Source organism: Spea bombifrons, chromosome 6 (assembly GCF_027358695.1).
Source record: "Spea bombifrons isolate aSpeBom1 chromosome 6, aSpeBom1.2.pri, whole genome shotgun sequence".
Classification (NCBI taxonomy): domain Eukaryota; kingdom Metazoa; phylum Chordata; class Amphibia; order Anura; family Pelobatidae; genus Spea; species Spea bombifrons.
In genome coordinates this window covers 5094427-5236848 of record NC_071092.1, presented here as the reverse complement: position 1 = coordinate 5236848, position 142422 = coordinate 5094427, and the positions used below count along the sequence as shown (strand labels likewise).

At 43.0% G+C, this 142422-nt stretch overlaps 7 protein-coding genes and 1 long non-coding RNA gene across 11 annotated transcripts; 1 reads left to right on the top strand and 7 right to left on the bottom strand.

Annotated features, from left to right (window-relative positions):
• Positions 1-5208: 5208 nt before the first annotated feature.
• LOC128500362 (uncharacterized) lies at positions 5209-6126 on the bottom strand. 2 transcript variants are annotated; one of them, XR_008354916.1, is made up of 2 exons: positions 6058-6126; positions 5209-5372 (listed from the first exon to the last, which is right to left on the bottom strand). It is a non-coding gene; the product is annotated as an uncharacterized LOC128500362 (long non-coding RNA). The 2 variants fall into 2 exon arrangements; XR_008354915.1 differs by lacking the exon at positions 6058-6126 and adding an exon at positions 5512-5669.
• A 5070-nt stretch (positions 6127-11196) lies between these two features.
• Positions 11197-14980, bottom strand: LOC128500294 (probable peptidyl-tRNA hydrolase 2). Its single transcript, XM_053469395.1, has 7 exons — positions 14858-14980; positions 14036-14153; positions 13864-13941; positions 13153-13227; positions 12557-12654; positions 12112-12226; positions 11197-11743 (listed from the first exon to the last, which is right to left on the bottom strand). Exons 2-7 carry the CDS (start codon positions 14147-14149, stop codon positions 11654-11656), a joined length of 570 nt encoding a protein of 189 aa, XP_053325370.1. The 5' UTR covers positions 14150-14153; positions 14858-14980; the 3' UTR covers positions 11197-11653.
• A 729-nt stretch (positions 14981-15709) lies between these two features.
• LOC128500105 (SRSF protein kinase 3-like) lies at positions 15710-21366 on the bottom strand. Its single transcript, XM_053469135.1, has 12 exons — positions 21254-21366; positions 20831-20921; positions 20647-20755; positions 19845-19932; positions 19615-19701; positions 18879-18986; positions 18092-18254; positions 17736-17830; positions 17278-17385; positions 16992-17061; positions 16458-16550; positions 15710-15982 (listed from the first exon to the last, which is right to left on the bottom strand). Exons 2-12 carry the CDS (start codon positions 20886-20888, stop codon positions 15798-15800), a joined length of 1164 nt encoding a protein of 387 aa, XP_053325110.1. The 5' UTR covers positions 20889-20921; positions 21254-21366; the 3' UTR covers positions 15710-15797.
• Positions 21367-31695: 10329 nt separating this feature from the next.
• On the bottom strand, positions 31696-35321 carry LOC128500489 (ankyrin repeat and SOCS box protein 2-like). Of its 2 annotated transcripts, none has more exons than XM_053469652.1 (5): positions 34965-35321; positions 33377-33571; positions 32682-32875; positions 32339-32467; positions 31696-32089 (listed from the first exon to the last, which is right to left on the bottom strand). In XM_053469652.1, exons 2-5 carry the CDS (start codon positions 33543-33545, stop codon positions 31868-31870), a joined length of 714 nt encoding a protein of 237 aa, XP_053325627.1. In that variant the 5' UTR covers positions 33546-33571; positions 34965-35321; the 3' UTR covers positions 31696-31867. The 2 variants fall into 2 exon arrangements, with proteins under 2 accessions (XP_053325627.1, XP_053325626.1); XM_053469651.1 differs by having other exon boundaries at positions 33377-33575; positions 34965-35320.
• Positions 35322-37977: 2656 nt separating this feature from the next.
• Positions 37978-97243, bottom strand: PLXNB1 (plexin B1). Its single transcript, XM_053468918.1, has 38 exons — positions 96780-97243; positions 77992-78050; positions 59484-60618; positions 59214-59396; positions 56085-56213; positions 55885-55985; positions 55117-55249; positions 53274-53430; positions 52349-52457; positions 51935-52043; positions 50811-51722; positions 48891-49019; positions 48304-48426; positions 47877-47970; positions 47627-47793; positions 46927-47078; positions 46441-46546; positions 45364-45500; positions 44970-45146; positions 44690-44861; positions 44282-44524; positions 43959-44135; positions 43607-43755; positions 43295-43395; positions 42866-43083; positions 42596-42774; positions 42316-42382; positions 41815-41961; positions 41482-41659; positions 41082-41185; positions 40744-40828; positions 40070-40236; positions 39605-39765; positions 39228-39375; positions 38899-38963; positions 38733-38808; positions 38334-38408; positions 37978-38244 (listed from the first exon to the last, which is right to left on the bottom strand). The coding sequence occupies exons 3-38, from the start codon at positions 60615-60617 to the stop codon at positions 38140-38142; spliced, it is 6669 nt and encodes a 2222-aa protein (XP_053324893.1). The 5' UTR covers position 60618; positions 77992-78050; positions 96780-97243; the 3' UTR covers positions 37978-38139.
• Positions 97244-113766: 16523 nt separating this feature from the next.
• LOC128500136 (mitogen-activated protein kinase 14A-like) lies at positions 113767-126412 on the top strand. The gene is made up of 12 exons (XM_053469170.1): positions 113767-114160; positions 117047-117176; positions 119482-119540; positions 120061-120172; positions 121592-121621; positions 121920-121967; positions 122213-122327; positions 122969-123040; positions 123787-123866; positions 124728-124806; positions 125141-125314; positions 126010-126412. Exons 1-12 carry the CDS (start codon positions 114042-114044, stop codon positions 126069-126071), a joined length of 1080 nt encoding a protein of 359 aa, XP_053325145.1. The 5' UTR covers positions 113767-114041; the 3' UTR covers positions 126072-126412.
• Positions 126413-126848: 436 nt separating this feature from the next.
• CCDC51 (coiled-coil domain containing 51) lies at positions 126849-130770 on the bottom strand. The gene is made up of 4 exons (XM_053469169.1): positions 130549-130770; positions 129460-129812; positions 128953-129117; positions 126849-127684 (listed from the first exon to the last, which is right to left on the bottom strand). The coding sequence occupies exons 2-4, from the start codon at positions 129769-129771 to the stop codon at positions 126902-126904; spliced, it is 1260 nt and encodes a 419-aa protein (XP_053325144.1). The 5' UTR covers positions 129772-129812; positions 130549-130770; the 3' UTR covers positions 126849-126901.
• A 3085-nt stretch (positions 130771-133855) lies between these two features.
• On the bottom strand, positions 133856-141512 carry LOC128499970 (deoxyribonuclease gamma-like). 2 transcript variants are annotated; one of them, XM_053468970.1, is made up of 9 exons: positions 141397-141512; positions 138079-138172; positions 137614-137702; positions 137178-137264; positions 135611-135723; positions 135237-135349; positions 135006-135163; positions 134301-134394; positions 133856-134133 (listed from the first exon to the last, which is right to left on the bottom strand). In XM_053468970.1, exons 2-9 carry the CDS (start codon positions 138157-138159, stop codon positions 134059-134061), a joined length of 810 nt encoding a protein of 269 aa, XP_053324945.1. In that variant the 5' UTR covers positions 138160-138172; positions 141397-141512; the 3' UTR covers positions 133856-134058. The 2 variants fall into 2 exon arrangements, with proteins under 2 accessions (XP_053324945.1, XP_053324944.1); XM_053468969.1 differs by lacking the exon at positions 141397-141512 and adding an exon at positions 140977-141158.
• Positions 141513-142422: the final 910 nt, after the last annotated feature.

Sequence of the window (142422 nt, the reverse complement as noted above, 5' to 3'; positions counted from 1 at the left end):
GACACCCCGCGCTCCGAGCTGTTTTTCCCACAGTTAGAGGACGGTTGCTGAGAAGAGCTGGTCTCGCGGAGAATTAGGAAGCTGAATGGTTGTTTTTCTTCCCTCACCCTTTTCTTTTACCGGCGACAGATACGATTTTGCTCGCTATAGCAGCGTTTGTTATCGAAGCGCTGTATGGAGTTTACCTCACGGGTTCAAAAAGTGACCCCGTTCAACTAGCGCAATGGGGTCCGCCCGCGTCGGTGCAGGGGCCGCTATGGCAGCTCAAGGGTTAAGAGCAATGGCGGAAATGGAGCAAATGTCTGCTTTGTTCTTCCTTCAGGATAAAACCCGTGTGCTGTTCGATACGTTATTAGGGCTGATAAATGTAACGAAGTATTATTTATCCAAAATATATTGTTATTATTAACGAGCCATGGAACATATATGTATATTTGCAGGCGGGCTGGATTTACACCCAGGGACCCCAAGGCTTGACCTTTACCGGGCTATGGACACCATGGGTGGGATTATGATTCACGAAGGGCAGGTTTGACATCAAAGTGGTTTTATCTCCCTAGTAACCGGTGGATTGTCCCTTTTTGATCGGATTTATCTGTTGGTTTCTGTGATTAGATGGCTTAAATTAGAGTTGCTCTTCATTTATAGCCCCATGTGACTACCCATCTGAGCCATTTAATGCAACGCCCAGGGGTTTGGGGGTAAATAATGAGCAAATATCCGGGTTCTAAACTGTTCTCAGAGGCCCAAAATTCTACATTGATTTAACTTTTTGTGTGCCTAATAGGTTACTTCGTCTGGTCAATAAAATCATTCTAGAATCTAGTTAAAATGTTACAGATTCAGAATGTTGACACAAGTGGAAAGCCCAGTAAATAAAGTATATATACTTTTTACAGATCTATTTTTGATATGTCAGATCCTCCATTTTTGTAGTCGTATACAGAACCTTATACCCGATTATCAAATGTCATTATATTGGATTATTTCTTCTGTAAATCTCGACACCCGATGCAAAGAGGAGTCGTGTGTCCGAGTTACAGCAGAGGTGGATCAGAGGGCTTATATTTTCTTGGGCCAGTTAAAAGAAATGATTGGCCAAGAGACAGAAATGTGATGGGTAGTTACAGCGGAGGGGGAGGGGGGCTGAACGAGCAGCTCGTTTATTGTGCTGCTGTGTCCAGAGCCGGGTCACATGGGGGGTCCCCCAAACAGGGGCTTTGAGGTGCAGTCTGCAGCAAATTCCTGTTTTCAGCAGGAAGGGGGGGAGGGGTAGATTTCGAGAGGCAGGACGCTAGAGACCTCCTCCTCCTCTTCGGATCTTTCTCACGTGTCCTCACCCCCTCCCACCCGTCATGGGCGCAGCAGAGGAAATAGCTGCTGAAGCAGTAGGCGGACAAAAATGGGGTCTGTGAGGGTCACCAGCATCCTCCGCCCTGGGCTGCAGAGGGGAAGGCTGGAAGTGGGCATTTATCATGCTCCAGAAAACGAGGACGCTTCTGGACGTCTAGGGGCTGTGAACTTGGTCAGCAATCTTCGGGGCAGTTGTGGGGCGGGGGCTGTGGGGTGTAGGTGGTTAGCTCGACTGTGACATCTGATGACCGCAGCTCTGCAGCCACCACCGATCCCTGCGTGCCTGCTAGGTGGCAGATCCAGCAGAGCATGCAGATCCACCCATCGCGATCATGTCGGGTGCTCTTTTCTGCCCCCTCCTAAGCGGATATTACCCTGGCTTTTACTCGGTTTATACACGTATGTTGCATTTAACGCTATTTTTAGCACACATTTTCGGTGTATATCCGGTGTGATGCTGCAGCAAGGTCTACGTGGCAGGAAGAGGTTTGGCTTTTAAAGACCTGACACATTTCACACCAGGCACCCTTCCTTACTGTGACCTGCAGTGTCCAGAAGGGGCATCCGGCCTTCAGTGTATCCTGCTGTTGGACTGCAGCTCCCATTATCCCCAGCCTACCCCTTACTAATGGGAGCTGTAGTTCTCTAGGTGGGTCCATATCATTCCTTGTTTTCCTGTCGCTGGACAGCAGACCATTCCATGTGCAAAATGTAATTCTCCAAATAAGAGAAATCATTAAACCGGGTGTTCTGAATAGATACTGTTACTGGTATCAATACTATGTGTCCAGAAAGCATCTCTTTTACCAGAAGACATATTCTTGTAAAACCAAATATTTTTTTTTTACTAAATCACTGGCAGTTTTAACATCATTAAGCTACCAATCAGAATGTTGGGTGTGGGAACTTTAATATTATAAGACTATATTAATATTATATATCATATTTAGTATATTAATAATCTTTCCATGGGAAGTGTTGGTTATAGTGGGAATTATTTCTTAAAAAAAATATTGTGAGACTGATTACATTATTTCTTATTCCCAACTTTAGTCTTAAGTAAAATATAATTTTTAATTGCATCATCGCTGCGAAATAAATCTTTTGCACATAAAAAGATGGTATATAACCCTTGAGCTTCTAGAAGCTCCTGCTGGCTGGTAATGTCTTGGAGCATTTGTGTTGTGTGGGGTTTCCTGTACATTATTGCAGGGGTTTTGGAAGAGAGCTTCCAGCCATTATCCCATGTCCTCTGTAGTGCATTTAGTTACTTGGAGCATATGTAAAAAAATATACCTGTCTCAGCAATGTATATAATGATTCGCAGATATTTAAAGGGACTATCTCAACAGGAACATTTATTTATATATAATTTAGGACCATGTTTGTTAAATATTCTGTCCTTGGTTCTAATGTGCGATACCTGATAAGTAATTATATAATGCTAATGTAACAGATAAAGGTGTTTAGTAACGCCAACGTATGCTGTAGTGCTGTACAAATGAGTGACCAATCACATTTTAGCTGGCCAAAGAGGAGACACTTGCCCAAAAGAATTTGTGATGTAAGCTAGAAACAGGTAGTTAACAAACTGGATCTAAGCAGTGGGTTGGAGGGCACTGGCTTAGCCCAAAAGCAATCGCCATACTGCTTTTGTTAAGATCCATGTGATCATTTTAAGAAGGCCTGCCTGAGGACGTTTTTCTTAAAAGGGGTAGCGATGCTCCTTTTTCAGGAATGAATGAAACAAACCGTGTCTATTAGTTGGCAAAATGCATCGACTGCCCTGTGACCCAACTGTATCCGTCACCTGCGGAAAAGTAACAAAGCTCAATTCGTCGCTTGCCTTTCCTGTCCTTGAACCCAGTTCTCTGTGAGTTGTTCGCATAATGTTTGCTCTCCAGAGGCTCATTTCTCACGATGACCCCCCTCCTGATGTCACAGGTTCACAAAATGATTGGTCAAGGTCAGCGCTTGGGCGAAGTCCTCCTGGGGCATCTCCCCATCTCAGTGCAGCCAGCGACAACAAAGGGGGGCTCTTGACGTGGTATTGAGTGCTGTGGGAAGTAAAACGCAAAAGGGGTTCAAACCTTCAATAAATCTGACAAAGCATTGCTTAGGCTATGAAATGTGTTAGGCGCATCTTCTTGGGCATGCCCGAAAAGTGCTTTCTTGTAAGCTCCTGGTCCCAATTACTCTGCTTCCTGTATAATTAGAATTTTTGCAGTTATTGTGAAATTCCGAGCTTTCGCTCGTGGTTTTCAAGGAAGTCTAGGCAAAATCTGAAGTCTGGATGTTCAGAGGTGGAGTCGCAACATAAGTTTGTCTGGCGATCCCCGGATATTTGCAGCCTCGCTCTATGTTAATGACAAGTTTACATCGCAGATGTATCCTGTGCACGTTAATAATAGTTCCAGTGCTACAGTGATGCCTCTGTGATCAAAGCCAGATGTCCCAGAAGGGCCGCACGTGCCAACGGTGCTTTATTTAAAGCTCACCTGGTTACCGGCTGCTATTCCTAAAAGTCTTATCCCACTTACTGTCGGTCCCGCTTACCGTATGGCAACGTCTCCGTCCACTGATACACATCTCGATGCACCGAGATGGGTTACGTTCTGTGTTCACACGGCAGTAAAATAGTACAGGGGTCAGGCTGCAGCTCCCAATATCTTCCACTGGAAGGAGGAGGCCTCTGTGGCCGCTTTCCTTGGTAGTCTAACAGGGGTAGCCCCGTGGCCAGTAATTTTTTCTTCCTCATTGTAAATATCCCGTCCCAGGGAGGGCCGGCAACACTCGGCTGATTACAAACTCAGCCAAAAAACCTCTTGCTGCCAATCACTTGCTGTTGCCCCATACAGACTTTGTAAGAACTGCAATGCACCCCAGGCCTATCCAGCGCATAAGCAGCTAGAGGGACTGCGTCGGTGGAAAGCACACAGATGGTACACAAAGAGGACCTAATCAGAACAAAAATACTTTTTTTTCTAGATAAAGCACATTGAACGGCTCCTTAGAAAAAGGTCCTGCTGGGAGCCATCATTTTTTTTTTTTTGATAAATGCAGTATATAGGTCAGTTAGCCCCTTTTATATTAGCAATAAACAGTGACAGTGCTGGGGGGTTATTACTGTATACAGGATTGGGGGTATATTATTGTATACAGCACAGGGGGGGTTGATCTATAAATTAGATTTGCAAACGCCGAGTGGAAGGAGTGGGAAGAAGTGTTTTTATTAATTCATGGAACAAACAACGTGTGGATTTTAAGATAATGACAAGATCCTAATCCACTGAATAGTTCGGGCTCTTCGGGCCTCCAGGAATTTCATTTTAGTTGAAATTCCTCTGCAGTCTCTAGAAAACAAAGCCTCGCCAAACAAACTCCTCCTCTGTCTTTCGCTTTCCTCCGGGTTCGCAGAGACAATCGTCATCTTTGTGCTCTCGGCCTCCTGCTGTGATTTGGCACAACAATGCGATCCATACATTACCTGCTGAATACCCCCCCCCCCGCTAACACGCTCCTTTGTCAGACTCTCCTCTAAAGTCAGACCTGTTTAACAGGGAGCAGCGTATGAATCCCAACAAAAAGAAACATTCTAAGTCACACAGATCCCAGAACGTTACCCCAATCTGTTCCGCAACGTGCGTTTCAGCATCCCTTTAATAGAAACCTAGAACCTGCCGGCAGATCAGCCCCATCTGGCCCCCCCATCGCCCATTTCTCCTGCTGTAAAGACTCAAACCTTAATCAGTCGTTGGTCTCATCTTAGATTCAGGAGCCGTATGCCTATCCCATGCATGTTTAATACCCTCGCTGTATTACCCACTACCACTACAGTTGTAGATCATGGACTCCTTTGAAATAAACTTCCTTATATTTTATTTGTAAATTTAGATAAATTGTGATAGTAAATAAAGGGCAAAATTAAACTGTCAGCATCAGGCGTGTTGCCATCTTCCTGATTTCTTGCCTCATCTCTGTTATTGCTGTTGACTTGAGGAAGATACATTGAGCAACACCTGGAAAATACGAAACAATAATCATAACAAAAACCTATGTTATTCCAGCCTTTTATTAACAGCTGCTGAATATATGGCTTGTTTAATATACCTGTACCGCATATATATATCTATGCCACGCATGTTTAAACTACCTTACCCTGTTCACCTCTATTACTTCTGCTAGGAGGCTCTTCCACTTAACTACCACCCTCTCAGTACATAGACAACTATACTAGGAATCAGGAATCAATGTCTTTGCTGATTGCTCCACACGTTGAACTCTGCCCTAGAATTGTTTTAAGGATATGGTTTTATAACGCCAAGGTTCACTGCGCATGAGCGTTAGTAATACACCCTTGAGGACGTAAAGCGCTTCGCCACCATGGATTCCACTTGAGCTTGCGGCATACGGCCATTCTAAACTGCGCATGCGGAGGAAGTAGTACGTGCAAGACACGCGGCGAATGCGACTAGAGCTTTGCGTGTCACACAGCGCATGCGCATTGGCTTTGTTGTGCCCCCCCTTTAAGAGGCCAAGGGGGAGGGTCGGCCTAGAGGGCAGGATTCTGGAAGGATCTTTCTCGAGCATCTTTTAAGACCGGGTGAGCCGCGCCCCTGACCCGACACCTTTCCTCTCCCTCCTCCTTCTGGCATAGCAACAAAGGCGAGGCCTACAAGGTGCAGGTACTAAGTGGTAACTTACCAGGCCGCAAAGCCTTTCTGTGTATCCCGCCCTGACCGTCCAGGGCCTTTAATACAGAATACGAAGTGCACATGCCTCACAAGCAGTCACGTGTGTGTCTTCAGATGCATATTTTGTGAGGTAATAATCCTGGTATGGAACATGTATATTTCTGTGGCCAAAGTTCGCATATTTACTTTTTTATGTTGACATGCTGTCCAGGTTTTACTCAGTAAATGTAGATCTCACTGCCAGTCTGTGAAAAATGAAACTGCACAAGTATAATGTCTTAATTCATAAGGATTTTGTTTTATTGGTCTTATATTTTAGAAAAAGACTGTCAGAGGGTTACATATAATGTAAGGAAGTTTACTAAGAGAGTGATAGAGAAATGGAACTGCCTCCCAGCAGAAGCGAGTAGGGGAGACAACAGTAAACACATGGGATAGGCATATGGCTCCTGAATCTAAGACAAGACCAACAACAGGTTAAGGTTTAGGTGATGATATCAGATCTTTAATGCTTATTACAGGCTAGCGGGATTGTTCTAGAAGTCACTGTGCTTTTCCCCAGCAGATCTGTTAAAAGCAGGGGAAACATTCCCACAAAAACTCCGAGCATCCCGCGATCCTGTCGCTGAAATGCTGGCAGCGGGGTATAATCGGAAGCCGCGCTCACGCAGGAGCATCTATAAATTCAGCGGAGTAAGTGGAACAGCACCTTTAGTGTCGCTCGACAGCTCATAATAATGAAAAACAAATACTAATGGTAACGAGCTGTTGTTGGGCCCAGGTGGATCCCTGGTTGACACTGTCCTTAGTCTGAATGCATCTGGAAAGAAGCCAGAGAGGTACGAAGTGGCCTGGAAATTTCCACTAGCCCAGCACAGAGTAAAATCCCGTTAATGTATATTTAAAGCGGGCGATGAGGTGGAAAGGTGACCTCATTTGGGGCGAGCGACAGACTTCAGTGATTCTTCTGCACCCTTGAGTCGAAAGAGAGAATTTTTTTATAATAGTTTTTGGCCGCAAGCGAGGTGACCAGCGACGCTCATCCGATGGTCACTCGGAAGCTGGTTCTCGGGGAGAGAGGAAGTAACTATTAAGGACTTTGACCCCAGGGCAGTTGAGGTTGTTTCCAGTGTGGGCAAATATGGGTACAAGTTGTAGTTCTGAAGCAATGCTGTTTTCAAGGTTGCAAAAAAGAACCATTCAGCCCAGGACTCGTTTTGGATCCGAACGCCCGTCCCGTGCATGTTTTGAGTTCCCTTTCTGTATTACCCTCTACCGCTTCTGCTGGGGGGCTGTTCTATTTATCCAGCACCCTCGCGGTGAAGTAAAACTTCCTTTGCTATGGAAAAATTCTTTGCTGTCCGCAGTTTCCTTGTTATCGAGTACGTTGTTCCAGTATGAAACGGGTAAACAGGACATAAGCGGTGCATCAGTTAACGGTTTAGACCTAAAGAGACAAAAGCCGGGGAGGGCCCGCTCGCTGGCTTCCTTTTCTTTATCTGTATCCTAAATGAAACTGGAAAGAATTTCTGGATTTTGTGTTTAGCGCAGTCCAAAGCCGCTTTAATGTTCCAGGTTAATAAAGGCGCGGCGTGCATCTTATCTACACAGCGTGAACTTTACACACGATGATCAAAGCTTCGTTACCCGTTTGCCGAGGTTTATTTTGTGTTTTTAGTAACTTAAGATCCATAAAACTGAATCCTTTATTCCATATCTTACACAATGGATTATATCTGCCGGCATCAGAACCAGGGGCTTAACTAGTAACCACAGAGCTCTGCTCCAAAAAATGCCCCACCGACCCACAGTGCCATCCTTTGCCCCCCCCCTTACCTGTGCCTCTGCCTGCAGCTTATCCTGCATGCAGGCACTGGATGTGATGTCACTTCCTGCATGCTTGATCAGTCAGACAGCGCGCAGGGAGAGAGATGATCCAATTGGATGGTCTCGGTGCCACTGACTACAGGTATTACCTGCATTCTTGTGACCATAATGCCCCCCCGGTTATAACCAAATGAATGAACGGAACGTAAACGAAAACTGTTCGGGTTTAACCCGCACAAAGTTCACACATGTAACCATTCGACCCTTTTCTTCTTTTTGTGAACTTAGTATCTGCTTGGCAGCCGACCTTTCATCGCATAAAACTGTTGACTAAAGGCGTCTGGTGACATCAGAATATTTATGGCTGGGCCTTTAGACGGAACACAAGGCCCTTGTGTTGCCTCGTTTCACTTGGTTACATGAATAAGCAGATTTTTTTTTTCTGATGTTGGTGAAAGTGTCGAAAGGGTCCTGGTGGGCGTTTTTTATCTGCACTAGTGGTTCAAAATACAGAAAAAAAACGATTGCTCCGGGTGGGCGGTTAGTCTAAAGAGTTACTGCAGGGTTCTATCTTGGCATGTTTAGTGCTGGCACGCCACGGAACATATTAACCGAAAGTAGAAACACTGATAAGACGAATGGTTAGGTCTGTCCGTCTGGGTGCTTTTTAGAGTTTAAATGCATTTGTTCTGAAATCTCTGCCCACCTACAGCAAATATCCAATGCTTGGTTGAATTTCAATATTGGTGAAAGACGAGGCATGAATGAATGAGTTCTAATGGATCGGATCAAGTTCAGGGGCTGGACGGCGCCCATAGGCAATGCCCTGATTGGAATGGGGATCCGGACACTGTTGTTCTGGTTGTCCCGGGTCTAATCTGGTACGGTTTAAGAAGGCATTTGCGGTTTCCAACCCCAATTCATACGGTAGGACTGCGTACGTTTCTTTAAACGGGATGCTTTAATGTTGATAACGCCGTCTGCAGCCCGTTTCCTGTTAATAAAGAAAATACTTTATATGAGTATAAACATTACTCTGGTTTTGGATTTAGTTAAGTAGATCATGACTTACACAAGATGCCTTTTTTTTTTTCACAGCCGTGAGAGCCAAGACTTCTGCAGAGTCATCCTTAAATAGCAAGGAATGCAGGCGAAGTGATTTTTTTTTTTTTTTATTCCGCCCCTCTCTCTCTTCTGTTGACGTGGCCTGACTTCCACTGTACATTCATTCAGGCATTCTGTAAACAGGTGACCGTCTGAATAATATCATTACGGGCTAATTATACCTTAAAAAGTTGATATCACAGAGAATATGTAAAGTGTCTGTTTCTGGAAATATACAGGTGTTACGGCTCCCGTTTTTTTTTTTTTAACGGAGAAATGTTTTATAAACGTAGATTTATACCTTTTTGATTTCTAAGAAATGTATAAGGGAACGTCTCTTCCTGGGTGGCGGCGGTGGCGTTACTAGGGCTATTATTCCTCTTGTGTTTCAACGATGAGATCATAGTCTTGTGACCAGAACAAAAAATGTGAGAGCAAACAGAGCAGGAAGCCGGAGCGCAGGACGCCTGATAGGACGAGGTCGCCCCCTGCGGGTTGTGTCGGGAAACACAGTTGAGTCTTTAGGTAAAAAGATAATTAGGCCAAAAAAAGATAAGGCTTTAGAACCCTGAGCTCGTGTCACTCTCCATTAACTTATTTGGGGCTATCACCTTTTACCAAAGGCGGCTTCTTCTCTTAGCCCAAAAGGTTTATATCTATGCTTGCTGTACGGTATATATTTTAACCCACGGTTCATCTTAGTTACGCATCAGCAAAGCAAGTATCCCTAGATTCCGGCAGCGTTTCTGTGAAGGATGTTGCTTGGTTATTTATAGGGAGCCGGGAAACGCTGAGTGCTTTTGTAGCAGAAGCCAGCATTAGCCATCAGGTTCCGCCGTTAATAAAGCAATCATCGAGAATGGCTCTCTTTGCATGGCACAGGAATGTTGTGATGACGCACTAAACATTTTTGTGTTAGGGGTTTCCTTACCGTGTTATCTCTGAGGATCCTTGGTGGTATCTCTGTACTTGACGCATCAGTCGCCTTCTCTAACACCCTTGTGCCGTCTCTGGAGGTAGGGTGTGTGACTGCGGGGTGTTCTGCACGAACTGTAGAGGTCCCTTGAAAGTTTGCAGCGATTTCTTTGTGCATTTACATTCTAACTGCAGACGTTCTTATTGACAGACGGCCCCTTCTTATTGAATCAAAGTTCTTGTTTGTAAGAATTATAGGTGTAATATGCAGAAGTCATTTATAGTAACTGTTTATTTTTTAAAGTTAGACTTGCAATACCGTGTCTCCTACTTGAGACAATGGTTACGAACTAGGAGAAGGACCCACATACTGCCTGCAATAGAAATACTAAATATCTGTGTGCCATCTTTGACTAGAATGTAACCACCTCTTCCCAAAACCGTGTATTATAGCTTGGGAGGGAAAATAAAACCGACACAAAAGAAGCAGTAAATCCTCCTTTTATTACGTGAGCGCTGCTGTACAAAACTGTAATCACAAAAGATAAAACCTTTTATCTGTTATTCACAGAAGCAAACAAGATGTAAGCCACGAAACTGCCCCGGTGGTAATTTATCCTCTGTCCTGCCCTCTTCTCTACACGAGAGGGTCTAATCTGTCCCAGTCATTCTTACACATCCATCAGCGTTGGATAAGGGGATGCGTTTGAGGACTCTGGCCCTGGTTATAATGTTTGGAACCAGAGGGACTGAAATGCGACATTCAAAGCTATGTTTAGAGAATCATGAAAATATGAGCAGGCAGCAGGCCAGTGAATAAAGAAATCATGTAATATCTTCTATGTTGTTATAGTTGCCTATGCACTAAAACATACGTTATTTTGGAGCCTTTGAGAGGGCCGTGGGGTACAATTTACAGATGACAGAGCTTTTAACACGTAAGTCCTCATTAAAACTAATACTTATTAAATAAGGTACAGGCTGGAAGTTTACATTAGAAAGCAATTGTCTGCTCACCCGTTCATGATGGAAACAGAAGGGAATCCCTAAAGAGCCATTTACAAGACTAAACTCCCACGCCGGCATTAGACATAAATGGGATCTGAAATGGGATCCGCTGCTTCCCGCCCTGAACAAATCACACTTAAAAAGTTCTTGATGCAGATACAGTCCATGCAGCTGCTGTCCATCTATAAATCTATTTACTACTCCGTATCCAGACAGGTTTCTGTTGTAGGACAAACGGAATATGTTCTTACACTTAATTTTGATTGTGGCTGTAAACATCCGTTCATTCCTATGATTTATTTTTTCCGCAGAGTTAACGTACCCTTTGTAACCACAAAGAAAACAAATACACTGGCGCTACTGATGACCCGCTTTAGAATGAAAGTGGATATACGATCCCATGGTTACAGTGAAACTGTTTGGCAAATAGCAAACGGTTATGCTAAAAGAGTAATATCCACTTTGATTGGCTGAGATGCTAAGCCATGTTCCACTAGTGTCTTTTGGCAGCACTAACGGCTGCGGTTTTCTGCCGGCGCTATTTTTTTTGGAGACGTGCACTAAGATGTAAATCTGTGAGTTGAAGGCCTTGGAACTTCTCTGATCGCACACGAGCCGTCTGTGCGGTAAAAGGAGTAGATTTCGCACATCTGATTTCACAAAGCATTGGGCTTCTGCGCCAGCCTTCATTCCACCAAGACCACCGGCCGCCGCCACCACCACCGAACCGCGCTGACCTCCCCGCTGCTCCTTCAGTTCAGCAGCTTCAGCTTGCCGGTCACCTTGTTCACGCGCTCCTCTTCACCCATAATAGACAGCACGGTGTATGATCCGGCTGCAATCTGAAACAGGACCTCATTACCAAACACATCTCAGTAATAGTCAGGCCAAGGAGACACTTTAAAGAAAACATTTCCCTGTTACCTTAAGTGATACCCCCACCCAAAAATCAAAAAGGGGAGAGCACAACCTAAAAAGCATAGAAGGCATAAACATTCAAATTTCTCGGTTACTGTTAGAATAATTGCCAATAAATACATAAAGCAGGAATTCAGCGCGTACCCTCTCGCCAAACTTGGGGTACTTTAACCTAGTGGGGGGGCTAAACAATGTAAACAGATCCTGGCTCGTCATAAAAAACATTTTTCAGCATTGGCTGCGGCGCGTTTACCTCCAGTACATGTTTGTTAAGTAAAACTTATTTAATTACCTGGGTCCTGCCTGCATCCTGAACCAGGTAGGTTGGTAAATTCATACTCATGGCCAGTGCCTGCAGCTCCAATAGGTGGATGGTGTTAGAACCTTGAAGGACAACCTTCTTCGCCCTGCAGAGTGACAGAAGCCCACATACGCATGGTATAAAACTCATAGTATTACTACAACGTCACGGGAAATAAAAGTGAACGGTATAAAGACGGCACAGAGTGCTGCCTTCTTTTAGGACCCACAAAAAAACGGATGGACGTACTTTGTATGCTAGCAAGAGACATAGATGTGCCAACGTTAGTGATCACTTGCAAGGCAGGCAAGTAACGCAATTCAAAATTGTATCTCAATGCCCCCATCCGCCTGCTAAACAAGCCCAAAAATAGCCCCCCACAAAACTTTTTGCCCAGTGGCTACACTCATTCTCTTGAACAATGTTATAAACATACCCATATTCATCCCATTTACAGGCGATGTCCCGGGTCGTTGAGTCCTTCAGCAGGAGCTGATACAAGCCGAGTGCTGCGTGCCCAACCTGCGCAGCCACCTTAATACAGAGAAATACAGCGTTTCTCCACCACGTAACAAATTATCATCGATTCTACCGCTGGAAGGAGATCCCTTAATGGCATAAAAAGCAAGTACAAAGTGAAGCAATAAACCCCTTAGATATTTAAAGCCGCAGGTAATAAACATGACAGATGTGCGACAAGACACCCAAAATATCCCACGCCGCGTCATGCTTTTCTGTGACAGGCTATAGAACAAGAAGTTAGCGTGGATGTTCCACTGACTAAAGTGTATTTAGTTCCACTGACTAAAGTTCCAAGAACCGGAGCAGCGTCGGTTATGTTCGTTTTACACAAAGTGGTGCCCCATAATGCTCTAGGGTCACGGAAACATAGACCACAGCAGAATAAGCCCCTACGCTACCCTGTTTCTTAGTATGGGGCAGACCTACGTCTGGATCTCTGCATCTCTGGCTTTTACGACAATATCAAAGAATTATTTTAGATGAAATGGTTATTCCACTGGAAACAAATACCTTTCCCACGCCCATTGGCAGCTCCGTATTTACTACAAACACCATTTTGTAATAATTTTGCTCCTCTTCCCCTTCCTTGAGGAAAAAAAAATGAGAAAACAGAAAACAATTATGAAGATAAACATTTTTTTCCAATCTTTGCATAAAGGTGATTTTGCACAATGTTTGTTTTAAAAGCATTCACTTCCTTTTAAACAGAAACGTGAACAAACACCGATTCCCTCGCTTAGTTACAGTAACACTTCGTCAGGGAAGGATTTTTCTCCCTATCAACAGATCCTATAGAGAGAAAAATATTAACGTAGGGGGCTGGGGGGAAATGTGCGTTACTGGGGAGAAATTAAGCAAAAATATCAGGACGGTGCGATTTATTAATGTTCTGCACCCCACTACTCATACACCGTGGTATGAAGAAATCCGGGCTATAAGGGCCGGCATAACCACTTAATTCAATGGAAACTGCTTGGCAACAGGATAGGGTGGTATCAACCAAAACTAGTTGGAATAAATTATCCAATATTAACAAAATACTATTCAGAGCAGAGCATTCATCCATCTCTCCTCCGTCCCGGCTAGGGATTTCTGTGTTTAGCTCCATATTCCGTATCTTAGAGCCCCGGAGCAAGCGAGGAAACTACGCTTTCATCGCAATAACACAACTCAATTACGAAGAGGCGTGTGTGACATTTGCACACGTGTCAAGTTACTTACTGGGTTCTGATCTTCTAAGCTGTCAAAATAAAATATTGCAGCCTCTTCTGCCGAGATGTTTCCAGTTAGGATTAGAGCCTAAGGGAAGAAGGAAAAAAGGAACGCACTTTAAGATAAACGCAGGTGCGCAAAAACCACAATCCCAATTTAAACCGTCATTAAGAATATTCACCTTTTTGGCTTCTTCTTCTGGGATATCCAGATCTTTTAACTGCTGGAGGTAACCGGCATTAACCTCCATGGCGCCCGGCTCTGTATCAGAGCTCTCCTGTTCATGCGTCTCCATTAGACTGGCAACAAAAGAAAACATAATAAATCCACAGGTGCGCTTTATGCAGACAGGTAACATTTCCACACTGATAATAGCGGGTAACACGCGTGTGTTAAATCCAAGCTTATCGACTATTCCCCTCACCCCAGGTGGCCCCATACATACCCTCTTCATACATGCACTGATGGTTTCCATGAATCCTGAACCACACATGCCACTTTATCCCCGTCTCCAGCACCGTTTATACACCTCTACCTTTGACACATCACACAGTCCCTCTGTCTGGCATCCTAACATGCCACTCTACCCTGACACATACCCCCCCCACACTGCAGCACCCAATATGCCACTTTGCCCATCTCTCCTACAACAAATGTGCCACCATGCATTACCCACCTCATCACTTCTGCACTAAGCCACCCTACCATGCCCACACTCCTGCACCCAGTGCCATCCCACCATGCCAGCACTCCTGCACCCAGTGCCACCCCTCCATGCCCGCACTCCTGCAGTGAATGTGCCCTCATGCCCATCACCAAGCCCGCACCCTCTGCCCCCATGCCTCTCACCCCTGCAGCACGCATGTCACTCAAGCCCCATGTGCCAAGTTGCCGCAGTTCCCTCCTGTACCGCCCCCTCTTTATCACCTGCGGGTATCTTATGGCCCAATTTACTACGCCCTGCTCTGTTTAACGCGAGCCCCAAGCCAGACCTACATCTTACCCCTTTTTTGACACCAAGTAACAGGCTCTCCGTGCACACGCAGCTCACGCGCACCGCGGAGCCGCGCTCTCCTTTCTCTGCTAACGCCGGGAACGAGCAGAAACGATGGACGTCAGATGACCGGAAAAGAGAGCAGAGTGGCATCGGAAGCAGCTAATCTCACAGCCGCAGGCTCTACAGAGCTGCGCCGTCTGGTGGCCGGCGGTGGTACCGCTCCCTGCTAGATGCTAAAAAGGCAAGTCAATCTAAATAAAGACAACCTTTTCACCGGTAACATTTAATGCTGTGTAAATTATTATTTATTTATTATTGCTAATTATTATTGTTATTTATTGATTTATATAGCACCATCATATTCATACCTGGGAACTTGTGGGCTTCCACTACCTGGAACCCACACTTGCGGGACGTGGCCAGGACTGTCAGCTGACATCGGTGGGCAGTCGCTCTGATGTCAGTGGGTGTTCAAGATGGCATTGCAGGAAACACATTTAAAGGGGAAATGGGCAGGAAGTGGGGCATGTCAGGACCCCGCTCCCGAGACCTGGTGTTGACCCGGAGAACAGGTGCCGGAGAGTTCCCAGGTGTTATCATATTCCACCAGAATGTGCCGCCCAACCAGATACACAAATATCCCTGCCTCTCTACGCACTCAATCCACAGAATAAAGTACCCCCGAGGAGGGGGTAATAGTTTAATTGCAAATATCTTAGAGCATGGGACCTGTGTTTTAGTTACACTGCTGTGTAAAGCATGCCATGTTCAACCCGTGACCTTCTATGTCCATTACTCTTTCTCACCCGCCATCATCGTCTATTAACCAGAGAATAACACGTTCCAATCGCAGTCATATTATAGTGACAAAGGTTTATTTAAAGACTCGGAGATAATCTACATGTAAAAAAAATCTGAATGTTCAGGGAATAGTGTGAGGTCTTCTTCAGGGTTGCAGCCACGGATGCTGTAGACATTTTTCAGCGGTGGCTCGTTTCTGAGGCGCGTATTCCAGCATCGGAAGGAGGAAACCGGCAAAAATAAGAGCCTCGTTCTTCTGCCACTTGTGCCTGTGCACCAACGTGTCATAAAGACCACACGGGAGCAGATAAGGGATCCTCAGGAGGTCACCTGTGAGACACAAATCAACAGACCGGCCAACGGCGCCAGATTTAGCTCTAGGACAGAGATTGACCATCCAACAGTTACTGTAGCTCAGCATTTCCAAGATCTTCCTCTTGGTATGTCAAAGAGATGGCCAAACGGCACTCCTATTACCCGCTAGGCACATGATGGTGGCTTCACCAAGCATAAAAAATGGTCAACGCCATTGAGCATCTCCTGCAAGCAAAGCTGAGCTGGCCCTGCATAATGTATAGTTAAATCCATGTGATTTCTATTGTGGCGTGGAATGAGCCCCAATTATGTACATTTAATTCTATGACCTTCACTGGCGATTTGGTTAATGTGATGTGAAGGGGAAATGTCCCACTCCACAGCGATATGTCGGGGCTCTAATGACTGCAGTTGAATATTGCAAGTAAATTCTAGCCTCGCATCTGGCTCTACCCCTGTAACCCCGAGTTTGCCTTCACTCAATTCTTACCTTGCTTGTTGAAAAAGGCTGACGAATTCTTCCCAGAGGAAGCAATTTTTGGTGGTATGCGACCAAGACGTTCGATAATACAAGCGATGTGATCTGTTATAGGGGGAAATTATTCAGTGAATTGGATGTTTTCAAAGAGAATCTGTGCTTAACCCACAATATATTCCTATATATACATTTTTGCACTTCCTGTTAGGAACAGTTGCAAGCCACAACAGGAAGTGAAGTGCGTGCACTAAAAACGATCCCCCATTCTGTTACATAACAACCAAAATATATAGAATTTGGTTCATTTATGTCCAAGTATATAGACAAAATAAGTTTGATCTTCTGTGTTGACCTTTACAATATATTTTATTGATCTCAGCGCCAGTAGTAAATATTTCTTCAGACTGAAACATTATTATTAATATGGAGTGGGATAACGATACTGGAGAGGGCCAAACACATTTCTAGACATCTCTTTCTCCTAAACTGGCCATTAGTATCATCGTTTTGCTCAAAAACACGAGCAGAGAGTAAATCGGTTCATACCGTCATTTCTTGAGAATGTTTCTCCGGCATGAGGCTCAAACAGGTAGAACGAGGTAGCCATTTCAAAGGCCTGCGGCAACAAAGAGTTTATTAGTGTTCCTTTGGAAAATGTAACATAGTATCCAGAGACTTGTTACTCAGTTTAGAGTATTGGGATTTGATCTCGTGTTTCCCTGGCTATAGATTGTATGATGCTGATTGGAAATGTATTGTCTGAATCCATGCATAACAAGTAAAATCGCCTTGAAATACTTAGACATTGAGACATAAATCGGCGGATAAGTACCATGCATGCCGTGCTCCATATATCTGCGGGGGTGCTGTATCCTGAACCCAGCAGGACTTCTAGGGCTCGGTACTGCTGGGTCTGGATCTCCTCCGAAAAGGGTTTATACTGCAAAACACAGACGTTATACTCAGTCAGGGGTTCTAAATATCTTCAGGATATCGGTCTGAGAAAGTCAACAATAACTTGGGTTCCTTAAGGGCCAAAGGGCCCCCGAGAAGCTCCTCAGAACTCAATGGGTTATCCAGTGATAACTGGAGAGTCTTCTAGAGGCAGACAGCGTTAGTCCTCTCTGTATGAACTCAGGGACATGTTTACTGGTCAATGGAGGAGAGAATGGGACATAATTGTCCTCTCATTAGCATTAGTGAAGAATCGCTGGATAAGAGTCTTACTGGTTACTTTTATTTATGAGTTTAGAACGATGACTGAATGCTACAGAGGGTCAGGGTGCTTACGGTCCAACATGCGCTGCCTAGATCTGCGATTTTGACTCCCAACATGTCGACGTTCCCAGTTTCGAACAGATGAGTTAAGAAGTTTACATCTACTCCTAAAAATTAAAACAAAACAGTGCCAACGATTACATTATTAGATGTGATGTTAAAAAAAAATAAAATAATTTTTGGGATAGGGATCACTCCACATTTTGGCAGATGTATGTTTTTGTTTAAGGGGTTAAATGCTAAAGAGTCAATGGAGGTAAGTTCCCCAAAGAGTCCTCAACTTTGCTTATTCCGCTGGTGATGACATCATTGTAGCCATTTTTTTTTTTAAACAAGGGGAAGATTTTGCCGAGTAACGTAGCGATTACCTTGCATTTTGGCGTCCTGCGTTCTGTTTTGGGTCCAGGCCGCCGCCGCAGACATGTATTGCTGCAGGTTGTCGGTGTTCACACACACGAGGATGTTTTCTGGTTTAATGTCTGTGTGGATTATACGGCATTTCTTGTGCAAGAAGTTCAGACCTTGGAGCACCTTTTACAATCAAACATTTAGAATCGTTTCAAATAAGGGAGTAATACAGAAAAAAAGTATTTGTTTTTAAACGAACACTAAGAACACAATTAAAATCACTTAATGATGGTTCTACGTTCAATGAAAAGAGTTCTGGAATTCTATGAGTATTCTGATGATTGCTACATTTTAGCAGTTTTCTCTGATAAATATATATATATATATATAATATATAATATTTTGGTATAATTATGATTTGCTATTTATGTTGTACATAAGTAAAAATAATTATCAAACATTTACAGCTGGACAGAGACCCCTGGGTCCAATCAGCTTCTTAAATATCATAGCGGCCATCACCGAATGTAAAAACTGTACATTTTCCTTTTTTTTTGTTAATATCATCACAAACGGGGGCATATCGCAAGGAACTGGTTCTATCTTGTTTCACAGGACTTCACGTTAGCTGGGCAAAAACTAAAGCCAATGCAAGACCGTTGACCATGCGCTTGTCTAGGTCTTGTGTTTGTAAATGGACTTGACCCAAAAGGCATGGAATCCCATCAAACCTCCGGGGGACTGGCCTTGGACTCCAGTCTAGTACAAAATGATTGCATTCAGCCAACCTGTAGCCTCTCCTCTCACCTGCTGCAGGATCCGCTTCACACACGTCATGGGAAGCCCATCCGATCCGTGATTCCTCATCAGATGCAGCAGAGACGGTCCCAGCAGCTCAAACACCAGACATGCATGTAGAACCGAGTTAAGGATTCATTCCTACTACATCCCCGCCTGGCCCTGACACCTACGTTCCACTTAGAAAAGACTGTAAACATCTCAAATATATCACCAGGGCCTGGGAAGATTTGGTTTTAAGGGCCGCATATTACCCAGTGTTAATATGGAAGAGTGCAAGATGGATCTAGAACCCAAGATTAAATGTTCTAGATCAATAGTACTTTGTTAATAACAGCTATTATTGTTGCCGAATGGGCAGGTGTTCAGCACCTGAAATCAATGATAAATAATTTACCGAGTCAAGTTCATTCACGATTTACATGTTAAGGAGAAACAACCCATCCACGACAGAATCTTTGTACACCCAAGAATTCCGTCATGACTTCTTAGGCACCAGACCCCTAAAGGTTTAGGATAAATCTATAGAACGATTTCTAAAGCAGATAGCAAAAATATTCTACGGTCATGGTGTTTCGTGTACTAGGTAAGACGTTCTAGAAACACCACCCAGAAGATTAAAGAACCCGGTATTTTAACCTGGTCCAGCTCTGGAACAATCAGAAGAAACGTTCCATGGAATGCTCCAGATTTAGACCCCGGAATTGTTCCGGTCCTTAGTCGTTCCAGCCATGGAGTGGATATGAAGCCCATTCTCTCCAATCAGTTTAAAGTCGTCCAGAAAGCGGATGATATTTTCTCCTTGGGACTCCTTCTTACGAGCGCCATTAACCTAGACAGAGAAAGGGTTACATTTAGATACGGAGGTCCCCGTAGTCCCCTTGAACAGCCAGGTTTTATTATGAATAGCAATGATGCCGGAGGGTCAATGCATTGTTAGATGTACAGGGTAACATACGTGTCAAATATTCTTACACAATTCAGCAGTGAAATTTCATCCTGAGCCGTCTCGCTAAACTTTCTTCCGCTTTTCGTTATTTTCACTGCGACGCGCTTCTTCTTTCTGGAAATAACATTTATAGAAATAGGTCAATTTACAAGAAACCCCCCAAAACATTTCTGGTAAGATTGACCATTTACGCATTGATCATAATTTTCAGGAAATACTGATCTGTCCATAAACTACGACTTGTTGGTTTATTCACTGACGACTGAGTTGGCCGGGGAACACCTGAGCTGACTACTCATTCATGTTGGAAGCGCAAGAAGGCAGGTAAGCAATGCACCTTTACGGCCAAGCAGGGCACCTCAGTGTGTAGGCAGAGTAACTTTACGGCCAAGCAGGGCACCTTGGTGCATAGGCAGAGTAACTTTACGGCCAAGCAGGGCACCTTGGTGTGTAGGCAGGGCACTTTTACACCTAATCAAGTTCCTTGGCAGCTAGGCACGGCTGAAGCCAAACGGACAGATTAGGCTGGGCTAAGCACTCCATATACACCACCGAAGAGCCTAGATGCTTAGATGACCAAAAGGTAAGGTCATTTGAGGCTTTTCTGGGATAATTGATAATGTGACGCCACTAATGTCAAAGTAAAAACATAACGGGAACTCCTGTCTTGAAATTCATTTTCCAAGTCAATGAAATCAATAGTAATTCAGCTACAATAAAATCCGACGCTCTCTAATCAGATTGTAAATACCGGGGGTTTGCCAGTTTTATAGATACAAAATAGGGATTCCTAAAATATGTTCCCCCCCCCGCACCAGGGGTACTTACTGGAGGTCACGGCACAGCCACACGGTGGAGAAATATCCCCACCCAACCTTGTGTATGACTTGATATCGTCTGTTGAGCATCTCACCGATCTGAACCGGATGATATCCACCTACAGGACACAACATAGTTGGAAGCTTAACCCTACAACATGAACGATGTCCACACACCTTGACCTGGCTCTTACCTGGACAATACTCCGCAGGGTCCTCCTCCCATCCATCTTTATCAGCCATGTTCAACATCAAAGTTTTTTTGCCTGAACAGGAATCAAAGCTCTGAAATAAACCAGAGACATTTCTAATTATACAGGCGATACGGATGCACCGATATTAATATTCCTTTCTAATTTCAGTCTAATGGCCCTCCAGGTCCTTCATGCCAATACCGCAGAAGTCTGACCTTTCCCCCTGGCACGGATTTTAAACGAAGTGCTAATGGAGCTCGTAGTGATGACAATTGGGTGGTCATCTTGCGCCTGGAGCAGATCCCAAATCTAATGCCCTCATTGTTGATCATGAGCTGCGGGAACGAGGGAGCGGGAGGTCTGTTCCATGCCGGGTATCGCGGTCTTCTAGAGGAATTAGAAGGGATTTACTGAAACACTTACCCAGCATAACTGAAATGGTGGCTCTGACTCAAACCTCAGATACACTTGACACCCTCAAGTTCTGAAAAGGAGAATCTGGCGCTTTAACTCCTCCAACGACTGAGGGATATGGAATTTGGACCCTTTGGGGGAGAAGAAGGCTACATTATGACATCATCTCCTGAAAAACGCTTCATAAATAAATCTAGATCACGGACCATTTAAAGCATCTTCCTACAAATGCGCATGAATGCGTAATATACACCTCTCTCTGGAGATGGAAAGGTTAAATGGGATTAATCCTTTATACTCCAAGATTAGTTTTAGATCCCATCAGGATTTATTTCTATCTTTTTCCATATGTTATCAGATAGGACAGGGCGGATTGCGGTATTATCTTTAAATGACTTAAAGCTGCCCGTGTTGTGCTGGGTTAATCGCAAATATGACATGTAATCCCGAGAGATCAACAGAGCAATCTAGTATCTTGTAAATCCACCTATGATATAAAAAGGTCTCATCGCAAGTCCGGAGCGGAATCTAATGTTACAATGTAGCTGTCTCATTGCAACTAAACCCTTTCCATACGGAATAATTGATCGAATCGCTTCCAAGCCTTTCTACTTTACGGACTTTACTTTAGGGGTACTAATAATGGTCTCAGCATAGCCCCTCAGCCCAAATTCTGGATCGGCCACTTTTTTTTAAAATATTTTTTTTAGTTGAGAACCCTGTTTAATGACATTAAAGGGTTAAGAACTACGTCTCCCTCTTTGTAGCTATTTGCACATTTAAAAAAAAAAATCAGATGAGTAATTTATTATAATTGCTTATTGGCTAATTCATCGGCATTATTTTATACGGTCTATGGAACTATCCCCCCCAAAAAAAATGTTTTACGCATATGGATTACGCTCCAGAAAGCAATTATGTTCGGAGAATTCGCATTCACCTTGATGCTAAAATCACGCACGGTGCTGCCGTTCACAAAAGACCAGTTGTCTGACCTTGTCTCGTAAGGACAGTCATTAGTATGTATTGGAGAGCTCCAAGCTGGCAGGGGGGACTCTTCTGCGGGCCAGTATTTCACAAAACTTTTTAATATCCAAGCCAAGGACTCACAGCTCTTCTACGTTTTATAGAAACACAGAATTTGACTGTAGAATAGATAAATGGGGATTGCTGCGTTAGCCCATGACAATATGGAGTCTTTAGTCAAAGAATTGTATTGGGCCAACATAGAAAAGTAAGTTATATTACATTCAGGAGCTAGGGGGCCCCTCTCGAAAAGACCTCTGACATTCCGAAAGCTTATGTATGTATGTTTGAATATATATGTATGTGAGCATGAATGTGCGTGCATAAGTGTATGTGAGCATGAATGTGTAATTGTGTGTGTGCATTGATGTGTAAGTGGGTTGAGATGCAGTGTGTGTTAGCATGAGCGGTGTGGAAGGGAATATGTGTGTAAGAATGAGTATGTACACGTGTTAGTCAGTATGAGTAAGTGTGTGTAATTTGTGTAAGTGTGTTTACATATGTGTGCCAGATTGTGTGTTGGAAAAGGGGGGGGGCAATGGGCAAAGAATGCACAAGCAAGCTGTTTGAGGGCAATGATAGCACAGAAAGGCTGTTTGGGGTTAGGGTGGCACAGATAAGCTGCTTGGGGCAAAGGCACTCACAAGCTGTTTGGGGCAAAGGTGGCACTGTGGGAAGTGTTGATTGGTGAAGTTGGGGGCCTTGGGGCAATTTTCACACCGGGGCCCTGTGGTTTCTAGTTATGCCCCTGATTCCAAGATGCCTCAAGGTTTGCCCCAAAGATTCCTAATAGAACAGTTGATCCGTTCTTTGGCTACATTGTAAGAACAGCTTCCTTGTACCTGCGACAAGATAAAAACGTCTTGTGCTTCTGAGGTGTTTGGTTCTATACTGGAAGCCAACAACTCTTCTATTCAGTGATAATCGTAGTTCTGTCGTTCTCAACTTTAACTCATCAAGTCCTGGAGGTCACTGACTCTCTGTAGACTTTTTGTGGCTCAATTTATGGTGAGACTAAAGTTGAGGAGCACTTGCCAGGATTCATTGATTTACTTTTCCGCGCCATCTTCTAATCTAAGGCATGAATGGATCAACGAGTCAATGGCCAACTCAAAACTCTGTAACAATGTAATCATTTCTTGAAACATCATTTTGTCTCTATGTACCGGGACGCCGAAGCCTCGGACCCTCAAAAGTGTTTTATTCCCATTAACAAGTTAATCTGCGATAACCGGCTCTCAACGCCAAAGTCATGCGAGACGCTTATCTGAAACAAGGTAACCTTTTCCATAACCGAGTTATACCGGACCTGTCATCAGGTTGGGGTGTGAAGGAAACAGCTATGGGTTTATGAGACAATGTAACCGTAAACCCATCCGCACGGCTCGGAATATCGGAGCTACTCGGGTTTTCAGACGGTCTCTGTTGGCCGAGAATCACGGGGATGGAAATTCAACGATGAGAAAGCTATCCTTGCAGTATAACTAAGTTTATTATTAATATATTTTGTTCATATAGCGCCAACGATTCACGCAGCGCTTCTTACAGTCCCTACATTCAAAGGCTAACCCCATATTCTTCCAAGGATAATATGAAACCCCAGCAGAGGCGTTATTCCCCATGAAGTAACGTATCACTCATGTTCCGTAATTCCGCGTGGGGTTCGGGTTCATCTCAAAAAGATGGGATTAGGGAAATGTTTACGTCTCTCAGGGTGGAAAAGGCGAGTCTAAGTATTTTTACCCCAATCTCAGAGGGAAGGGGCAGATTCTCCGGGTCACACAGCGTGGAGACGACCCCTTCCTATTCTCCCACGCTGTGATCCTATATAAGACTCACAGTTGGTGCTTTTGCTCCCAGTATGTTATGGTTGATATCCCTGCTTGAATGCAGGTGACCCAATTAAGTATATCTTTAAATAATGACAAGTCAGAGTTTCCATGAGGGCCGGTATTAAAGCCATTTGGCGAGTCGCTACCGAGAATCTTCCCAATAGGCGATTAAAGGGTTAATATTTCACGGGTCTCGGGGGCTGCACATTTAGAAAGGTCCCAGGTATGCGGACACAGCAGCGATCTCTGTATTTATTTTCCCCGTGTATGATGGGGGCCGGTGCGTCCTCGTGCTACAGATGAATGGGGGGGGGGTGAGTTTGGGACACGGCGCACAGCGAGGCGTACGGAAAATTTTCCTAATCTGTTAAATCCTCAATTGTTATCCTCTTGAGGAATTAAAATTTATTGTAGACCAATTGTGAAGGTTAGCGAAGCGGAAATCTTCACCGGCAACAAATGTTCTTGAAATGTAGAAAATTCAGAACGTATACAAAAAAAATGCATCTTTACGAAAATCATTGATCAAAAATCCATCCATCTGACCCGAAAGACAAACCGAGAAATCTCAAGGCATCCTCACAGTTTTCAGATTGGCAAAAAAATATAATTTTAGAATGCAATAAAAACACAAACATCTGTAATTTCTTGATAAGCTGACACAGAAGAAGCTCATTGGCTGGCGCACCTCGGATACGGAACAAGACCCAAAAGTGCAAAACTAGGCTTCAAATCTTAAGAAAAATCACAAAACCTGCAAAAGGTGGAATTTTCTGTACTTGCCGTGAAATCGCAGGGTGAAAGTCGCAAAGCTCACTCCATCCCCTTGTGAACGGCGGCCGCGACCTCTTGGGTCGCCCTTTAATTTTCTTTTTTTTCCCCAAAGTCCCGGAGCTGGAGGGCAGATCAGGCTGGGATTCGCAGAAGTGCGGAGAATCCGTCTGAACCCGGCAGGAGGAACGCGTCGAGGAAAAAGGAGGAGGCTTCGGTTTCAAATCATGTTTGGTCCTTTGGAAATTGGAGGGGGGGGGGGCTGCTCATAAACTCCCAACAGCTGAGCGGCGATCCGATTACCCCGTCTTCTCATTGCACCTGTTTTAACACTTTCCTGATTTTTGCCCCGATTGTAACAAAAAATATATATTCCGATTCATTGTTATTCATTTCAAAATGTGTCAAAAATATTGATAAAAGGTAGCGATATTCACTGATTTTTTTTTTTTCATGATAAAATCATTAAAACGGGGAGAATATATATATTTTTTTCTAGCAGTTGATGAAGATATAAACGCACAGTGCGCTGTCTTCTCCGCTCCTTCCTTGGTGGCAAAATTATATTTTACAACCAGAAGCGGTAAACATAGAAACATTGAATCTGGCCCCATTCGGCCCCCATCTAGTCGCCCGTTTCTCCTGCTGTAAAGACTCAAACCTTAATCAGTCGTTGGTCTCGTCTTAGATTCAGGAGCTGTATGCCTATCCTATGTATGTTTAATACCCTCGCTGTATTACCCTCTACCAACTATGCTGGAAGGCTGTTCCACTTATCGACCACCCTCCTTGTAACGTAAAACATCCTTACATTGTATCTCTGACCCTCTAATTTTAGATCATGACCTCATGTTCTAACTCTCTTCAGAATGTCAACATCCTTCCGTAGATAAGGTCTCCAGAACTGTATGCGATACACGATGACAGAGCTCCGGCCGCGCTCGCAGATGGAGGTTCGAAAGAAAACGGGGTAAAGGAGGAGTGAAGAGAGCTCAGGCCACCTGAGCATCTCCAGGTTAAATACATTTTACAAACGCACTATTTAAAAAAAATAAATAAAATCCAATTAAATATAGAGAATTATTAAAAAAACAAAACACAATTTTTAAAAATGTATAAAAATAAATTAAAAAATAATAAAATTTTATATAAATCTCATTTTATGTACTTTTGCAAGAAAATAGTTATTAGGAGTTACAAGCTATTTTTTTTTAAAATAAAATCCAACACGAGTTTTATTGCAACAAAATTTCGCTTCCTATAAAAATAACAAAGTTTTTTATTATTGATTAAGCTTCAGATCGTTGAGAATCTGTAATCTCTCTCCGTCGGGTTAAATGTCTCCCCCTGGATGGCCCGTTGAGTTGTCTCCCGCGCATATTGCGCGATGAAGCTGTTACGGTGGGATTAGATGACCAGGGTGGCCGAGATGTTTTGAAGGAGCTCCACTTTCCTTATCATGTGAGAATGACAGTTATACGAGCTGGAGAGCCGCCAGCAGCTTTCCATACGCTGCCGAGGAGAACGTATGGCCCCTGTCCATCAAGGAAGGGCCGACAGAAACAAAACTGTATATATATAGCCTCGGGATAGCCAAAAATGGAAGACAATCGCACACAAATACTTATCCTCCCTTGGAAGGTTTTTTATTATTCCAGCGTTGTTCGCTTATTCCGGAGAAAACGTTACTTTTATTTTTGCACAGAACATCGTAAGCAGTCGCAGGACCCCCTTTTCCTCCTGTACCGGTTCGTCTCAACGCGCGGCACCCTTATTGTCGGTTTTCTATATTGTCCGTTTTAATGTTTTTGTTAATTTTCCTTCTCGCTTTTTGTAATAGCGGCCGGTGCTCTATTACTACGATGTCATGGAGCCTTAAAGATGGTTCCAGAGTCAGTTGCCATAGTTACAGCGATGTATCAAGAGATGGAACCCATCTTCCCACCCAGTATTCCCACTCCCCTCCCAGTATACCCACTCCCCTCCCAGTACACCCACTCCCCTCCCAGTACACCCACTCCCCTCCCAGTATACCCACTCCCCATCCCAGTATACCCACTCCCCTCCCAGTATACCCACTCCCATCCCAGTATACCCACTCTCCTCCCAGTATACCCACTCTCCTCCCAGTACACCCACTCCCCTCCCAGTATACCCACTCCCCATCCCAGTATACCCACTCCCATCCCAGTATACCCACTCCCCTCCCAGTATACCCACTCCCATCCCAGTATACCCACTCTCCTCCCAGTATACCCACTCCCCTCCCAGTACACCCACTCCCCTCCCAGTATACCCACTCCCCATCCCAGTACACCCACTCCCATCCCAGTACACCCACTCCCATCCCAGTATACCCACTCCCCTCCCAGTATACCCACTCCCCTCCCAGTACACCCACTCCCCTCCCAGTATACCCACTCCCCTCCCAGTATACCCACTCCCATCCCAGTATACCCACTCCCATCCCAGTATAAAGTTCCCCCAATTTATTTTTTATAGGCCATCCTGATGTTTTTAGCTGGTTTCTAGCAGTAATCTCGGCGTCTCCTGACCTTTCACCTGGTATATGTCCTGCGTGTGTGCGCTGTCATGGACATTACATACATCCCGTGTTGCAATAAGACCCTGGATGTACAACGAAGGTGCTGGACGGGGAGAAGGAAAGCTGAGGTGCCAAGAATTATCTGTAGAACTTGAGTAAAGATGACTTTATTTTTAATGGCAGAGATTAAACCTTTGGGGGTCAGGGAGGAGAGGCGTAGAGTAGCACAAAACATTGGGGATCTTCTTTAAGCCGCATCAAGGGGTCTCCTCTCCATATACCCTCCTCTCCATATACCCTCCTCTCCGTGTACCTTCCTTTGGAGCCTATAATCCTATATAACTGTTTTTTTTACTTTTAACATGACCGTTATAGGCGATCATCTCTTCCATAACCTTCCCCAGAAGGATTTAAGAGAGCGGATTCCCTGGGTAGTTTTTTTTACATTAAAATTTAAGAGAGTGACCAAGAATGGTCAGTGAAGTGGTGACACTGACAACCGTGCAATCAGCACCCCCCCACCCTTACAGTCAGAAAAATAAGGGTTAAGGGTTAATCTGCCGTTGAAGAGGTAATTGTTAATGTGATCCCGCTTGTGGCCATTGATAAGAAGGGTTAGTAACGTCTTCTTAAATACTAAAGTAACCAAATCCATCGGAGGATAAGCCAGCGATGGCCAAGCTTCGTTAGATAAACCGTCCGCTACCTGCTTGGAAACCCCACTAATCCTCATTTCTCCGCTTTCAGCCCCCCGGGGGCTCAGGTGTTCCCATTAGCGCCTGAAATTAGAGCTGATCCTTGAAGCAGATTTTAGGGATGGAATTAGCTGCGATGCGTAGAAGGTTCCTCCGCCAGGCCAGATGGTCTTCTGCTCACCTCCTGCCCGGCTAAGAATAGTTCCAGATCCTAAAATAAAGAGACTGCTAACGAGAAGCAGGCAAGTCGGGAAATCTTTTGGATTCTTTTTCTGGTTTTTACCTGCATTGTGAAAGATTTAAATCCCTCCTTCATTCTTTGTTTCTGTCTCAGCTGTGTCGGGGGAAGATGCCCTTTTGATTACCTATTTACCTAATAGGGGGTCTTTACTTACAGGGCTGTATATAGTAATACTCCACAGCGCTGTATATATTAATATATCCCCCGGCGCTGTATACAGTAATATAACCCCCCCCTGGGCTGTATACAATAATAACCCCCCTGCGCTGTATACAATAATAACCCTCCCCCAGTGCTGCATACAGTAATATAACCCCCAGCGATGTATATGTTAATATACCCCCAGCGCTGTATACAGTAATATACCCCCCCAGCGCTGTATACAGTAATATAACCCCCAGCACTGTATACAGTAATATAACCCCCAGCGCTGTATACAGTAATATACCCCCCAGCGCTGTATACAGTAATATAACCCCCAGCGCTGTATACAGTAATATAACCCCCAGCGCTGTATACAGTAATATAACCCCCAGCGATGTATATGTTAATATACCCCCAGCGCTGTATACAGTAATATAACCCCCAGCGCTGTATACAGTAATATAACCCCCCAGCGCTGTATACAGTAATATAACCCCCAGCGCTGTATACAGTAATATACCCCCCAGCGCTGTATACAGTAATATAACCCCCAGCGCTGTATACAGTAATATAACCCCCAGCGCTGTATACAGTAATATACCCCCCAGCGCTGTATACAGTAATATAACCCCCAGCACTGTATACAGTAATATAACCCCCAGCGCTGTATACAGTAATATAACCCCCAGCGCTGTATACAGTAATATAACCCCCAGCGCTGTATACAGTAATATAACCCCCAGCGCTGTATACAGTAATATAACCCCCAGCGCTGTATACAGTAATATACCCCCAGCGCTGTATACAGTAATATAACCCCCAGCGCTGTATACAGTAATATAACCCCCAGCCCTGTATATAGTAATATAACCCCCCAGCGCTGTATACAGTAATATACCCCCCAGCGCTGTATACAGTAATATAACCCCCAGCGCTGTATACAGTAATATAACCCCCCAGCGCTGTATACAGTAATATAACCCCCAGCGCTGTATACAGTAATATAACCCCCAGCGCTGTATGTAGTAATGTCGGTTGGTGTTGACAAAAACCTTATTTAATCTATATATCTAATCTCAATAAACTCCCTTTATCTGCAGACCAGGAGCCGCCGTTGCTGTCAGTCATGTGATATTTTGGGTGAATTTCCCGACTCAAACACCACACTGAGCTGATACTTTATGGCAATGTTAATAAAGTCAGTTCCTCCATAGACTTTCATTAGTCAGAGAGTCCGACTGTGTGATTAAGACCGAGCCATTCAATTGTTTCCCACAGGCAGTATGAGAAGCTGTCGGGGTGTTTGTCTAGTAGATTTAGGGATCAGATAACAGAGGGGGAACTTATGCAAATTGCTGATACGCTGCTGCCTGAAACATTATATTATGGGGCAAAAACTAAAACTGTTCTGAAAATGTATTTTTAATCTGTAATAGAATAATTGTCAACGTCCCCCTTTGAGCCCAACTGAAAACTTCTGCTTTCCTTAAGCACACGACGTCCACGTTGTAAATAGTCTTCAGCTTTCTGCTCGGGTTTTACTGACGTGGGCACCAGCTGCCTCCACGAAGCTAAAATTTACAACCGAGGGAAGGATGCTTTAATCCCGAGAGCTTCATCCAGAGATCGGTTACCTGGGATATAACTCACGGGTGCGCACAACACGCGTCCAAACTCTCCCGTGAGCGTAATAACATGGTAATATGTGCTAAAACGCTGCTACAGTTACAGGGAGGGCGGTGCGGACGTGAAAGGCCCCTGCCTGATAAAATGCGTCTCGGTAGGACATTCGGTGAAGACATCCATCTCGTTCTACGTTGTAGGCTTGGAGCCTAAAAAGCTCTTAAAAAGTTTGGCTGGTAACATTTTGGGATCTTCTAAATTCTTTACAGTCAGAATCACTACTTGTATCTACCCAGGTCTGTAAAACCAGTTATGGGGACCTTTCCACCTCTTTAAGCCTGTTAGCAACAATCGGTGGAGATCGCGAGTCTAGAGGGAACAGGATCAGAAGTCATTGTGTTTCTCACTACAACAAAGTATCAACGCAGACAGTAAGAGTTTGCATGAGTTTATCAGGGGGCAACCAACCCTTCCAGGGTCACAAAAACAACTCACCGCGATGACAGATCATGTATATCTGCAACTGTATTCAAACACCCTGATCTTTGCAGACGTGTTGACGGCTGAGGGCTTTAAGTATGGGATGCGACTGATTAATAGATGAGGTTGGGCAAAAATGGCCACACGTTCTTCATAACCTCTCGTGATGGTTCCAACTCAGATGGTTAGGTTTGTGGGGAGGGTACTAGGTGTGATAAAGCACTGTTGGCACTAAATATAAATAAAAGTGAATAAAAGTGCTGACGAGTCACTAGCGGAAACATTTATACCAGAAGGAGCCATCAGGAAGCTCTCCAGTTCAACCCTCCGAGTTCCCAATTGGACTTTTGCTTATTGAGCCATCTGGTGGATCGAGCAGCGACCCGCCGGTTACTTGTGCTCCGTTATTATATGGCGCTGCAGACTAAGGATTCATATAATAACAGGAGGCAGGGAGGGGGTGTGGCTGTGATAAAGGGGCGGGGCTAGCCATGCACAGGGGGAGGGATAGACTTTAAAAGGCTGGGAGGTTGGCGGGGAGCGGGCAGAACATGAGAGAGATGGGGGGACGCTGCTCCCCTGTCCAGGGAGTGAAGACATTAACCCAGAGACCCGGGGAAGCAGCATTTCACCCGGAGACTCCAAGTGAAACCCAGCCAAACTTCCAGCTCTGGATAGATTTATCCCTAAAAGTGGTAAAATTGATTAACTTGAGTTACCTGATCGATCTTCAGGGCCATATTTGCATACTAGATGTACCCACCCCTGCCTGTACGTAACGCTACATAAATAGCTAATAATGAAAAGCTATGTGGAAAGAGAATGGAAAACGAGGCACGAGCCACGAGAGGCAGAGTCTGGGCACAGGAACTGTAAGAAAGTGCAAGGAATAGCCCTGCCATTCGAGGTGTTCTGTACCAGCTGGGGGTATTTACAGATATGTGGATTGCAAGGTGACCTAAGTTACCCAAAGTCCCTTAAACGTGGGTGCATTTAACCCCCGCGCCCTTGGCACTGACTGCTCTTAACTGCCGATAATGGAAGCTCAGCGGAAGTAACGTTTGCTCGGAGTTTCGTTCTGTTTGTTCTTGAGGTTTTTGTTTTGTTCTTGTGTAGCTGTGTACGTTTCAGTTTTTTTTCTGGTTAAAATGATCCAGCATCCACCGTACGGAGATGTGCAAAGTTCCTGCATAGCTGCTAGGGGGGGTCATTTCTGGGACACAGAGTGTAGAGCAGTCATATGCACACAGTCAGTCGCGTTAAACGCTAGAGGTTTTCCTGCAGAACTAGATCCTCAAACATGAGATAGCACTTCAGTGATTGCGGCAAGTTAAAGGTCCTAATGGCTTTGAGCCTCTGGGGTCCCAAACTCGAACGTATCCTCAGGCGGCTGAGATGCTTCAGCGAGCGAGGCTGATGGATGTTGGACTCGATCCAGCCAATAAACGCAACTTGGGAAGCAAGGCGCTTGGGTGGTAATCCTGTTTTCTGCAATGTAGATGCATAATTGGTTACAATTCTACATACAAGAACCTAGAATCTCTTCATGCTAATGCCGGAGAACCAAATAATAATAAAAAAGATAATTGGAGAACGACTTTATGGACTGGGAGGAACCACTGAGGACCACAACTTTGTCCAAGACTTGATCATTCAAGAAAAAAACGGTAAATTCCTCATTATACTGGAATATGCCTCATTACGTGGTGTGCTCGCTAGAACAGAACCGTACCGTACCTTGTTCTTGTACGTGATGGCAGCTCCTGCTTGCACCAAGAGCCGAATACACTCCAGTTGGCCGCTGCATGCCGCCAGGTACATTGGCGTGACTCCCCAGTTGTCCTGGAGGTTAACGTCGGCTCCGTACTTTGGGAAAACAAAATCAAGAATCTTATTATGTTCTAGCAGCCACCAACGAAAGAAAAGTCGCAGTAACTCCTCTTCTGGCTGCGTGTGTTCCACTCCAGACCCGCATCCTGCTAACTTGGGGCGAGACACGAGTAGGAGCAGATTCCATCTTCCACCACCTGCTCAAATGCCTTTGGAATCGTAAGAAATTAGAACTTCATGTTACCCTCACCTGTATCAATAAGAGAGCACAATCTGGGAATAGCCCGATGGCGGCGTGTAACGGGGTTCCGCCATGTTTACAGCAGCTATTCACGCTTGCACCGTGTTGCAGCAGCAGCTCCATGGAAGTCCTTTGTCCTTTATAGGCTGCCCAGTACAATGGGGTCTTACCATAGTAATCCTTCCGATCCACCAGCTCTTTGTCTAGAACACATTGGGAAGACCAGTATTAGAACTCCAGCTAAGCTAAACCACTACTGAACTACAATTCCCATGATCCCCCAGCGGTATTTGTACAACCAAAGCCCTAGCATCATAGGGATTGTAGCTCTACAGCTTCTGTTTACTCTCAATACATTTTTTAGCGGTTCTATGGTTCTTTTTCTAGAATGTTTATGTTTTAGAAACTATTTTAACTAACGTTAGCCTCTTACAGTATAGTATTTCCCAACATGCACCTCCTTTGTTCTGATTGGCTCATTAAAGGTTTTTATTGTGATAAACGAAACAAGAGACATTGGGCCGCTATTTATAAATCGACATTCTACGGCAAAGTTCTAAATGTGCAACAATCGCCATGGAAACCCACGGAATGTTCCTGCTCGCTGTTCCGGTTCTTATTTAGCTCATGGAACAGGAAGGGCTTTTATGAAGAACTTGGTCTCGGTGTTACGTTTCCCAAAACGCGTCGGGATGTGAACGCACCTGAGGTGGTCAGCAGCTGGCGAAGCTTCTCCACGTTGCCCCTGCTGGCCTCGTAGTGGATGTCTGTCCATTTGTAGTTGTAGCTGGGGGCCACCTGGTAATGCCTCACCTGGCTCTTGGTGCAGGGGGCCCGGGACAAGGAGCTGATATAGAAACCCATCTGTTTCATGGGGAGAGATCTTCAAGTTCCAGCATCTGGCTTGTGGAAGATAATAATATTAAAGAGACAGCACCCAACGGGCACAACGACTAAAAATAACCACATCTTGTTTGGAACGTCGGCTCCCAAGTGACCAAAAGCTATCATTTTGGTGCCGCCACCTGCCAGTAACGAGGATTTTCCAGCTCTTTGGATACTCGAGCTTCGCTGGATAGAGCCCCGGCCTGGAGCCAGTGGCATTTATTCACTAAACCATGAGTTAAAACATGCCGATGACTGCCCATAATGGTGGCCATTCATAGTCCTCCTTCTCAACTCATTTACAACCCTCTGGAGTCTGTAGGACAGCAGAAGATTAGAACGTCTGTGTTTTAAGGTCAAAAGACGCGAGAAGGCCTGACCCAGCGTCACGTAACGCACCGTTTAATCCGCGACAGAACTTTCCAGAAGGCGCCCGACCCGCTAACTCTGCATCATGTAGGATGATCCGTGTGACCCTATATAATTCCCGTGAACTCCTGTAATCACCGCTGATCCTTCACAGCTTCTTCAACAATGGGTTTTATATCTATATTTCTTACTGACTGATACAATGTAACATTATTATTATCATTATTATTATTATTATCATTATTATTAGTGTTATTGTTATTATTATTATTGTTGTTGTTATTGGTATCATTATTTATATAGTGCCAGCAATCTCCGCAGCGCTTGCTACAGTCCCTACATTCAAAGGGTCCGACAAAACTACAACCGATTAGACTTCGTGTATGACCTCATATGGCGGTTTGTTCGCATCATAAGAATGAGATCAGAGGAGAGGCGAGTTTCTGGGCTTTGTGGGATGATGCGGGTGATCCAATGTTTGGATGGTAATAATAATGTGCCGAGTGGCCAAATAATCTGCATGCCGATGGCTGCAATAACCGTTACCAAACAAGTACCGGCACCTTCAAATGGTTAATAATCAGCAATCGTTGGCTACGTCACTGCAAGTCGAATGGCCTGGACTCGGATACATTCTAGATTGTAAGCTCCTTGGATTGTTATGTGATGCTTGTTGTGTCCCGTTTACCCCTTGTACAGCGCTGCGGAATATGATGGCGCTATATAATTATTTATTATAAATAATAATAATAAAAATACAAATTCTGTGCCACAAATGTATGCCAAACAAGATAATGATAATATTAATAATTTTCTTAATCAGAATCGGGTATAATTATTCTTTATACATGTTTCTTGGCTGGAATACAGTATACAGAGCGGCTACTTTTCATTCTGTAGCCCTTAACCCTGTGAGTGCCAGAGAGTAATGCTGAGCAAGCCTTTGCAATGTGCTGCAGCCCCCTCTGGCACTGAAAGGGTCTCTGATCGCACCCACCATCTACCCCCCTCCTTAACGTAAAGAGAGCAGACTCTCACCATCCTGGGGGTCTCCGGCTGCTGTGAGGGGTCTGCAGGGGGCAGACTGTGGCAGATCCCAGCTGCCCGTGGGGGCCTGGTGGGGTAAGTGACCTCCTCCGGGATCAATGGACTCTGTGCAGACCCCCTAAGGCGCAATAACTGCCCCCATCCCTCCTCTTCACAGTCCTTGCGTGGCTCCTGCGTCGGTCCGGATGCAGCGTTATTCCTCCCCAGCCCCCGTGTCCGAGCGAGTCTCTCCTGCCCCAGCGGCTCCTGCGCTATTGCCCGGGCTGTGGGTGCAGTCGGCGGCCGCTCTCCAGGGTGCTGAAAACAGCTCTGGCTGCGCATGCGCGGCACTGCCTGCCTGTGCCAGGGAAAGCAAGTGCATGGGTGAAACGCAGCGTTGGCAAGGAGCTGCTACTGCGCATGCGTGCAAGAAGGTGCGTGCACTGGCATTTAAATCAACTCTCACTATTCTCTTTATTCATATGAACCATTGTTATTATTGTTTATTAGTTTTAATAGAGCCAACATAGTCCATGGTGTTGTACAATGGGGAAATAGGACAGAGTATCACAGAATGTGGATTTAGGGCAGTGACGAGTGATGAGGTCACTATGACGTTTCTGAAAGTCAAAATTGTTATATGATGCATTTCTTATTGTATAGAGATGCCTTTTAAATTATATTTTTACTTACTTTTCTTTTCCCTTGTCCTTTTTTTGACAGTGTAAGTAAGTTTTACTTGTAGGGAGAGGGTAGTAGATAAGCAGAACAGTCTTCCATCAGAAGTGGTAAAGGCTAATCTAGTAAGGGAATTTAAACATGCATGGAATGCCCTGGCTTAATGGAGTCTCTGCAACCACTGCATTGAGGACCCTGAAAGCCAGAGGCACCAAGCACCCCCCTCCCCCGCCCAGTCCAGGCATACCTTTTTTGGAGTCTGTGTGTGAATAGGGCGTGTTTGTGTAAGTATGTGTATGGAGTGTGTGTGTGAATATGAGTATGGAGTGTGTGTGTGAATATGAGTATGGAGTGTGTTTGTGTAAGTATGAGTATGAGTATGGAGTGTGTGTGTGTGAGTATGAGTATGGAGTGTGTGTGTGAGTATGAGCATGGAGTGTGTGTGTGTGTGTGGATATGAGTATGGAGTGTGTGTGTGAGTATGAGTATGGAGAGTGTGTGTAAGTATGCTCCCGGACTCCCCCTTCCTCAGCCAGAGGTGTCTGTGTGTGTTACTATGTGTGTAAGTATGTTGTTGGTATGTTACAATGTGTGTGTAACTACTGTATGGTAGCGAGTTTGCGGGATAGGCGTTTGTCTCCCGAATCTGAGAGAAGACCGAGGACGGATCAAGGTCTGAATCAGGAAAAACAGGCAGACTAGATGGGGCCGAATGGGGCCGACATATTCTGTTTCTAAGCCACGAGAAGTAAAATATAACAAACGTTACGGTCTCTAGTGTTCTCAGGCCTTGTTTATTACCGTTTTTTATGGTATTAAGGTGGTCATTCTGCTCATATAGAATGACTTATATAGAGTCCCTCACCCCCTGTAGTAACCTGAAGATTGACCAAGAGAAGAGAAGAATGAAGACAGAGAAGTGGAGACAGGGAATTGCTTGTCAGAGAGGGTAGGGAGAGACTGAGGAAAAGAAACAATGAATCTCAAATGAAAATTTGGGCCCCTCTCCTCATTTTCAGACATTTATACAAATTAACGAGTTTAACAAAATGTGTTACCATTACAATTCGTACTGATCCGAGTGCATGAATGAGACAGGAATGAGGACATAACACGTAATCTCGCACAGAGTCCACCAGGCTTTGGACATTTGTAAAATTTATTGAGTAATCTGTGTAAAGACTATTTGTTTTATTAAATGTCATTTTTTTTTCTTCAATGTGATGCATTTTACATTCGTTTTACACGCTGACAAAAAAACAACATCTCATTTCACAGATCTGTAGCTTCCTGGTTCTAGAAACGGTTATCACGCTATGTCATTAGATTCACCTTCAAGTTTTATTTGTCTTTATTATTTACGTTAGCCGTGAATTCTAATTCCATTCGTAAAGACGGCACAGACGACGTTCCGGAATTGCCGAAAAATAAAACAAAGAGAACTCGGGAGCCGGAGAGAATCCCCCCCCCCCCAAAAAAAATGAATGAATGTGCTGTCTTCGAAAATAAATTACAATTCTCCTTTAGCATTTAAATATCATCTTTTCAAGACTACTATATATATATATATATATATATACACATGTCCGGTTCGGAGGAGCAAGATGGCCGCACGAGACGTGGACTTGTACGGCGGGGGGGGGGGCTGCGTCTTACTGTAAAATAAATCCATATTTCAGGTCAGTGCTAGGTTAGGTCCATCAGGCTAATAAATTAACATCTAGATTTCTTTAACGGCGTTGATGGAGCATCTTCTTCTCTCGCTATTTGTTCCAACGCGTTTCACGCGGCCGGTGGGAAAAAGACCCCCCCCCACAGAAGATATGGATGTAAATTAAAAATAGGGCAGCTAAAATTTATACAAAATAATAATTCAGTTTTTTTTTTAATATATTTTATATTTTTTTAGTCCAGAATAAAACCCCCACGAGGGAAAAGGCAAGAATGAATCCTACGGAACTTGGTTGATTGTTGAGTTGATGTTTCCGGGGAATAGGTGCCGTTCGGGGTCGATGCTCCTTCTCTTTAGCCAATGAAGCTACAGCAACCACCGGCGAGACGACTCCCAGGGCATTAAAGAAGTAATGTTCGTGAGATCAGTCGCTCCATAAACTGTTGGTTGTTCCGAGGTGGGGGGGAGGGGAACAGCGAGATCACCAATCCCTTCTCAGAAGGCTGGTGCCAGGGATCCTCTCCGCTATGCCGCGGCATCAACGGGGCTCGCTGTCTTTAAGCTTAAAACATAGACTTGGCACATGAGAACGTCTAGGATGACCGTGTACCCCATTCTGGGGATAAAAATCCATTATTAAAGTCCTTTTTTTTTGTAAAAAAACAAAAAAACAGATACCTATAAAAATATCTTTATTTGACTTCCACGTAAGCACCTGCCCCTCTCTACGTTCCGCTCGACCGGTTCATTGTGCGAGGGTTTCTGCTTCTCAGAGGCAGCCGTACCTTCTGCGATTTTATAAAAATCTTCCGAAGAGAGCCGTAACGAGTTCCCGCGTCACAAATCCGTGACTTTGTTTTCCACGGCGGCCGCTATCTGCTGCAGCCGGTATCCGAGCTGCATCTTCTGGGCCGTGGTGTCCTCCTCCAGTGCCGTGATAATCTGGAAAACACAAAAGGAGGCCATGTATCTGACAGTGATCTTTTAGCGATATTAGTGAATGGACTGGGGGGGGGGGAGAGGCTACCCACCTGATCGTAGTATTTGTTAATATATTTGTAGAGTTCATGGAGAGCCACCAAACAGTTAAGTTCACCCGAGCAGTTCTGGAAGGAAGAAACAAAGTGTTGGGTACGGTAGGAAGCAGAGCGTCGAAGGGACAGTTATGGTGCTGACCATGGCTCTCTCTCATACAGAGATAATAGAAATGTTACCCCCAGAACCCACAGACTGTAATATAAATTGTATCAACCAAATCTCAACTAGTTTCCTCCTTACGAGCATCTTCGAAATCAACAATGTAGCATGTCTGAGTACAACCTGCTCGGAACGAAGACCGCAACAATGTACCGCTGCGGCACGACATGGCCAGGAAGGTCATTCATCCAAAATCTGATTAGATGTGAGAAAGTATTACGAGGCCGACTTACCCTGGACAGCTCGGCGAGGGCAGAATTCATCTCCTGGTCACTTGCCGAGATGGTCTGCCGGATGTCAGCGTAATACCTGGAGCACCGAACGGAGATGAAACGTTAATTATATATTCAATGTGTTTGAAAGAGAATGGTCTCAACGGAACATCGTGCGCCGTCTTACCTCTCCACCATCTGCTTGTAACGCGGGATGTCTCTGGCATAAAGCAGTTTGTTTATGGGAGAATCCTAAAAAAAAGACAAGAAAACCCAGCTCAGCGTAGGAGCAAACCCCGCAAGATGTGAGTATCTGAAAGTAACATCTGATGAAACAAGCTGCTTCCATGGAGTGTTAGGGAAGGTAATCAGTACCAGGTCCTTGCCTTAGTTGGCTACAATGTCCCAAGAGACTAAACTCTGCCCCCCCAATAGTCTCTGCTCAAATTCGACAGCAGAACGGAAGGTCCTCACCTACGTTTAAATGCTTTTGTTATGTATCCAGAGATCTCTTACCCTTCCCAGCTTGTGATCAGCGATGGTGCAGGAGTCCATGAAGGTCTGTGCGATAACCGAGAGGACGGCGTCGACGCTGTCCGAAGTCTGCACGTCAAACACAAACTGCGGGTTTTTGATGATGTTGATCCAGAACCTTAAGGGCAAACTGCACACAACGGAAATCGGTCAACAGGAATGAAGGAGACAAGACCTTCTGAAATCAGACATTACCGAGAGCGGCTCGATGCCAACTGATTGGGGCTTAGGGGTATTTTACAACGACAAAAACACACATATATAAAAACACAGGGGAAATAGATCCAGGCTTGGCATTAGAAGAATGTGAGCATTCATTCGCCTCATCCTTGTAGGATGGGGTGGGTTAGTCTGAGTACCTGTTGGTTTTCCAGATGTGGATGGTCTCCGGGTCTGAGATGCCGTAGTGAGCTGCTTGCTCATCTAACAAGTCAAAGAAGTATTTCACAGCGAGCGGCACGGGGCGGCTGGTGCTGAGTATCACCTGGAACAGGTCATCCACAAACTTCTGCAGAGTCCCCTGTGAGCGCAAGGAGATCGAAGTTAGTCCGGTGTGGAGAAGTATGCACTCATCGCCCAGCACTCACTCTTGGAGTGTGTTCTCCATGGATCCCTGAACATGCCATGAGAGCCCCTACCGTGCACGCTCATCACACATGCACAGTAACAAACAAACCTTATTATTACATTTATTTCCCCAGTTTTCGGCTCGAAGTATCCAAAAGGTAATAATTGGGGCGTAATCGTAATCGTTTAGTTCCAAAATAATAATTATCCAGAAGCGGAATGTGAATTTGAATCCATTGTGCCCACTTGTGTCTCACCTTCATGGACAGAAGGCGCGTCAGGTAGATTTCGGGGATGGCTTTAGCTCTCTCTCTGTCCCGTAAACTTCCTCTCCTGTGTTTGGGGAGCTCCGGCTCCTCTGTAGCTTTCACAAGATGCCAAAGCTTTATCCCTCCCTCGTCAGCATCCTCCAGCATCGGCGTTTCTGTAAACCAACGCACGCAAGAATATCAATAGTATTTTTTTTATTTATTTATTTTAGAATTTATGAACAAAAACCCAATCCATGCTCCATAAGCAGCTACGGAGAGAAAGAGGGGTCAGTCTCCTGCCAAGACACTTTCATGCCATTTCGCCCATATTCTAAAAGTGATGGAAAATTCTACTTTCCGCACCAATGGAACAGTTTAGTTTAAACTGAGAAAAAAATGTAGTATGGATTTTGTCAGCAAAGGACCCTCGTTAATGGCTAAGTACCGTCTTTACCAAATATTAGCAGTTCTTATTAAGCAAGGATTTCAAGCGTCCCCTGTGCTGTATCTAAGGGGTACAAATACCAAAGAATGAGGAATACTTCCTTAGACCACCAGGAACAGATGTAATAAGGGGTTCGGTGCCTTTAGGGTCCGTGGTGGATAAAGTAGAGCCGTTTGCTGAGTGTTGGTACGAAATATCTTTTCCCCCAAAGTTCTAGAAGGTAAACTTCACTCACTCTCTCCGGGGATGTAATCGTGGTTTTCGGGGTGGATATGTTTGCTCAGCCGTGGAACCAGAGCTACCGTTGCTGTATCCGGAACCTGCAAAAAACCAGTATTTTCTATAAGATTGTAAGCTCCTTTGAGCAGGGCCCTCCTCACCTGTTGTCTCTGGACGTCATATTGTTACATACTACTTGTTATGTCTTGTCTACCCATTGTACAGCGCTATGGAATTTGATGGCGCTATATAAAACTATAAATAATAATAAGAAGAAGACAGACTAAGGGTCCCGTGCAGAGAATCCCGGGGAAGATGAGCCCTCGGGCCGTAGGAGAAGAAACAAAGCCTCACCTTGTAGTGCTGTAGCGTGTTAATGCGTTTCCAGGATCCTTGGAGCACGGAAGTCAGGTCTTCATCGGAGAGGATGAGGTGTCCTGCCAGCCCCGATCTCCATTCTGCAAACAATAAAAATGAGATAACAATTCAAAAATTCTATCGGTGGGAGAAGCCTCTCCTCGTTTTACAGACTGGAAAAAGAATAGTGAATTTCTCTATTTCATCAGATTGCCAATTTGTTTCTTATTAGACTATCCTAAAATCGTGCTTTTCCTATAGAAACATCATTATTTATTTACATTTTTTTTTTTCAGTAAAAATGACTTGGTAACATTATAATTTAAACTAGATTTAGAAGAAAACATCAACAAATGATTTTTTTATTTTTTTTATTTTATTTTCTGGTAGGTCTCACCAAGATCGAGGGTTTCAGGATTAGGCCGGAGACAGTACGGCGTTCCCTTGTAAATTTGGTCCAAGATTTTCTCCTTCACCTGAGTGATGGTATCGCAATCTAGGACTTTCACAGGTACCCCCTGAGCTTCCTCTTCTCCGGGACCCCCACAGTTGGTCTGAGTTACAGCATTCAGTGTCTGCGGAGGTAATATAGAAATTATTAGAATGTCCAAAAAAAAGCTTAAAATGGGCAAAAATAAAAAAAAAACCTGGGATATTGTGCAATATACATGGAAGTCAAAGAAAACAAAACAATGGATGATTAATAAGAATAATAAGAGTTGGTTCTCACCAGAGTTTTGTATTCCACGTCATCCCGAAGTAACCGGTTATCGTTTAACGTGTACTTGGCTTTGCCGGTCACACAATCAACCGGTCCTTTGTCCACCTGATGCTTTATGCCTCGGAAAAGCATGTAAAGAGGCTCCCCAACTGAGTCCTGAAACGCAGAAATCAAAGTATCACCGACGAAATATTTTATACAAAGATCTTAAGCCAAAAGGACTCCGAACGGGTGACTGAAAAATGAGCAAAACGTATGGTTTCGATATAGGATGGAGAAAAAGGTGAAGATGTAGGGAAAAGGGGTTATAAGAGAATACAGGAAAGTGAGTAGGACTAAAGAGAGATAGAGAAGGAACTGAGAACGGTCACCACACGGGAGGTAAGCGCATGGAAGGAGGAGAGAAGATAAGTAAATCAAGACGATGGACGTGCCAAGGTCCAAGATGGAGAAGTAGGTAGAATGGACGGGGCAGAGAGGGTACCGTCCCCTGGCAATGCACAGACGTACCCTGACAAAGGAATACAGACAGATGGACATCCAATTTGTCAGCAGCTTCTCCACCACTGTCTCTGTCCTACAGAAATGGAGCCAGAAGAAGAGAAATGACCTCTGCAGCCGAATTACAACGATCACTAACTTTAAAAAGCACCCATATTATCAAGCCCATGGAATAGAGATCCTTTATGCCAACAAGAACATTACCAGGGGGTTTGCATTTGTCCATGGTAGTAAAGTGAAATGTTTTTCATAGTCATAGAAGGCAATCAAAGCCAGGGATAACCTTTACCTTCTGAGCATCAGCTTTGGGTTCTTGGCCACATACTGTTCCACTAGATCATTGAGGAGGGTCTTCAAGATGTCCGTGAAGTATTCAAGCTTCCCGTGCAAGGATACAGTCAGGAGAGAGGCCACATACGCGCGGTCCCTTGCCGAGAACGTCCGTTGGCTTTCCAGAGTGTGGATAAACTGGAAAGGGCCAAGAGAGGATGCGAGACAATTATAAGAAAGGTGCCACCGCAACAGCCGCCATTTCATAAAAGAATTCCTGGGTTTGTACCTTGGTGAGGAACAGTTTGCTGTTGAGAAGGTTTGACAGCTGAACCAAACCCTGTTCTACCGTCTGGCGACGACCTTCTGGTACATCCAGATCTCGTTTCAAGGGAGACTCTCTGTGACCGGGGAAGAAAATCCTCTCAGCGTAAGACTTGTAGTCCAGAAAAGGGATGCCCGTTCCGACTAAGTCACTGGTGAGGTCCATCATTTCGGTCATCAGATCTATGGCATGAAAAAACCCAACAGTGAGGAAATTCCATAGTGACATCATTCTGTACTTCGGAGAGAGAGATTCCACAGCAGAAACCAAGAAGGTTTCAAAAAGCGCATTATTTTAAAAGCCCCAGGATATATCAGATTATTTGGCCGGCGGTAGGTTAGCATCTCAGGGGTGATGACTGCAGGGCATATCCGCGAGTTTCAATAAATCTACCTGTGAATTCCTTCTTGCACCGATCCCGGACACTGGTTTCCAAGTTCTCCAGCTGAATCTGGACCTTTTTGTAATCTCGCAAAGCCTGTTTGCTTTTTCTCCTAGAACAAAATTGAACAAATGTTTGATCAGAACCAATTGGAGCAATCAGGATATTCTCTCCCTTTGGTTTCTACACGGAATGCTCCTAGTTTTGACATTTGGTCAACAACTTCTCATTTCTATAACCCCCCCATCCAGGAAGATTCCGAGCGCATTCATTCATTCATTACTCTGCGGCTCGCTTTCTACAGAGATTGGAATATCACATACCTATAAATCAAGACAATGATGAGGACAATCAGAACCACAAATGAAGCTCCCACTCCAAGTCCGATCTGAGCCTCGAGGGGGAAGGTAAGCTGGCTATCTGTGTCATATTGCACTTTCCCAAGGACTAAGTGAATTCTTCCTATCTGCACCTGGATGAATGAATAAAACACAAAGATTCCATTTTAACGAATGAATGCCCAGGCCTTTGTGAAAATACGGAACATTAACAGAGCATATTCAGGCTTTCTTCTTGTATAGTGATGGTGATCACCCACTGGTACCGTGGAAATGTTGCCGTTGGGTATATGGACCACGGAGGAAACAAACAATTAGACTAATTTCAGGTTCTTACTGTAAATTCGGGAAGAGAATCCACTCCCTCTCTCTTGGACGGATAACGAGGAGATGGCTGTTTCTCTGGAGGTTCACAGTACAGATGGTTTCTCGTTAGCGTCTTCACCATGCAGACCCCGTCCCCAACCATTGCTACCATCTCTTCTTTGGTAATGGCCAAGTCCAGGTTCTCTCCCTGAGGACAGAGTAACAGCTTTTGAGTGATTCGACCTTGGATCTAAATGTATGCTGTACACAGATCGAGGGGATCTGTTTGAAGAGCTGGTCATTTGGACACATAATCATTGGATTTATTTAGACGTAGAGAATTCTTCCGCTCACCTCTACGGAGATAACACTGCCGGGCTTGTGTCGATACGGCTTAGCAGGATCCTCTGTATTCAACTGTTTCAGCACTGGGTCTGGCTCGTATGTGAATGAAGCAGTATTTATTACACTGAAGTTAAAGTGCAGATTATCCAGAATAAACTCCATATCTATACGGCTATTACAGTGCAGGGGGTTAATGGCTGGAGTCTTGCAAAGGAGCAGGGAAGACGAATTTATCAGGCAGACCTCTTCAAACTGCACGAAAGAATGAAAGAAACGAAAGAATGAAAGGTTACTTGAGTAACAAAGACAAAAGAAAACAACAGACAATGCAAATATTATTATTACCAATAACCAGCTGAGCCGATGTTATATAGACCTTGTGTAGACCGTTTGGTATGGAAGACACGGATCAATTACCTGTTCTACACGGCAAAGAACGTTCTCTGGACATTCTGTCTCGGGGACGATACGGCGGTTCCTAACAAGACTACGCCTCTTTCGTCTTTCAACTGGAGAAACCGTCACTCGGATTTTTGGAGCTTGTACCACATCCAGATTCTGGCCAAACACCAATATCACACGACCTCCGCTAGAAAGGAATCACAGGGGGTAAGAGCCGCTTCTTTTTTTTGTTGTTGGGTTAACATCACTGTTCTAGACAATAAGTTCTTGTCCATTGTTTGGTAGCATTGGGTACCTGATGAAGCTCTTGGCTGGACTGGCCGACGTAATGTTGGGATCCGGGGTGTAGGTGAAAAGCGAGTCGTACGCTCTCAGTTCCCGGTCGCCGTAGCGGATGGTTACTGGAAGCTCTGCTGTGCTGTTACTGGAACCAGTTAAACACTCCAGCTGGTTCTCCTGAATTTCTGAAAAACTGTAGATAAAGGAGGAAAAAAAAGAAACTGTTACTGGTTCTGAAGATTGTTTCCAGATCTAATTCTACACATCATTTCTTCTTCATGACCGTCTTAACATCAGCATGTTAGGTCAGCTAAGGTAAGTAAGCATTTTGGGGCAGGACCCCCCTTTAAATCCTGCCCTTCGGGGAGCAAACATTTGATTAACGGACAGAAAATGTTGCGGCAACGTACATCAGGCAGGGAATGTCGCCAATCAATACTCGGATTTCACTCAGGCGGCCGGTGAGAAGTTTGGTTCCCAGCAAAGTGACTCTCGTGCCTCCAGATTTAGGTCCCCGAGACGGAGAAAAAGTAGTTAATATTGGATTCTGAAAATAGAAACGCAAGACGTTAGACATCTGGATAAATTATTATTTATTCATTTATACAGCGCCATCATGTTCCGTGGCGATGTACAAAGGGAAAACATGACATCACATAACAACTGTCACTTGCAGAAACAAATGGTGAGGATGGCCCGGAGTCTACAAATAATATATACAAGTTGTGTCTGTACAACTGAGAATGATATAAACTTAGTCGTGTGATAACGTTTCCATAGCGATACGTTGTGACATCAGCAGGAGGCTATACTGCAGATCATTTCATATAATTCTCAGTTGTACAGACACTAATCATAATTTACTATCTCGCAGGCGATGCGGTAAATGAGAATAACGTCCTCTCTATGACTTCACCAAAACCTTTCGCTTCTGCCTAAAAAGTACATAAAACTCCGTGCATCAAAACCCAGAGAAATTGGCTTCTTTTCAAACATATTAATCAGACATTTTTATGCCTTCTTCTGGATCAACAATTACCGGAAAATCGGAAAGGTTGAATTTAACATATTTGGATCCCTTCTCAAATGTAATAATGTTGTAATGATAACTATGTTCCAGCCGAGCAGTAATATTGGCTGGTATGGATGATGGGAATTGTAGTGTCACTTCTGTAGTTACCGTACTAAATCTTTCCTGCATATCCAGAGCTAAGTGTCTCTAAGAGCCAGACCATAAACTGAACACACATAGTAGAAGCTTTTCAACCCAAATCAGTTTTTTAACCCTTCCCCTTCACATCTTTATTTTTATTTACGGGCCTTCAGCCCAGCCAGTGTTAGTTAGAAATCGAAATCTAATGGCCAACACTCTTGGTAGAACTATCTGGTGCTTCATTCACAAAAGACGGGTTTCGCCCAACAATTGTCTGAGCCATCGCTCGTCCTGCCCGCCGCTAGGCATTAGCGTCCAGGATATAGTCCATTACCTGGTAGGTAAACACTTGGCTGGAAACACCATGTAATCCTCCGGGGACTCTGACAGACACATGGCCAGATGTCTCAGACCAGCTCTTGCCGGTCACACAAACAATGCTGTCGGGAACAAAACAGACCACAATGAGACTTGTTATAAAAAAAAAATGGAATAAATGTATAGATCAAAAAAATTGGAATGCATGGTGGAGACAATGTATCTCATCGAGGGAATGGAGAGTTTAATGGCGGTGTGTAACTACAGTGCTTTCCACAGTAGGAGGGAGATAAACTTTTCTCCAGATTTGGGGCAAAGTGGGTTAGAAACATGTCTGCAAACCAACCCCCAACCCAGCCATGTGCTTGTTGTCCATAAGCTGCTTTATATTCATAAAAGCCCAATGCTATTACAATTATTGTTAAGAAGGGAATTTCCATTTATAAATATTATAATGTGACGCCTTCTATGAAACTGAACAATGCGGAAAAGTGTGGATTACCTGCTGGAAATCTCATATTTTATAGAGTCCACCTGGCACGGGATATCAGCCACAGTCACCGTGTCTGCAATGTCCTCAAGTTTCTGACCCAGGTTGGAACCAGTTATGGTGATTTTCGTTCCACCCTCTATGGGGCCGGAAAGAGGCTCAATCTGGGGGGGAAAAAACAATACTTTTTAGGAATCTGAAACTCACTACAGATTGAATGAATGGATCTGAAAGGAATGATTGGAACCTTAATGAAGGCACTGATTGTAACATCGTATCAGAACCCGTTTGCCCTTCTGTTCTGACCTTTCTGCGACCTGCCTTGAACCCAACACATTACTGCTCATCATAGTAATTTATTCACAAGGTCTGAAAGACTCTGGACCAATCTACAAGGTTCTAGCTGATCCAACAGCCATTGCATAGACTCAAATAGTAAGAATGTTATGTGCTGAGGTTTCCTATAAAGCCCTGGGATCCTCAACTTCAACCTCGGAAACATTGAATCCGAACAAATTGCATCATAAACACCTTTTCCTCCGGAGTTCTGGAGTAAGGGGTATTTCGGGTATCTTTGATACTTCTTTGGGCATGTCTTGAATTTTATATCAAACTTTGTTTCTGATCAAAAGGTCCCTTTACGAGTATATATGCAAACTTTGATTGACGCATCATCGACACGATCGGAGGTGCTTGTATGATGTTGACTTACAGAGTGAATGAGAGGCGCAGGGCAGGTTCCTTCCACTTGTTCCTTACAGGATTCATGAAACAAGCAGCTTGGATATTCTCCTCCACACCACACGCAGTGATACTTGGGATCAGCGGTTTGGCAGCGGCTGCAATCCGAGTGTCCGACGGAGCAGTTATACAGAGTTACTGCGGAGTGAAGGCAGACAGTCATGTTACTTGATCAGGAGAACGAGGAACCTCTAGATCGATGCATTCTGCGGCTCACGTACCATGGAGATCCTCCGAGCTGTCGACTCGCAGATCATCCTGTCTCTGCACAAACACCAAGGCGTTGAACTCTGGCTGGGGAGCCGAGTAACTGTACTGAAACAAGACCAACGTGTTATGAGGCGTGCTTAAATAAAATAAGTAAAAATACGTGATAATCAGCAATACTCTATAAAGAGACCCCAATGCCCAGATTTTTAGTCTGCGTTTGGAGATATCTAGTCCCCATCGACCTCAAAATATGCTTGGAAATGGCCGCATTCAGTTGGTCTTCAACATTCAGTTGCCCTTTTCTCAGGTGAGTTGCACCTGTACTCAAGCATATCCACCGTTGCCCCATATTTTGCGTTTTACGGAATACAACCATGGGTAAGAAGGACGGAAATAATCCTCACGGAAGTCTTTCCCGCCAGTGCCTGCAATTATTACCTGGTGCAGTTGACACGTAATGTAATACTTGGAGTCGTCCGTTGGATCTTGTTCCACCAACGCGTCGGTCACCAGCATATTGCCCTCTAGGACGAGGACGCACTCGTAGTCCCAGTCTTGCTCCTGGATGAGATAAACAGATGGTTGGGTTGTCGGCGCGGATCTGACCTCTGACAGATCTCCGAAAGGATGAGGTCTCACAACAAACAACAAACAACAGACATGACATGTTTACATAGACAACACCAACACTAAAACAATTAACTCTTCTACCAGCTGTTATTTATTTAGAGGTTCATAATGCATCAAACACTGATATCGCAACAAATTATATGTTCTAGTTACAAATTATCGGGGCTTTTAGGGCTGTAGAACCCTGCGATACCCTCATCCCCAGCTAACAATCCGAGCTCCTAGAAAAGAGAGGAGCAAAGATGGGCACAGGGACCACCAGAAATCCAAGTTAAAATGACCCCATAGGAGTCATACCAAGGCTTTACTACACTCTGTTCCGACACACACGCTGGTAAAAAATCTGTGGGGCTTAAAATAGGTAACCTTGTTGCAAATTCAAAAATGTCAGATACCTGATAATGATGAAAATTCTTTCCCAGTAAAGTGATTTTTCTTTCCACGTTAACCGGCAACAACGAGGAGCTCTGGATGCTTTCCACACACGGGCAAGCGTCGGGACCCCAGAATAATTTTTCATCGTTCTGTGAAAAAAAAGGGGGAATAAAGCATTTCCAGAGGCCGCGTAGCGTTTGATGAAGAACCCCATTAATTATTATTATTAGAAGACAAGGCTAGGCTTTAGTACACAGAAATATTCAGCCGAACCGTCATGGAAAGTGTTAAAATTAATGATGTTTTCCACCACCGGGTTTAAATATGCTGTTTCATCTTTAAAGGCTTCCTATTTAATAGGGTCTCTTGCTGAAGGAGAAGAAGAAAAGTAGCATGAATGGTATTGTCCTTGAACACAAAGGGACATCTCTTGTCACAGCCAGATCTGCTCAATGCCAGCTGGCAGCTGACGAGCCAGGAGGTTTCACAGCAGTCACTTGTGAACGCCAGCGAGATCTCAAATAATGCGTCCCTGCTCATAATTGCACCCTGCGTGAGCCAGCTGGCTCGGATGCAAAGCCTTCAACCATTAACGATTCTTACTAGAGATTCTGCCAAGCTGGAGAAGGAGGATTTTACGTAATTTTATTACCAATTGAACTACGAGTCTATCTGAAAAAAAGACCTTTTACCAAACTCCCCCAATAAATCTAAAGTTCTCGACCTTCGAGCCAAAGTGAGAATGTTCTTGAGAGTTATTTAACTATTGAGGAGGACTCTCCGCCTTTAGAACATCTCTAGGGGTCTCTAAACCCCATGCCTTAGGGAAGGAAGATGTCTACAAGGGGAAATTGACAGCAAAGAAGCCATGGTGGGTTCAGTAGGTGGAAGGGGGCAACAGGCTCTGCAAGGGATCGGAGGCAGCTGAAGGTGCTGTGGCAGGTGCAGGGGCAACTATGAAGGGAAAGGCAGCCTATGGTCTACGGTGGGGGGGCACTGCTGTAAAAAGGCTGATGACATCATTATCTCTATTTATGACCCAAAAACAAAACGTGATGTTTGTCAAAATGTATTGGTGCCAGTTTTTACACTTTCTGGCTTTATTTCTGGCTTTATCCCCCCCCTTATTGGGAAGATAATAGCTTCTGGATTGGCTGTGGGTCGCAGTGACATGCGGCCCTGGACTTGAACCCTCCTGTCGATTTTGTTCATTTATCTTGAAATCCCTGCGGAATTTGAGGCTCAAAATCTCAATATTTTAATCAATGGAGACCCAATGGGATGTCTTGTGGTTAGAGGTTTATTACCCTTTTTTAATGGAAATAGGAAAAAATATATTTAAACAAGAAAATAAAACAGGATGCTCCTTTCTAAGCATCTAAGATGAGATATTTCTAATAAGGGCGTTTTACTAGGAAAAAATCTCCTGCAATGCTTACAATTAATTGCTTCCAAATCCCCAGAAGTCCCTTATTAAGATCAGAGGCAGGCCACCTGCTGCTCCTCAGCCGTTATTGGACTACAAATCCTATCATCCGCTACCAGCATGTGGTTTTAGACTGTGTATGAAAATAATGTGGCCATAAGCAGGACTGAAGACTCTCAATATGTTGAATATTTGGTAAAACTGTTCAAAAAAAAAGGTATTGTTTCCAGGGGATTTACGAAATCCACCAAAAATTATATTTATTATTCACTGGCTTTACTTTTTTACATCTTTATATGACATTGTTAAACTGTTTGGGTCTACATGGCACCTGGTGTTGGTCATGGTGCTGAAGACGGGGCAGTAAAGAATTCCTGGGGGTAGTTTTGATAATGGGTTCCCAGTGGCAACGACACTATATGTCTATGATGTTGCGTGATTTGGCTTTAATATAGCTTAAAACTAACAAAAGAAAAATAAATTGGGCCAGACTAAACACGGCCACGATTCTTACCAACTCAAAAAATCCCGGAGAATCAAATTGATAATCCATCCCTTGTTCTATAATACCAGGGAAACTGGGTGAAACGCCATCGATGTCTCCGTCTCCCGAAAGGATGGTAGAAGCTGAGAAGGATGATGTCTCATTTTCCACGACGGTAGAATCCACCCAACCGTCTGCCTCGGTGTGATCCAAGCTTTCTTCCTCGGCCCCCTCCATTGTGATAGTTGGAGGCTCTTCGGAATATGGAATTTCACTGCCTAGATCACCAGGGAAATCGGGCAAAGTAGGAGCACCTTGAGTTGGCTTGCTGGTTGTTGGAATGGGATGGACAGCGGATGTGAACTCCTCGTGCTGCGGAAGGAAGGTGCTGGGAGTCCACGTCACTTTCTGATCATTATCAGACACTGTTGGTACAGGGACAAGTGGTGGCACTGATACAACATTAGACGTGGTTGTGCTTTGAGTGGTCCATTCCTCGAAGAGTACATCTATGTCAGTAGAGACGGGAAGAGTCTCATCTTCTGTGATGGGAGGGCTTGTAAAAACAGTTATAGAGAGGGTGGTGGGGTTCACTGTAGGGAGGCTGGTTGGTTCTTCTGTAGGAAGTTGCGTTGTTAAAATCGGTGTAGTGTCCTCAGTGGTAGGTTCAAGTGTGGTTGGCTGGGACTGAGGAGCGGTAGATGTTTCCTGAGTCGATACCGTGGTAGTTAGAAGAGATGTGGTTGGCACAGTTGTAGGCACATGTGTGGTAGAAGCGTCAGTGACAACCAGTGGCGTGCTCTCCGTTGTGGTTGTAGTTGTAGTGATCTCGGGAACGGTGCTGGGGCTCGTTCGTTGAGATTCTGTGGTTGGAGGGATTGTAGACAATGGTTCCGAGGGAAATACAGGAGGCTGGGAAGGTTCTGGAACTGGAATCTGTGTCTGACGAAGAGAAGGCAGAAAACATCAATGAATATTTTTATAACACAGCTGCTTGGTTATGGAAGACCTATTTTTTTTTTGAGAAGACATACCGTGTAGATACAGGTCACTGTATGGAATGAAAGACGCAGGGTTAGGGAAAGCCGGAGGGAATAAGGAAGTATGGAAGGAAGAGGAAATAGAAAGTGGAGGACGGGTAAGAGAAGGCGTACCAGCTTATTGTAGATGATCGTTCCCTCCTCGCAGGTAGCCTTGTGTGTGCAGAGGTGTTGCTGAATGCACCAGTTACATCCCCAGTCGCTGCTCGCGCATCCACGGCACCTGGAGTTCCCACAGAAACACGCCAACAACATTCAGAATGGAACAGACAGCATCCCTAACAATACCCGCAACTCAATCACAGAACGAAGCGGAGAGGTCAACTCAAGAGCACGCAGGACAGACACAACAACAAAGGGGAACACAAGACACGGTGCTACGGAGAACGCTTCACACGCGGAGATCGGACTTTACTGATATCAATGAAGAAACGCGTTTCACAGAGTATTCCCAGCACGTACTGTTTGGTCTAGTTCTTTATTTTTAGGAGGCTACGCATGCGTAACCTGCTCAGCCACAATACTCACGGTGCCGTCTTGAAGAGCTGGGCCACGGCCGTGCAGTCGTAGAAGGTGAACGCTGCGGTGGAGATGACCACGCCGCCAAAGCGAAGAAGCAGCTTTACCTGCACGTGATCTGTGATAAAACAAGTGTCGGGTTAATGTTTTTTAGCCTACATTTTGTGTAAAGGCTGAAAAGTAGTCTTGTCCCCTAGCAACCAACAGAATGGACTGATAAGCAGGAGAATCGGTTGTCATGGTGATAAGATTACTCTTCGAACTTTGAATCAAAGTCACTTTTTATACATAGTAACTAAAGGCTATCAGAACCGGGCGAGAAATCAGTAATTTTCATAGCAGAACAGCTATTAAGGAAAAATACTTCTTTAAAGTCTATTTTTTGACCAAATAAATGTATTTTTGAGGCATATATAGAAGATACAGAACTTTATTATGTTTGTATGATCTGGTCTTCATGCCCGTAGACCGAAGACCGGCCACCGGTGACCTAAGAGACCCATTTGTGGCAATGAGGACTATTGGACTCCCAATTTGGCCAATAGGAATTTACAAATTAGAAGTGGCCAGCACCCTTTCACTGCCAACATCGGGAATCAGTATAATGCATTGACTAGCATTGTGTTGACCGTCTAACCTTCGCTGAAATGGTTAAGAGTAACAGATAATGGAAGGCATTCAAATTCTAGTAAACGAGTTAATGTGCCCTTTTTTATATTCGTATAGATTGTTTTGCGTTACATTTTATTTCCGCGCCCCCCGCGGCCCCCTTTTCTGGTCAATATTAAGTAATGTAGGTCATTCCTCTTATCCGTCGTGCCCTTTATGTTCCAGCATTGACTTTTTTTTTCAGATCAGCCTGAAATTGATTTCTTGTGTCTGGCAGCACTGAGCGCGTTCACAGCTCGGTACAAAGTGTTCATGCCGCTCTAACCTATTCCCGGTCTGATGGCGGGAGCTTTGCTTGGATCCGGAGAAGGACAAACGACTCCAGCTTCTGTCCTCACAGCACGGCTTTCGAAATCCTCAAAGAAACAGGAGTACGACTCGTCGGGTTCCAGAGAAGGCAGGTCGGGAATAGCCAGGAAGATCTGTGAACCAAACGCAGGAGCGGACACTGAGAAAGCAAAGCCTTTCCTATTGTACGGTTATACGGAACACGTTTTTAAAAACAGTCGTATTTTTGCCCCATAACATAATGTTTTCTGATCTACTAGACAAACACTCATTATCATAATGCCTGTGGGAAACAATAGAGTGGCTCAGTCTTAATCACCCAGCCGGACACTCTGACTAATGACGTCTATGGAGGAACGGACTTCATTAGCATTACCATAAAAGTATCAGATCAGTGTGGTGACTGATTCGGGAAAGTCATACAAAATATCACGACTGACAACAATGGCCGCCTCCAGATCTGCAGATAAAGGGAGTTTATTGGGACAAAATTAGATAAATCCAGGATTTTGTGACCGACCTACATTATTGTATACAGCATTGGGGGTTATATAACTGTATACAGTGCTGGGGGTTATATTACTGTATACAGTGCTGGGGGTTATATTACTGTATACAGTGCTGGGGGTTATATTACTGTATACAGCATTGGGGGTTATATTACTGTATACAGTGCTGGGGTTATATTACTGTATACAGTGCTGGGGGTTATATTACTGTATACAGCATTGGGGGTTATATTACTGTATACAGTGCTGGGGGTTATATTACTGTATACAGTGCTGGGGGTTATATTACTGTATACAGCATTGGGGGTTATATTACTGTATACAGCGCTGGGGGGTTATATTACTGTATACAGCATTGGGGGGTTATATTACTGTATACAGCGCTGGGGGGTTATATTACTGTATACAGTGCTGGGGGGTTATATTACTGTATACAGCGCAGGGGGTTTATTACTATATACAGCGCTGGGGGTTATATTACTTTATAAAGCGCTGGGGGTTATTACTGTATACAGCGCTGGGGGTATATTAGGGTATAGGGTATCCTTTTAAGCCAAAATCATATTTTACAATATAAACAGATTAAATGGCTGTAAATTATACTGAAGCCAAAATTGGTTTATTTGTTCAAACTACAAATAATTCTTGAATTGAAAGTATGAAAGCTTCCACTACAAGTTGGGCAGTAATAATAACCTAACACTAGATGGCGCCAGAACACTCATTTACATTATACACCAAAAACACATTTATAACAATAAGAATTTATCAAAACGACACTCAGTTCACTAAAGTTTGCTGTTTTTCCCCGTATCAAACAAATTTATTTCCCATGCCCTGCACGTGTACTGAACGAAGGTCCACATTCGGGGCATAGAACGCAAGCTACTCCTCAACATTCTGTCCCTACTTCACCATTAACCCCAGATTCTATTATTCCTGTCCATAAAGCCATAATGCCCCAACGCCCCTCTTCTCTTCCCAAATGTCCCGCTGTTACACATTCATCGTAGCCCTAAGAAAACGCTACAAAAAAATCATTACACTCATAATGAGAGCTTAATGATGAAACCAATAAACGCGACGGTGGGAAAAAGAGTTAAAAAGCCATTGACCCTACATTTCTGGCCCTGTAACTACATGTTCTAAAGATCTGTATCAGGTTCTGGCTTGCGTGCTAACTGGCTGCCCGCATCTCCTGAGCTCCATCAGAGGACCCGCTAGATGTTTCCATTGCGTGGAATTTCCAGCAGACGCTTGGAAGTCGGGGAGATAACGAAGCCCGCAGGTTTCCCATCTACATCAACTCACGTTTCTCTTTTCTTCTTTGCTGATGTTGGCTGGGCTCAGAGACTGCACGGTTAGGCACTGCTGGTTTGGGTCATGAGCCCAAAGCCATTGGTTCTTCTTTCCCGACCGCAAGCACTCGTGGCGCCTGCTACATCTGGGGGTGAAAGAGGCATTAGTGGGCCGGGATGGTCATTGGAACATTTACGTTAAAAAAAGACATCAATAGATGAGTAGAAAACGGAGAGACGCAGGGGACCAGCGAAATGCGTTGGCATCTTGTTCAGTGAATGTAAATCGATCATCGTTAATGTTTTAGAGATAATTTTGCTGTCTGAAGATAAAACAATTGATACGGACCGACCACTTTCTTAGGACTTTCTAACTAAGTCCCAGCGTGTCTCTCTAATGTATGGATGTATATATTAACCCTCGTGGTGCTCTGGCGGATCGTCCCATACATCAGACGCCGCAAGTCATTAGGGAGTAAACAGAGTATCCGATTCCAAGCCGTACGGCACGCTGGTTATTTATACCGCTGAATGTAGTATTTTGGTAAACTCTTTCTTGGCGCGCGTCCAACAATAAATCTGTTGAGCTGCGTGTTGGGTCACGCTGTACGGTCTTACACTACAGGCTCATTATGCAGCTTCAAAGAGAAGAAAAGAACTGAAGAAATGCTAACAAAATGTCATTTTAAGAAGGAAGCGATATTTGTTTTTAAACACAAAAGTTTTAAGGTTACAAGAACGGTCATGTTACGTCGCTGGAGGGTGGGAATCCGTTACTTACTTGCCATCAAGAACGCACCAACCGCAATAAGGATCCCCGGCGGAGAGGCAGGACTCACAGCCGGCGTGCTGAGAGCATTCAGAGAGCGGAACCTTGGTCACCTGCAATGGATACGGAATGTAGAATGTAATCGTGGGTTTTCGGGATCAGCCGCCATGCCCCTGACGGCACTTGGCACTTGGCCCGATCGGGCCGCTTACCATGGACTGGGTCATGATATATAAATGCTTCTCTTGCTGATCAAACAGGAGGTCGGCCGACACAGCTGTGTTTGACTGGTTGGGTAAAACCGAATACAGGTTGGAGTCTCCGTTTCCGCCCAGGTAAACCTAAAAATCACCAGAAAAATTCCATTAAAGTAACCAGCGCTACATTTACCACTTAAAGTCATTTGCACCCTTTTTAACCCCTTTACATCTGGGCCGAAACAAATGAATCACCGAAATGACTCCTAAGACTGATCCGAGCTCAATGCGTCACTACGTTCTGGGATCATGATTTTTTTTTTAATGTTTACATTAAATATATACGTCAGCAGTCATTTTAATGCACCTAGAATGTAAGCTCACAAGGACAGAGCCCTCTTCTTCTTTTATACCACTTTGTCCTAGCGTGTGTTAATGTTATTGTCAGTTTTGTATATTGTCATTTTTTATATATATATTTTTATATATTTTTTATATATATATATATATATATATATATATATATACACACACATACATATAAATATATATATATATATATACATACATATTTCATTTGCCTCTGGTTAAAAATAAATAAAATAAAAATTGATTTTTTTCTGTCTTAAATAAAAATACTCCAAGATCTCCTTTTTGGGTGGGGAAGAATAGAAAAGGTATTTTAATCCTATTCACACACAAAAAAAGACCCGGAGATACAAATAAAATAGACACCTCGTCTTTTAACAATACCCTGGGTAAGGTTTCAAGCATTTAGAATGATTGCGGCAGAATAATTTGGATTAAGGTGCCGGGGGTAGGGTGGAGGAGTCGAGTAAAGAACAATGAAGAGATCTTGGGTTGGATTATCCAGCTCCTGGTGGAACCCGAGAGGTGTTCTGCGCTCTGTAACGAGGAGTCACTTCAAAGAGGTCGGATTGGGTTAGATTGGGACCATCCGTCTGCGCCACATTACAGACAACACGCTAATAACCCCCAGTGCTAAGAAAAGTCATAAAAAATCATCCAGAAAGTGCCCGGAATTTTAGAATTCACAATTTATCCAAGTGCCAGTTTTGAGCATTGAATGGAATCAGTTTTTTTATGGAGGTTTATGGATAATCAGATATTTTTTGTCCCCGAGAACCTTCTCTCCGTAATTACATCGCTAGCGTCCGTGTGATTATTTTTGGTGGAACCCAACATGCTGCGTCTTTAAAAAAAAAAAGAATGTTTGACGATCTGCTCTTAAGTATTTTCAAGTTCTCGACCTTCTATTGACCTTCTCCCAAGTAATGAGCGATCCATCTCTTTGATGGGCAATAAGGTGCTGAAGGATAAAAGCCGTCCGAGGCTTTTTAATGGAGTTTTCACTTGACCTTGAGCTTGACCTTCACTTGTGAGTCCGGCCAGCAGGTGGGGATGAAGTTTAGATTTTGGGAAGCCATAACCGCCGGGGAAAAACCTCATCAATTTACTGCACGTAACGCCGCCGTGCCGAGCATTACAAAGAGATGACTGCCGTCCTAGACACCTTACCGACACCAGCAGCGGGTTTCACATTCATATCTATCGGGTCTAAACATTCCGAAATAAGTGGGTATTTGGCATAAATGACCCAAAGAGGGCACGGCCGATATCTCTTAGAGGGCCGCTGGCCGTTTTCACTTTTGGCGGCAGCCAACTGGCTCTAATAATGGTTCTTCTGGAAACCATGACTTGTAAGGAGGTAAAGATATTGTGAATGAAGTCACCTGTATTCAAGCAGGGATTCCAGCTGTGATATAACAGGGAGAAAAGCACCAGTTGGGATCATTAAGTCAGCATAGAATATAAAGGAGGTGACCCTGAGAATCAGCCCATTTACCCTGAAGGGGGGGGCAGTGGCACCTTTGTAATTGTGTTGCCCCCAATACACCACTTGCTTTGGATCCAGCCTATAGTTTAGTAACCGAGGGTTTGGGTACCAAAAGTAACGTCTCTGAGTTTATATTTTTTGTCATTTATTTTCTTAAATGTAAATCTCTGGAATCCAGAAGCGCAGTTCATGCAAATCCCCAGAACGGATACAATTTACTGTGAATATGTTTAAAATGTAACATTTTTTGCTGCGACAGCCACATTAAGTATATGGCACCTAAAGCTACACCGCCTCGTCCGCTGTCGGCCCTCGAGGGGGAAAGATACTTGAAGCTAACAGCAGCAGACACGAGCCGGTAGAAGGCGTCCCGGTGCGGAGCCAGAACGACGTTTGCAATTTTAATAGGAGATAAACTGACCTGAATCTGTAAGAGGGAACAGAACCGGCTTCTCTGCCACCGCAGCAGCCATGGCGGCTTCTGCCTTTCCCTGACAAGCCCATAACAAAAATCCCAACACTTCGATTGGCCAAAGAGGGGCAATTTTGTTTTAGGGGGTGTGGTTAGAGGTGACGCTGGGTGGCGGTGCTTTACGGAGACTTTTTAGGTGACGTGTATATAGGAGATATATATACTGTATATATCATGCTTTTATTCAGGTTAGTGGGCTTATTGTATATATCGAGGTTTGAAATGTCTCTCACTCGGCTATCGTATTTAAAGCACTGATGAAAACGTTAATGGTTAATTTGGACGGCTACTTTTTATGATAATAAAGCCGTTTGGTCCAGGTGGATGAGCACCAGGAATTTGATTCGATGCAAATTAGCCAGTTACACGGCTGAAAACGGCAGACTTTTTGCCAAATGTCCGATTACGGCTTCCAGCATTCTTAGACGGGGGTGGGAGAGACTAATCGGTGGCAGAAGGTCAACAAGAAGAATTCAGGACTCTTGGTCTTCCACCTATTATGTCTTCCCCTAGATAGTGAGAAGAAAGTGGCCGAGGAAGTAAGAGGAAACCTACGGAGCGCTGGGTCATCCAAAAATTCGCCGTCCAAGCCTGAAATAAACAGAGACCCTCAAGCCTTGTTTCACAGAAGATAAAACCAGGGCTTCATGGACAACAAAAGAGGGTCTCCTCTATGGGTTGGATCGTCCCTATCATTCATTCCATTGGTTAGATTAAAAAAAGCAGGAGTAAAGCAGGTTAAATTACAGAGACGGTGATTTATGTTCTAGAGGTAGCCATATCTAGGTTAAGTTTTCGTCCCTAGGACACCTACTTTGCTAAGTTGTCCTTTGCTGTCCCCAATGAAGGCGATGGTGTGATCATCTTCCACATTCACGGCAATGGCGGTGAGGCGAGCGCTCGTACTCTCAAACACGGGCGCAGCAACCAAGGAGTCCCGACTCGCCATGGGGCTCGGGGTATGATCGGAGCCACATGGGTACGCGTCAAGGGTATCCTGAAATGGAAATGAATGGAAAAGCTACATGGTTATCCAAAGAATAAATCAGAATGTAGACATGGATCGAGGCGTGACCGTACTTACCGATGGCAGTTGGACGCAATTTGACTTGACGTCATATTCAATGTAAGCTACCTCTCTCCCATCTTCTGCTTTGCCGTCCTTGGTGTAGCAGATGTCTCTTGTCTGGTTGATTAAGCGATCGATAAGCTCCAGAGAATACAAACACAGAGCCGACTCCTCGCTAACCTTCCCAGAAGCCGCCTGCCACTGGGAGAACGTCGCGAACAGGACGTCCCCGCTAGTATTTATGGCTCCTTTTGCCAAAATCTCTCCAGGTTGGGTGACATAAGCAGCCTGAAGAAGGTTGTAGTTTTTGTTGTTGCTACCGCAGCTCAGAGGCAGTTCCACGTAGGAATAGTAGTGCGAATCGTCTGGACAGATGCGGGAAATGTAGGTTTTGTACTCCCTGGAATGTGATTTGAGGTCTCGGCGATAAAATAGGAAGTAAACGCTAGACTGGTGGTTGAAGACTTTGACGAAATGGTGGTTGTACTCGGAAAGCCGTCCAACCACCGCTAACTTGGCCGTGTCTTCGTAGGAGAAGACAGAGTGGGATTCCATTTCACCGGTGTCCCCAACTTCCAGGTTCCGAGTGGTGATTGGTGGAATGCCGCCTGCTCCTTTGCTGGTATAGCCTCGTCCCACAAACAAAAGAGGTGACCCATCTTTAGCGAGTCCAACCAAGCCAACTGTGGTAACATTAGGGTCGTTAGCGGCTACATACTGCGTGTCCACGGGCCTCTCTGGCCGGAATAGGACGGTATTAAGAGACCCCAGGCGTCTTTTCTCGCAAATCCCTTGGTAAACGCTCCCACACACGATGACCTCCTCTTGACTTGGCACCACCAGCAGCAGCTTGTTATGGTTATTTGTATTTTGAGCTTGGGGGCAGTCTGTGGACACGGGGGGTAAGCATTCCTTGCTATCCCACACAGGTCCCGTCTTTACGACACTTTCAACCTCCAATTCCTCGTTGAGTTGGTAAAGGTAGTTCGTGGCCCCGAGATACAGGGTCCCTGTGTTGGCGTCCAGTGTGAGGTGATTGAATACCGTGTTGTTCTGAGAAAACACAACATAAGGACGCGTTCCAGAGACTGATGTCCCCAGGAGGCAGAAGGCAGCGAGAAGTAAAGTTCCTGGTGGCATGATGATCATTCTGCAAGAAAGACATAAAAAAATAAGGAAAAAACATAGAAACATAGAAGCTGCCGGCAGGTCGGCCCCATTCGGCCCCCGTCTAGTCGCCCGTTTCTCCTGCTGTAAAGACTCAAACCTTAATCAGTCGTTGGTCTCGTCTTGGATTCAGGAGCCGTATGTCTATCCCATGCATGTTTAATACCCCTCACTGTATTACCCTCTACCACGTCTGCTGGAAGGCTGTTCCACTTATCTACCATTCTATACAACAATTAAGGTATCTGTTGTCACAAAGAAGGGATAGGAGTTACTTAGTGATGCTATTGGTTGAATTACCTCTGACAGCAGAAGATAAGGTCTGCCCCCCCCCCCAATGCACGGCACAGACTATTCTACAGTTTCTAGCAGACTAATGTCCCATTTAGCAGAGCTGTCCAGAAATAGACTTAATTGAACGCGCTGTCTGTTCCGCGGTGCCTTTATGGGCTTTCAAAGGAAAAAAAACGCATTAAACACTGGCCCTTAGAAGTCAATTTTCCCGAATTTGGGTTTAATTTGCCTGGAAACAGCTCAGCTTTTCACCATAACGGAAAAGCACGTTCACCAAAAAAAAAAAAAAATCAAAATCAAAGGGAAGGGGAAGCCTTTTTTTCTTCTGATATTCTGAGAGTTATGTTTTTTGTAAGTGGTGTTTTTTTGACTGCTGTTTGGTTATCTGAGGCAAATCAAACTAATAAGGAATTATCTTCTCGCGTTTTAGTAAACAAGATTTTGCCCGAAGCTCTTTGTCCGTCGGAGGCAGCGTTTGGAAAATGAAGCTCCACTAAAGACCGATAAAAATATTGATGTTTTGGGAACTGAATATCCCAGGGGAGTATTTGCTCACCCTCGAGTTTGCTCCGTGACATCACGCCGCGTCACGGTGAGGCTATAGACTATCGCCGACTGCTCCTCTACCAGGAGCAGTCGGCTTCACTTCCTGTTCTCGGGATCTGCATGATTATTGGTCTCCAGTAAGTTGCTGATTGCTTTTGATTGGCTCAGACAGCCTTTGTAAGGGTTGGAGGAATTCCTGGCTTCTATAAATGACTTTGTAACCACTTCGCCTCAAAACAATAACCCTTAAAGAACACACAGCGTACGGGTAACTTTAATCTTCAATGTTGTTTTCCTAAAAGCTGCTACAGTGACGGTTCCATGTTTAACTCCTACCAATAAAAGTTTAGCCAGCCGGGCAGGACATGCGTGTAACACATGTAACATACGATGCCGTATGCGGCAGGTTAGCAGTAGCAGCCATAACACGTGGAGCGCTCCAATCTAAGCACCTGCTTCTAGAACCTCGGCAGTCCTCTCATTTCTGGATCTCACCACTGGTCTCCAGCCCGCCTAATGACCCCTCGCCCATCTGCTAGCGCTTCCTGCGGAATGTGCGGCCTGCGCTCCTGGGAAATCTTCCAATTCAGCCGCGTTCATAACGACGGAAAAAAACCCAGCGAGGCTTCTTTTAGGCAGAAGCTCCTGCGAACCACGGCCCATTAGCCCGGCAATTATTTGCTTATTTGTGATGCTGAACAGGTCTCATCGTTCAGCCATTTGCCGCGCAGCGCAGACGGAGAGCACGGGCGGCGCGCTTACATTTTCTTAATGGGCTTATCAAGGAATCGCTACAGCGTTTGCCGGATCGTTCGGATCGCTTCTCGGCGATTATTCCTTTTGTAATTTCGCGATGACGATGCGTAAACGACTGCTTGTTACAAAAGTAGCAACCGTAAAAAAAACAAAAACAAAAAAATAAAATGTTTTATCGCAGGGATCGTGTCAATAAAACAATAAAAAAATAAACTCAATAGCGCAAACTGGTTTTAAGTCACTTTATTAACTAACCTGACAAATGTAAAGTGACATAAAACAGAAACAGGGGTGGGGCTAATGACAGCCACGCCCACTCAGATCCAAACCACACCCATTTGTTTATCAAACTCCAACATTATTGGACATGTACTCTATATATACCTGCTCTTTAAGCCCCGCCCACATTTTGCATAGGTTAATAGCGTATTTGTTCGATTATAAGACATTGTACAGCGCTATGGAATTTGATGGCGCTATATTAAACAATAAATAATAATAATAATAAGACAAGTTTCTTAAGACCCAACGTTTAGGGTTTTTTTCTTCGGTGTTCTTTTGCCCTTTCTGGTATGGAAGGGGTTACTCTTCTGTTCTTTTTTTATATTAGTTTAATTAGATTTTTGGCACTCTTTGCTGTAACACATTATTTTCGGTTTGTAGCAAAAAGACTAATAAAATGAGACTGGAGACAAGGTCACGTGGAACCGTGCCAGAGACTTCAAAGAGCGTCAGAAGTTGGGTGTCGGGACACCGCCGGTGCCTCTGTGTAGCGCTGCCAGTAACCAGTCACCAAAAAGAAGAAGTTGCTGAGTTTGGTGGGGCCAAAAAGATGGCGCTTTGGGTTACTGGGAATAAACACAGCTGCTGTCGTTATAAATACGCTGCCCTAAGAGAAAGTCGTGTATTAACCATTTACAACCCTTTCATGAAGATTCTATGCACTGATCCACCACTTATGGTAACCGCATGTAACACCAGCCCTCATGGAACCGGCGCACTTCAAATACTCCAAACGGGGAACGCAGCCTGCAAAAACTAAGGGGGTGAGATCCATAATCCAGTTATCTGACCCCAATCTACTAGACAAACCCACCGACTCCTTATCATACTGCCTGTGGGAAACAATAGAATGCCTCGGTCATAATGACCCAGTTGGACACTCTGACTAATGAAAGTCTATGGAGGAAGGGACTTCATTAGCATTGCCATAAAGCATCAGCTTAGTGTGGTGTTTGAGCACAGAAAGTCACCCAAAATATCACATGACTGACAGCGACGGCGGCTCCAGCTCTGCAGATAAAGGAAGTTTATTGGAATAAAATGAGATAAAACCAGGTTTTTGCCGCATTTTTATTTTAACACCAGAGAAATCTACTCCAGTAATAATGTTACCCGTTTCATGGGCCTGATAGGAGTTGAAGTGCCCCTTCTTGCCCTGGACAGGTAATTGCAGTGAATTGATTGGTTTTCGAGACCTGATTTTTTTGACCGAGCTCCAAAATGCTCTGAAACCAATAATTTGTTGGGGGGGGGGGTTGCATGAAGGTGTAAATTAGCACCGTCCAGAGCGGAATATATTCCTGTAACGTTAATGGCGCGAGTGATTACAGCCGCACTTAGCAGGCACCTTCTGGTACCAAACAGCTTCCTATCTTTATGGCAATCTCTGCAAGCAGATTACCCAGAATGCCGTGCAGCCTACGGCTTAACGCTCTCCGCTGCCGGACAAGCCAGAGGCTCATTAAAGAACAATGAATTGCTTTCAGCGTAGAGATTATTCGCTCACAATGCACCTGTCAAGCAAAAATAATGTAAAAATATATAAAAAAATTTGATCTATACACTGTGCTGCGCAAACCAGCCTTGGTCATTAACCCGCTGCATGTATGTCCGCAATTAACCAGCTGTGACCCCACAATGCGTTATGGGAGAACGCTTCTGGTTACCATGACCCACTCATAGCACGATATTCTGTGTCCTTTCCGGCAAATACTCAATAAAGGACGCTGAAACCTAATTACATGCCTGTGTGATTCGTAGGGTTAAATCTGAAGCACCTCTACCTCATCTACTTTATATCGTAAAATAAATATAATAAAAATATAACAGTAAGGAAATTTTAAACGAAGGAGAACATAACATGCAGGTAGAATCAAATATAACTATAAAATAATAAATATACTAATAAAAATAATATATATATATATATATATATATAATAAATATAATAATAATAAAAAATATATATAATAATAAATATACTAATAAAAATAATATATATAATAAATATAATAATAAAAATATATATATTAATATACTAATAAAAAAATATATATAATAATATAATAATAATAATATATATATATAATAATATAATAATATATATATATATATATATATAATAAAAATTATATATAATAATAAATATTATAATAATAATTTCCAATAAAGTTACATTGTATGGTTTGGGGGAGGGGGGGGTTAATTCCATTGAGTTCCAATTTCTAAAATTTAAATAAGTGTCTCGATCATGATAAAGGCTAATAAAAGCCCCCTGGTTCATATAGCTAGCGGGTTATATGCAGAGACAGGGAGCGGCCAGTTGAGAAATAGTTTAAATATGGCTGATAATGGTAGAAAAGTGCGACGGTAGAGATAACGTAACTACAATGGTGCCCCTGCAGGTCAGTGTCTACCCCGGCCTTACGGGAATTCTTTTTTGTTTCCTTCTGCTTTTAAGACTTAGTTGTGAAAAAGTCACACCAACAAGTCGGAGGGCAGTGCGGACCTCCAGTGTCCACCAGAAATGGATCTTCTCCCCATCTTCGCTCTGTTGTTCCTCTACAGCCGCTCTTCCAAACCGCGACCGAACCAAGGAAAAAAAAACCAAAGCCGGTTTTGGCGGCTGAAATATCGCATCGAATTCCCCGAGATGTTCACTTCTGATCATTCGTCTCGCACAACTTCAAAGCACAGATGCCGTTATTATGATTTATCGGCCAGCGGTGTATTCTGCTGTCACAGCACTATGGATCACAAGGTAAATTAATAAAGCTGCCGCTCAGAACAATGTATTATTGACGCGTAGAACAAGGTTATTGTCACCGAACGTCCACAGGTAGTAAAATTATTGATGTCTTGAAGTTCTGGGTGGACAATAAAAACCCTTTTAACGAGATTCAGATATGGAAGCCGTGCCTTGCTGGAGACGGTGAGAGGATCTGGATGGTCAAGGTCATAGATGGTGGTGTGGTGGCCACCTCCTGGTCAATTACACTCCAGCAGCTGGAAGGTCATTAAAATTCTCTAGCGTCTGTAGGCTAAATGGCTTAGTTGTCTCGCCCTACTCAAGAATTTGATTCATTGTATGTTTCGTGATGGTTATTAGACATTAGCGCTGGGAGTGGTGGTGGTGACGGCATCTGCAGTCAAAACAATATTGAACCACCATCGGCGTTCTTCATCCCGACGTGCATTACGACATAGGTCAAACTTCCCATTTCCGAACCATTAGGAAGCCTCGCTGAGCGGCAACGGTTCCTCCCGGTCTTAAACTGGAGAGAAACGCAATTTTGCTTACTTGCCGGGGACTAAATAAAAATGGAACGAAATCCGCACTAGAATTCCGAAGACGCCGCGTGATCTTTGAACATTCCATGATCTCAAGTTAGTACGTGCGGCTGTTAATACCCCGCCGTAAACAGGAACAGAAAAGCGAGAGATCTTAAACTCCCGGTTCCTCTCGCTGCTACAACTTGTCTGCAAGCTGATAATTAGTCCTACTGTGTGTGATCTAATCATTGCTTCTCTTAATTGCGATGCCTGCCTGTAACCCCGGGCTTACTTTAGCGAGACGCTGGAACTTGCCCTTGATTTAAAAAAAAAGTGCGAAGGTTGTTGAGTTCATGTTTTAGACGGAGTGGTGGAAAATAACATCTGCAAACAAAGAATCACTAATTCCCCCTTTTTGGGGTTACTTAGTAATTTCCTTGTTTTTGAAAGAAAATCAAACTTTGTCCATTAAAACAACATGAAATGGTTCAGAAATCCAGCGCAGACGGGGTTAATGTTGTAAATGATTATTGTAGCTGGAAACGGCTGATTTCTTTATGGAATCTCTTCATAGGTGTACAGAGGCCCTTTATCACTCCCATCACTCCCGTGTTCCAATGGCTCTTTATCACTCCCATCACTCCCGTGTTCCAATGGCCCTTTATCACTCCCATCACTCCCGTGTTCCAATGGCCCTTTATCACTCCCATCACTCCTGTGTTCCGATGGCCCTTTATCACTCCCATCACTCCTGTGTTCCAATGGCCCTTTATCACTCCCATCACTCCTGGGTTCCAATGGCCCTTTATCACTCCCATCACTCCTGTGTTCCAATGGCCTTTTATCACTCCCATCACTCCTGTGTTCCAATGGCCCTTTATCACTCCCATCACTCCTGTGTTCCGATGGCCCTTTATCACTCCCATCACTCCTGTGTTCCAATGCCCCTTCATCACTCCCATCACTCCTGTGTTAATGTCACGTTGTGTTCACTGATCCAAGTTTAAGTTTAAAAGGCTAATTAAATGTTAGAAAACCCTTTTGTAATTATGTTACAGACAGAAATTGTCTTTGTTTTCCATGAAATCAGCTCAATAAACCCAAACGTGTATATTGGTAAAATACTCTATAACCTCATACTTTGTAAATTAGCACTAGCACTGATTCCCCCCCCCCCCAAAAAATTTTTTTTTTTTATGTTTATCCCAATCGGGCTGAAAAATAAAACTTTTTCTTCCAAACCATTCTCAGTATCTTTGCAAGTCGTTTTAGGTCTTTGTTGTCCGTATACCCAGGACAGGCAGCGATGCTGAATTAGGATCAATGGACTCGTCTCCATTTCTATGGCATTAATCTAGAAATAATCTGAGGGTGGGGAGAAAATGCAAGGAAGGAGACGTTTGGGTTCTTTACGGTCCCTGAGGCTATGAGGAAGCGAAGCATTCTTTGTCCTAAATAAAGAATCTTTGCATAGAATAAAAATGATGTCATCAGAGGAAGAAATTATTATCATTATCTGCTGCTGCCATGCAGGTCCCTTCTTGTACCAAAAGCATAAAGAGGTTCAACTGCAAATCCATCGGCGTGAAGGTAATGGAAGCCGGAGTCTGCTCAGGGTCAGAGCTCGAGAATCCCTACAGCCATCGCCTGCACTTTAACGCATGTGGGGTCCCTCTACATTTCCGTGATGACCCCCTTATAAATAAAATGCATCTGCAGAATCCCATGCACATGATACGCTTACATTGAGCATTTTCCTGGCACTGATTGGCTTCAAGCAGCCAATAGAAGATGAGAATCGCTGGATCACTAAGGGGGAAGGAAGCTGCAGCGCCATAACTTTGTGTCTCATTGAGCTACATGTAATCCATGGACATTGTGTTTCTGCAGCCATGGAATCTGCATAGAAGAAACGCGCTTTGATTGAGCTCATTGAAAATGATTATATGGTCACCCTGGGCACATTACTATTTGCCACCCTCCAGTCCTATATAGAAGGGTTAAAAACAGGTAGGAAAAGCAAAATGCCTGACTTTTAAAGTCTCTGAAAAAAAAGAACGCCCGATTTCCATTCTCCTTTCAGGCTCGTGCCTCTCCTCCGTCCCCTGGGGTTAATTTATGCAGAAAGCTGCCAATTTTTTCTCCTGCGGAGTCATTTTGGCTGAAGGAAAGTTATTTATCTTGGGAACAGACTGGATCCATTGGTTCCATACTGGGGGGGGCAGGCACCGGGCTCATTAACAGGACAGCCCCCCCCCCCGGCATCTTTCTCCGTCCCCAGACGCCTGCAAGGTGGAAATGCCCCTAGGACGGAGACGCACTAATTGCAGGGGTATGTTAAACAGACAGCTGGCGCTTTAAAGGGAACTGGGCATTTAAATCAATCATCCCTTCTCTACATGCCCTGGGAGTCAATGGGAAGAGGTGACGATTTAACCCCTTCACGACAAGGCCCGTACATGTCATTAATGGGTTTAAGGACAACTCGTTGTCCTTTAAGGGGTTAAGAGAGCTCTTGGCCGACGCTGACTTGGTTCCTAACCCTTCCCGGGCATGAGATATTACTTAATTTATGACGTCTATTTAGCACTAATAAAAAAAAATTCTTTTAAAATGTAGCAACTGAAATATTTATCTGGCAGAAAAAGATATCTCATTTTTGCTACATTGTAATTAAAAAAAATGAAACAAAATAAAATCGCCTTTGTTTCAAAAACCTTTTGTTTGGGGTGAATAATTGAACTTGCAGAAAGGGCCATATTCTGATTTTTTTTTTTAGCAGATTCTTGTAATCTGGTTTATTGGAAATTGATCAAACTTTTATACAATGTAAGAAAGTTTCTTTCAAATGTGGAAAAAACACAATGTTGACCCCCTAAAATGACCAAATTTAGGATTACCCCCCCCTGCGTCAGATATTAACTCCTTCATTATATTAGACTACTTCTACTAGCAATGCCTCCATTTAGAGGTGTGATAGAGAAATCCTGAGGGTGCTGCCGAGATCAGACCCTGAAAGTTAGGGGTTATCTGCAGAGTTCTGCGTTCAGTTGATGATTAGAATATACACGGCCTCCGGCAAAGCCCTGTTAATAAGGCATTCATGGAGATTAGTGGAAGCGAGCTGTACAGCACCGTGCATATCATATGCATGAGAGGAGCGCGGGGAGAGCGGATATAGACAATAACCGGGCTCTTTAATGAAGCCATCACGATTATCAGTGCTGGATGCAGTCCAAAGACGTTCCGTCGAGACAGCCCTGACTTGTAACTAATCTCCTGTTTTCATCCCTTTGGGAATCTCCTGCCTTCATCTCCTTCATTATTCATCGAGGTGGATTTTGCAGATCGGTTGTGCCGTAAAGTCATAAAAACGCACGTCCGCGGTACGAGAAATCGAATCTTTGAAGCCCGGTGATGGGGGAGTTGACCGCATCGATAGGAAGCCTTTTCTAGGATAATTTAAAGTTCCCGTTTGCAGTTACAAAAAAAAAAAATAACCATTTACGTTAAACTGGAGCCGAGGATGGAAGTAAACAGATGGCAGTCAGCGGGCGAACCGTGCCATTTATTACTCCCCGGCAGCCACGTTTCACTAATGCGCATGATGCATTCTGTTTTATCACAAAGACATAAAGTGCTCTGCAGGAAGGCGCCTGATGTTTCACTTGCAGTTCCCGTTACGGCCACTGGGGGAGCACAGAATTTCCATCCTTTCGGATCCTTTTTATGATCCATCCCTTAGTGAAATGCAAACTGTTTTCGGGGTCACAAAGCATTAGAAGTGGCTGAAACCTTTGGCTCACCTAGCCCTTCATATATTGCTTGGGCGAATATCCTTCTTCTGTAGTAGGCCAGTGATATAATTCCTAATAGCTCAGAGAAGCAGGTGGTGTGTCTCAGTTATTGAAATGCCCGGATCCTTTCTGTGCTTCATCAATATGGCCAATACCTGCCGAAGTAAACTATATTAAGGTAGCCAGAGTCGAAATAGTTGCAAATATGGAATTTGTGAATTCTCCGGCTTCACTATGAGATCTGAAGGCTGGGGGGTGGGGGTTACATGGGGGGAAGTTCTGGGATATCTATAGCCAACATAACCCGACTGTCATGCACACAACGGACGTGGCTAATGAATGGTTAAAGTACCGAGTCACCCTACATCCAGGTAGATTTAAGGCAACTTTTAGAACTTAGAACTCAAATTTAGAACTTTACCGTATTTTTGGTTTTATAGATTTGGCTCCGTGCTCACAGGGTCATTTCCAGCCGCGGTTACATTTTCCATATCCCAAATACCAGGAAATACCTAAATTTGCAAATCTAGGGGGGTCTCGGGGTACATTTTCGAATAAGTACGTATATCTGGAGAACGGCTTTGGTTTTTATGATGTTACCGGCAGCTGAATCCAGACCTCGCTTCAAAAAACACCTGGAAGGAACTTCGACCGGATTCAAACTTCTTGATTTTTTTTGCTTTGAAGTGGAAACCATAAAAGAAGAGGACTTTAGAGGAAAATGGAAGATTTGGTCCATTTACTGCCAAACTTGGCGCATTATATAGAAGGAGCGAGCTTTAATGCCTAGAGAAGCCAGTCTAGGGGATTGCGTCTGAGATCAGGATCATAAATCTCATCTGGTCAGCCGGCGCTGGGGCTTTCTGGAATCGAGAAGCCGCCCGTGGTCTGGCTTTAATGGAGGGATTATTATCTAAATGATGCGTTGATACAGCTAGACGGGAAACCTAAAGTCCAGCGTTATCCAGATCAAAGGCAGCCGTCGGCTCGCTTTCCGCCAACTCCCATAATCCCAAGCAAGCCGTCCGCATGAAGACAATAATGAGAAATACGGCTGCAGCTGGAGTCCTGGTAAACTAACGGCCCTTCAGCCATCAGGGTCTAAGCCTTTGTGCTCCGTTGATCTCCGGCTGCCTGAGCGTGGTGGGATTTGCTGCCCTGGCCTGTCCCACTACTAAGGCTCGACGGTAAACTGAGGTAATCACCACCAACGACGCGATCCCTAAACCCAAACGTAATCGCCCGGCTTCGTTTAGACGCTAAATCAGGGGTTCTCAAACTGCGGCCCTCCAGCTGCTGCAGGACTACATCTCCCATACTCCTCAGCCAGCCCCTTAGCTGAAGGAGCATTATGGGAGATGTAGTCCTGCAGCAGCTGGAGGGCCGCAGTTTGAGAACCCCTGCGCTAAATCAAAGAGATTTGACTTCTTTAGAGGAAAGTGATTGGCCGGGATCGGCCGGGACGCCAAGAGACCATGAAAGATAAAAATGAATGAGACGCTGACATTAAATCACGGAGAGGGGTCAGATCCGCGTTCCAAGGCTGCTGGCAGCGCATGCTAAAAATACTCGATTACCTTCCCGATGCAACGGGGGACAAGAACGTGCGAGGAGCGAGATATATCATTCTATGCAATATATGCCATATAGATCCTTTAATACATAGAATACACTTCCGTGTAACGCATTCCAGACACAGGGAGAAAATATTATGCATAAAAAGGGACTTATGTTGCAAAGTTTGAAAAAGTGGAGTTATCGCCATAGCAACTGATAGAATCGTCCAATCAGCAGAAACAGTCAATCAGTTGCTACGGCGATAAGACCAGATTTCAAACCTTGCACTAGTATCACTTTGTATTACCCCAACATGCAGTAACCCCCCCCCCATCTGCAAAGGATTGTGGGTAACGATGTGCAAGCGCTCGTCTTCTGACTCCCTTTACGGGTCATTCCTGTTTGGATTACGGTCGTTGCGTAACGAGATTTAAATGACAATGCGAATTAAACGGGCGTGGAGAGGAATTTATGGAAGGATCACGTAAAAGAATTATATAGAAACAAAATATCTGGAATTTGAGCCAAAAGGGTGGAAAGGTTCATTAAACTCCGCGAGTTATGACTCAAGACTGTTTTCATTTGTGAAAAAATGCAACAGGAAAAAAAGGTAATAAATCCAGATTTTAGTAAAGAGCAACTACAGAAACCTCATATTAAATGCTAGATTATGTCAGAAACTGTAATCGGAAATAAATAAAAATAATGTCTCCAGTTACGCCTGTGAGGGACAAACTTATTCTCATAGCTTTCCACGCATAATGAAAGCACCCGTTTAAAAGGCCACCCTAAATATATGTTTTATTGAATTTTTTCCCTATTATTTGCAGAAATCTCCTCTTTCTAAAATTGTCGTAGAGATCGTAAGGGCTTTTTATTTTTTTTTTATCTATTCATTTTTTATATTATATATAAATATATTTTTTTATTTATTCATTTTTTATATTATATATAAATATATATATATATATTTTTTTTTTCATTTTTATTTTATATATATATATTTTTTTTTTATTTTTTTTAAAGTAGGTATTACTTTTACAAGGAATTAGTTGATTCACCCTTTAGGACATTACATGATCCCGGGGTTAAGAAAGTGTTAATACGGTAAAATGACTCCCTTTCAGTAAATGGTTTGTAATACATTATTATCCTATTTATGGGAAAAGGTGGAACGAGAAATGATTATTCTGTCGAAAACGTATCAGAGGAATTATCTTCATCCTCAGGGGGTGCGGAAACGGAAAAAATTACTTTTATAAGCCGAGTTATTGTGTTTTTTTATTCTATCATTTTTTGTTTTGTTAGAAATGACTCATGATTTTTGTGATGGGAGAACGCGCCCCACTGAGTTTTAGCGTTTTTTTTTTTTAGCAGGCGGCTAAAGGTGATGGGATTTGGATCTCAATGAGTCCCCAGCGCTGGTGGCTTTTCAGATGTATAATTTACACTATTTAACCCTGTGATATCCAGGCTTTAAATTGTTCCGCCCCGGTATATATTTATTTTATACATATGCTTATATTATAAAATAGTTTTGATCCCAAACAGAATTAGAGTCAGATAACGTTCCAGTAGATTTTCTTTGCAGATTAATTTGATTAAATCCAGTTTTTAAAGTGAATATGATAATATCTTGGGTTCTGAAAGGCTTACTTTGAAAGCAAATGGTTAAAAAAAAAAAATAAGTATTGAGCGAGAGAGTCTTGATTTAAATTTAGTAGGGTGACCTCCATCAGCTGTATATAGAATAGTGATTGTGTTCCTGGCACTGAAGGGTTAATGATTCATATATATATATAAAAGGGGTTATTCATCTCCAGCCCCACTAAATGGGTCTCTCTATTCCAGCTGACTTCCTGCTTTTTTATTTTTTTTTTCTTCCAGAGACCCCCCTAACGCTCTTCTTGTATTCCCAGCAGCCCTCTCCGGTATTAACCCCTTAATGCCCGTGGCAGCCAACTGCGCTACTGCCAGGAAAGCCCCTCGGTCGGCCGCAGGATTAAGTCGCTTCCAGTTATTCCCTCTCAGCTATTGACGCGTTTCGTTGGCCGTACTCGCTCGTCCTTCAGCATTCCCTCCTTTCCGTTTTTCTAAAGCCTTCTGATCATCATTCAGTCTCAGATTTTTTTTTTCCCGGCTGTATTTATGGGAAGATAAATCATGGAAAGAAAGCCGCTGCTGTAACACACCAGCTTATATGGTTGCCATACCAGCGCTTTTTAGATACCCATTAACTCCATGAATAAAGTCCCATACACTTAAGTACGGCATGGGTCCTAGACAGGATTTTTCCGTCAAACTGGAAAAAAGGTCAATCCCGTTTTGCCATTATTTTTTCGGAAACGGGGGCAACTTGTGACGTTCAGGAATGGTTCCTGGCTTACGGCGGCAGGTCCAGGGGGGCAGAAATCTCCCAGCTACAAAAATTGGGGGCAGATCACCCTCATGGGCGTTTAAGCCTGCCAGTGTGCTGCTGCACAATGCCCCGGTTACATGGAAGCCCCATTTTACAGGGGCATTTACACCAGATCGGCCCCATTCGGCCCCCGTCTAGCCGCCCGTTTCTCCTACTGTAAAGACCCAAACCTTAATCAGTCGTTGGTCTCGTCTTAGATTCAGGAGCCGTATGCCTATCCCATGCATGTTTAATACCCTCACTGTATTACCCTCTACCACTTCTGCTGGGAGACTGTTCCACTTATCTACCACCCTCTTAGTAAAGAAAAACTTCCTTACATTACCGCTAAACATCTAGTTAATAATTAATGTCTCTGGAATGTCGGATATCGTGTTTAGTAACCTGAGCGTACCGGGTTTTAGAAGCGATCCGGATTAGACCGGCGTTCCGCGCTCGGGGTTCTAATGCGGTTTGCTGCGGTAATCTCTAGCAGAGGGCACCTTTTCTATAAAAATAAACGGGTTGTTCGCTGGAGTCGGAGTCTCCCATAAATATTAGGACTACAGGCACTTTAGCTTGGAAATGGAAATGCATCTCGTCTCTCGGCTTGTAAAGATGTCTCGTTAGGGAATAACTGTCTGATGTTTAAACATAAGATCCCAAGCCACGGCGAACAGGATCTCTTTGAAAGGCTCTGGCAGAGCTCTGCGCTCTCGTTACTCTTTCGCGGCTTCACAACAGCCGACTAATTCCTCCTCGCGAGGATGCGAAAATGGGTCAGATCAATAAAAAAATTAAAAATGACATTTTTTGGTTTGTTTTATACTCGACAAGATCTTTTGTTGTGTAAACGAATGAGTGGAAAGTAACAATGTTACCAGGGGCGAGCAGATTTATGAATGAAAATGAGGATCCTGGGGCAAGTGTTTATTTACATGGGGCAAGTGATTCCTATGGCTGGGTATGTCTGGTCTGATGAGTGGAGGAAAGCAAAACTATATCGTAACGTTAACATACAGAGAGGGTGGATGGGTGCGAATCCTCGGCTACGATGGAGCCAACGCATATTTACAGATTCTGTAGGGCGGTAATTGATGTAATCCGGTCCATAATCAGCGGCTCCGGCACTTTAAGGCCAGAGGACACCTAATGATGTAACTGCGGCCGACGGCTGGATATGAAAGGCAGCGTGTTACATTTTTATGCTTATGTAGCATGCTGCCGGCGGCTAAACACTACATTACCCGAGCGAGCACCGGAGCGGCAGATCGGGAGTATGAGAGCCGTATTTTATGGTACAAAATACAGTTTTATATTATTATTATTATTATTATTATTAATACTAAAAACATTATTATTACCATTCTTAATAAAAATTATTTATTATTATTACTATTATTATTATTAGTGTTTATAATTATTATTATTATTATTATTACAACTACTACATATTTCATGAATAAAGCATAATTATTATGTATATTCTTACCCAAATGTCACTGTTTGGCATAAGACTAATAACAAAAAAAAACCCAGTTACAATTTTCCTATTTTACGTTCTTACCCCTTTATAACTGCTGTTTATATATATATATATATATGATATATATATATGGAGCAGGTGACCAGGTGCATGATGGGAAACAAAGAAGTTATTAAAAGTGTTTTTATCACCAAAGCCATGAAACGATTGAATCAGCAGAAACTACAATGGTTTCTTATTTATAACCCTCACTAAGTACAACAGACAGCTAATAGAAGAACAAATGTGATATTAAAGATTTCGGATGAAAACGCTGAACTGTAACTTTTTTTTCCTCTTTCTTTCAGGTGAAAGACGATCTGCTTCCCACCTGCTTCCCAAACGGAGGAGCTTTAAAAATATGTCTTATTAGAGACCCCCTGAGAAATAAAGCTGGAGACCTGCGCGGCCTCTGCTTTCTTCTTGAACATCTGTTATCCAGCTAAAGACCGGGATCCGTTCTGGATTCCACCTTAAAGGAGCAGCGTGCCACAAAAATCACAAATCCAGAGCAAAAGTCCCTTTAACCCCTTAAGGACAATAGGCGGTCCCTAAACCCATTGAAAACAATGCATTTTGAGCCTGTACATGTATGGGCTTTGTCATTAAGGGGTTAATAATAAAAAAAAGGGGGGTGTTCATCGTAACCCCCCTTTTTTTATTATTCTGCACAATTATTATCACCCGGAGTTACAGATACAGCTCAAAATCTTTGTTTGTTTGTTTTTGGTAAAAATATTTATTTTTAAAACAAAATCGTAGCTAAATCTCTTTAGCGAAGTCGGAGCGGCTCCTTTAAGACGTCCTGAGAAAGGAGAGAAATGCGCTTTAAATCCCTTTTTTCGGGAGCTGAATGGGTTGCTGTTAAGATGTAATTCTCTCCCTTGTGTAGAAGTCAAAGGTTTTGTAGGCTGGGAAGCGACCAGGCGTGAAGACTCCTCTATATAAAGCACTTGTTTCCCTGGGTGCAGGAATGTGTCGTGCCGTAGTGTGTGTGTATGAATGAGAGTGTAAAGAGGATCTGGGATCCCAGCTGAGTAGCTTAACTCTGCCTTTGGAACAAAAAGTCAGTAGAAAAGGGGGGGGGAAAAGTCCGTATCAGCGGCTACATTTCCCATGGTGCTGCGGCATCTGCCCGGGGAGCTCCAACCGCCCCCCCCCCCAAAAAAAAACCACTATCTCTATTTCTCAAAAAAAAAAATATATATATTTTCAAATAATTCCACAAGTGAATTGAATTAAAATAAATGTCTGATCCCAGTGGACGTCTCCAGCAAGGGCCGAGCTGGGCCGTAAAGTGTACTGATGTATTGGGGTTTATTCACTAAATATACAGTATATGTTCTGAAAGTCCACCCCCAGTGAGTTTCTGCTGCAGGAATAGCTTGGCTGGCCCTGTATAATGAATAGGTAAATCAGTAAGATTTCTTCAAAGCCTCTTAATACATTAAATTATGCATTATACGGGGCCAGCTCAGCCCTTCTTGCTGAAAAAAACCCACTGCCCCTTATAACAAACTCCTGCAGAGTCTTTCTTTAGTGAATAAACCCCTTTGCGAGGTAACTTTAAACATTACCTATGCATTATACAGGGCCACCCCATCCCTCCTCACAGAAGAAGCTCGTCAGGATTGGCCCTTCACAATGCATTGCGAGGTCTTTAAACAAAAATGCATTTTTTGGAAGGGAGAATTCCCGCAGGAGGCAAGATACTCGCAGAAAATGTTGCCCATCAAGGACGGCTGAGACTCAGCTATTAGCGGGTTAAAGCACATTGGGGCAAAATGTATCATTAATGTGAACAGTCGCAACATTGTAACTACATTTCAGTGTATAGAGAAACACAACGCTGATATTTGTGATGTGTAACCATGTAACTTATTGCAGGCTTTCCCTTTAGAGTCGCATCCCGCGCCATGCAGGCTGCTGGGAACTTAGCGCAGAACTTTTTCAACATATCTTGGAACGCATGTCCTCGCCTGCAAATCACAAATTGGACGAACTCATGAGGCTCTTGTAAGTCTAAGAGAGAATCCACTTTTAACACTAAAATGTGCACCCCCCCCCTTCCCAAAATGAAGTCAAATAACATATTATCTTTCGCTTCTTTGTTCTACGCTGTAAGATGGGCAGACGATGAATGGAGGAGAAAGAGAGAGAAAACCAAGCAGCCTCCAGCAGAGCAAAGAGAGCCGGCGGATGTGGGTTTCTAATGGATAAAAATTACAGACAAGAGCTGGGGAGCTGAACACAGCCATCACATCTCGTTCTAAGAAAGGAGCTACAAAAGGTGGAATTTCATGTTCTGAAAGAAAATTCCTAAATAATACAGGAGTTCGTATTAACCCCTTCTCTGCATCAAGCACAAGGTTTCTATACTCTATACCAGGGGTTCTCAAACTGCGGCCCTCCAGCTGCTGCTGAAGGAGCATTATGGGAGATGTAGTCCTGCAGCAGCTGGAGGGCCGCAGTTTGAGCACCCCTGCTCTATACCCTTATATATATAAGAGAAACCCCTTTATGGTGGGGATTGTAGACTGGCCAACGGCATGGAACGTCAGCAAGAAGGTCCACACCGGTTATACTGCAGTCGGTTCCCTTTGGTTTAATAATCTTTCCAAAGCTAATATGGTTTTTGAGATTCGTTTTGTTTAAAGTTCCCATTTCGGGCCATTTGAACGTTTTCTTTCTTGATCTGCACCAATGGAGATTTCATTATCTCTAGAACCGTCTGTAAGCCCCAGCGGGAAGCAGGTCGCACAATGCAGAACTGTCACTACGAGTGAAAGTAACAGATCCGACGATGTATCACAAAATGATATTCTTCAAAGATGCTAAAAAAAAAAGGGCACCCTATGGTTTCCTTTCCCTGAGACCATTTTTTTAATACATTATATACGTGGATCACCAGGATTAAACGTCACATACCATTTGTCTTTTCTGGTAACTGCTTTTATTCCTTCTCCTTGATCACAGGAATCCCGGAGCTAAAAAAGGAAAAGAAAAGGAAATATGGCGATAAAAATGGAATATATCCAAAGCACATTCTTAATAGGGAATATCTCTCTCTGTTAACGAAATCTACATCATTAGACAAACTCTGCGTTTTAATGTCTATAGAAATGTCAATTCGTGTGAATTCCTCTCAATGCCACGGGAACTAAATGACTGACAGTTATTTAGATAAAATGCATAGCTTTGTTTTTTATAATGTGGAAAATGTCCTCATTTTGGGTATAAGGGTTAGTGGGAGTGATTATTATACTTTAAATACTGTTAATATTGTGGGCTTGTCTATGTTCAAGAGGAAGATGAGCTACTTTTTATATATATATATTTTTTTTAATTTTTATTTTTATTTTTTTTCATTTTAATATATGTTTTTTATATATGAGCTCTTATGTGAATCTCAAAGCTGCATCTATGGGTGAATCCATCTATAAATCTTCCATGCTTATGGGATTTTTTTACTCTGCAGTTAAAATCGAATGTGATCCCCTCCTAAGTGGCTGGGATTCTAGAGGGTACAATATTACGTTTTTTCCCCCCTTTTATATAAATCACTTGCATCCATGGGTTTTCTTTGTAGATCCTATCAGCTTTAGAAGAAGACCACAGTCACAAAATGTAAAGAAACCCATAAATGACTCTAACTCCGGGCTGCGGATCGTTAGCTGGTGGCATGGGTGTTAGCGCAGATTGACGAGCAATATCACCCGAGAACCCTTAATTACAGCGGGAAGCCTCTGCATTCCAGGTTCACTACTAATGTCTGCGTGTGGCAAAATCTTTTGTTCCTTGATGGCAAGAAACATTACTTTGCTACCTTAGAAAGGAACAACTCTTTGTAAATAAGAAATCTAACTGGTGCTAATAAACTGTATTTTTAAAATCCCCTTTCAAGCTTTTCGAATGTGCCAAGAAGAACAACTGTAGAACCTAGAAGGATCCAAGGTTCTATGAAGCTGGAGTTGGTTTTTCCAGGTGTCCTTCACCATACCATGGATCCTTCCGAACCTGAGTTATGGAATTATGGTAGCCAAAAGGTTCTAAACTTCAAAGAAAGATGTCCTCAATAGGTCACCTTTATTCAAGCAGGGATTATGTATGGCAGGGTTGTAGACAAGAACCAACTGGATGGACCATGAATCAAACAATTAGACCAGAACATGAAGGATCCAATATGAAACTATTAGAATTCCGAGGTATGTTGAACATGAACATCTTCTTCCCAACAACGGGAATCAACTAAACCACCCCATCTCTTCTCAAAAGGTTAATATCTGCCGTCTTTTAAATACTCTCTGCCCTCTAGAATTGGCTCATCCTCCTAAAAAGTCAAATCAGCTTAGTTTTTAATCAGAGTGATGAGTACTTTATCAACCCGCAACATCTGTAAAAAAAAAAACAAAAAAAACCCCTGCAAATCATTACTGAGGTCGCGAGGGAATGTGAGAGATTCCAGCCTTTAATAAATGCCAATTTCATTATGCTGGAAGCCAGGTTCAATTACAAAATGGACAGTGATAGTCGAAGGCTGCCGCGTATAAAAGGGCATGATTTAAAGTGTGTGGAACTCAAGGAGCCAGGACAAGGTCAAAGGATAATTTAATAAGTGCATGTAACCCACAGGTAGAACCATGCGTCGGCTCCGCCATACCACGTACGCATACATACACACACCACGTACGCATACATACACACACCAAGCCTCTTGTTGACCCTTATAACCACTTTAAAAAAATGTTTGTTTTTTTACTTGCCCCATAAATCAATCAATAGGTAATATACATTCGTTGGTGACATTTTTCAGTGTATTTTTAGAGGGGTATTACAAAACTAGCTATAAGTAAACCAATAAAACAGGCTGTAAAGATCATAAGTCGAGTTGGCAACCTAGAGAATTGGAAATTCGGCCGTACAGACAGGAGGAACATAAGTACTTGGCAGGATTCATCCCAGAGCTTTTTGTAACCACTAAAGCTGCTTTGTGGATGTAATAATACCCCATCATGGTTGCATTGTTGGTTAGAAACGACCAGGGGAACCTATCAAAGTAAGGTTTCTACCTATCATGTTCTTCTTCAGTTGGGCATGTGGGTAAGGTGACCCATGGGATATAAATGCTGCTCTAAGAAAAAAACAGAACCTAAGGTTCAAAAAGTCCAAGTCAAGAACCAAGAAGGCCAAGAAACCTATAAGGTCACCCAACAGTACATGGCGATACCTGCTCATCACATCAGCATCCAACCTAAGTTCATATAAGAAACTTTTCGATCTATCAACCAGTAACGCCACAAGAAAAGGCAAAGAAGAACTGAAAAACACACTTTAGGAGATATTCATTGAAGCTTCCCTATAGATCTTGTCCGTACGTCAAGTTTTTCTTCTTTAGAATAGAGATGACAAATATTAATACAATGTAGGCCTTTCTGACAAACTTAAGCTCCGAGGATCAAGGTGCTTGTCAAAGAACTCTAATATCCACTCATTCCTCTCCGAATTACCTTGGCTTCTGTAATGGAATGTTTTATGTGCTTTGGCATCACAGCTGTGATGCGTAGTTCAGCCAACGGGATTTGCCAGACCCCAGGTTTTTCATCCATTGTTTTACAAAGACTTCTGCTTATCCCCGAGTCTTAGTGGAGAAGCTGCAGTATAGATTGCACTCTTCGGCACATCATTGCTGGTTGGATTTCAAAAACATCTACCCTAAGAGAGCCGAGAAGTCTAAATAAAGCCACCCACGCCCAAAATAACTTTTCCTGCTTTGGAACTTCTTGTGTTCTCCTTAAAAGTTTATTTTTTTGGAGCTCCTCATTGTTACAGCTGGTCTTCAAGCCTTCAAAGTGAACTCAGAACGAGCACAAAAATAAATGAACATGGAGGACCTTATGGTGGATCCCAGCCAAACATCCAAGAATCATAAGACGGCTATCGCTACATTCGTTCTATAGGTTGCGAGATATCCTCATCTTAAATAATGTGTGATTCCATACAATGGCTACTTATTTTTCTTTGGTGCATGCTTGGGTTGTCGTGGGTTGCAGAAAGGCCAGGACCCCCCAATTCACAAAGCCGTTTCTACATATAACTTCCCACCACTGAGATCATTAATAAGCATTTAATATCAAATTTGATCATTTTAATATACTATTTTATTTAATGCTCGCTGTTTACATTAATATATATATATTTTTTCTGAGCAGAACATTCTGAACATAGGATTTATATTACGGATAATAATAATAATAATAATAATAATAAGGTCCTCATAAGATGAATAAGATTTCTTACAAATTGTTACTATTCATTTATTAGTTTTTTTTCTTCTTCAGGACCTAGAGCTGGATTTTGAGAATTTTGTCAAATTGAAGAATGGAGCGAGATTAATAATTGGCTCGTTTTATGTTTACCGTGGGTTTACTCTTTATTTTTTAAGAAAATCAGGACATATCACATCCTATTTCCCAGATCCTTGCTGTAATATACCAAATGATTATACATTGTATCTATTTTATGAGTCCTAATACTTTTGTATAAACCCCAGGGTAACCAATAAGGGATTTGCCGCTATTTCCAGACATTTAGCGGTTATTCTGTATTCTACCTATTTTGGGTTTACTGGAAAGGTCAGGGAGGAAGGGTGGGATCGCGCGCCATGCAGAGCGGCAGAAGAAAGGAGTCATTTTGAGTCCCAAAAACACAGCTCTCTGTGTCAGAAGAAATCACCGGGAACGGCGTTTCTGCACCAAAAGCCAAAGTACACAGAGGAGGACTGCGTCTCCGCACCACAGAAGGGTAAACTGTTTCCATTAGACGGTCGCTTTTAAACAGACAGCAGGCTCCTGAAAGAAAAGCCCTATTTAAAAAAGGGGGCTTTGCGTGAGAGGAAGGGGTGTGGGAAGGGGTATGAAGGTAACAAGGAAGGAATACACAATTATGTGCCTTGGCTCTTCGTTTTTCCCCTGCTTCCATTTACGGCCGTGACGATTGAATGCAACATTACAGAAAAAAAGGAGCAATTTTTTTATACTCATGATAAATGTGTTAAAATATGCGTGAAAATCGCAAGAAACAGAGAATGTGAAAAAAAAAATATATAAAAAAACAAACTTTGTTACCCTCAAAGCACACTTTGGCAGCCTTTGTTACTACAGATAAAAGAATGTGATAACCAGATGAAGAATCTGTGCTTTTTGCTCCACTTGTACCCCTTCTATGGCAGATGAAGAATGAGGTGACATTTCCTTATAAGGATATTGGATCACAAGGGGCGGGGCTCCACGTCAGTTAGATTTTCATTATATCTGTTCCATAAGGTGGGTGACATTAAGTGATCTGCCCAGCTGTTACGTTTCATTTGAAGAAGAGGGTAGAAAATGGAGAGGGGTATCTTAATTTAAAGAATCGAGGTTCTATTGATTAATATCTTTTATTTTCAGGGGCAATCAGCACAAAACTACAAAGGCACCCAAGTGGAAGCCATATTGTACAGTACAGGGCAGGACTCAACCATCCCCCCAAAAAGTGTGAGGAGTCTCATATCTCGATCAGAGTCTGTCTGACGCATTCCCAACGCAAAAGGCTCCATTTCATCTGTAGGGTGCGCAACCTGGAAAGTAGTCCAACTGGCCCAGATCTTCTGACATTGACACACTATGACAACACAGGACATTGTATTCTGCTCAACGCTGACCTCTCCTCGCCCCAATCCAGACATCTGCAAGGCTCCTTCAGCCCATGCCAAGCCTTCACCCAAGCTCTTGTTCATAATGATTTGCTCTCCTTCCACCCCAACCCTCTTTGGACTGTTTCAGCTGATAGCACAGAACATGCGCATGGAGAAGACCAGAGGATGCCGCTAAACAAATAGCAGACAACAAAGGAACTACACATTCTTCGTAATTCCATGAGATGCCACTGAGCTAGAAATACAAGATCCAGATTCTACTAATCCAGAGAATATGGCGAATTAGTTGAAACAATGTGTACAAAGTTATCGATGTACGCTTGTTAAACAAAATGAGCCCGGCATACAAATGTAACGAGCGCGTAATTGTTGTGCAACGTATCACAATGTGGTGATAAAACGGAGAGGTCATGTAGACCTCCAGGTTTCGGCTCTCTCCAGGACGAGAGGACAGAGGTTTTCAGGCTGCTGGGAATTTCACCCAATGTATCTTCTGGATACAACATTAACAAAACGCGTTAACGTGAACAGAGACCTCACTGCCGACGCACCGTTCCTTCTCCTACAAAGTCTTTCCACCAGACCAGTAATGTCTGGACGCCATGGATACAGAACAGACCTCGGAACGGGTGAAATTCCGGGGGAAAAGATTTCATGGGGTCTGTTGCCTTCAGTATTTTATCAAGAGGTGACCCCCACGTGCCGGATGAGACCCTAACATCTCCTTTCAGTCTCCTTAAACCACCAGATGCCACGAGGGTAGACAATGTCTTCTACAAGGCGTAGCATCCGTGACCTGCATAAATCCTAACGAATTAACGGAAGAAGGTGAAAAAGGCCCATTATTAAACATTATTAAATCCAACCCCAATGTGTGTCTTCAGAATTCTATCAGGGATTCCCATTATATGAAAAAAATAGAAAACAGGGAAAAAAATCACTCCTGCAAACTGGGAAAATAAAAAAAAATGATCACAGAATAAAAATAGAAACGTATTTCTTTGTGTCCTTTGGCCATTAATGGGTTAAAAGTGAGCAGTGAAAAGGAGATTAAACGTGTCCCGTCGGTCTATATTTCTTTTACTGAAAAATCCTGTCCTTGATTGAATCTTTGTGCGGTGAAGCCACCTGAGTCCTTATTATCTCTGCAAACAGTAATCTGTCGTGCCGGCAGGGGAACCTGGCCAATTGTCTGGTTAGGAGATTCGTCTCCGCCGAGCGCCGCGCATAACAGAGTGTGCGTGTGTGTCATGTCCTGCAATACAAAACGCAATAATTATACCTCTACCTCCTCCGCTGTGCTGCCGCTGCTCACACCATTTCAATGTTGCTGTAAGGGACAGTTTAATGTCACAGGGAACTATGCCAAAGAGTAATACCTTAGGGAGAAGCTGCAGCCCCAGGGTTGCCTGTGTGTCATGTTCTGAGTCCTGAGTGACATATTGAAAGCCATCAATGAACCTGGGCATTCCGAAGGAGAATAATGGGGGTTTATTTACCCCGTTTCATTTAAAAAAGCCATTCCCTGCTGTTTCTATATACATTATCGGGGCTTTTAGGGCTGTAGAACCCTGCGATCCCCTCATACCCAGCAAACATTCCGAGCTCCTAGAAAAGGGGGGCATCAGGAAAGGGTGAGAGGGGCATCAGGGAAGGAGAGAGGGAATTGGGGGCCAATAGAGGTACTGGCCCTCATAGACAGAAGAAAGGGCCACAGTATACGCAGCAGGTACCGGGTGGTGAGCGAGGAGGTCGCCGCTCCGTACTGGGTCTGAATGCCGGACTTTCACTGCCCTCTAAGCAAACATTTTCTTTCCATGAAGGAATCAGATCCAGAATATAAACGTCGTCTCACGCTGAGTTTTTACAGTCTGGCGGATAATTCTTTCCAGGGGCTTGAAGGTGACCTTGGGTGGGAGCGGCAGAGAGAGGGGGTCCTCTGCAGAACGGGCACTGTCAGACGGGGACGCAGCCGCGGAACGAGTGAAAACGTCTCAATTCCCTTCCATTTCCCAGGAGACGGAACGAATCCGAGGATCGCCGGCCCTGCGTCGGCCTCCAAGCCTCCAGCTGGCAGAGAGGGGGCAGCGCGGAGCCCGGGGCACAAAACACCTCTGTTAGGGAAACGCCACAAAATGATCCCGCCAGTTAGCGCTGGGTAAACAGCCTTAATGGGGCTGGGGGGGCTAGGGGGCGACATAAAACAACCCTTTATACTCCAGAGATGGGCTCCGCAGGCTACAATCCCACTGCAGCGGGGGGTTAACCCATCAAGTGCTGGAGGGGAGAGACGGGTCTCACGTGCCACATCGAAACAGCATAACCTGGTGCTGCAGGGGTTAACCCGTGGATAAGAAATGGGTCCGAGAAACGCATAATCTGTACATGTGCAAATTAACCCTTTGGGCGCTGGGATGGAGTCCCCGGGTAATACCGTTAACCCTTGGAATCAAGGTAATAAAATAAGGGGTCTGATGCCCCAAGAGGGGAATGCATAAACCACTGCGGCATGCATTGACCCTTTGTGTGCTCGTGCATGGTTAACCTTTTCAGTGCCAAGGAAGTAAAAAGGAGGTGTGGGCGATCTCTGGCAGTCAAAAGGGGGGTTAATAGTGTTTTCAGCAAAACATTACGAAAATGTCTCCATCTCCCGTCTTGAATATCGCTGAAAGTTTACACCCCAAAGCCCCGGGGGTCATAGCTCCGCGATAACAATGCAGCGGGTCGGATATACGGGGCGGGGAGGGGGGCAAATTCTGGAGTAAACAGAGGTATAGATTTACAGAGAGACGATAAGCCGGAGCGTTAAAGCCGTTATCCAATATTATTCTATTCCTCCGCAAATACCAGAGTCTGATTTTTATGAGTGGCATTGCATAAGGGTTTATGATGAAGTCACCTGTATTCAAGCAGGGATTTCAGCTGAACATAGCGGCGAGAAAAACACCAATTACTTCCCTCCCGTAAATTATGGAATTCGGGTCAATTTGTGTCCGGCTTAGACGCTGCGTAATAAATCAGGGGGACGCTAATCTCTCAGCCCGTGAATCCTCAGCGCTTTTACAGCGTCTGCTCCTCAATCACTAATTCTAGAAACACTAATTTACACGCAATAAACATCAGAACCCTGCACCGGATTACCCCGCCATCCCGCACTCCCTACCAACTACCCAGAATTAAAAGCTATTAGAACGCCAACGGTTACCGTAACAACCTCTCTCATATCTAACTTCACTTATTAACACAAATTCTAGTTTAGGTTTTTTTTTGTTTTGTTAACGTAAACATTTCTAGATATTAAGTTTACAAGTTTTGTTTTTTTATTTGTGGCCAAACTATCCGATCTATCGTCTATCCTTAAGTTCTCTCGTCCTTCCGCGCCCTTACCAAGGCTGCCTGAACCAATAACGAGCAATCAGCACCTTAACAACCGGGGAGAGATAAGTTAATGGGGAGGAATAATCATGCGAACCCTAAAAATGTAGCACGAGCTGAGCATTTCCAGCCATTGGCTGAGCTTCCATCATCGGGCGGCAGCTGGCCTTAAAGTGCCAGGACCTCCTTGCCAACGCCAGCTCGGCCCTTGCCCTCATGGATAGGATAGGACTGTCTCATACCTCCCAACTTCTACCCCCGGAGAATTGGGACATCAGGGGGCGGAGCTTGAGAGGTAGAGTGTCACTCAAACTGACAACGCCACTGTGCATGCGCACAATTCTGCCTATGTACAGTAAGCATCCTGAGAATTAAATCGGGGGACCGCGGTCCTGAATCCCGCTGAGCGGCAGGACAGCTGGACAGACTGGCAAAATCAGGACTGCTCTGCCCAAAGCGAGACAGTTGGCGAGACAGTCTCTCTCACAGCCTCCAAAAGGGTCCTTTAGACCAATGGGGGCTCTTCGCAGTCTGGAACAATCTATCGGTTGCTATGGCACATACTCTTTAGAAATGTGAGTGCGCGTGCATCAGAGGCTGAAACTTGGTCGTTGGGAACATAATTTACATTTTTATTTTGTGATTGGACTTTTAAGTGCCGGAGGGGCTGCGAATTCCTCCAAACCCCTTCAGCGGGTTAATCGTTTACTACCCAAGAGCGGAACACAGAAGGAGAGGAACTATAGGGTTAACCGCTTTCGCCTGATTTGGTAAACCTGTAAAAAAAAGGCACTTTAGGAGAACAAAGCACCGCGGGGATCTCAGGCGCTCCGAGACACATCGGCTATACGAGCTGTAAGAGCATGAATAGTAAAACGCGTTTACTTTACGGGCGCTCGCCTGCGCTTTGCTAATCATGGCTGCGGTGGAAAAGGACTTAAATGCCCAAACCCTTCCCAAAAATCATTCTTTATTCATACCGAATTACTCTTCATTTATCATTTTACAGGGAACACTTAATTATCATGTGAAACAAACCGCAAGCACTGATAGGCTGTTGCCATAGACACTAAAAAAATAAATCTTCATGTTTCTTTGTGGTTTTTATGTGTGCATTACTAGAAGATACCGAGCCAGGTCTACAAATGCCACCGGGGGCAATACAGGGGTTTGGATGTTCATGATGCCCGGCAGCAGAGCCGCGTATGCTCGATATAACTGAACTGACCGCCATCCATCATCGGGGAGGAAAAAGGCACAGGGTACCTCTTTGGCCACTTGAAATGTTCAGAGGAAGCCAAGGGGTCGGCACGAAATAACGATACACAATTTATTCTTTTTACAAGGGGCTACAAGCCGCGTTCATAACCAAAAGCTAGAAGAATTAGTGAAAAATGTCGGGTGTTTAATACAACGAGAAAGACTCGAAAACTGCAAGGTGCGCAATTTAGTTTTTCGCCCCTAATAACCTCCACCTTCCCGCCCCTCCCCCACGGGCAAGGTCTATGTGCCAGATACACTGGGATTTTTTTTCTCCTTTCTTCTCTTTGGTCTTCCTTTCTTCCCCACCCCCTGTCCTTTCAGACAGATGGCAGCGTAACAGCCCCCTATAGAAGGTGTGAGATCTCTCCAGCCCCCCCCCCTCTTTGTGCACAGATTCCGCACCGTGGTCAGATAAATAAAAAAAAAAAGACCCTGGTTTGGTATCTAAAGACTCCAGCAGAGAAATGCAACCTCCAGCAAGTCAGGGAGGGGGGACCATACCTCCCGCCAGCCTTACTGCATGCCTGATGGGAGTCGTAGTCCTCAAGAATTGCAAGACCAAGTCCATTATATGCCTGTAGAGCTGATACCCTTTTTATGGCATTTAATACATTATTTAATGTCGTATTTTTTTTTACGCACTGACGCCAATGTACGGTTACCTTTCATATTAAGGTTTGGCATCTTTCAAGTGAAGATGAAATAAAATGTAAATTCTGTGAAGCTACAGGAGGGCATGGAACTGCTGTCCAGCAGAGTTGGTAACAGCTGCCCAGCAGAGTTGGTAATATTTGATATCCGTAGAGTGTATGAAGGACGTTTGTCTCATATATAAGGTTACGAGAGAGGAAGGGAAAGAGTTTTCACAACAGGTAGTAAAAGCTGCGGCAGGGACGGCTCAGAGATTCTTATCTCCGTCTCAGAAAGGCCACCTGCTGAGGATTGTCCTCTCGGTAACGATGCGCTCCTTAACATGAAACAGAGGAGTTTATCTTCGGAATGGTCAGTAAAATGAATCTTTCACACACCCTCCCAATTTTAGCAGGACTGAGCCTGGAAATCGAGCCTGCAGAGTCATAATCCCAGTGTTTAAGCAGCGAAATGCGTCGGCAAGCATCATTTCTACTTAATATATACAGAGTCTGGGAAAAGTTATCCCGAACTCACTAATCTAAAAGCTCCGATGCGTCAAACGCGGTGAGATACGTGGACAAAGGTAACAGATCTACTAATTATGATTGTTAGGTCCTCGAGCTTTCCCTTGAAATTTCCAGAATAAATAGATCTAACAGATCGCCTTACTTATGATTGGAGGATGCTGTCCAACTACACTTAGAAATAAGTAATGTCTAATAATAAAATAATAATAAATAATTACAATATCAATAAATAAATAAATAATAATAAAACAAAATAATAATAATGATGATAAATAATAATAAAAAATAATAAATAATTACAATATCAATAAATCAATGAAACACAATAATAATAATAATAATAATGATAATAAATAATAATATAAAATAATTAATAATAAAACACAATAATAGTAATAATAATAATAAATATTAATAATAATAAAAAATATGTTTCTATGATTCAGAATAAACGCAGACAAAGAGACCAAAAGGTGCGGAAATTAAATATTTTAAACCTGGTTGGAGGGCGGGAAGAGAACGGACGGATCACGAGGATCCTTTAGTTAGCAAAGGGAGTGTTGAGAAATTCAGGACTGTTTAATTATTAGACCTTTCAAGGCCTGGGGGGGGTTGGTTGGGAAGTGATACAAAAGCCATTTCACGTTAAATTAGCCGTGACCAGCTGTGAACATTTATACGGAAACCTGCTGACGCCATTCCTGCGCTTAACGTATCCATACAACCCCCCCCCCTATAGAAATCCATAGGGTCAGCCATGTTTGGAAAAGAATTGCAGCAAAGTTATCCACCTGCCGGCCTCACGGGACACATTAACGGGGAAACGCGTATCTATACATTGCTAATTATCAACCAATTGTATGCTAATAAGGGGATTCTGAAATTGTTGGAGGATTAGCCCCCCCCAGCCCATAGTATGAATTAATAATAACATATTACAGACATATTCATCTAATGGGACGAGCAGATGTCTCGGTCGCCCGGGGGCACTTAAGGAAATTGTATACGGCGCGGCTTCATTGAATTAGTTGCTGCCCTGCATGGTACGTTTTTAATAAATATTCCTAATTAAAAGGGCACCCAAGTTAAAGGAGCGTCACACTTCTTATCTTATCCAGATGTAGGGAGCCGGCAGGGTGAGGGGTAATTTACCAACAGCTGGGGTGGCCAGAGGTCCCTTACTCCTTCCAGAACATATGTAAGCCACTGATCAGTACCCCGTGGGCACGGCGATGCCATATGGTCGCCCTCCCTGGTAAATATCTCAAACGATCTCCATTATATGAATTATATGTCAGATTGTAAGCTCCGGAGACAAGACACAATTCGCCGTCTATGCTGTGTGTTCAAACTCTCACTTAGCTAGGACTTGGTCGTGTATATAAAGTATGTTGCATGGGATAGGCATAGGAGCCGTATGGCTATCTCATTTACCACCTCTTCTGGGAGGCTGCTCCACTAATCCACAAAGTAAACACAATAAATAGTAATAATACTGAAGTTTGATTGGGGAGGGGGGGTAAAGACACCACAGCACTTAAAAACACTATTGCTTGGTAACAGAACTCCATATAAATATGTATGGTCGATGAGATACGATCATCTTTTATTAGGGTGAAACCCAACATAGGTTTCCGATGGGTCTCGTTGAGTTGGTGCTATCCTCCCGAGTTAAATCGCCTCCGCCGTTTAAGGCGAATCTTGAAAACATTCTGAGTGAGTAATTCACAAGACCCCAGGCAGCGAAGGGGTTAAACGGGGTCCATGTGTTACAAATATTGACATGACACCGGCAGCGATGCGTGAAATGCGACATGCCTGGGGAGAAGGGAGCCGCGCGCGGTCCCAGGGAGATAACGTACCGGGCGCTGCGGACGCAATTAGCAATTTCCTGAGATTACGCGGCCAACAGCGGCCAGCCAGCAGCGGCCAAAACGCCATAAATCCGCAGCGACCAAAACGCCATAAATCCACGGCGACCAAAACGCCATAAATCCGCGGCGACCAAAACACCATAAATCCGCGGCGACCAAAACGCCATAAATCCGCGGCGACCAAAACGCCATCAATCCGCGGCGACCTTCACACCAAAACGAGACGCTCCGGAGATCAAACAGATGGACGGCCAATCAGTGCCCCTCGCTGAGCTCGGAGAACCATCTCAATGTCACAGCGGAAACCTTCTAAACCCACACTTCTGGTGAAACGCAACTTCGGCCAAAAACTCTTTATTTTTTATCGCGCAGAAGACGTTCGTTTCTGTATAACGTCGACCTTCGGATCCAGAGTCATCTTTGTCGGGTCACGGGGGGGAACAGATGAGACCGAGCACCAGAAATCCCAAAGGGTCTCATAGGCGAGGACAGCGGTTCCCTATCTGGAACATTCGAGAGAGGAGCGATGGAACTCACAGATGTATCAGCGACGGAAGTGTCATAGATGCATCGTAGACCAATAGGGCCTAGCAGGCTGAAGTAGACCATCAATTAGATGTAATGTAAGGGTGGTAGATAAGTGGAGCAGCCTCCCAGCAGCGGTGGTAGAGGGTAATACAGTGAGGGTATTAAACATGCATGGGATAGGCATACGGCTCCAGCGTCTAAGACGAGACCAACGACTGATTAAGGTTTGAGTCTTTACAGCAGGAGAAATGGGCAGACTAAATGGGGGGGCGAATGGGGCCGATCTGCCTGCAGATTCTATGTTTCTATCATTATAATAATCCTGTGAATGTGTATAATTCTACAGATCCACTCCTCTGTTATTCTACACGAGTACTATTATTATTATTATTATTATTATTATTATTATTATTATTATTAGTTATTGTTACTATATTGGAAAATGTTACAATGTAATAATATTTTATGAATACATAGATTTTCGGAGATCCTTCTCTTGTGTTTGGTTTATTGTTCTGTTTAGTTCTATTTTTGTGTCACGCTTATCAATCACTAATCCAGTTCCCAACAAGTGCGATCCCCCACTCACTCCCCCACTCGATCCCCCCCCACTCACTCCCCCAATCGATCCCCCACTCGAGCAATCGGTAGTCCTTTGTTTTATACACGTGTATATATTATGCAGATAAGAAGGACAGAGGTCAAGTGATGACCCTTGCCGAGAGCGTCTATATTAGAGGGAACACCTGTCGAGACCCTCAGCTGTGCTTCAGGTTAATTGTAGGAAGGAATGTGACCTCCGAGCTAGAAAGAGGTGCTGAAAATGTTTTAGATTCTTCGCACCGAAATGGAAACCATGGATTTGTTTGAGAAGATCTATGGCCGGTGACTTGACTTTTGTATCCCATTATAGCGAAAGGGGCATCGTTCACATAACGAGGACCCCTCCAGCTGCTGCTGGTTTACAATTTGAATCAAATGCGGCCATAAACACCAGAAATTCCCAAATCCTACGAAGTGCAGATCTATGCGCTCAGTCTGATGTTCACAGATTAGCGATATTTATGTACTGGAAACCCACCTTAGTAAGCAATGGAAGCGTCCATCCCAACTTCCTGTTTCTCCCTATTATCTCTGCCTTCTTAAGTTGCTGATTGTTGCTGATTGGCCGAGGCAGCTTGGGGCAGGAGAAGAGACAGGAAATTGATCAGATAATCTGGTTCCATGAGGACTGTCCCCATAGCCAAGTGTCCCAACATGTTTCTTGTGGCGGAAGTGGGTTGGTTTATTGGGTATGGCACAGCGCGGGCTGTCAATGTAAATGTTGCAAACGTCTTTTTTTAAAGGAAATGTTACTTTAGCTAAGTGTTGGCCCTTTGGGACTCTTGGCAGCAACGGGGCCCCCAGGTCAAATCCAAGCCATATAGTATTACAAAACATTAGTGTGTCTGTCAGAAGCTCCTGGTTTTCTACGAGGAAGCAACAGGTCCAACGGCTGATGGTTCTTTATACGACTGTAGACAAGATTGTAGGACAGATAGCTGCGTCTCATTACCTTGGAATTCTTTCTTTAACCGATTTTGGACAAACTGGCAGATCTCTACTGCCAAAAGTATCATTTATAAAGGAAGTATCTGGATATTTGATACTTTGTGTACAAAATACATCCTTCGTGACTTGTTTTTGATAAGCAGATATTTATTTAGGAGACACGGACTTGATATTTCTTACGAAGCACTCAAAAGGCTTCATCCCACCAGTAGACTGGTTTATCCTAACAATACCAGGTCCCTGAGAAGTTCTGTAAGCCAAACGTTCTACTTACAGACCTGCCAAGCTTCGCAATGTCCAGTATCACGTGCCCTGACCCAGCTAATTAGACGAATGGCTAGCGTCTTCAGATAAAAATGACTGGTTTATCTTCCTTGTGGCTCCCACCACCCAACTGGTGTCACTCTATACCATAGTCAGACTTAAGGATTGGGTGTACGTTTTAGAAGACCAATCACAGGGTCCCTTCAATGACCAAATTGCATCAACAAACAAACAAAACCACCCCAAAAAGGTACATTTGTGAACTCGCAGCAACCAAAAGCTCGGAACAAAAATGAAATAAAACTTTCTTTTCATAAATGCTCTATTCAGAAAGTCCTAGTAGAAAAATACACTTGATTTATTCATCAGGGAAATCTCTACGCTATTTGTTTCCATAACTGATGATCGCGTTTCCTTTAAGAATCACTGCTGTGTTCATCGGATGGGGTGTGGGATGCGTTATGTACAGCTTTGGAAGAAAGAAGAGATTGGGACATAATGAAAGAAAATGAAGAGTATGTTTGGGGGTTTTTTTGCTTCCTGAAAGGAAAATATGGAACCGAGCAGATCTGCTATAAAGGTATCATTTTTGTTTAGAAATAGGGTGGTGGATGCATGGAACAGCCTTCCAGCCCAAGTTTACAGTAGAGGAGCACAAGCATGTATATCGGGTGGTCTGACTAGGAAATCGAGGATGAAGGTGGCCAAACCGGAAGAAGAGCGGGATGAGCAGACTTAGCGGCCAAGCCGGACCCCAGAACAGCTTTATGAGCCTCGTCTGAGTCTGCGTTACCTCCGGGTACGCGGGTCCCAAGTTTCAGGCGGTTCTACAAGCCCCTGCTCGCTTGCCCAGCTCTAATAAAGGCTGTGCTTTTATGATGGGACCAGGTGAGCGTTTTACTTCTGTTTACATAACCCAGCCTTTCCACACCAGACCTTATCTTCAATTCGACCATAACGTAAATAATCAGATACTGCCGATAAACTATCCTGTTCCAGGCAACATCAAAGGTCATATTTACAAGTGGCACATTCCTAAATCCGCGAGCCACCCTAAATGACATCATAGTCCAGCGTCTCTCGGTCAGGGGTGGACAAGGTGTCTGAATGAGGACAGCATGGACACTTAGTCATAAGTCCATCACAAATCCTGTTATTGTCTACCCTCGCTTTCCGAGGCTTCGGAAAATGCAATGCGAAAGGGTCCTATCCTATACACTCATTTACCAATCAAATGTCTTTATATCTCATTATTTATTATTTCATTAACTCCATGCCCTCCCTTAAATTTGGACACCCTAGTTTGGAGACCAGGGAAGGCCAGGCGGGTAGACTTAGCAAAAGCGTTAATTCTTTTCCCAACGATCTCTGGCCGACTAAATACTTCACTTCCGAATAAACCTGGGAAGCACAATCTGCACCTTTTTAGCAGGTGTTATTTCGCCCCGTGACCTTTCACACTCACTGGGGGCATTAAAAAAAAAGCAGTATCAGATTGTTGGTATATTTTCCAGTTCGCTGCCACCTTTCCCAATGGAATGGCTTCAGATAAGGTATTCAGGCAGCAGCTGTTACCAGGAGGTTGGATGGATGATAACCAAATGCTGGACCATCCCCCAGTTTTCCACCTTCCCATAACAATAGAAACAAAGAAATCCCTCTCTCCCCCCTCCACCCTTCTCACCCATGATGAAGCATTTCTTTTAAATGCATTGACCTCCGCTAGCTAAACTCATTAGAACTGCGAAGCCAGCAACAAACTACACACAAGGCGCGTGTATTTAGGCAATTTGGGAGTCCCTCATATCTTATCTGTCCCGCAAACGTCTGAAATTACCCAGGAACGTACTGAGCCTTAGCATGGACTCAACGTCTGTCGCCCGGGTTCTTTCTGTATTGCGCAAGAAAAAGTCTGGAATCCCGATATCCACCCTTAACTCCAATCCTTTCATGCTAAACTCAAGAAATAATCCTTTGCTATAAAACATAAGAGTCTTCATTGTGAAAGCAACGAACTATAAAAAAGAGGAAGACATCGTGTATCCAGAATCCTCGAAGGATTCCAATGGGAATGGAATGACAAACTCTATTTAAAGAGTTGTAAATTCCAAAGAGTGAGGTCATCCTGCGCTGACAAAAGACTCAAAACAAAGAACGTGTCCATCATTTCGTTAACCCCTTTCCCTAGAAGACAAGAACCAGAGTCGAAAGATGCTTCGAACCCAACATGGACACATCGAAACCACCTGTCCTCTAGACGGTCTATATCTAAACAAGTGTTATAGCACTGACGACAAGTTTTATTGTCTAAGCACGTCTTGAGAAGCTTCAACAAAAACCAAAGTTTGTCCATTCCACGTCCCACCGCGTTGATTTGGATGGGTGGTATCTCATTGTGCATGCTGGGCGTGTAAGGCATTTCCACCATGACCTTCGCAAACAAATGCTGCTGCTTCCATCACCTGAAGGTCCCGTCATGTTGACAGGACCCATTTTTCCATATTTCATATCTGAAGCCAGGCATGAAAATTCAGTATTCAGTAGACCTTCAGGTTTAGTAGAACGACAATTGGGTCTGGCGGTCATGTTGGAGTTGAAATGGATTGTTGGTCTGTATGTCAATATAGTTCATTTCAGCCACACACGGACCAGATTGGCGATTTATTGACAATCGTCCAACCAAAGAGACAAAAGGCATTTTGAACCTTCTGGTCTCCTGTCCTGCTCAATAGCAGATTCCACTTTGTCATAGTGTCTGTAAGTTAACTGGACCATAAAACATATGAATTCCACCGCGTAGCGAAAGCATTTATCAGACAAGGTCTCTAAGAAATTATGGCTTAGTTCAATTCCACTTGATTTATTGGCTTCACCAAGATCACCCAAGGGCAATTCCCTCTCCTGCGATGAAACCGAATATACTCAGCTCTCCGTTCAAAACGTATTAAGCTACCGCTGGAAATTACCTAATGTAATATCTTTCCGACTCCAAGAACGATTCTAGAACGCCGAACAGCAGAGAGGGCTAAGAGGGGAGAAGAGGTGAGGGATGGGTTTAACAATAGGTAACGATTATTTTTTTGTTTTATTAACCCTTTAATCTTCCTGTTTCCAAAATCAAAAACTGGCTAAATCATTGTTCCATGTCAAACGACAAAGCGATATGAAAAAAAAGCCTATTATTAGAATATGGCCTTTTTTAAAGAAAATATGTCTTTAACCTTTTGTGCCGAAGAGCCATGCAAATGAATGTTTTTGAAGGGTTAACCAAATAATTTTCTGTATACCGTATGAATTTTTAAAGTATTCTTACCCAGAATAACCAAATACGCCAATCACAGGGGAACAGCTTGGTAATGGTGAAGTTGAAGGATTTACTCACATATTGGGTGACATATTCCATACATTAAGATGGCAAGACGTTTAACCCTTCTCTGCCATGAAAGCCAATCCTGTCTTTTTTGGCTCAAGCTTACTAGGAAGGGTTAAAATGCTATCCCTCCCATAAACACTGTATCCAGGCAGAACTTTAAGGATCTAATGTGGTGCCATGGTACAAGGAGAAGGACCTACGTGAAAGAGTCAGCTGGTACCTGCCCAATTCCCAGCATGGAGCTAAGGGGGTGATATGGGTGAGCGGCATTTATTGGCATTTACTACAAAGCCACAATTAGTTAATTACCGTATGTTACAATTTGAATATTATGCCAAATTCCTCTGCCAGAGGGGCACACAGACAGACTGGCACCAGGTACAAAGAATAAAGTAAAAGCAAGTGATGATATTTTAGATGGTGGCCTATGTTGGAAGGTATATGGCATCAACCCCCTACACTCAGTGCCAAGTCTGTCCAGCACTAATGCTGGGGTGCCAGGCATCTGGCTCTGGGCAGAGGAGGCATTTCTGTCCACTGAGCACTGAAGTTCCAGGACAAATAAATAGCAGAAGCATGAGTGGCTCTGGGAGATATGTGGGGATAGGTCCAAGAGCTAACACTTTGTCTCTTACCTTGAATGTAGTTCTGTTCTTTTTTCAGATGATGGGTTAGGAGATCAGATCCAATAATCCACAGGGTCCTGATGCCACTCACAGCAAACCCACAGACACTGGAAGTACCCAGTCAGCCCCTCCAGACCGTTTGCCCTGCCATGTCTCCAGATGCCAGGCTGCTGTGTCTTTCTCCTGCAGTCTCTTTCCACAGCTTGTGATCATAACCGGTCTGTCTAATACAATCCCCCCTGCACACACGGGTTATGCCTCTGTCTCCTTTGTGCAGACCTGAATCACATGGGATCTGTTGCTTGTTTAGCCCATATGTTCACTGATCCCTTATTGCCCCAGCGCTCAGCTCACAGTCTCACTTCTTGGCGATGTCTCCTCATCGTGGAGCTCTCAGGTGGCATCTCACTCGCTCTTTGCGCTCTCTGTGCCCGCGCCTCCTGCCAGTTGCCCTCCAGATTTCAATCTGCCTCCCCTGTGATTCCCAAAACTCAATGAACAGTTACCCCGCCCTTAAACACGCCCACAAGCGGCAGCATCAACACCTCCCGCTAAACCACGCCTCATTCAGATAACACCCCTTTTTAACCACGCCTATCATGTTAGTGCAAGAAAAGCATGTTCTGTGCGCTGGAAACAAATGGATACAATGTAACAACCAGCGCTCTGTTACCATCTGAGAGTCATTTTACTAGCCAAAGGCAAGCATGCATGGTTTTTACCCTTGAGGCTAATACTCAGTTTGTACTAACCAGATAATAGCCAAATTACTGAGAGGGTCGTTTGCTTTACTGAGAGAGTGCTAGATAAGGGGAACAGCCTCCCAGCAGAAGCGGTAGAGGATAACACAGTGATGGAATTTAAACATGCATGGGACAGCCATAGGGCTACTGAATCTAAGACAAGACCAATGACCGATTAAGGTTTGAGTCTTTACAGCAGGAAAAATGGGCAGATTAGACGGGCCGAATGGGGCCGATCTGGCAGCAAATTCTATGTTTCTATGATAAAACCTTATATAGGAAATTTCATTACTCCACTGACCAAGTAAATAGAACTTTAGCTACTTCAGACCCTGTTAGAAGCCATCCCAGTTATTGCCAGGTTTGGATGGGCTGCCCTGCAGGGTAATTGCCCCCTGGGTCTGTCCAAAATTGTTCACAAAGGGCCAGTTCAACCAGGACCAGGCCGGTTTGACCAGGAACCCCCCTTAGAGCGGTATATAGCAATAACAGTATGATAAGGAGTCGGGGTGTTTGTCTAGTAGATTGGGGCTCAGATAAAAGAGCGAGAACCTCATACAAATGGCTAATATACAGCTGCCAGGAATAACTGTATGGTGTAACTGTATGGGCCATATACTGTATATCTATCTATATATATATATATATACAGTATATATGCTAAGTTACATGTCTAAACAATCAGTGGTTTCATGGCAGTGGATGGTCAACATTTTCTGTAATATAACCACGAGCTACACTAGATAAAGGGAAATGCGATATTATCTGTATGTATACATATATATATATATATATATATGTATATATATATATATATATATATATATATATATATATATGAACTTATATTAGCATGTCAGTATTCTAAATCAGAACACTGCCTAGCCTATAGGATCCCCCATTGGCTATGGACAGTTTGATATATATATATATAAATATATATATATATATACATATATATATATCCTGAGATGCATCTTGTACATAACATTAAAACTGTTGGAATTGGGTCAAGCCTTAAATATGTCTTTTTCATTTTGGATTCTCTCGGTGGTCTCCTAGCGGAAGTTCATGCCCTAATCTACATAAGGCGGACACCAAGCATTGGGAAATATTGGCTACTGCCTGTGAATTTTAAACAGGTGTGCCCAGTGTTCAGGTCAACTTCGGTCCGCGTGACGACTGACACCTCTTTTGTTAGTTCTCATTAAAATGCTACCCCCTTCTTTTCCTGTTGCATGTTTCCTCGAAATGTTAGCTGCGCAAGACTAAGTCAACATGCAAAACACAGACTAACAAAGACCACTTTCTAAACTCCCCCCAGCACCCTCTCCCACGCGGGCTTCATTTGCAAAACATTATCTTTTCTTCTGCCACGGCAGTAATTATATCCAAAGGACAAACATCCCCGGCAAGGTCACATAGTTGGGAAAATAATAATATGCAGAATAATTGGGTGCATTCACCGGAAAATAGGAACACCGCGCAAAACAGAGAACTTTAAGTAGAAGGCGTGATTGTCATTAATTTCGTTCTAGGAGGGAAGGTGTTGTTAAAATGAATCTCCGGATTTGAGCAAGAGCCAGTAAAATATTAAGATTTATGAGGAATTAACACTTTAGGTCTGAGCTTTACTTTAATCTCAGGATTAACGGTCAGATTGAAGTGTAGGTGATCTGGGTATTTCGTGACACCGGGTACGGTGGGGCTTCTGTGATGTTACTATTAGAACCCTTTGGCTGGTAGCACTAATTGTTGTTACAGTCATGGCTATACCTGGGAACCATGTTTTGCCCGGAGTCTCTGGGTGAAGGGCTGTTTCTCTGGGTCTCCGGGTAATCACTGCCGCTCCCACTCAGAACCACCCCCCCAAAGTCAGTGGGACCTCCCACTGCCGACGACAGCGGGACCTCCTACCCGCATTCCGAAAGGGGAGGGCTCCAGGCATACCTGGGAACTCTACGGATCAACATCCGAACCCCCGAGGTTCCTGGAGTCCCCACTCCCTGCCCATTTCCCCCTTAAATGGGGGGTGTCCAGCAACATCAGCAGGAACGCCCCCACTTACATCAGTGGGACTACCCGCAATGTCAGTGGTAATGCCCACCGACGTCAGTGGGACTGTCCATCGTCATCAGTGAGACCAACCGCGAGTAGTCAACGTCAGCAAGTAGTCCTGGCCTCATCCCGAAAGGATAGGCTCAGGGTAGCCGGAGTCTAAAGGTTTCCAGGTATGGCTCCAGGAAGCCCGAGCCCTAATATTCCCAGGTATGGCTATGGCCGCCATCAGAAATCTTGGAGACCCTCCTGTCCCACCTAACGCTGCTACACTGCGCCGTCCAATGTTTGCAATGGGGCCACCAGGCCCTAAAGCTGGCAATGAAGCCATGAGGCCCCAAAAGTCAATGAAAGAGCAACTAAGTGCCAATTATCCGAAACAGGCTACCAGGCCCCAATCACTGGAAAGGGGCCAGCAGACCCCAATCTACGAGAGAGGCTATCTGAGCCCCACAGCATGGAAAGGGCCAAGACACAGGGCCAAGGCCAATGACAGGGCTTGTAAAAAGGGCTTGTGTTGAAGGCTTTATTCCGTTAAGAACCTATTTCTTTAACCTGCCGCTAAACACCTCTCTCCCTGCGGCTCTCACACTCAACTTTAAAAGCGACAAGAATTTTCTTTTAGTTCAGAAACCCTTTAAAAAATTCATTTTGCGGGGCTACATTTGGCTCCGATCTGAATTATGCATTTTTCTTAAGCGCCTTACGTTGACCGGATTAGATATAACATGATCCAGCATTGCACTCAATAAAATATATATCAAGGGCCGCTGGGAAAGAAGGTAAAGGCTGCGTACTTTCAGGTCATTCACTCTTAGTTTCCACCATGGCTGCCAGATGATTCCTTCGCATCACGGAGATGGGTTTTACGCACCATAGAGGGGATTTATAGCCAAAAGGCATATAGGTTAATCCATAGCATCTCTTACAGCCTCGCCTGCGATACAAAGTACCCCGGGCTGTGATTTAAAGTAAAGGGGCAAGAATTAAAGCCCTAATTCGGGTCCAAGATGTGATCGTAACGAACGAAATGCAACCAGTAATTCACGTTGGGAGCAACAACATTTGTGTTATGGATATTGTAAGACTTTTAACTGCCTGTAACGACAACGACATCAGAATTAGGGAACATCTAGGAGAAAAATAATACCTAAACCCTGTAATAATTACATGCAGGTCTAGGGTAACGGGTCCAGGGGAGCCACAGTCCCCCTGCTGCAAAACCGGGGTCCCCCCGGTGTCCTGATGCTCAGTTGGGTCGGTTTCAGGTCTTTGATCTCCCCAACCAACCCATTGACTCCATGGAGCCTCCGTGGACTGCATTGGAAGTTGCTGATGTCATTAAGAGACTGAGCCCCGGGATATGACATCATAACCTGGCGTTCTATGACTTAAAGGCACAGCACGTGTTTTATGCTGATAAGTGGCCAACCGCGGAGGGGGCAATGCCTAGGTTGGGTCGAGGACAGAGCGGAAGATAAATACATCTCTGATTATATTTATATATTTTTTTTTCATAGTTCTTCAAGTTCATTTAAGATGAACAATAACTTCCTGATACATTTTGACCCAAAGATTTAACGCAAAACGGAGACATTGCCGAATACGGTGGAGATCGGTGAAGAAAACGAATGCTCGGACCTTTAACTTGCATACAAAAGCACTTGGCTTTAGCTCATTAGATTCATTTTAGGCGTTTCTGTGACAGAAGTGATAAATGCACGCAGACACTTAATTGCACATTACCAGACATCAGTCAACTGTCCGATACCGGCCCAAGTGGAAAAAGATCCCGAGTGTTTTCAAACAACTTCCTTATCTCCTAATTCCAAGCAGCCACAGAAGGTCAATCCTTGATGGCTGGCGAAGGTCACGCAGCGGTTTAGTCATTTTTATTAATAGTCTTTCCATACAGTTTAGAAGAGAACGTTTCACTTTAAACTCATTCTGAAATTGCATTGTTACCGATCCGCGGATTTAACGACTGGAACCGGTCCAGGACCAGCGCATGTCTGGATTCAAAAGAAGGTCAGCAAAACATTGTAGACCTTGTAAGGTTTCCACTTTGGGTGATTCTTAAAGTCGATTTCCCTTCGGAAAGAGAATTTACATCACTCAACAGCTTGAAAGTCCGTGTGATGTTCTGCTGACTGTTCGTGTTATTTGTTCGATTATTGCTAGAGCTCTCCGAAGTGTTACGTTTCCTTCATTTGGGAAACGATGAGGGGTGAGGACATTATTGAAAAGCCTGGGGATGAGTGATTGATTAACTCAAAGACTCAAAGAAGAAATGTTTAGCTACTGACTGCTCTATAACACCTGGCGGAGATCCTGTGAGAATATACTATCTACCTATCTGTCCATCATTCTATATCTTTCTTTCTCTCTATCTATATCTTTCTATCTATCTATCTATCTATCTATCTATCTATCTATCTATCTATCTATCTATCTATCTATCTATCTATCTATATCTGTCTATCATCTATCTATCAATCTATCAATCTATCTATTATCTATCTATCTATATCTGTCTATCATCTATCTATCAATCTATCTATCTATCTATCTATCTATCTATCTATCTATCTATCTATCTATCATCTATCTATCTATCTATCATCTATCTATCTATCTATCTATCATCTATCTATCTATCATTCTATCTATCTATCTAGCCATCTATCTATCTATCTATCTATCTATCTATCTATCTATCTATCTATCTATCTATCTATATCTGTCTATCATCTATCTATCAATCTATCAATCTATCTATTATCTATCTATCTATATCTGTCTATCATCTATCTATCAATCTATCTATCTATCTATCTATCTATCTATCTATCTATCTATCTATCTATCTATCTATCTATCTATCATCTATCTATCTATCTATCATCTATCTATCTATCTATCTATCTATCTATCTATCTATCTATCTATCTATCTATCTATCTATCATCTATCTATCTATCTATCTATCTATCTATCTATCTATATCTGTCTATCATCTATCTATCTATCTATCTATATCTATCTATCTATCTATCTATCTATCATCTATCTATCTATCTATCTATCTATCTATCTATCTATCTATCTATCTATCTATCTATCTATCTATATCTGTCCGATATAATTATTTAAAGAAATCTACGAGGCTGAATCATATCATCTCCTTAGAAGTATCGGTATTGGTTTGGCATCGTGTGGCCACTTGCTAGAACGCGTGGAATATTACAGACCCTTCTGGGCTTCAGAGAAAGAGATGAATGTCAGTAACACAAAGCACAGAAAAAGCCGATCCCTCCAGATACAGGGAGGTTAATGCAGATGGCTGGAATTAAATGACTGTGACACCTCTTGTGTACAGCCGGAGCGAAAGGGAGGAAAACAATCAATTTCGCCACAAGAGGAATTGGTTTAGAGCCAGATCTCTCCAAGCTGAAAGAATGATAAATTGCCTGTGACAGCCTGAATCAGGACTCGCCATTCAGAAGTCGCTTCGATTGGCCCCTGAACCTGGAACCTGAATGTTAGAACCATCGCTACTAAATGGACAAGGGATTCCAGTCCAAGCCGGAGGGTGGTAGTAATTTCCCCTTTAACCCTTAAATAAGGTTCATGGTCAATCTACACACTGACCCCGTCCCAGACCCTTCAATGCCATCATATCACTCATTAGCAGATTGGTCATCGTATTCCCAACCCTGAAGGGTTAATTACATAAAACAACACAGAAACTTTTCAGGAGCCTTTGCAGATTCTATGGCAATAGCCTATCAGTGACCGCTTTTGTGTCACATGACACTTACGTTTTCCCAGCAAAAATCGTGAATTAGGCAATATTTTACATGATTTAAGAATTATTTCTGGGAAGGGTTCGGCCATTCAACGGCACTAAGAATGATGGTTTAAATGCGGCTACAAAAGTGTTAAATTCAGCAAAGTAGTTGGAACAGCACCTTTAAATCAGGTTCATTGGGAATAATTGGTTTTATTTATAAAGCTCCACCAGGTGTATTTGGACCTTTACACATATACTGCGATCAATAGCGGCATTACAATAAATCCAAATGTTATATAGACAATGGAAATGGGGGTCTCTGTCCCAAAAAGCTTACAATCTAAATGACGATAGGTTATTTGGAGATAGGGGAATGCGCAAAAATGTAATACTGGTACTTGGGTCGAGTTTATGGCTTCTCATGTGAACATTTAAGGTGGCGTTTCCAAAATCCACGGGTGAACTTTAATATAAATAGATTGTAAGCTTTGCAAGCCAGGGCTTCTTTACCTAATGTATTGGCCGGTCTTAGTCAGTCAGTTCTAGTTTTGTCGGACCCTTTGAATGTAGGGAATAAAAAGAGCCGCCGAAATTGTTGGCACCGTATAAGTAAATGGCAATAATAATAAATATAATAAAAATAATAAAATAAATAATAAAAAATAAATATAATAATAATAATAAAAATATAATAATAATCATAATAATAATAATAATAATAATAAATTCAAGGCCATGGCTATATTAGTCAGAGGGGTTTCCAGGACAGATCAGTCAGGCAGTTACTGGCATCCAAATCTATGATCTGCATTTCAAAAATGAATAAATCTTACCGTAGAACATCTTTATTGTATTGCTGTACGGCGACTCAATCCAGTGACAATAATCGCTACACCTTAATGCCACTTTATTCAATTTATAGCGTCTGGCAATAAATTCAATTCTGAAAATGTAACTTTTTTTTTTTTTGATGACCCCTAATGGGCGTTAAATGTCATTCAAAGCAACTCTTTAACCAACATTCCATGGCTCTTAGAGTCTTCTTGTTTTTTGACCTGGAGGGAGGACTGTCCTAATCCATTGTCTGCTTTATATATCGGAACCAACTAGCCTACAGATTTCCAGCTGCTGCAGAATTAGGATTCCCATGATCCTCTACTTCTTTAATGAAACACGTGATTTGCATCTCCCATACCAAATAAGGAGTGATTTATTTGAGGGGGTGTGGTTAGAGTCTTTTATGACCTATTGATTTTCATACTTATGTAACCAAGTACAGAATTTTACAGTATAATTTTTTTCGGGGCTTTTAGGGCTGTAGAACCCTGTGATACCCTCATACCAAGTAAACATTCTGTGCTCCTAGAAAAGGGCATCGGGGAGGAAAAAGAGATAGTTCAACCATACACAATCCACTAGCATAGGACACTTAAAAAGGTTTTAGTCTGTTTTTTGAGTTTCACGTGTGCTTTAGAGACTGTGGCCCTCCACTTAGGGCCAATGCAAGCGATGAATTGTCTCCATTACAAGCCTGCCGGCCAGGCTCCCTCGTACTCTGTTCTTGTCTGCTGTTCCTGCTTGCCAACACTGGTAGTTTAATTACAGATAAACATTGCTTACGTTCCTAGTGCAGCTTCATAAACTGTTTGTTCTTCTTCCCAAGAGGTCAGCACTTAATTGGCAGGAATCATCACAAGTATTTTTGGAACCTCTGGAAGTTATCACATGGCTGAAACCCCCCCCCCCCCCCGCTCCTATAGGCCGGTATCCCACTTATTATCATTCACGGCTAATCGATTAGCAAAGAACGGCATGTCCCTTTGGCACGAAACGGGGTTAAAGAAAGAAATGCCCACGCTGAAATCAATACAGTTTGCTACATTACTGTAAAACAGACATTTGGCAGGAGGAAACGCATAATAGATGCCAACTATCCCAACACGTGGCGTTGTTTCGACATATATATAGGCAGTGGTGGTGACGCCATGTGGCAGGATAAGCGTCTGGTATCTCATTGTGGGGATACAACATCCATAGTGGGGGGCAGGGAGGCAACTGCTAATTTTATACCGCTATCGGGCACAATTATTTTTGCACTTGCAGTTCCACATGTAACCACCAGGTGGTCTAGAAGGTTTTTTTGCCATCATTTACACCCTAGCTGGATCCTTTCTGTGCTCCGCATATGGGTTTTCTTTGCAGCTCCTTCTGGTTAGTGTGATGTATGTACATGTTTGTATATTTTTATTTAATACCCATTGTACAGCCCTGCGGAATATGATGGCGCTATAAAGTAGTAGTAGTAGGGAGCGGTATACAGACACAACGGGGGGGGGGTGGATGTAACTAAATATTAAAGTATAATAATACATAAAAATTCAATAAAGAGGGGTTTTTTTGCCAAGCGTGCTGTAGAATTACAATCCCCATCACCCCTAGCCAGCACCCGAGCACTTCCAGCCTTTACTAAAACCGTGCGATATACCAGCTTCTTCATCAAGCTACAATGAAGCCAATTGTGCCCAGCGGCTCTTCCGCCAACCAGAAGCTGTGGCAGCAGCGAGTCCGCCGTGTTAATGACCCAGCCCAGCTGTGGGTTCCCAGAGCTGCGCATGAATCGATGTATAGTCTCAGGAACATGGGAACTTTAGCCGAAATTTCTCAAGTCAGCAAGTCTTTCTGTGCCTGTACATTGCGTCGTAAGCAAGGTCGCCGTGGCGCGTAACAATGCACGCGTAGCGCAGGCGGTTAACCCTTGCATGGCTGCGTGATTAGGCGCCAGCAGCTGCGTTTTGCCGCAAGGCACTTGCATGCTGAGTTCACCAATTGGCATGCAGGGGATTGCGTCGGGGTGCAGCCAATGAGACGCTTCAAGGGTCGGCCATGCGGCTGCCTTCGTGTAATGAAGGAGATGTTATCGCGGAGCATAAAACTCTAAAAGAACATCATCAACCTTGACGCTGCCAGGGCGGTGAGCGACGACTCGCAGGACAATTTCTCAGATGGAAAAATATTTATTTGATGCAGGAGCCAAGACAGCTAATTATCTGTCTATCTATCTATGTATCTAGAATCTGCCGGCACATCGGCCCCATTCGGCCCCCCGTCTAGTCTCCCTGTTTCTCCTGCTGTAAAGACTCCAACCTTAATCAGTCCTTGGTCTCGTATTGTTTAAATTCAATCACTATATAAACTTCTACCTCTTCTGCTGGGAGGTTGTTCCACTTATCTAACACCCCCTCAGTAAAGTAAAGCTTCCTTATATCACATTTAAACCTCTCATTCTCTAATTTTACATTATAACCTATTGTTCTAACACCCCCCCTTATATATAATAATATATATCTAATATATCTGATATGTATATATATATATATATATATAAACAGGTGTGATGTCACAGATCCATGGGTTAGATTGGAGAAACGTTTCTCCCACCCCAAAATTTCTGAGCTTGGACAGGGGGGCGGGGGGGAGTTGGCTCCCATAGCAGGACTGGACCGTCTGAACAAGGACACTTGGGAGGTATGGCCAATATCCCTTTCAATAACCATCCTTACACAATTAATTAATAATGTAATTACAAGGCTTAGAACACATGAAAGTTCTCTCGGTTCTCATGGAACAGACACAACGTTCCGCGCTGCCAACACCCACCCATTTACAACTTCAAACACTAATCCATTTTGTAACCGCACTTAGAGAACAAAGCCCCGCATCCCACCCCCCGCCAAGCCCCCCCAACCCCAGAGCAACGCCGCAGATACGGCAAAGGAGCCGCTTCGCGGCATTCCAGAAGGGCAGGTTTCGTGTATTATGTGTAGTGGAGACAAGCCCAGCATGCCTGTCACTGCGCATGCATTCATTACCCCCAAACACTGCTTCATTCATAACATCGCAAGCCTGGAATCTGTACCCAGAATATTAACCCGGGGGGGGGGGCAGCACAGTCAGGGGATTGGGTGGGACTGATGTACAGAACTGGAAAATGTCGTTTTCGGAATTTGAGCAGGAGACTGATGTGGTTTCTTACTCTAAATCAAAAGGTTCATTAGACATTCATTCGCATTTGTCACATCGGTGTTGCCGGGACGTTGATTTTCATAGCATTTTTATAACTCTTTTGGTACCTGAGAGGCTTGCGGCAGATGGCTTTGTGAGATGAACCGCCGTTAGTTCCTCCATTAGGAAATATTTGTTAAGATACCGGATTTAAATTGTCACGGAAACCTGTCTTTCTGTTATTTTTAGAAATAATAATTAAAAAAACCTTTTCTTTTTAGTTCTGATCAACAGCTCAAAAAGCCGACGGAATCCCCATATTTAGCCAACGTTTTAGTTTTGATTCCTCTTTTTTTTTTATTATTTTTTTAATTAGAGGTATTTTGGGACGATCTATTTCGGGATAAAAACATATTTGCCTTTGGAAGAAAAATGTGAACTCCCAGAAAGTTTCCATTGGCAACCGTTGGGAAAACAAGAAACGGAGCGGCATGAATAAAGAAATGGAGAGACGCGTTTCGCTCGAGACTGCGACCCCCTGATACAATGGCACTTCTAATACAGGGGTGTCCAGCTCCAGGTTTTAAAGGGCCGCAGGCACAACAGGTTTCCAAGGCGACATATAAACAATTCAATGAAATTGGAAGAATCCTAAAAGCTTTCCAAACTTTTAGCAGTGAAGGGTAGGAGCGGCGCCATATTTCTCCTCCGTGCTCCTCTTGGTCTGAGTAGAGCTGACCCGAGACCCAGAGAAGCGGCCTTTGACCTGGACTCGGGATGCTCTGAACTCCCCCGGAAGTTCTCTGTATATAAATATATATGAAGGCCGAGAGTGGGAGGAGCCAGTCTAATATAGAGGAGGAGCCTTTCATGATTGAGAGCGAGAGTGGGTGGGACTCAGTTAAGTGTGGGTGGGGCTAAACCACCACTTGTGTCTTTGGTCCCAGTGTTTGTGCACTAGCCCTGGTGAGGCTAGATGGTTGGGGGAGCTGTGTGTGCGTGCGGTGAGATATGGGGGTTCAAAGCTCAGGGCCCTACATTCTGAACTATATTTACTTATTATTAACTTCCTGTAAAAACATCTTTGCTCCCAGCTGTTTGCCTAATGCGGAGAAACAAAGTAACTTAATAATAATAAAAACACTTAAAAATAGGACACACGTTGGAAATTAATCCAATGGTGAATCATTGGAGAGATTCCCTTACTGTATTAGCCTTTACCACTTCTGCCGGGAGGCTGTTCCATTTACCTACCGCTCTCTCAGTAATGTAAAAAAAATCCTCACATTACATCTCTCCCCAGCTTTTTCACCACTTAGTAAATCACAGGGGAGTGACAAATAATGTCGGTTGTTCATTGGCTTGGCAAACATAAAGTTGGCCTTTTGGGTACATAAGTGGTCAACTCCCAGGACTCTCACCCGCTGGCTCCCAGCTGTGCAGGGGTTAAGAATATGGACAAAGCCGTTGTTCTAGAACTGGACACACACGGGTTCTAGGCTTTATTACTGCTAACTGAAGAAGTGCTGACCCAACTCATTCCCAAATGCTAATGTTTAATTAGGATGAACCAATTCCGCAGCCCCCCCTCCCCCGGCTCTCCCCCAAATAATTCTCGCTGGAATAATAACCAAAGTCTCGGAGCTCATGAAGTGCGTGGGAAAAAGTTTTGGGTTTCGTTTAGCGCCTCCCCTGATGTCAGAAGCATTGAGAGGACAGAGGAACACGGACAAGCAGCGGGGAATGGAAACAATTGTATCCCATAACAACTAGCCGACAGACACGGCCAAAGGCGGCCAAAGGGGCCGGGAGCCGGCAAGGGGCCGGTGCGGTGGGAGCGGGGTGCGGGTTTATTTATAAACTCCTCCAAAAATAATCGGGATACTAAATCATTTTCCAAAAATAAGACGCCCCGGAAACTTTCTAGATTTTTCGCTGCGAAGAACGAATTCTGCAGAGTTGGTTGTGATTCGGATCTCCGAGCATTAACTCTTTGGCTTCCAAGTACCAGATATTAGCCCAGAACGATCCTCACAGAGGACAGGTGTTCCATGCCACAGAGGGTTAACGTGGATGTGCCATTAAACACGAGAAAAACATCTTTGTCTTTATAAACAGAATTCTAAATATTTTTTTATATCTGGGGTAAACATTTTAACCAATTTAGCTGCTTTTAAAGAGTTTTTTTCTGTGCATTGCAACATAGTCAGGGAACCTAATTGGGGTCCCCAATTTTTGACACGGTGAGTGGGGGAGGGTAATAATCCAGTGGTATTCCAGGGCTTTAGTTGCTTCCTGTGGCTTATAGCCAGAAACATCGAATCCGACAGCAGCTCAGACTCATCCGGCCGTATTATCCTCTACCACTTCTGCTGGGAGGCTATTCCACTTATCTACCACTCTCTCACTAAAGCACAACTTTGACTCTCTAGTTTAAGATTAATTGAAAACCCTTTAACAATTATGTTACAGACAGAAATGTCCTTGGTTTCCATGAAAACAGCTCAGTGACCCCAAACTTTTGAACAGCAGTGTGTGTATTAGTATGTAATGGTGCTGATGATGTCATCACTATATTCTGTAGACTATGATGTCGGGATGACAGCCAGACAAACATGTAGTTCATACGAGATCCTATGAGATCCTTTATTTAGCCGTGTCCTCGTTCACCTCTCTTTTCCGCTGGCTGCCTGTTATTACCCCTGGTCTGGATGTTTCGCCCCACAAGACTCCCAAGACTAAAATCACATTAAATACAGAGATGCCCATAATGTAGATCGATGTATTCAGACGCAGTCCGCCCAACTGCAGAAGAGACCCGGCACAGGGATCCGCTGACCGCGGCTCTGGGTTGTTTCCATGGAAACACACACCATAAAATTCCAAAAAAAAAAAACCCTTTTGCAGGTGATGGAGGGAATCGCTAATCAGAGCGTACAACGCAAAAGGAGGGAATTAAATTACCCCATCAGAGATGGGAGTCTGGGGCAGGTGGGGGCAGACGCTTCTCCAAAGTGTATCTGCCCCCTTTTATAATTTGCCCTGACTTCACCCCCTACTATGTCTCGCTTTTGGGGCGAACTCAGCTTCAATCCAAGGGGCAGAAAAAACTTAACATGGAGGTAAAGTCTTATGTAGGGACTGATGTCCCCTTGTAAGGAAAGCATATATTTGTTATTGCCACCCATGGGCTTTTTGTTTAAATATTGTCTTAGTATCTATCTAAATAATTCATAAAATTCTATTCTTTTGCCCAAAGAATCTCCTTGAATACCTAATAATAATCATAATAATAATAATTCTTCTTCTTATTATTATTATTGTTATTATTATTATTATCATTCTATAACAGAAGCTCAAGGAATAAAATAATAATAATAAAAAATAATAAAAATAATAATATAAAAATAATAATAATAATAAATAACAGAAGCTCCCAGTATGATGACTTAGGTCTCATTTGTTTTATGATATGTCGTGATGCCCGGACATATACATGTGGTACGTATGTATAAAAAACAGCTCTATAAGACCCAGCATGTAAATGTGGAATACACCCTTTAAATACCAAAAGTCCTTTTATTTTTATTATAGTGACCCTTTAGCTGGCCATTGTCTCCATATGAAAAGGCGAGGGAATGGCGCGAGAAGCCAGTGGCGGATCCCGCTATAATTCAGTGTGACGTTCCCAGTGACCCTCGCTATAGAGGTCCAACACCTCCTGCCCAGTCCTTCTGCTCTCCTAACACAAGGGCAGGAGGTCATCAGCAGACGCTCACAGCCTCTCGGATGGAAATGTTTCACCCTTTAGCGTATGGAGCCGTTTGAGTCCTCCTAGTCTTGCGATTATTGGCTGTCTCTTTAATTTGGTTAAAATATTTCAATGGAAGCCGAACCTAAACCCTTACGGCTCCAGCTTGGAGGACTGGATAACAGACCACAGCCATGATGTGCGTTATAACTGACTGAGGGACTGCTAGTTCTGTTGCTTAAATACTAATATTTAAAAAAGCAAAACCCCTTATTTTATAATGTTTTATTACTCAACAGAACACTGAGATTCCTACATTTACTGAGAGGGTGGTAGATCAGTGGAGCAGTCTCCCAGCAGAAGTGGTAGAGGCTAATACAGTAAGGGGAGTTAAACACGCATGGGATAGACATACGGCTCCTGAATCTAAGACGAGACCAACAACCGATTAAGGTCATCTTACGGCAGGAAAAACTGGCAGACTAGGTGGGGGCCGAATGGGGCCGATCTGCCATGCATGACAATGCGGGGCCTACAATTGTTTGTGACTGTCACTAAAATTATGAAATGATCCAAACAAACATTTTTTCATCTACTGGTTATCTTTCTCGCTCGACCATCTGGCTGGTCTCTCGTTCCCTTGGACTAGAAGTTGGCCACCTCCCCCGGAAGAATCCGCTTAAGATTTTTGTTGCCCCGTATATCGTGACAACGCACTGTGGGGTGGCGAATGCCTGCAGATTGTGTTATGAACCGGCTCATCACCTCCCGCACCCTGTATAAACTATACAAACGTCCTTTGATCTATGGTCGCCGGAATCATGGCTAGCTAATAGCTGTCCTCCAAGCCAAGGAATCCTGACATTTCCACACGACGAGTTTCTTTTTAAATAAAAACCTTGCGTTTTCTAACTTATCGCGAAGTCTCGGTTCCTGCCCTACTCTGTAATTACGTTCTTTGTACTCTGGAGCTGCCTTATTAGCTCTTTGAAGCTCCCATGCTCCCCTCTTGCGGTTTTTCACTCCTTATTCAGTCTGTCCTTTTATATAATCCTCATTCCCCGTATCAGGAGGCCACAGACGTCGGGTTCCTTGCCGGGTTTACTGGATATTATTTGATCCGATGTCTAATTTAACCTTCTCGGCCTATCCCTGCTGCACGGCACACTGCAATTTATCGACAAGTCCCATGGGACGGATCTCAATGCGACTAATGACTGCCTGTTCCTCCAGCTTTCCTAGGCACTGCTAGCCCCGTTAGCCTGTCCTTGGGCGCTAAAATGAAAATGTGTCATAAATGTGATGAATAGCCATTTATTTTTTAAAAAAAATAATTTAAAAAAACATAAAAAAAGACCTTCAAATACATTTAGGTCAAATCCTTATCTCCTGTGGGTAGAAGGGACCTTGGTAATGAAGGGAAATGTGATGCTGACACCTGCTGGAAGGATTGGGAATAACAGGAAGTAAAAGTAAAACCTGATTGGATTGACTTTATTCGGTGTGAGTTGTGCACATATTTACAGAGGGCGCATATACTAGGGGCCCTCTATACATGGCCCTTATTGGACTCTGGAAGATGTGGCTAGTAACAAGTGGGCAGGAAAAGGAGGGAATGCTTGAGTGGGAGGGGCTTAACACCACCACTCCCTATCCAGAGATCAGAAGGACCACCCCAGAGGTTCCTCCATCAGTTGACATGCCCATAGGCTTTTCTTTAGTGGGCCACATTTTAAATGCCAGTTCTTTGCCTCGCCCTAGGTGTCAGGCAGAGGCTGCTATTGCCCGTAATATCATGGTAGCCATAGATAACCTGGTAACATAACATCTAATGTTTATCTAAACGGGATTAAAGTCCAAGCATTGTGGGAAATTTACATTTCATGCTCTTAGTAATCAGTAATCTGTACTTGTGCTCATATTCAAATTTAAGGATATTTAAAAAAAAAAAAACAAAAAGAGTGGAGCACTGACCCCAATGGCCCCAAAAGGGCAGGAGAGCACCGGGCGTGTTACCCTTTAATTATATCTGATGCTATTTGCTAATGACTTCTCTCATTGTATATAACCGGACGTGCAAGCCGCTTGCTATCATAATATATGTTGGGATATGGCATATGTTGGTATACGCTCCCCATAATATAAATACCTATAGGTGAGTACCCTTTAACCAGGTCCCATTATAGACACTACCATTTAGATTCTTGATTATTATAATTTTTTTTATAGCGCCATCATATTCCGCAGCGCTGTATGTATATCCTGAAAATATGAAGTTATGATGGCTGCCCCCATGATGTACACATAATGTAGGTTTTACTTTTTAATACATATATATTGCTTATTCTATCCTGACAGATCTGCTATAAAGATACTTTGTAACATCTGTCTATTAAAAACTTTGTACATTTTTGTCCAGTAATGGCGTGTTTTATTGCACCCAGCGACCCAAACGCGTCATGCAGACATGTCTTTACCTGTATAGCTGTAACCCTCAGGCAAACTCACCCCTGTTATCTTTTCGTGGATTCCTCGTGCTAGACCTGGGTGACCTTCTGTATTAACAGGAAGGTTTACTCTTTCATATCACATACCTGAGCAGGGAGGGATTCCCACCAGGAAAGAGATAACACTGTGTGTGGGTGTACGTGTGTGAGTGTACGTGTGTGAGTGTACGTGTGTGACTGTACGGTGTATGAGTGTACGTGTGTGACTGTATGGTGTGTGAGTGTACGTGTGTGACTGAACGGTGTATGAGTGTACGTGTGTGACTGTATGGTGTGTGAGTGTACGTGTGTGACTGAACGGTGTATGAGTGTACGTGTGTGACTGTACGGTATGTGAGTGTACGTGTGTGACTGTACGTGTGTGACTGTACGTGTGTGAGTGTACGGCATCTTTCCGCTGAGTGGAATAAACACATTATGGACTCACCGCTCAGAAAAGGTTTCCACAGACAGGAAATTAATCAAACTAAATGGGAAATCCCTCTGCATTATAGAGATTTGGTAGCCGTGGGTTCTGGGGCGTATGGAACAGTATGGTAAGTGACGTATAGAAATCACCTGCTTTAAAATATATACATATTTACAAGATGTGTTGAGCTGAATGCGAGTGTAAAGAAGGGTTAACGTGGTGTGGTCTTATTTGCGTGTCTCTACCTTGAATGTTTTATCGTCAGTGGAGTATTTTCGACTTTAGATATTTGTTCAGGAAAGCGTTTTTTTCATGTTTGTTTAAATGCGTATATGTATAAGCTCAGGTATTTGCCCCAATCTCAGGGTCTCAGGGTGAAGGGGCAGAGTCTCAGGGTCACACAGTCTGGAGCCCTGACATCTTCCTATTCTACACTGCTGTGATCAGATATAAGACTCCCAATTGGTGCTTTTGCCCCCAATATGTTATGGTTGATATCCCTGCTTGAATGCAGGTGACTTAACTAAGTGTATCTTTAAGTAATGAGAAGTCAAGCTTTTCAGGAGAACTGATATTAGAGCCATTTGGTTAACAAATTCGGTTTAATAGTTTAAGAGTCTCAGGGTCAGCTAATTTAGAAAGTTTCCAGGTATGTTCATAGGACCCGGAATGTAAAGGGTTAAATCAGACTTCTTTGAAAATGCCTACTATGCAGAATAAACGTTTCGGGAGCAGCCGATTGTTTATTTTAGGATTAATCCCTCCTGCGCTAACGGTTCGCACTGTATACCCCACTCCTGGAAATGTATAGAGGGTGTTAACCCTTTAGGCAGAACTCTCAAACTTCAGTCCTGAAATTGTATTTTTTTTTCGGTAATAGACTCTATCAATAATTTACTAATTAGCAATCTATTAATAATGAAGTTTAATTAATTATGAATAATTTAATCATTTAAGTGTTTACATTTTGACCCAAAAAAACCAAAAAAAAAATATCCAGAACAAAAATGTTTAAAAATATAATTTTTTTAAAATTTCCAATATGACTTCTATAAAATCGCACAGAATTTGGTATCATGGTGGTCTCAATCAAATAAACGCGCCTTTCCATATTACTCTAATTATATTTCTGTTGCCCGAGGCTTTACATTTCTGAAATTCTTGAACCGATTGCGTTTCCGGAGAATGTTAACAAACGTTGTGACTCGCACCGAATCGACAATACACAAATATAACAGAAATACACTATATTAATAATAATACGAATAAAGCTATAAATTAATCTGTTTTTAGGTCATTTTAGGCCACTTTTTTCAACCCAGAGTCCCCAGCAGCTGTTTAACTTGCATAAAGCACGCTGTATAGTAGTAGTAAGCTCAGTTGTAATGTAAAGAGTTAAAAAATATTATACTGTTAAGAAAAATACAATACCTAGAGGGCGAAGAATAAAAAAAACCACTTTAGAATGTGGAATCATCTTGGAATCTATCCAGAGACAAAACCCCACAATTTCCAAGAAAGTTAATACCTGACAGAGCAGTCCAGGAATGAATGTGTTAAAATCAAGTTCTATTCTACTACACATTTTATGCAAATTAAAGGACAAAAATGATTTTCTGTAATAATATATTAATTAAGTAATTCTAATTTTGGTAATCATCATTTCCTATTTAACTCATTGGACCCCAGTGTGAATTATATTAACTCTTCAATGCCTGCCGAGCCTGATCATGGGAAACGGCTACATTTTTTATTATCTTTTAATTAACAAATGTGGCCGATGTAACGTGGAAGTAGCCTTTTGGGAATTGGATATTGATACAGACGATATAAGATCGTTCTCATAATATTTATATAAACAGAATGTACTGAGTGATCCGCACAAAACGTTTTTGGATCGAGGAGAAGGCTGAGATTATTGCAGATGTAATCTAGACTTCTTTCTAAAAATACGATGTTGTGTTTGGAATGTGTATTGGCAACACAACAACTCTGGTGTCATTTGTACCAGAGCCAGGTGCCAAGTGGTCCATTCGAGGAAGAAAGAGGTCTGTGCATGCTGGTGAAATAGCTCGGGGTCAGGGCAGGCGGCAGACAAATGGGTGCAATGGTGGAAAAGAACGGACGGAGAGAATGCTGGAGGCCTGGATACAAAGAAAAAGGCAGTGAGAGCTTAAGTAACAACCCTGTTGTCGAAGATCTGAGTGCGGGGCTGTGCTTAGGTTGGGGCAGGTAACCATTTTTGGTGAGCTTTAACCCTTCCCGCAGTCTCTTGATTGAAATGGTCGTGGGGCTGTGCCTGAGCCTTCCGTCCAATTTCCAAGCGCACCTTCTGGGAAGTCATTGCGATATACTGGAGGGAGGAACCGGGAAATTTAACATCACTGCGCAAACAAGGATGTGTTATTCTTGTATAAAAATATTTTATTGCGCTCGTAAAAACACAGATACGGCCTTTCATCCGAAGGCTAGAAACGACGTAACTACACGTGTCGAAATATTTACTTCCTTATGTGTTCTACAGAAAGGCCCTTCCTTGACAGGCTCTCGTAAAAGCAAAAATAAAGAAAAAACTAATAAAAAAGGAGCCTTTTTTTTCAGAAGTATGATTTTTTAATTTTCCATTACATCATAGTTAAACAATTTCTACCATGGGCCTGGTATGTGCTTTCTCAAAGAGGGCAGCTGTGAGTCCTACAGGAACTCCAGATCAGAAGGTCTACCATGAACTTCACATCATCCTATCAATGTCTCTTTTTATTAAATAAAACCTTATTTCATATGTTTGCCATGGAAGCCTCATTTGTCTCTTCTTCTCCATGCTAGTCCACCGTGATTCTCAACATTTCTTTTCTATATGAAAATGTGGTGAGGGCTCAACAAGAGGCGAGGAACCCATATCTCGTTCTGCCTGGGCTCCTCTCAGGAGATTCCAAACTCCCTGTTCTGTGGACTTGTGATAATAATGTGTTTTCGGACCTAATTTATTTATTTATTTATTTATTTTCTGCAGTTCAGCCAAAGACGTGAAGACGGGACAAACGGTAGCCATAAAGAAGCTCCAACGTCCGTTCCAGTCCTTGGTTCACGCTAAAAGAGCCTACCGGGAGCTGCGTCTCCTCAGACATATGAACCATGAGAATGTAAGATTATCAGCTACTCCACGTCTCTTAAAAGGATAAATAATGGGATTTTAACCCTTTCCTAGCATTATTTGGTAGACTGCTTAAAATCCCCCCGCTAGGAGAGCCCCAATCTAAAGATTCAGAGCCAAGGAACCTTATATTTTTGGCCCCAGATACTGTTTCTTTGAATAGTTTTGCCACTGCAGGATGGGGGGGGGTCTTCAGAAAAGTTAGAAAATTACACAAAATTAGGGCTTAATATAAAGTTTCATGGCTTCCCCCCCATAATGATTCATGCCCACAGCTTCACAAATCTTTGGAAAGGCAAATGTCCTCCACCAGCTTCCAAAAAAAATCCAAGAAATAAAACATGATATATCTTAAAAAAAAAACTGGAAAAAAATTAAAATAATTAGATTACTTAAAATCTAAGAATAAATTGTGTTTACATTTTTTTTAAATGGTAAAAATGTTCCTAGATATAAATATATATATATATAATATATTTCTTTTAAACCTTTAAATAATTGATAATTGCCAAACAAAATAAAAATAAAATTAAAACGGACAAATGTGTCTAATACACCCGTCCCAATATTTCACGCGGCCCAATAGGGACAATTTAAATTTTCCAATTTTTGTTTTTAGGCGACTTCTTCTAATAAGCACTCTTTAACGACAAATCTACCTGTAAATTAGGTACAATTTTTTTTGTTAATTAACTATATACTGCCCTTACGAAAAAAATACTGCAGTTTTTCTGAAGTAATACTGCAGTTTTTTGGACATGAAAAAACTGCAATACTGCACTTTTACTGCAGTATTACTGCACATTTACTGCAGTTTTACTGCATTTGTACTTCACTGTACTGCAGTTGTACTGCAGTTGTTTTTGTACGGAAGTACAAATGCAATAAAGCTGCAGTACATTGAATTACAACTGCAGGTGTGCAATATAAAAAAAAAAGTGCGGTAAATGTGCAGTAACACTGTAGTACAGTGAAGTACAAATGCAGTAAAACTGCAGTAAATGTGCAGTATTGCAGTTTTTTCATGTCCAAAAAACTGCAGTATTACTTCAGAAAAACTGCAGTATTTTTTTGTAAGGGTGAGATTAAAATCTCGCTTATATTTTTTTCCTGAATTTTCTGAGACATGTATAAAACACATTTAGAAATTTTCCTGCAACTTTGTATCTACAAAAAAAAAAAATATGACAGGGTTTAACTCTTCCAGTAACGTTACTTATATAATTTATAATATCCGTTATATAATTTCTTTCTCCGAGGGGTTAGCCGGACATCCATGACTAATCTGTTTCACGCAGAGTTCTATGCATTGGGGATTAAATCATGTTCCGGGTTCCGCCGCCTCTCTATCCCCTATAAAGTCCGTCGGTGTGAAAAGAATCCAAAGCCGGCGAAGGATTGGTGATACTTCACATGGCTCTTGGCCTAGATTTCTCTAAGCCTTAGCATGCGTTATTTTTCTTCTTAGGCCCCTGTGTCTGCAGCATATCTTAATCCCGATACTTTGCTGGCGTCAAATGGATTTAGGGCAAACGCAGATACGAGTCGCATTGTGTTTGAAACTCTTAAAACAATCCGTAGTTTGTTTCCCGATAGTAAAATCGTAGGATTATTTCGAGCTGGGAACATAATCGTGAAGGTGACTGGAGTCCTGTTATATCATTTTTTTTCAGATGCAAAGCTTTAAAATCATTAAAAAAATATATGTATGGGGAATAAGTCCATAAAAACACATGAAGTACACGTTTTATGGATTCTTTCACTAACAAAGTTTTAAAATAAGACCTCTGTCTTATTTTCTTCTTCTTCCTGGCTGCCTGGAAGCATATTTAAGTACTCGTAGTGACAGCCAATCGCTACATTCGGTTGGCATACATAGGATTGGCTGGCGCTGCTTCCATTGGCTACAGGAAGTACACTGACGTACACTTCCTGCTTTGATTAGAGACAGCCAGGGGAGGAGTTAATGAGAGAAATGTTGAATTTTCTTACACTGATAACTAGAGAATGCCTGCACCGTTTTGGACGCAATAAAATGCATTGGAGTCCATGTTTCATCGAGCTCAAAATGCTTTAATAAAGGCTTTTTAAAACTTTAGGAACTAGACGGTACTTTTAGTGTCAGTGGTGACCGGAGCTCTGCATCACTTGAGTTGTTTGTAAGCTTTTATAATGGAAGTGAACAATGTATCACATTTAAGCAAATGTAAGTATTGGAGATGAGCCATAGTGGCCTAGAAAGTGTGATATCATCATCATCATCGTAATTATGTTACATCATTTTGACCTTGCAGGTTATTTCTCTTCTCGATGTGTTTACGCCCGATGACTCTGTGGAAAGTTTCCAGACCTTGTGAGTAGATACCTTAATATTTTGTCCTTTTTTATTCTAGCTTATGGTAAATTGAATGAGGGTCACCAGGGAACTCTCATGGTTTGAACCCAGCCTCAACGTTTCTACCGCAATATTAGGGTAAAGGGACAGATTCTCAGGTTTCCAGGTTGTGGTTTCCATTCAGTGGTGGTCTTACTATAAAGGTGACTGATGTGTTAGAGTAGAGAGAGACTGTGTTCTCTTCTTTTCCTGATGGCCCGGTTGACTATTTAGCTCTGCTACCTTCTAAGATGGTGAAGAAGTGGCTGAGGGTAATGGGAAATGATGACATCAGACAGACCCATTCTTGAGAGTAGAAGAGATCCATTACATGAACGCTTCTTCATGATAGACCACCATGATTATCCACCTTTCTTCACGTCTTCCTAATAGGACAAACATGAACATGTGGAGGGGGCAAAACTAGAGGCTATTATAGCACAGCACCCCCTGCAGCCTAGAGGTGGCGTTGTATGATCCCGTCTTAATTTCTTTTTAGTTACCTGGTGATGCCGTTTGTACCCCTGGACCTGGCACGGTTCATGAAAAGGTGCAAACTCAATCACAGCACGACAGTTTATCTTCTGTACCAGATTCTCCGTGGCTTGCAGGTGAGATGATACATTCAGACATTCAGCGTCTGGAGTCTGATCAGGGATCTGGGATACGACTTCGGGCGGTGAAGTATGAATGGGGATTTACCTCTAGGTCCATCGCAAGCAAGGCTGGGTCATGACTTGGTCAGCCTACTGAAGAAATACAACTGGTATCCCACCAACTAAATAATAATAATAATAGTAATAATAAGGTTAATTACAGAAATTTAATGAACCTTTACTATTCTTTTAAGGTAAATGTATTAAATCCATTCTAAATTTCTGAGTTAAATCCAGAGTTGTAGGACTTCTATAAATCCTTTGTGATAATACAATGAACATGTTACAAAACATGATCGATAGAACCTTCGTAAAACGAAAGGTTTACAAACATCGTACGGGAATTCTTGGTAGATGATTTCTACTGGAACGCGGCCGCTATGCTTGTCTGTTCCCAGCCCGTAGCGTTACATTATAACCATTTTTTTTTTCCTGTGGGAAATTCTTAATCTTGTTATTATCTGGGGAAAATGGAAACCAGAAGCATGTTAGAAAAATATTAGAAATGAAAAGTGTCTGATATGATGCATACAGTAAATCAGCCTGACTTTCCGATGACCCCGACAGAATGGCTCGAAAATGTCACAGGTTCCTTGTCGCTGCTTCCATCTTATCAGCTGCTCCAAAGAAATAAATAGTCCTTATCCGACATTTTTTTTTTAAGATTGGAGGGAATTAATGGTTATCTTGTATTTAAAAAAAAATAAATAAACAGACCAGGTTAGGGGTCTCCCTAGAGGCGCAGAGGATGATTAAATTAGAAACAGAGAACTTGATGGCAGATCAGAGCCATTCGGCCCCCGTCTAGTCTGCCCGTTTTTGCGGCTGTAAAGACTCAAACCTTAATCAGTCGTTGGTTTCGTCTTAGATCCTTGATAGCCATATGCCGATCCCATGCATGAGATAGCCATGATCTGATAAGCTTCAACCTCACCAGCGTCAGAACTATAAGAACATTTATGAAAAGGTGAGCTGGCCAAAGTTTCGGCCAACTATGCCAAAGTGTATCCATTAAACCGGGAGACGTTGTATCGTTTCATGTGGTCGTTTGATACATCTCAGACGTTCTTGCCGGAGAGACTCACCATGGTTGGCCCCTTTTTCATCTCTACATATCTCGGTGAAATGAAAGCCACCTTTAAACTCGTTATTTAGTGAATAACTTGGTGCCCGTTGATTGTCTGCGTCATTTAGAAGATCGTTCGCTGGGCTTCGTAGTACTCTACAGCAGTAAGGTTGATTGGCCGTCATATAATTAAGGTTCTATTTTTGATAGGATATTGGCAGGCTGAGATCAGCCAATAGGATTGGGTTTTATGTATGGCATGTACATTCTTGCTTCTAGTCCTAATGTACTCTTGCTTTGTGTTCCAGTATATCCATTCTGCTGGGATCGTGCACAGGGTAAGCGTATTTTATATTAATACAACCCAATTAATGCTGATTATCGTAACAGAGGGGGGGCAAATTCGGGTCAGTTAGGAGTTTCCCCGTGGTGACCCAGAAATAAATGATTTCCTTGTGACATGGAAGGAAATCACTCATTTTTTTGGCTCAGTGAACCTCAGCAAAAAAATTACAATTTTGACAATTAAATACAAAGTGGGATTTCACATTTTTTTTCAGAAAAGAATGCAAAGTAAACCCCAAAAGTGTTCTACAGAGTGGGACCTTCTCAATATTTATTCTTTCTTTGTTTTAGGATCTAAAACCAAGTAATTTGGGAGTGAATGAAAACTATGATGTGAAGGTAAATAAAAACCGAACCGAACAGATATGAACAAACTAAATACACATAGAATGTAATAAACAGAAAGCCAGGGCTGATACACTGATATCAAATAATCATAATTCCACCAAACATGGAATAAATGAAATAAATCTTATATAAAACTGGAGGGTGGGCAGCCAAATGATTTAAATAGACTGTTTATCATATGAAGATTATTGGGATTATTTGGGATTATTTGGGAGTAACGGGGTCTACGTTGTTAGATTTTAGATTTCGGGCTGGCTCGGCAGACGGAACCCGAAATGACGGGATACGTGGTGACCCGGTGGTACCGAGCTCCAGAAGTGATCTTTAACTGGATGCATTATAACCAAACAGGTGATCGGGAGCGAGGGGCTGGTGGGGCTGTCCATCTGTTCTTATGGGACAATGTGGGGTATATTTATAGGGCAGAGGGTAAATGTACTTGCACATGTGTTATTATTATTATTATTATTATAATTATTTTATTATTTGTTTTATATAGCGCCATCAAATCCATAGTGCTGTACAATGGGTAGACAGGACATAACAAGTAGTATGTAACATAACAATTAGACTTACAGAAACAACAGGTGAGGAGGGCCCTGATCACAGGAGCTTACAATCTAGAGCTATGTTTAGTTATTTGAGGCATAAACGCCTAAAAAATACATATTCAGCCTGACGGGCACCCATAAATCTCACAGCACTCACATCACTCACATACAGACATTCACGCAACTCACATCATTCACATGCACTCCCACAACTCCCAGTTCCTGCTCAGAGATGGCTTTTCTTGCAGTAACAAAGAGTTTCCCCCTTTATTTTTCATGTACGAAGCCCATTTATACACAGTATGGCGACACGGGGCCGAAATTCAACATCATCGCCGGCTATACATTTTACCCAAAATGCCAAAATAAATAGGAAATAAGAAAATGCAGACCTTTTAAGGTGTTTAGTATGGAATTAATAATAACTCTGGTGTCTTTCAGTGGATATCTGGTCTGTTGGGTGCATTCTGGCCGAAATGATAACGGGTCGTGTGTTGTTCCCCGGCGGAGACCGTATCCTTTGGGTAATAGAACATTCACAATAACAGCCGGCAAATTCATATAAATCACTTCGGCGATGCATCAGTCGCTAGCCGTGCTCTCGTTTTCATGTTTTTCTTCCCCGTTTTCATTGTTTTCCTAAGGAATTAAATTCACGTTTGGGGGGGATGTCATCTGGAGAGGAAGGTCATCGGGGAAATGAGAGGAAACAGGATTCTCCAAATTAATGTATTTATGGGAACGAACTCCGATGATGTCCGCCTAAAGCTTCTGTTTTAAGGAAAGACATGTGTTGGGATTTTTTGGTCAACAACAATTCTCCAGAGCAAACAATAGGCAAGAATATAACGGAATACAATGTATTTTTCATAGACAGGTTCCTAATTCATCTTTAATCACATTAATTACACCCGAGTCCATTACATCGCCCCCAATAACGTCTTACCATCAGGGTTAGATTGGAGGACAGGTCTGGAAGACAACTCCTTTAGAAGGACTGGCGTCGCCTTTATGTTTTCCTGCTATTCTATACGCACGGCGTCATCCAGAATAAGAAAGATCCACGTCTTTGATATAAAAGTAGCTTTTTATGGCTCTTTGATGGGATTTGTCTTCCCTCCGTTGAGTAACACAGGTGGATAAGCCGTGCCAGGTGGCATAGATTTCTTTGTAGCCTTTCCGGCAAGTCTTTTTTTTTTTTTTTGGATGCAATATCCCGCGATTAAAGATGTCGGCTGTGTTCTTAACCATGAATACAGATTTTGATGAGCTAAAAAGGATAATTGAAGTTATAGGCAGCCCAGAAGCATCGCTGATTAACAGAATGGAAAGCACGCATGTAAGTTAATCTCATCATCACGACTGTTTCATTTTTCATTTTCCAATTTGATCGTTAAGCGTTACTTATTACAAAAGTCTGATTCTCTTCCATATATTTGCTAAATACTTATTATTATTATTATAATTTTATTTTGCCAAATGGTTTTCTAACCATCAATTAGCCTTTTAAACTTGAACTTGGATCAGCGAACACAACGTGCCATTGGAACAAAGGAGTGATGGGAGTGATAAAGGGCCATTGGAACACAGGAGTGATGGGAGTGATAAAGGGCCATTGGAACACAGGAGTGATGGGAGTGATAAAGGGCCATTGGAACACAGGAGTGATGGGAGTGATAAAGGGCCATTGGGACACAGGAGTGATGGGAGTGATAAAGGGCCATTGGGACACAGGAGTGATGGGAGTGATAAAGGGCCATTGGAACACAGGAGTGATGGGAGTGATAAAGGGCCATTGGAACACAGGAGTGATGGGAGTGATAAAGGGCCATTGGAACACAGGAGTGATGGGAGTGATAAAGGGCCATTGGAACACAGGAGTGATGGGAGTGATAAAGGGCCATTGGAACACAGGAGTGATGGGAGTGATAAAGGGCCATTGGAACACAGGAGTGATGGGAGTGATAAAGGGTCTCTGTGCGCCTATGAAGAGATTCCATTAAAAATCAGCCGTTTCCAGCTACAATAGTCATTTACAGCATTAACCCCGTCTGCGCTGGGTTTCTGATCCATTTCATGTTATTTAATGGTCAAAATTAGCTATTGTTTCAGGAAATTTCTAAGCGACCCCAAATTTTTGGTTTATTTTAAAATATTTAAGTCATTATAAGGATGTAATGTTTTTACTTTCTATTTCTAGGCCCAGAACTACTTAAAAATGCTCCCTCAGAAACCGAGAAGGAATTTTAAAGAGCTTTTCCCGAGAATGAGCGCTCACGGTACGTCAATGTAGCCACTTATCTTTCCAAAGTCTTTGTCGTGATAACAGTGGCTGACGAGACAGATTAACATCTTATCGTACTCTAGCAGCAAACTAAAAGAAGACTTCGTACAAACACGGGCATCGATCACCTTTTAGTTTGCAATCAAACTCCAGTAATTTTGGTTTTGTCGGATCTTTCTAGAGAATGTTTAATGTTAGTGTGTTTATGCTGTCATTTTGGCCATGATACGGTAGACCTTCTTTTTGCGATCCCCACTATTCCATTTCTATTTGCCGCGCTTCCTGGCATATCCCTCATTGGCTTAATTGACCTCATTTTTTCACGTCAGAGGTTGATCTTCTAGAGAGGATGCTGGATTTGGACCCTGAATCCAGAATAACCGCCGCGGAATGCCTGGCTCATCCCTACCTAGAAGAATATCAAGATTCAGATCCAGAGCCACCTGCGGAGAAATACGACGATTCGTTCGAAAGCGTAGACTTACCCATTCATGAGTGGAAAAGTAACGTATACATTTATATGTGTTATGCGAGAAAACACCAGTGGGAATTTTAACATGACTTAGATTCCTTTGCGTCCAAAATACCCAAAATGGTTTATTGCGGACTTTCAGCATTTATCATTTTGGGTATTCGCCAAAAAATCACAAGGATGCAATAATTAAATATGGAATAGATTTTACTCTACAAAGTTCCGTTTCAGTCTACACAGATCTGTATTGGGTTCACTTTTCCTAATAAGACGTACTCACGGGATGGTTTAATTGTGAAGTTGGTTCATACAATTCAGTGGAGTAGAACAGTCACAAGGGACGAGGGCATTCAAAGGGTTAAACCTTTCCCTACCAACTGCGGGGATTTAAAGTCGATTTTTGTACTCAAAATACTAAAATATACTGTGAAAACTCTAATGAAATATTGAGTAAATAATTAATTTTAATTATTAATTTATAAATGTATACGTTAATTTATGTATTTATGGGCAGTGCAAGTGGGGAATGGGCGTGAGTAAGATTAGCCACACCTCTTGCAATCTATAAATATGTTGGTTTATTGACGGGCCACCAAAAAAACCTTAAAAAAAAAAAAGGAGAATGGCCGAGTTCAAACAAATTACATTTAAAAAAAAAATCTGCTAATTAATTAATTTACAACTACATATGGAATTGAAAAATAATCTTTTGTTTCTTTTCTTTAGGTCTAAGCCATATGGAAATAATGACCTTTGAACCTCGGAATCCTTGTGAAACGGCTTTGTAACTGTATATAAAAGCTCTAGAAATGCAACAACTCGTCTAAATAACATTTGTGGGGTTTTTTTATTGAAAGTTGGGTTGTTATTTAAGGACTCTGTGACTAGTCCCTCGTATAGAGCAAATATAATGTAGATACATTCATGAAAGAATTAAGACATTGCTGTACATAAAACGCCATGTTTGTATGACCTGAAGACTGGGGTATATTAGCAACACGTATATGGAATATACACAGTTCCTTATGTTGGCAAACTTGGTTTCCAATACTGACAATTGCTTTTCTATTATTATTTTATATTATGCATGAAATAAAACGTACGTTCCTCCAAGTTTCAATACGCAGAACATTGTGTGTTTGCTGTTTTTGTGTTTTATGCCGTTTTGGCCTCAATACACAAGCAATACTTCTTTTTTTAGAGGATGTGTTGCAAATAACCTTAATATAAAACCACAGGAGGGCCCACTGCCACCCCAAGCACTTGCGTATGGGCAATAACTGATCAAGGGTGGGTGGGACTTAGTAAAAGTGGGTGTGGCCACTATGAAGTCAATCCCTTTTGCCTCCTACAGCACGGTTAATAAATCTGCCCCTGTTAGTAATGGAGTAACTATCCTGAACACTCATCTTAGATCTGTGCGATATTTCATAATATTTTCATCCAGAAATACTTTCTTCAATTATTTTGGAACTGGAGTCATAAATTGTTTCCACAGCATCAGCAAATCAATTAGATAAATCGCTAAACACAGAGTGGTATGAATATCAATATTATGGATTAAATTATGGAAGATTAAGTCAAATTTATTAACTATGTTCACTGATCGTGAAGGTTTCTAGTTTCCTTTTAGTAAAACGTACAATATGGGCATGGTTATTGCGATTACAGTACACGTCACAGCAGTGCTGTAAATTGAATTTTGGTCAATGCGAGTCCGCAGCCTTTGCTCGGCCTCAGACAGTTCTAGAATCACGTTCTCGTGCTGGTCCCCCGGCCCATGGCTCCCTTGAGAGGAGGACATGAGTGTCCTTTCCGCCGGCTGCGAGTTAACCCTTGACTTCACATTTTGCATGTCATTTGTAAGTTTCCTGATATCCTTTTCTAAGTTGGTATAATTCGTTTGTAAGTTTTCTAGATGTTTCCCTGCATCCTTGGTATATCCCATGTGTTCTTTAACCGCTCTTAAAACCGGGTTCACCGTGATATCAAGTTCAGGCTTTGACTCGGTACCAGAGAGGCCCTTTTGAGGATCTTGTGATGTCAGCGATAGAGATGGAACTATACTTCTCAAGCCTATAATAAGGTCCCCAAGATCCTTTTGCTGAGATTGGTGTACCGAGGCATGTTCATGGATGGCTTCCTGCAAACTGATTGGTCCCTTCTGTGCTTCTAGAAGCAGAGTCTTCAGTTCCTGCAGCCTGACTCGGTTGATGTAAGTCGAGCCCATGACTCCAATCACTGCTCCCAGTACGGACCCAATAACGGACCAATTCTTAGTTCTCTCTGCCCTGGTCCTTTCTTTTTCGTGGCTTTCTCTTACGGAAGCAGAAAAGAGGGCAAACTTTTCTCTTTCACCTTCTTCTGCGTTAATATACAAAGCCCTCAGTCTTTTTTCTTCCTGAGTAATATAAAAAGAAAAAAAATTGAGTTTCCCAAGTAAGAAATAAAGTTTCATGGGCTGCAATGGCTTGTCAAATATATATATATATATATAGATAGAAGACCCTCCACTCTTAAGATCATGAAGCACCACTTTTAAACAAAATAAATTCAAATTTATATTAAGATATTGGGAAATCAAAAACTCTAGCAGACGCATCATATTTGACCTATGCCTAATTTCCTTTAACGCAAGACCTTGTCACTAGTTAAAACCCAGTAGCAAATTACTTTTGAATAGTAACGCTCTGAACAATGAACAGATTTGCTATGGCGACATGTTTAATAATTTTATATGCAGTCTTGTTATTTCATGCAGAATTCATACACTATGTTGGGCTTCCTTCTGCTGGTAGATCCCCACTACAAGGATTGCGACACACCAGAACCTTGCTCTATAAGATTATATCCTCATTAATAAATCTTTCCTTTTTAAACACATAACATATGCTGTGCATGCCAGCACTGATCTCATTTGCTTTGCTCTGGATCGGCTTAATCTGATTATTAAAACAACATATTTTTGGGCTCAGCCACTGGCCTTTCGTCAGACTGTTGTTTGTTTGCTGTAGGGGGGCGCAGGAAACAGGCAGGATTTATCAGGCAGGATAATCAATAACTAGTTCCATAAATCACACTGATGGTCAAAACAGACCCCAGCACAAATTGTCAGATCTTAATCTCACGAGTCGGATGACTGTTTCAAGAGGCCAAACGGATTATGAATTATTTTGACAGCAATTATTTATTTATTTTGTAAGACTTTTTTTTAAATCGGTGTATATAAAGTACAACATGAAGTAGTTAATTAATGCATTCAACTATTTGGTGTATATAAGACAGATCTCTCGGAAGAAACGGGTTCTAAAAAAAAAATAAACTGGTCTCTTTGGAACGTTCATTGATTTTTGCGATTTTGGTTTTGCGGTTAATCATTCAAATTTAATTTTCTTTTACCTTGACAAATAAATTAAGGATCCAGTTTATCCATGATTTAATTAATCAGCCTATCATTTAACAGTATATATTGTGGCTATGAAGTCTATTAAAGGAGCACTTTAATTAATCATTTACAGCTTCCACGTTAGTTTCCACTTCCCAGCACTAATGAAACAAGTTTACTAACCCTTTAACGCTTCAGAATGTTCTAATCTAACATTTTGCCTCAAAGATCTGCCCCAAAACTGAAGATCTGGAAGGGAAGCCTTATGTGTATTTCAATGTTACCTGCAATAATTTATGTTCTGAAGTTGCCAGCTCCAAATAATGCACATCCTCGCGGGATACTCTGTCCAGGCGGTCACGCACTTCCTTCAGTTTCACCTGCTGAGACTCCACACTCTCCCGAGCTTCTCGTACAATCCCACGAGCGACCATGAAATCCTTCTCTGCCTGGAGAGAAATAAAATGTTCTTTACATGAAATTCCTCGTTATACTCCACCTCCCCTGCAATCCCAGACACCCCAAATTTGATGCATCCATGGCCCTATAGCCTCTTTATTAGTGTCAGATTGAACACTGCAACCGGGAGTCACCAAAATTTATTTATTCAAAAAGGGTTGAAACCACTTGTTCTCTTCAATTCTGGACACCTCTTGTGACCATATGGGAAAGAGATTTTACATATATTTATATACACACTGCCCTTCCTTTCACAGCATTGTTTTGACATTAGTGTCCCTTTAATGAAGGTGTTATAAAATAGAGGCGTTATCTCTTTAAAGACATTTTACCTCTGCTACTTTCCCTTGAGCCTCCCGGACCTCCACCAGACCCACAAACTCTTCATATCGGTCCCACCAGTTCTTGGCTGACACAGAAATTCTCTGCATGGTGTTCCTGCCCATGGTTTTCCCCACTTCCGACCATTTCTGTAAAAGGTTAGCACCCATGTCTTCAGAGGGAGGCTTAGTGTCGGGCAACTTAGCAGTAGAGCTGAGAGTCCTTATTCGGAAAGCATTGATCCTGTAGCTCCGATGAATGCTGGAAGGGTAACAAGGTCTCATAGTGACCTTCACCAAAGGGTGGGAACAGATGTGTCTCATCGTAAGTAGTGTATCGGGAAGGCGACAAAACGTAGCAGCAACTGAAAGACAAGAAAGACAAAGTGAAATACGGATGAATGTTAGCCATGGAGGAAAGCCTGCCAATGAAACACATTATTACGGCTAGGCCAACTGCACACAACTGACCACTTAAAAAGAAAACAAAATACTGTTTCAAAACGTTTGGTAGAAAGTTTCGTTAATACGTTTTCTTTTAAGCTTTCTGCTTCTCCTCTGAATGCGGAAAACAAATGCATCAGAAGGACTTGCTAGGGGCCATTTTGTCCTCAGACACTGTGCAATGAACTCCAGGCCACTAACCATGGATTCCGGCACTGTGCGAGCTAAACTGCCGGCAGTCCCCATAAAGAGGCAGATAACCCCTGGACTGTTGGCAGCTATGTCTAGCTATATATATATATATATATATATATATATATATTTATATATGTGGGGTTAACACAACTATCAATGACCCACCTTCCTCACCTGTCTTAAACCTCCTCCTGTACGGTACTGCGACTCTCCCGCGCCATCACATGATCACAACACCTACCCTACTTCTTCCTCTAATGTTTTAAATTCCTCATTCCTCTACCGTACTCTTCCCTCTCTAACAGCATCCAGCACCATTCAAACTCACTATTCCTAGTTTAAAGAGCAGGGAGGAAATATGGAACAGCATTTGAAGTAGGCGGGAAGTAATATATAAATCACTGAGGCTGAGGAGGATTCAAATCTGGAAAAAGAGGATTGCTGTCATTTAGGAATAATCACCTTCTTCACATTCTCATTGAAATAACTTGCCTCAGTCTAATTCATGTGGAACCGAGTCTTGAGCCTTTATATCCACTTTTCTTTCATCTCATGGCTGTATCCGATTGGAATTATTCCATATATTTTTTTTGTTTTTAGCAGCAAATGTCAAAAACAGATAACACAGGAGGTTAGACAGATGACAGGCAACACTTCCTACCAATCACTGGGTGTAACAAGATGGCGTCTAGAGGGTTTCCGGTGACTCTTTAATCTATGAGATCCCATTAGCTGGGGGTGTAGCAAGATGGTGGAATTTCTACTTCCGGTGGCCTCAGATAATAATTAACATATAATGCACAAGTCAACAAACTAATTAAAACTGTTACAAATCACATTTTCCTCGCTGCATCATCAAATGTAGAGCACGGGAGCTACTAGTTTTATACGGTGACGTAAAACACATATCACAGTTACTTTGCTCATTTAAAAAAAAACAATAAATGAACGTACTCTCCAAAATAATCCCTCCATGAATGGATTTGATGCATTTCAGTTTAATGCATTTAATTGCATCACTCTTTGTAGTTAAAAGACCTGCAGGCGGAAGTGCGTCTAGTCAGGCACTGCGTTGAACTCCTATTTCCGGTGTGACCTGAGGGGGACTTTCGCTGCGGATTGAGAGATTGCTGCAGAGATGTCTGGCAGAGAAGGTGCGTAACGGGGAGTGGGGCAGGGGGTCTATCCGGTGCCATCCTCTGCGGGGGTGTTCTGTATTGAACCCAGGGGTGTTTGCTGGTGAAGGGGGGCATGGCAGAAAGTCTGAAGTGAGGGAAGGCCTTGGGTTGGGGAGGGAGAGCACTCTGTACCTGCGAACGACTGTTAATGTGACACCTAGGTTCTCCAAAAGTCAGTAAGGAACTGTCATTGTACTGCACTACTGAATATGTTACTGCTACTCACACTTATATTACACATGAACATCCTGGGTATGCGTTCTCCTGGCACAGCTCATCTGTGCCCCCTGTCATCCCTTCCCCGGCCCTGGATACCCGCATCCATGGGGGCAGTTTCCTCATCACTGCCTGTCACTTAACCCTTTTAGCTTCCTTTAGGAGGAGATGTGCATGAAGTAGAGGTCCTGCAGGGATGCCTTGAAATATTTTCTTCGCAGGGCGAGCCAGCTTGTGATTGGTGCATCAGCGGGAGGAATATTGGTCACATTTGCAATGGCTAAAGCCCCCCAACCAGTTCAGGGGCTCTCTCTGCCTTAGTCTGGCCAGATACCTTAAGTTCGAAGTTGACCGTGGTCTGTTCACGTTTAGCGACACTTCATGTGCTCTTTAAATGGCGATAGCTGAGAGGTCCCTTTAAACCTGCATGGTTAGATTCTGTCTCTCCCCCCCCCCGTATGCATTTGCCCCTTTCCTCTCCAGCTGGGTATTTTCCATGCAGCAGAACGAATCTCCTGACACATCATATACTTATTGCCAATCTGCTCCAGTGCCCGGTCAATGAACGTGGACTAGAAAGCTGTTTCATTGATTTTAGCGGGAGCTCTTTCTTGCTTCTGATTGGCCGCCTTAAGCCGCCAATTGGTGGCAGGAATCCGTGGAGATGGGATGCTGCAGCTCTCCTTACTCTATGGCCAGCTATGCCGCTGACATTTAAATCTAGACCCCACTAGGCTGAATTAATCTCTTAACTCTTTAGTGGACTGGCGTAGGATCAATCAAACTACCTTAGTATGCCACTGATGACTGGCAGGCTGTAGAGGTTAGACTGGTCCTTACTGGAATAATTGCGCTGGGTTTTCATTTTGTGCTGTTCTGCGGACCCACCTCTACATATAGCCCTTTACACAACTGAGCAGGTCCTAGAAACACATTCATGTTTCTCGCCTTTAGAGTGAGTGAATGAATGAGTTGTGAACCGGTACTCACGCAAGGCCTTTCTTCTTTTATTACATTTCAGGCGGTAAGAAGAAGCCTTTGAAGCAGCCCAAAAAGCAAGGCAAGGATTTAGATGAGGTACGTTTTTGACAATAACTTGTTGGATGTGATGGTTTGCAATAAAAAAATTAAAAAAATAATCCGTAGCTAGATTGTAGCGGGATGTCAATCATAGTACGAAGTAGTTCATACATAGATTTCGGTCTCTATCCTGAAAACACTGACATTTAGGATCATTTAACGACGGACCCTGAAAGTCTCTTTTGGAAGTTCCATAAAATATTTTTTTTTAATGTGTTTCTTTCTCTTTACTTTGGTTATTGTAGAGAATTCTCAGCTTTCTCACGCAATGTTTATTCTTTCTAGGAGGATGTCGCCTTCAAACAGAGGCAGAAAGAAGAACAGAAGAAACTGGAAGAATTGAAAGGGAAAGCCTCCCAGAAAGGACCGCTGAGTGAGTACCCCGTGACATGTTCTTTTAAAGGGACTACATAGAGCGGGTAATGAGTTTTGTTGGGAGAGAGAACTCTGGATTGATCCACAGAAATGTGCGTGCGTACTTCCTGCTCTGTGCATCCCATAACACACATTAGTTTTGGCTATTTTTTTTACCCGTTTAGTGACTTTTACGTTAGTAAAATAGATATATTGAGTTTGCCTAAACTATGGTACAAATCTCATTGCAGCCGGCGGGGGCATAAAGAAGTCTGGGAAGAAATAACACCGGAACATCGAGTCGACAAGTTCAGAAGATGACGGAGATGAGTGTTGTGTTTAAGAAAATCCCCTCCTGCAAATAACTTGTTCAGAATATCTGGAGTTTTTTTTCTTTAACAGTTGTAATAAAATTTACTTATTGTGTTTTTTATGTCCATGTTATCCGTGTTTAAACTCTAATCTGTGATTACGTAACTGGTCTGAAAACTGTCTTTATTTTGTGAAACAGGGTCGAGATAATTCTTAAATCATCCGGCATCAGCTTTTTATATTCACTAAGATTGTAAGCAGGGCCAGGATAAACCGCTGCCAACGAGCAAACCTAAATATATACCTGTGCACGAAATAGATCGCGATACAAGGTGTGCTATAAGTGGAGGAGTTGGGTGGATTACAAGCACCAGAGCTGCTCCTATTTTCTTATTCTGCACATGTTTGTAATCCTATTTATTTCTTTATCAGCAGTTTTTAGGTTTTCTTCACTAATGCACTTTACTGCTGCCCTTTGTTTTAAAAAAGTTAATTAAATCCACAAACCTATAAACCGGTTATGACGCGCCGGGCTATGTAGATAAGATGATAGTGTTTGTCTTGCCAGCGTTGGTTGAGTTGTGGTTAGAATTTGCCTCTCATGATTAGGGCTAAAAACAAAAATCCCATTTTGTAGAATGACTTTCATTCTTACATTTAACACAAATTAAAATAGGTATCTTTTTAATAAAAATGTTCTGGTCACAATAATCAGCACGGTCTGGTCTTGAGTCCCAGCAGCTTCCAAGTATATATCTAGGAAAGCTTTAGGTGATTTCAGATTATGAGAAGATTATGATGCCGGCACGTTCATTACAAAGATCACTGCTTGTTATTTCTTCGCTGACTTTCCTTTTGCTGGTTTGAGCTCCACTTCCACAGGATAGTGATCGCTAACAGCAAGCGCCTGCGGGGAGAGACAGGTTTTTTTTTCTTTAAATGTTATAAAGAAATCTACTGCCTTGTTTGCGGTATAACCAGCCAAAATTATAAGAAAAATCTTATTAGAACTATTTCATTAAATAGCATGAATTTGTTTAAGATGCTGAAACCTATAAATACAGCATTACTCACCTCCTCATCGGTTAGCTTATATTCGTCCTGGTAGTTGAAGGGTTTGGCGGAATTTGGAACAATATGTTGTAGTAAGTCTTCATGGACAACTATTCTGCAATAGGAGGTCATCAAAGGTTACTCTTTCCTACCTTTATCACAGCGATAGAATCTGAAAACAAAATGCTCTTCGTGCTCGGGAAAGTCATTCCTTTGCGCGGTCGAATTATTTATCAGTAACGTGACGCGGTTACTTTACAGACCCCAGGGCACCCGGGACTGACGTGGGCAGCTGTGGAGCGGTACCTACATGTCTGTCAGGTCAGCCGTTTGTGTATTTCACCTTTTTTTATTGATTAAATAGAGATATGTTGTCTCGTATTTATTCTAGCTCTGTTTACCTTGTTACAGTATCATTCGAGTTCGCCGTCTATCCTGTTGCTTGTAAATTCACTACCAAGAAGATGCCAACGCGATACGGAAAGATATGTACCAAAAGCTACATATAGATCGTGAGTTCAGAATATCCCTGCTTGAGCACAGGTTAGTTTTAGGGATCTTTCAAGCCCAGAGTTCCGTTCTCTGCGTTGCGTGGCAGTATATCCCTATCTACGTGGCATGGACCTGGGGCCGTTCCGATCTTTAAAGCCTACGTTATTCCGCCGATTCGGAAATAGTTTTTATAGTTCTGTATGCCTGGGTTATATGATGGAGTCTGTAATGTACCTGTCGTAAGAGCAGTCTGTGGTTTTGGTAGCCGTGGTGTCTATGTCATCCTCAATTAACCAATGAAAATTCACATCTGTCCTTAATCTTATGGTCTTCATTTTCTTCTTTGAAACATACGCTCCGTCGGCATTGAAGTCTCCCAGAAATATTATGTTCTGTAAGAAGAAATGGCATTTTGGGGGTCACATGCTCACACTGTTTAGAGAGCTGGTTGTAGCGACCGGTTACCTGGGTCCCCCATTTCTCTTTGACATCGAGGTAAACATCGTATAATTCATCGATCTCCTGCACGGAGTCTTTGGGGGTGGTGTGAACCGGGATCAGGATCAAATCTTTGGCAGCTGGAGATATAAAAGAATATACATTTATACCCACAAAATGGCCAGGGGCTGATAACTATGAATTGTTTAGCTACAGTTGCCTTCTCGCCCCCCCATGTGAAAGGGTTAATCAGACACATCACTTAAATGGCTTGATGTGCCTGCTTAACCCCTTAATGACAAAGCCCATACATGTAGGGCTCAAAATGCATTGTTTTCTATGGGTTTAGGGACCGCCCATTGTCCTTAAGGGGTTAAAAGTCAGGAAAGTTTGAAACGCACCAGTTATCTTTGATTCAAATCTGACAATAAAAGGTTCGCGAGCAAAGGAATCTTCGTCTCCGTGCTGCATGTCCGCATACTGATAGATGTCTTTGACCTTCATCATGTCCTCGCTGGGGAAAGAAACCACATTATCTCTATTAAGAACGATAAAGCCGTACTTGGGGAGGCCCTCGATCTCAAATACAGTACATGCCCCATGTTTATGGATGAGCCAGCATGGACTCAAACCCAACCCCTCGCTAAGCCCGGCAAATCAGGAGATTATCTTATTTAATATATATACCGTATTGGCTCGGATATAGGCCGCCCCCGTATATAGGCCGCACCCTAAAAGTTTGGTGCTTTTTTAAAGAAAAAGTTTTTTTTCTTTAAAAAAGCACCAAAAAAAACATGCTGCCACTCTGTCCTCCCTCCCCGAGATATGCTGCCGCTGTCCTCCCTCCCCGAGATATGCTACCACTGTCCTCCCCCCCGAGATACGCTGCCGCTGTCCTCCCTCCCCGAGATCCGCTGCCGCTGTCCTCCCTCCCCGAGATACGCTGCCCTCCCTCCCCGCGATACGCTGCCGCTGTCCTCCCTCCCCGAGATACGCTGCCGCTGTCCTCCCTCCCCGAGATACGCTGCCGCTGTCCTCCCTCCCCGAGATAGGCTGCCGCTGTCCTCCCTCCCCGCGATACGCTGCCGCTGTCCTCCCTCCCCGCGATACGCTGCCGCTGTCCTCCCTCCCCGCGATACGCGGCCGCTGTCCTCCCTCCCCGAGATACGCTGCCGCTGTCCTCCCTCCCCGCGATATGCTGCCGCTGTCCTCCTCTGCCCCCCCTCCTCGACTTACCGGAGCAGACTCCCGGGTGTCTTGCGGGGCCGGCGAGGGACATCTACGCAATACGCGTATGCAACTTCCGGTACCGGTACCGGAAGTTACATACGCGTATTGCGTAGATGTCTCCCGCCGGCCCCGCAAGACACCCGGGAGTCTGCTCCGGTAAGTCGGGGGTGGGCAGAGGTAAAACGCTTAGATAACCTCCCGTGCCGGCACCCCCCCCCCGTGGGAAGTGCTGGCAGGGGAGGCTGTCTGAGCGTATCGGGGAGTAGGATGCAGGTCCCCTGCACCGCTGCGGGGGATCTGTATCTTAACCCCGCTGCCTGCCCGGCGCCCGGGACTGCATGTCCCGGGCGTCGGGCGCTAGACCCCGAATATAGGCCGCACCCCCACTTTAAAAACTTAAAGTGGGGGAAAAAAGTGCGGCCTATATTCGAGCCAATACGGTATATAATAATTAATAAGCCGGTGCAGAACCCAAAGGCCGCAAATATTAATGAATTCTAATTTCAAACAAAACCTCTTATAAACCATAAATACGGTTGAGTTACTTTGTATTCGTTTTGTTCGGTTTCTCCAAGGAGATACATTTGCAATCTGTTAGAAAGCCACGGAGCGCTGTTCACATTGATGAGGTTAATCGGCGAAAATAACGAAGATTATCGAAAACGACAAAAATAAAAAGATTGCGGAATCGCGGTTCATTGTGCCGTTAATGGATACGGCGAGGAACGTGCTTCTTACCGAAAGACAAAGAGATATTGTTCTTTATATTCGTTTCTTCCCAGAGGCTTGCTCAGGACGTAATTATAACGCGTGTTTTTATCGCAGCTGCCGAACAATGAAATCAGTAGTGAGTGCTAATCGTCTGTCGGAACAATAAAATCCGTAACAATAGTAATTGGCGGTTTGGGGCGGGATAATATAAATGCTGGAAATATATTGTCTCTGTTGTTTGGAACCAATTTGCCTTTTTTTTGCTTGGACTCCTTTTCATATGCACTATGTGGACAAAAGTATTGGGACACCTGACCATTACACCAGCAGGGACTTTTATGACATCGCAAACGTCATAAATGAATGGATTGTGGCATAAATGTAATTTTCAACAACTAGGACCACGGAGAGGAGAAAAGAACAGGCAGAGAAATGCAAAAATAAATAATTAATAAACACCAACCTATTTAACTGTTCTATGAGTTTTTTTGCTGCTTTTTCCTTAGAATCAAAGACTTCCAAAATAACGATAATATCGTAACGAGACACAATCTGAAAAAGAAATGCTCATTAATATTCCTTTTTTTTAATAACAAGATGCTTGCCATCTGGTCTCTATATACCTGCAATTTTATGTCTATATACCTGCGATCTGATCTCTATATCTCTGTTATGTAAAACTCCAATAACATTTATAAGAATAACATTGTAAGAAATATATGAATATATAGATTTTTTTATCCCGCAAAATGTGACGCTTCATAGAGCTTAAATAGAGAGCTTATAAAAGCATCAGCCAATCAGGGAGTGGAGGGGCAACTGGATTTTATGCTCTATACATTAAATTTGTGTTCATCTTTACCCAGTGTCAAATGATTTTAAATGCTCAGACGCAGAGTCTCTCGTTCGCGTTATTTTTTCCACGTACCTGTGTGATAATTGAGAAAACTTTGCTGTCTGCACATTTTTTCACCCCGAAACGCCTGGCGTTAAAAGCAGCGATCTTCATTCTCTCGAATCGTCTGTTACAGGAAGAAAACCAACAAGCCGCTGAGTCTGGTTTTTAAAGATGTGTTTGAAGCCACAATGTAACTCAAGTCTTCCTCTTAACTCTTTGTTAGATGTCATTAAGTTTCCTTTATAAAGAGTTTCATAGTCGGAGAGTTTGTGTAAGTGTGTAAATATGTGTGCCAGTGAGTATGCTCATTACCCGCAAGGATAAGGGGCCTATGGGGCCACTTGGTGATACCTACCCCTTGGGCCAGAAGGTGCCAGCCCTCCCCTGTAACTAAGTGATAAGTAGAACAAGAACTTAAGGAATCCAAAATGTAGGTATCCAGAAAAGGTGAATCGTGTTTCTCTCATGCAGTCTCTTACATGTGAGATATAATGCAGTCTCTTACATGTGAGATATAACGCTGTCTCTTACATGTGAGATATAACGCTGTCTCTTACATGTGAGATATAACGCTGTCTCTTACATGTGAGATATAACGCTGTCTCTTACATGTGAGATATAATGCAGTCTCTTACATGTGAGATATAACGCTGTCTCTTACATGTGAGATATAACGCTGGCTCTTACATGTGAGATATAATGCTGTCTCTTACATGTGAGATATAATGCTGTCTCTTACATGTGAGATATAACGCTGTCTCTTACATGTGAGATATAACGCTGTCTCTTACATGTGAGATATAACGCTGTCTCTTACATGTGAGATATAACGCTGTCTCTTACATGTGAGATATAATGCAGTCTCTTACATGTGAGATATAACGCTGTCTCTTACATGTGAGATATAACGCTGGCTCTTACATGTGAGATATAATGCTGTCTCTTACATGTGAGATATAATGCTGTCTCTTACATGTGAGATATAACGCTGTCTCTTACATGTGAGATATAACGCTGTCTCTTACATGTGAGATAAAACGCTGTCTCTTACATGTGAGATATAACGCTGTCTCTTACATGTGAGATATAACGCTGTCTCTTACATGTGAGATATAACGCTGTCTCTTACATGTGAGATATAACGCTGTCTCTTACATGTGAGATAAAACGCTGTCTCTTACATGTGAGATATAACGCTGTCTCTTACATGTGAGATATAACGCTGTCTCTTACATGTGAGATATAACGCTGTCAATTACATGTGAGATAAAACGCTGTCTCTTACATGTGAGATATAACGCTGTCTCTTACATGTGAGATATAACGCTGTCTCTTACATGTGAGATATAACGCTGTCTCTGTCTCTTTCATTATTAACTTTTGCTTCTGAACGACAAACTATTTACTATATAGACAGACGTTCCCCCCCCCCGCAACCAGCCATCGTTTCACAACCATTTTCTTCTTAACTGGAAGTATTATTTAGAAGGAAAAGAAGCTCCAGAAACTAGAAGTTTTCTACTACTGGAAATCAATCACCAGCGCTGGCAAAAATGTTCATCCACATCCATAAATAATTATTAAAACTGTTTGAAATTATTGAGAAAAACTTTAATATGTTTTTTTTTGTCCATTTAAAGTGATTTGCTGTTTTTTTTTCTGTAAATAATAATAAAGTTTATTATTCTAATTTTTTATTATAAACACTTTCTGGTTCAGGCATTTTTGAGTTGTATGTACCTTCTATATGTCAATCAAGACCCTGTTTAAAATCTCATTACACCCCACTGGATTCCGGCTTCACCTGCCTTTTACTCCTTTGTGTGATCTGATGACACCTCGTGGGGCGGTTGGGAGGACAGTTTTTCTGTAACGCGTTCCCGTTTGTAGCTCCCGATCTGAATTCCTTACAATAGAAAACCTATTCCCATAACATCTCACTGCTTTGCATGCATGGGATAGACATACGGCTCCTGAATCTAAGACGAGACCAACGACTGATTAAGGTCTGAGTCTTAACGGTAGAAGAAACGGGCGACTAGACGGGGGCCGGATGGGGCCGATCTGCCGGCAGTTTTTATGTTTCTGGGGATCTAGAGATACATTTTCCCAGACAGACTATTGATCTCTGTAGGGAAGCCTTGTCATACAGACACACATACTCTCCGATGACATCAATGATCTGTATCTCTGACATAATTAATGAAATAATAATGCATCTTATGTCGCCACCTAAGTGGGTCTTGAAATCTTCCACTCATCAGTTCTGTTAGGTAAAGAGATGTGAGCTCTATTAACACTACAATAAATTAAGATTATTTTCTTCTTCTCCATCACACGGGGAGCTGACAACGTTCCTGGTTCCGCATAATCTAGAGTGTAAGCTTCTAAAATCAGTGCCGTTTTACGTAAATCTATGCTTTTATATTTGAGAGAACTGCAGACAATGTTAGTCTTTGAAACAATTAGAACTACTTTAAATTTACAAACAGTAACATTGTACAGCGCTACGGAATATGATGGTGTTATATAAAACAATACAGAATAATGATAATCATTTTGTAATGATATATTGTATTTGGTTTACAAGCTTTTGTTATATTGTGTATTGTGTTCACATATTAACATATTTAATGTATAACGTAAAAAAAACAATCAATAGAAAATCTAATTAAGACATCTTACACTTAAACGGTATTGCCGACTATATAAAGCAATTTATAGGTAGTTTTTGGATTAGTTTTGATAAACTTTAAACTTGATCCTTCGATATCTTAATTAGAGTCTGCTCTACGGGTGTATAAACCAGGGATTTAAACCCTGAATCCGAGACGTTGCGTTTCACTAAGTACCCCCTGACCCTTTGGTTTCAGGATCAATGTGTCTTGATTTTGAGACCCCCTCAAAAAAATGTAGATGCGCACTTACCCTTTTTGCTTTGCCTTGCAGCCTTTTGAATGCACAACTTGGAGAACGACTGAATAGAAGGCCAGAAAGACCCTTTTCTACGGCTATCTCTGTCATTTACAAACCGGAAAAACTTGTTTCTGCCTTTTGAGTGCAAATTATACCCAAAGCCCCGTATAGCAGACCTGCCACTAAAAACAACAAGCCAGCACATGCAGTCATCGCATTCTTTCTGGTTAAAGACACAGCGACATATTACTATTATCATTATCTTCTATTTATATAGCGCCAACAACGTCCATAGCGCTTCTTACAGTCCCTACATTTAAAAGGTCTGACAAATCTAGGACTGACAGACTAAGACGAGCCGATACATTGGGTAATCTAAAGGATTTATTGTATGTTTTATTGTTAGAGTCGTTCAGATCCTGTTAAACTCACCTGCCGTCTTCCCCCTTTGTTCTATTTCTGTATGGACAGGAGTGGCTTTGTATGGATCCCGGGCAGCGGGCGTACCGTAGGCGGGTGGCGTACTTTGCCCCTGAGTGTTTCCGGAGATTCTTTTTACTATATCTTTTTACAATATCTGGTGTTGTTTTCATTTGTGTTCCTCTTGCGTCTACGATTCAAGGCATTATCTTATCTGCAGTCTGCCCCGTCGGTGTCTAGTGGGGTGTTCCCCAGTAATGTTGTCGGATTTTAAGGTGTTTTCTCTGATAAAAGATGCACACTCTTCTTTTTATGATACTTTAAAGGAACTCTACAGCCATTAAATTCACTTTCATGCATATCATAGCTGAGAGGTCCCTTTAAAGAAACAGTTTAATGTCCCAGGCAGGCTCACCACATATAACTTAAAGGAGAAGCTGCAGTTCCTTGCCACTGATTCTCGCCACAGATTGGCGGCTTGAAGAGGTAGGGATGCCCTCCCTTTAAAATGTTGTTTGTCCCCCCCCAATGATAACATTGTAGCAGCAGTATACTCTGAACATGCAGTTCATTTGACGGCTTTGAAAAGAAGTAGTTCTCATTTTCTGCCACTAGGTGTCGCTGCAGGATATGGAACGGAATGTTTAAATGTCCTGTGATCACTAAATCAGCTGATTTTGGTTATTTCAACATTTTCAGGGGTGGGGTGACAACAGGGGGGGGGGAGAAGATTCGATGAACACGAGGACGCCTCCTGGCTCATCCCCGTCAAACTCATCTGTATAGAGATCTGCTAGAACGTGAAAGTCTTTGTTGGGAATCCATCTGCTTGGAAGGATAGTCCGGCGTTCCAAGGGTCTTCTCTTCTATCGTCTTAGTGCGTAACTTAGAATAAACAATTATCTACGGGATGTTCATATGAATTACAACATGGGGGAAGCCTTGATGTGGTTAAAACACGATGGGCGGCCCCGTCTGATGTTAAAAATAAACCTCTAATTGCGTGGTGGTTTTACCAGAATCGGGGATTTTAGAGCA

Excerpts from the sequence above, each read along its gene's own strand:
- LOC128500294 (XM_053469395.1), bottom strand. The coding sequence starts at position 14,149 with ATGGAGACGCATGAACAGGAGAGCTCTGATACAGAGCCGGGCGCCATG. Across the intron at positions 13,228-13,863 it reads GCTTAGAAGATCAGAACCCA|GAAGGGGAAGAGGAGCAAAA; the intron begins GTAAGTAACTTG and ends TTTTTCCTCAAG. Across the intron at positions 11,744-12,111 it reads AGGATGCAGGCAGGACCCAG|ATTGCAGCCGGATCATACAC; the intron begins GTAATTAAATAA and ends GTCCTGTTTCAG.
- LOC128500489 (XM_053469652.1), bottom strand. The coding sequence starts at position 33,545 with ATGAAACAGATGGGTTTCTATATCAGCTCCTTGTCCCGGGCCCCCTGC. Across the intron at positions 32,876-33,376 it reads CCAGCTGCTGACCACCTCAG|ACAAAGAGCTGGTGGATCGG; the intron begins GTGCGTTCACAT and ends AATGTGTTCTAG. Across the intron at positions 32,090-32,338 it reads CCATCACGTACAAGAACAAG|AAAACAGGATTACCACCCAA; the intron begins GTACGGTACGGT and ends TCTACATTGCAG.
- CCDC51 (XM_053469169.1), bottom strand. The coding sequence starts at position 129,771 with ATGAGACACATCTGTTCCCACCCTTTGGTGAAGGTCACTATGAGACCT. Across the intron at positions 129,118-129,459 it reads CTCAAGGGAAAGTAGCAGAG|GCAGAGAAGGATTTCATGGT; the intron begins GTAAAATGTCTT and ends ATTTCTCTCCAG. Across the intron at positions 127,685-128,952 it reads CAGAACATAAATTATTGCAG|GAAGAAAAAAGACTGAGGGC; the intron begins GTAACATTGAAA and ends TATATTACTCAG.
- LOC128500136 (XM_053469170.1), top strand. The coding sequence starts at position 114,042 with ATGGACTCACCGCTCAGAAAAGGTTTCCACAGACAGGAAATTAATCAA. Across the intron at positions 119,541-120,060 it reads GTGGAAAGTTTCCAGACCTT|TTACCTGGTGATGCCGTTTG; the intron begins GTGAGTAGATAC and ends ATTTCTTTTTAG. Across the intron at positions 121,622-121,919 it reads CTGCTGGGATCGTGCACAGG|GATCTAAAACCAAGTAATTT; the intron begins GTAAGCGTATTT and ends TCTTTGTTTTAG.
- PLXNB1 (XM_053468918.1), bottom strand. The coding sequence starts at position 60,617 with ATGATCATCATGCCACCAGGAACTTTACTTCTCGCTGCCTTCTGCCTC. Across the intron at positions 44,525-44,689 it reads TTCTTTGCCGTGTAGAACAG|TTTGAAGAGGTCTGCCTGAT; the intron begins GTAATTGATCCG and ends TCTTTCGTGCAG. Across the intron at positions 43,396-43,606 it reads ATCATTGTCTTGATTTATAG|GAGAAAAAGCAAACAGGCTT; the intron begins GTATGTGATATT and ends ATTTTGTTCTAG.
- LOC128500105 (XM_053469135.1), bottom strand. The coding sequence starts at position 20,888 with ATGTTGAACATGGCTGATAAAGATGGATGGGAGGAGGACCCTGCGGAG. Across the intron at positions 16,551-16,991 it reads AACATTCTCAAGAAATGACG|ATCACATCGCTTGTATTATC; the intron begins GTATGAACCGAT and ends CCCCTATAACAG. Across the intron at positions 15,983-16,457 it reads AGCCTTTTTCAACAAGCAAG|GTGACCTCCTGAGGATCCCT; the intron begins GTAAGAATTGAG and ends TGTGTCTCACAG.
- LOC128499970 (XM_053468970.1), bottom strand. The coding sequence starts at position 138,159 with ATGAAGATCGCTGCTTTTAACGCCAGGCGTTTCGGGGTGAAAAAATGT. Across the intron at positions 137,703-138,078 it reads TTTTCTCAATTATCACACAG|ATTGTGTCTCGTTACGATAT; the intron begins GTACGTGGAAAA and ends TTTCTTTTTCAG. Across the intron at positions 135,164-135,236 it reads AAGAGAAATGGGGGACCCAG|AACATAATATTTCTGGGAGA; the intron begins GTAACCGGTCGC and ends TTCTTCTTACAG.